This window comes from Uloborus diversus, chromosome 4, assembly GCF_026930045.1.
Source record: "Uloborus diversus isolate 005 chromosome 4, Udiv.v.3.1, whole genome shotgun sequence".
NCBI lineage: Eukaryota > Metazoa > Arthropoda > Arachnida > Araneae > Uloboridae > Uloborus > Uloborus diversus.
This window is the reverse complement of record NC_072734.1, coordinates 144,673,119-144,804,134: the sequence shown is the minus strand read 5'-3', so window position 1 is coordinate 144,804,134 and position 131,016 is coordinate 144,673,119. Positions and strand designations below refer to the sequence as shown.

General features: G+C 32.2%; 2 protein-coding genes across 2 annotated transcripts; one reads left to right on the top strand and one right to left on the bottom strand.

The window, feature by feature from the left end:
• Positions 1–53,587: 53,587 nt before the first annotated feature.
• On the top strand, positions 53,588–98,924 carry LOC129220898 (calpain-C-like). The gene is made up of 17 exons (XM_054855332.1): positions 53,588–53,725; positions 64,648–64,717; positions 70,424–70,679; positions 73,564–73,744; positions 74,444–74,518; positions 76,588–76,667; positions 76,759–76,821; positions 80,816–80,988; positions 82,901–83,019; positions 83,126–83,215; positions 84,922–85,207; positions 87,178–87,236; positions 89,099–89,167; positions 91,960–92,038; positions 98,025–98,141; positions 98,218–98,276; positions 98,898–98,924. The coding sequence occupies exons 1-17, from the start codon at positions 53,588–53,590 to the stop codon at positions 98,922–98,924; spliced, it is 1,941 nt and encodes a 646-aa protein (XP_054711307.1).
• Positions 98,925–102,848: 3,924 nt separating this feature from the next.
• On the bottom strand, positions 102,849–130,368 carry LOC129220897 (beta-1,4-galactosyltransferase 4-like). The gene is made up of 6 exons (XM_054855331.1): positions 129,984–130,368; positions 126,942–127,177; positions 120,628–120,815; positions 111,068–111,190; positions 105,745–105,840; positions 102,849–102,978 (listed from the first exon to the last, which is right to left on the bottom strand). Exons 1-6 carry the CDS (start codon positions 130,243–130,245, stop codon positions 102,849–102,851), a joined length of 1,035 nt encoding a protein of 344 aa, XP_054711306.1. The 5' UTR covers positions 130,246–130,368.
• Between the last annotated feature and the right edge of the window lie 648 nt (positions 130,369–131,016).

The following is a 131,016-nucleotide window of genomic DNA, read 5'->3' as shown; positions in this document are numbered from 1 at the left end:
CTATTGGATTTTTTTGTTACTTCGCACCTATGACTATTGAAGAGAACGAAATGAGAAAAAAAAGTGTGAAAGGATGAATGATTACGGATCAGAAGCAAGGAAGGAAGTTTTGTTGCAGCAAAAGAATGATCCTTTCTTGTGTAAATATTGATTCTGTGAGCATCATTTCGTGATGTAATATTATTTGAGGATTTGATGGATCTCGCCGCGTTTTGTGTCAACTATTCAAAGTTATTCAGATTTTTCAAGGTTAAAATAAATGTAATTTGTTTTAGCTGTTGATTCCGGTATTTTTTAGAACGTGTTCTAAGAGCATCAGGTGTTTATCTTTTTTCTTTCATTCAAAACTTGTTTTTTGCACTTGTTTGCATGCACGGTTGAGTTTCTGTTTTCGTCTAGATTATTAAGTGATGGGTATCATTTCCTAATTTTTGGTGAAAAACTATAAGGAAAAATAGAAATAAAATGCTACTTAGCTTTAATTTTCCTCTTGATGAATGCGGGTGGGGAAGTGTTTGGATTGGCGTATGTGTTAAAACTAAGGTGAGCGCGGATTGACCTCCAACTACCCCACCTCACTGTGCCCCTACTACAAGTTACTGATAGTTGGAATTTAGGTCATAGCACTAATTTAAAAAAAAAGTTAGATAAAAGTGCAATCAAGAAACATAATACTATGTTACATCAACTGTGTTCAGAACTTAAGTCGGGATTTTTGAAGGAGCCTATCGCTTTTGAGCTGTAGTACCCACCTAGAGAGGGTCATTGAAATTTTAAGAGAGGGTGTTTTGAGAGAAATTTCTCTTTTTGGGGATTAGCTCTTGCCTTTGCGGTGGGGCGGGGGGGGGAGTCTTAGCAATATTAGGGGCGAGTAGCCACTCGCTTTGCAAATGAATTCTGAATAAGAAAAAATTAGAAAACTATCAGCCAACTTCGTCATTACAAAACGTGTCACAACTACTTCACACTTCCTCTAAGCAGCTACTGCTTTAGTCTTGACTAGAAAACCGTGACTTTTAATTCCTACCAACCAACCGCACTAGTTAATTCGAACGGTTATTTAGGCAACCAGCTGTAAAAGACAATGTTCAAAAAACTTATCTGGAATTTTTGGAACAAAAACTTTTTGAGCATTAAAGTTTTAAACTGATACGAAGATTTTTTTAAAATTTTTTTGATTGCCTTAAGAAGCACCTTTTGATGTCTAATATTGTTCTATTCCCTTATTTTCGCTAAAAATATCAGAATACTCTTTCTCGCAATATATAATTATTTTTCCCAAATTAAAAATTAACTGATGAAGGAAAAAGCAAACAACGGAAAACTTTTGTTGATACTGCAATTGCAATTATAACAGTACGATCTAAGCATGGGATCAAAGAAGTTTTATTCCTCCCATTAACTCTAAACTATTTGGATTGATTTATGTTTCTTTTCTCAAAAACAACAAGCATTTAAATAAACGTAACTTTTAAAAACACTTATGGGATTTTTACGTTTCATAAGGTTTATTTCTTACTTTTTCCTTTCTTTTTGAAGTGATAACTTCTTATAGTAGGGTAAACCGATTTGTGACATAACGCAATCTCCTAACGAAAGGTGAGTTTAACAATACAATGTAATACCAATAACATTGTAAACAGTATGTATTCAAAACAGCATTTAATCTTGAAATTTATTTTCTCGCTTCATTTAGAGTTTTGAACTGTGATTAGGTGTACATATTTTAAACGAACTTCATCCCCGCAGACTTCGCAACGCGGGAGTAGGGGACGGCCGAGAAAAAAATAATAATTAATAAACATTTAATTTGTGCATCACAGAATAAAATCTAAACTGACTAACTTTAAAACAATTACTCGTTAAAAAGTTATTTGGGGGGGGGGATCCAATAAAGTGTGTGGTTAGGGTCCCTGGTGATTTTTGCAGGGGGAGGGGGCGAAATATAGATCCTAGTTTGGTCGTAATAATACGCCAATTTTATCGTTTCAGATTTAAGTTTAACCTTGTGGTTTGTTTATGGTGACAACGTTTATTTACAATTAACATTTTAAAACAGTATTAAATCTTTTAAATTTATTTTCAAAACAAAAACATTTTTGCGATTAGTTATACTAAAAATATCTCGCTACATTTAGGGTTTGAACTCCGAAAAGGTGTACATAATTAGAACAAACTACCGTATTACCCTGCATTTGCCGGCATGCCGCAAAAAACAAGGTTTAAAAAATCGTAACAATATATACTATAACAAATATATATTCAACTTATATAGATAAGTTCTATATTGGTGTGCTAAGCACGAGTATAATTCGTGTCAACACTTTTTATCCAAATTATTGCCCCTAGGTGGTTTTTTCTAACATATACATTGTACCTAATACACCTGACTTAATAACTACCTAAATACATTGTTTTATGAATATTTGTGAATGGGAAATATTAAAATAAAATTATTGAAAAAGTGACATCTAAATAAAGTACATGGAGGCATAAAAAATAGGCATAAAAGTGATTTCAGATTTCTCATTTTGAGCTCCGCTGCATTTTTGTGCTTAGCCCGGCAGTACAAATAAGTTTATTAGTATTAACAAACAGTTTTATTTTGTTCAAATATTTATTTTTAACTATAGTAAGATTACGCATTATCAAACTACCACGATTTTTTTTTGCATCTCGACGACCAGAAATTTATTGGTTCGTTTTTGAAAAGTAGATTACTTCGTAAATTTATTATTATTATTTTTTTTTTCCTTGTAGATTTTGCTTTGCTTTTGAAACAGAGGGGAAAATTTGCTTTTGTGTGGTTTCAAAATGAACCTTGAACTATCCGGAAGGCCAGAAAATTCGAATTTCCCGGCACGCTGGTCAACCTCTCTTTTTTCCGGCACGTCTGCTAATGCGGGGTAATACGGTACATCCCCGCAGATTCCGCTACGCGAGGGTAGGGGATGGCAGAGAAAACAAAAACAATAAACATTTAATTTGTTCATCACAGAGTAAAATCTAAAATGTTTCGTCAGTTTGAGTGTTTTCTCTGATAAACGAATTATTTAGAAACGCATCATTTGATCTATTGTTTTTGCGCCGAGATCGAAATTTATGTTTAAAAGTAGTCTGAATGGTGATCAAAGAATAAAATAATTTTTCATTTAGAACAATTTTAAAGTCGGTTCTATTTTTTTTTCAAAATTTTTTTAATGAAAATTTAAACCTTTCTACAATCCAAATTACAGTTACAAATGATTAATAAACCAGAAGATGCCACTATAAGTCACGGAACTGTACTTGATGCAGTCTTTGCAAGATTTTTAGATAACATACAATGCAAAAATTTCGTTGCTTATTATAGCTACCATAAGCCAATTGTTACTTTCATAGGATTAAATAACGATAATAATTTAAGAATATGAAAGTTATCACTTCTGCCGAGCGTCCCGTGACGCACTTTTTTTTCTTTTTTTTTAACACTGTTGAAGAATTCTTCGGTCTGTGTTCCGTCCCATTTGCTTGCTTTGCCTGAGGAAAGAGGCTATTGCCTCTGAAACATGTTTGCATTTTAAACTTTTCAATCTTTTATTTGTACCTTTAAACGTTGTTACCGACTTTTATCAATTTCATGCACTCATCATGGTTTTGATTCTTCGGTCTTATTTCATAAATATTTTTTATTGCCACATTCAGAAAAACTATACACTATTTTATAATTAACTCTACTTCAATCTTCTTTATTATTGTTATTATTAAACTGCTGAAATTTTGATTTCACACATGTAAGAGCGATTATATTTATAAACAAAAACAAAGATCATTTTCCACCTTATTTACATTTCGACTTGGTCAACCGAAAAAAAAAAATCACGCACGAGATTCAATAGATTTGGTTGTTCGTGAGTATAATTGTTCTAATTAGTTGCAGCTTAGTTTTAAACGAGGAATGTTTCACGCTCTATTGCGTTCGCAAAGAGGAAGAAATTCCAAGGTCAGCAGGTCAATGCTAAGAGCTCAAAAACAATTCATACGAGGTGGGACGAGCATCAGTATTTTAATTAATCATTTTAAGCATAAATTCATAGTTTCTTCGTCTTATTACGTTTTGAAGCGTCGACATTGAATAACTTTTAAATCTGAATTTGCATTCTTATAATGCTGTTTAATTACCAGGATGTCCATGAAAGAACTCCGGAGTTTTGAAAAAACTTTTTAAAATACAATCGTAAAATTAGGTCAATGTTGCATACAAGTACTTAAAAAGTTTAATCTATCTAGATTCAAAATATTTGGTTGATTTCAATGTGTGACCCTTTTGTGGTGAGGCACACATCCAAATGATAATTAGCCCTTTCCCACGACATGGTCAATGTGTCTGGAGTGTTTTCTGACGCACAAGTGATTATACCCAGCCTGAACTGGTTTATATCCTAAATTTACTATTAAGCGTTCTTGACATGTACCCAGAAACTTAAGTCTCCTGTATTCAAATTGACTGAATTCTTGGATGCTAACAAATATCCAATGCTTCCTCTCTACCCTGTGTTGATAAACTGAAATTGGTGGGCATAAAATTAGGAGAGAAATCCTCTAAACTTGCGGTCAACAGTAGCCACCGGCGACCATTTCATTGAAAATGTCTGCCACAGAATTAATTCCTAGTCGCCAAAAGTTATGATCACGCTTTTCTTTTTGTTAAAAATAATCTCACGTTCACGATGACTACAAGCTTCCAATCCTATTTGAGCCCTTCATTTGAGTCTCTAGTAAGCATTACCTAGATTTTGTACAAATCACTTTTTTCCTTCGTTCATTTCAGGTCGAATATTTTCAAATAGAGTAACAAAATCAATGATTCCTAGCGCTTTTACATATATTCAAATTGAAAATGGTCCGCTTTTTAATTTTATTGCTAGAAAATTGCCCGTCATGGTATGACGGGTGAAAATTGTACCTACTTTTGAACGAAGCAATTGCCTGTTTGGTGATATTTTGATAATTGAAATTTTAACCCTCACTCCAGTGGATAAACTCTAAAATCCAGTAGATAGCGTTATGTATTGTTGACCCCTTTTTCGTTTCTTCAATCTCCTAAAATGACCGTCTTACCAGTAAAACAGATAAGTTACCGGATCCAGTTCAGCCTTGTCAAAATAAAGCATTTCTTAGCATGTCAAACAATATCAAAAAACATTATCAAATTATCAGTCTTGGTGCGAGTTTCATTGTTGGTGATATCAGCGTTATTCGATCATTAAATATTACATATATATGAGGATTCATTTTTTTTTTTATAAAAGGCTTTTTGCGTTTGTGACCGTTTAAATTCCCTGAAAAATGATGGTGTCAAGAAACCAATTTTCTAACTGATAAATAAACCAAAGCCTACATGTGTTCTCACATGTCTTCTGCGGACACCATACAAACACAAATTTTTGATCAAGGTAAGCTGCTCAGAATTTACTATACACCTCTCTAAGAACCTAATCGTAACTACGTTATGCCAAGTAGCTCAACAATAATGCCTTAGTCTCATCTCACCATTTACCAAGCGAAGTGCTTGTTTTGACGTATAAAATACCACACAACGATAGAAACTACATCACAAACTATCAGTTACTGCAATGGAATATCTCCCCTTGGAAGTTCTCACACAGACTTTCTAGTGAAAGTACTTTTTGAAACTAGAGGGCTCACACGTGACGAGATAATATGAGCAGACCCATAGCTTGGGATATCATTTCCCGATCCCCCGTTTAGAAAACAATGCATTTTTTGAATTTCTATGTGTCTTCCGATGTTTTTTCCTATAAAATGTATCGAACATATACCCTTTGACAAAGCTAGGCACCTGGGAAATATTGAAAGGAAATGAATGGAATGCATGTGAGTATTTCGAAGAGCAGAAACTTAAGCTACTCTGCAATGTTTCGAAAACCAATTTAGCTGATTAACTTCCGATAGTGGAACAGATTCATCAATAATGCAATCCGTGAACAGATTTAGAACAAAGGCCCTGGGGCAATTTTTACTTTGAGATATCAGATATTATTTATAAGTGTTATTCCAAACGATCTCGGAAGCAGCATCACCACAACCTCCCTTCCCCATAAATGAATCCATATATTCTCTGTTAATAACGATTCTGTCATCTTATAAGTCATTATGATTTCACACCAATTTCGACAGAAATAAAATACGTTTTCCGTAATAGTTCTATTGCTATGACTATTAAGTAAATAGCGAGGATTTGTCTGTTAAAAGTGATGCCATAGCACCATCAACAAAAAAATGCCTTTTGGATGAATGTAATTTTCAATGATGGAATAAAAAAAGTCAAATGCGCAAGCGATTGGAAACAAGAGGACGTATTAGTTATGCAGAACCAAAAACGTGTGCAGAAAGTTGAAGAGTTTTTTTTTTTTTTTTTTGAGCAATCACGATTGTTTATTGTTCTCACTTGACTGTTTTGGCGTCCTATCATTTTATTTTCTCAGCGCCACTCTCCGCACCATCACCGTCGATCGGCTCCTCACGATGCTGCTCCTATAGCGAAAGCCGTTTCCGGTTGCATCCATGTCCTACACACACGTGCATACATACACAACTACACACAAACACTTACACACACTTACACCTACACACACATACACACACAAATACATACAGACACCTACACATGCACACACACACAAACACACACTCATACAAACTACCCACACATTCATGCCTGCACACTGACAAACACATATGCCTACACACATACACATACCCCCCCACATACACATTCATACACACAACTACTCACACACTTATGCCTGCACACAGACACAAACACACATGCCTACACACACATACACATACCCCTACACACAACACACATACCCCCCCCACACACAAACACACACGCCTACATACACACACTCGTGATTGCGAAAAACAATTTGAATTCAAGATGTCAAAATTCAAATTATTATTTTTTTTTTCAGATGGCAGTTATTAGAGCAAGTTCTGCTTCTCACGTTTCACGTTAACAGTGTAGTCACTCATCAGGGGCTCCCCCCACCCCCCAAGGGCGATGGTGCACCCCGGGAGCATTCTCCAGAACGACAGCCTCCCAATAGAAGAATTTTTCAGTTGTCAGCGAAGCAGATGAACAATAAAAATAATCTGTAAAATAAACAGCCCTTAGATTAACCATAAAATCTAAATCGGAGCCGAGAAATATTTAAAAAGAAGATGCTAAACCAGATACATAACTACTTGCGGATTTTTCCCAGGAAAATACTGTACACATCTTCATTAGATGAAAGTGAGGACTTTTACCCTTTAAAAAATTCAGGTTATTTTCAGCTGGAAATTAGTCTGCAGATTTTCTCAAGACACACGTAGCAGTGTCACGCTGTTTCTACTACCGTAGATCAAGGTAACTTTAAGCCATCATTTCTCTATTTTTAATTGCCTCATACATCTTTTAAATAGTTTCTGTTTATTATTATTTATTGGTATCAACAGAAGAAAAGCTCCTAAATAATTGTAAAGCTATTAAAAATTTAAAAACAGTGGTTATTAAATCCATTTAAAATGAATTATCAGCCTGTTACAAAGCCCAACTGTCATTTATGTTCACTTTGAGTCCTGTCTGAAATGCGATCGAAAATAAATTGTGTAAATAAAAATAGCATAACATTAAGGTGGAAAATGAATTCCTAAACTTTAAAAACTTCCTCTGCGCACTTCACACACTTCTGCCATTTAGAACGTTGCATAGAACATTTCAATTGTAGAAAGAGCATGTACAGTAGCTTCAAAAATAACTTTCGAAGAGTAACTTCAGAACTATTGAAGGATACAGTAAACTGTTTATAACATTGCAAACGAGTTTTTATTATTATTATTTATTTATTTTATTTATTTATTTATTTATTTATTTTTTTTTTTTTTTTTGCAAAAAACAGACTAGACAAGGTATTTCATAATCTTGTGCAACGCAAGGCACTTTTTTTTCCTAAAAATGTCTACAACTGTACTACAAATTTCAAATTCCCCAAATTTAACCGGAATGTTCTGAGTTAATCTGAATAACTATTTTTTTCATTTTGTTAACGCCCAGAAAAATGTGGCATCCACATTTCTGTACCTCAGAGCCAGAGAGACGCAAGTCCAAAAATTGCGATTTTCTGTTCATTAGTGCATTTTATGTAGAAGTCTATTCTGCATCGAGCCATGTGAACGATATTCTCGAAAAAGAACCCTTTTCAATTTTTTACCAAGGCTAAAAGAGCGCGCTTCCCATCCTTCGCATGCGCTAGAAAAAAAAATTCCCCTCTCTACAATAAAATTATCATAATGGGACTTACGTCCTTCTGGCTCTGATTTACAAAGTTTAGAAAGCTTTAGAAGCCTCAAACGACAGATTCGTTGAAGGAAACGTTAAAAGAAATTTTTTGCCGGGAGAACAAAAGCGGAAGTATACGTAGAAATGAGTTTTTGAAATACCTGAAGAATCACGTTATCAATTCTACACTAATAATTAGGAAAATGTTGAAATTTGACAATTCTTTTTTCGGGCTTAATTTTAAGCGGAAACCAAATAAGTAAGTTTTAACAAAAGAGTAACAAGTACAATAGATGAAAAAATACAAAAATAATTTTAAATGAAAAATTTGCAGATATTGTCCTTTACCTTCCCGCGGCAGTTTTCGTCTAAAACAATTCCAAAAATAAATTTCAACTTTTGAATGTTTACTAAAACACAGTTGATTACATCAATCAAAGGAAAACATTCATCCTTTGTGACAGCTTTTCAACGCATCACTTTCTGCCAATCTTAACATTTCATTAAATTTCAAGTATTTTGGTCGTGTTTTGAAACATTTGCGTTCAAGTTCTTATTTGCCTACCTAGAATGTTATTTTTTTTATGTATTGTAATGGGATCGTTTCACGTTAATTAAAGAACACAGCTGATATTGCCATCTCAGATTTTCCTGACATTTGGCACTATTAACTTAAGGAGGTAAAGGGACTAGAAACAAGGTAAACAAGTTCAGCTTTTCCTGAAATTTGGCACTATTAACTTAAGGAGGGAAAGGGGCTAGAAACAAGGTCGACAAGTTCTTTGAATTGCTCTAAAATCTTTCGACTGATGAGATAGAGACGAGAAAAAACTCATTCAACAGCCCTTTTTCTGCGGCAATTTTTAGGGTAAAGTTTTTTAAACAATTTCCGAAATCAAGTTTAAAATAATTTTTTTCTCTTTGTAAAGATGGGCATCATCGTTAAGGACAGAGTTTAGATTGCATAGGCGCTGATATGTGTCACTTTTAGTACCTCTTTTTTAAAAAAAGTATGATATATTGCAGCTTAGAAGGAATTCAGAATATTTAAGCATTAAAATGAATTCGAAGTACTATAAGGCTCCCCCACTTTTCCAATCAAAAATTAAGTCCTTTTTAAGGATCCAATATAAACCCCGTTAATTATTCTAGAAAATCTTTCAAAAAAGAAAGAAATTTCAATTTATGTCAGTTTTCCACAAATATTTCAGAAACTCCTAGAAATAAATGTATCGTATTTATCAGGATTTAAATTTCCAACTCTCGTTACTTGGACTGAAATTATGTGTAAAACTATATGAATAAAGGTTTTATTACGAGAAATATAAGTTTATACCATGATGCCAGTTTTGCTTCTGACTGAAACACAAAACATCGTGAAACACTGATACTTATGGAACAGAAAATTAGCTAATCAGTATTACCGAAAGCCATAAAGGTCCCCATACATTATGAATTTAGCCGTTTGGTGAGTAATATTCAAGAATGGAATTTTCTGCAGCTAATTTGCCGTGGTACGCTCTATAATTTCCTACCATTAGGAAGCATATGAAAGCTAATATTTAATGGGAAAAATAAAATGTAAGCAGAACCTTAATGTAATAAATGCATAGCATCGTAGTTCTCTCAGTTGCAGCGGTAAATTACCTCCAAAAGGGTTGAGCGGGATTTCTCGAGATGTAAAATAAGTACTAGGATTGAGTCAGCGTTCTGTCACACAACAAAATAATCAAAAATAATATATATCAAATCTACCTAATCGATAATAATTAGTGATTGATAATAAAATGACAATAAACTTGAAGTTTGACATACGATGAGAACAGCCGAAACAACATCTATTTTACAAATTGTTATAAGTAAGCAGTAACATGATATCAACTGTCTCAATGACTACGGCTAGATTTCGCAACAAATTGCTAAAAAACAGGTGCTCTCTTTATCTGAATGCAAAGCTCTAAATCAACTGTCGCCAGTCGCCAACGGGTGACCATTTCATTGAAAATGGCTACCGAAAAATCAAGTCTTAGTCGCCAAAAATGGCGTACTAAGACCTGTACCATATCATATATCGTGCTCAGTTGACTCCGCCTTGGCAAAGCAATTTGGAGTAAACTCCCTTAAGGTTATTTTTTTACGCTAAATAGATTTCCAAAAAAAAAAAAAAGACGACCAAAAGTCAAAAGTTGCTACCAATTTTTTAATATGGTAGCCAGTGGCTAATATTCAAAATTCTCAGTCTAGAGCTATATCTGATTGATTGAAATTAAAGTTTAAACCATCATTCATTTTCGCAATTTCTTTTTAGAATTAATTTTTTGGGGATAATCGCTAATAAAGTACCTGCTTCTATGGTTTATAGCCTTAAAAAAGTTGGGAACCACTGCTCTCTAGGCTACACGCTTTCACGCAAAAGTTTGGAGCAATTCCCTTTCTAACTCTCGGATACTAATTTCTATTTGAGATACAAATTGAAATACAAGCAACTTTAATTAAATACATTATAAGACCAAAAATTGAGACACTATCAAAAACTCACATTTTTTAGGATTCCTTAAGAAACAAGAGACCAATTGCTTTGTAACTTTTGTCACATAAAAAGTATGCTCCAATTGTCCTGTTCCAATAATAGTAATATCACACTTATGTTTCATAGATGAGTAACAAATTGAGGAAAAATCTTTTTATTATCATTCATCGTAAATAGCAGAGAATAAGCTGTAAAGTTCAAGAATTAATTTGCTTACTATATACAACTACTTTACGCATTTTTGAGAAAGTGTCACCAATATTCACGAAGATAAAAGCATTTCTTTCCAAACTACGAATTTTATTTGAAGATTTTTGGCTCAAAACACGCAAAATTTTCCATCAAAGCTTCCTAACCTTTCAGAAAACTGGAAAACAAGAGAAGTTTAACACTAGAATTTGAAATTAAAATATTGAAACTTTAATAAAATATAGAAATTTAAAGCAATTTATTTTTCACTGCGTGTGCACGAAAGATAGTAATTTATAACTTCCATAATCGAAAACCCACCTAGATTCCTTAACTCATGATAAAATTCCAGTTTAATATCTTAAATATTCAAAAAGTTATCAGCGACATAATGAGCCAAATTTCAATAATCCTTGGATAGGCGGACTAATCGTAAGCCATTCGCAAGTTTGACATTTGCTTGGAGCCGTTCAGTGTAATCTTCACTAATAATAAAGCTGAAAGTCTCTCTGTCCGGAGGATGCCTGGATGTCTGTAGGATGTCTGTGACGCGCATAGCGATTAAACCGTTCGGCCGATTTTCATGAAATTCGGCACAAAGTTAGTATGTAGCATGGGGGTGTGCACCTCGAAGCGATTTTTCGAAAATTCGATGTAATTCTTTTTATGTTCCAATTTCAAGAAAAAAAAATTATAAGATGGACGAGTAAATTACGAAATTATCATAACGTGGAACCGTAACATGGGCACAAGCCAATTGGCGAGATACGAAATTATCATAACGTGGAACCGTAAGATGGGTACAAGTCAATTGGCGAGAAAATTCACCATACATTATTTGTAAATACACAGGCGAACTAAAAGACCTTTTGATTTTTCTATTACGGGCAAAGCCGTGCGGGTATCACTAGTTCATGATAAAAACAGATTACTAGAGAACGATCCTCCACGGTTTGACGCCTATCTAGAGTTATTGAAATTTGGCTCAGATTGCTGATAACTTTCTGAATTTTTAAGATATTCAGCTGGAATTTCTTCATGAGTCGAGGAATCTAGTCGGGTTTTTAGTTATTGAAGTTATAAATTACTAACTTTCGCGCATGCGCAGTAAACAATTGCTTTAAATGCTCATATTTTATCAAATTTTCAATATTTTAATTTCAAATTTTTTGTATTATATTTTTATTGTTTGCTGTCCAGTTTTCTGAAAGTTTGGCAAGCTTTGATGCAAAACCTTGTTATGAGCCAAAAACCTTGAAATAAAATTTATGGTTTTGAAAGAAATGCTTATTTACTCGTGAATATCGGTGATACACTCTCGAAAGTATGTAAAATACTTGTAAATAGTAAGCTAACAAATTTCTGAAATTTACAGTTTATTTTCAGCTATTTTCGATGAATGATGATCAAGAAACATTTGTTTTTCTCAATTTTTACTGATTCCCGAAAAGCAAGGGTGATGTAATTTTTATTGGAAAATGACAGCTAGAGCATACCTTTTATGCGACAAAAGATACAAAGCCATTTGTCTCTTATTTCTTCAGAAATCTTTAAAAATGTGAATTTTTAAAAGCATCACAATGGGGTTGTTTCCAAAATTTTAAAAGTTTTTTTTCTGAAAGAGCATGCTTAAAACCATAGAATCTGACCATTTTTTAATTAATTTGTCTAAGTTATAGATATTTAAAAAAAAAACTTAAATCGAATCGCTTTTATTGCTTACGGCTTCTGCCGATGACATCACAAATGACAAAATGTCATTCAGTGTTGCCATTCACAGTGCAAAATATTTAATTCGCATTTTTACTCATGTATTGGCAACGATATGGTTGATAGCAAGCGTAGAGTGCAATTTTAATTCGCTGCTTGATTGGGAATCGTGGTAGAAAGATGCCGCACAGTGCATCATTTGTGACGTCATCAAGACCACGCCTTGTTTAAAAAACCGGACATTTTAAACTATTTTAAAAAAAAAACTGTTGGGAAAATAAAAGTATTTTCTGGGTCTATGACTTTTTTTTTTTTTTTGCTCATTCATTTCAATGACTAAAAGTAGTACTTTTGACTGAAGGAAACCACTCCATTCTTTTGGTCATTGACATTATCGTTGCTAAGATTAAGTTACTTCTTACAGTTTTGTTAATTTCGCGCATAAAAACGAAATTGTCTCAAATAAAAGAGCTGAAGCATTTTTTTGACGGGTTAAACATAAATGTGGGGGCTAAAAGAGGATTTTGGTATTTTTTGTTACGTTAAGGTATTTTTTGCGTTAAAGAAACTTGTAAAAGAATGAATAGTAAGTTCTTCTTGCCAATGAATTCACCAGCAAAGAAAAAGAATGAAATCATTTAAAAGCTTATCACCTATCAGTGATGAAATCAATCTATTTTAACTTATATTTCACGTCTATATTAACTCAAAGTCGACCAACGATAATCAGTAGCATAGACCTTGTAGCCAGTTTCCTTGACATCACTGCTTAAATCACAGGCATCATGCTAATCACTTATTATAATTATTTTTTTTAACATTTATCACAGAAAAAAAGTCGTGTGTGAATAAGGGAAGTGTAGTTTAACATTCGAGATTCAAATTTAAGAAATAAAACCAGAGGGAACAAGATATCAGTTGTTATTCAAACCTGATGACACCGCGGATATTCCTACAAATATAACAGACTGCAGGATTCACTTTTTCATCTACTAATTCTTCAACTTTGGATTAATCGAAATAGGATATATTCAGAGCTAAAGAGCTTCAATCCCATTCACTTTAGCTTAAAACGTAGTTGACTTCAGCAACGAAGTGTTACGTTCATAAATGAGGCGTTCAGAGCAAAAGAGGATCAAGGCGAAAAGAACTTGATCCACTTAATCACAAATCTTCCATCCTCAGTTTTTACCTCTCGCAATCTCCGAAAATTTCACATTGTAACTGTATAAAACTGGTTTATGCCTGTACATAACTGTTAAGTGATAAAGGTTATTCCTCAAGCATGAACCTCACCAGGTAATCCTGGTATAAGACCTGCGCAGACCAGTGCACCATAATGGGTATGTTCTCAAAGAGATTTTTAATGAACTTGGATAACGTAAATTAAAAACAATGTTTTTTTTTTTAATTTTTTTTTATGATCTAACCTTCATTCTAATTTTAACTTGATAGTATTTAATGCAGAGAAATACATTTTACGTCTATTTTCACTATTATGTTTGCTAAATGTTTCTTTTTTACAGTAACTTAGCAAGTTTAGAGATTTTTCTCCGTAAACGCGCGGCGGACTTTGAAATTTTGGGGTTGCCTCATCGATGTACGCATACCGAGTTTTCGGGATCATTTTAATGTAAAGTTGAAAAATGAAATTTACTACACACAGTGGGCTTTGGAGACAAAACAACCTTACAGTTTTATTCATTTTTACTTAAAAATGTATCGGTTTTAAAGCCTCCATTTTTCTTTTCTTTTTAACAAAAACTATAGGATTTGTATCGGTACTATATTTAATGAGTGAAGCTCAATTTGCATTACTGCACTTTACTTATTTTGACATCAAATTTTAAATTATATTTTTTAATTTAAAGTTTTTAATGTTTACAGCAAAAGACGGCGCATTTTATAGTAATAAAAACTTAAGTTTGGCATTCAAGAGAAAATCGCACCAGTTTTACTAGTAAAATTGTGAATAAGGTGAGATTAATGAAGCTAAAATTACTTCTATTTAGCACTAAACGTAACTTTTCCACAAACACTATTTTAGTTACACTGATTAAGCTTCTTTCATCTCATATTTGTTGGAAGTTTATCTTCACATGAGCAATTATAAAACCTAAAAAAATTCCATAACCTTTTCAAATCTTTTCAATTTTTTTCATGACTTATCAAACTACCTTCGAAGTTGGAACTTAATACTATAGTAGGCAAGTAAACTGCAAAATCTCCAGAAATGAGTTTTTGAGACATTTAGAAACGTATTTTGTATTAACTATTAACAACATGGAAAGTGTAGAATTTGATGTTCTCTTTCAGCAGAAGCCGACTAAGCAAACTTGCACAATAAAGCTAACGTACAATAGTCAAGGAAAATGCAAAACAAAAAAATGAAATATTTGCATTTGCTGCCTTTTACCTGTCCACGGCGATATAGCATTCAGGTAGATTTTTTACCGATAACCCAGAAACTAATTATTGTGCAAATTTGTGTTTCAAAAATTTCAAAAACATGATATACTTTCTATAAAATCTTTTAGCATCTTTTATTCGAAATTAGTAAAAAGTGACTTCCGGTAAATGCTATTTTAACAAAGAAAACATCTTCCTTTTGAAATTCTAGGCTTTTGTTCTCCCAAATACAGAGTTATTCAGAGTTTTTAGTCGCGTGGGTTTCGAAGAGATACTATTAAAAGAATTGCACGAATACAGCAAAAAAAAAAAAAAAAAACATCCGAAAGAAAAACAATTTAAGTTTTCTTTTACATATCTTACAGGTGTTCTATGTGGAAAAACTATAACATGACATAAATCAATGCCATAGGCAGTTCCTAACACGTTGTACACGAAGAAGCTGTAGAATTCGTTGTTCACTTTTCCAACTGTACGTTTATTTGGTGTTAAGTCCGACTTCCACAGTACACACATGCCAGAAGAGACAATTTATAAGGTAGGCAGGCATTCACGACACATTAACACAAAAAGGCAAGGACAGGAGATAAAAAAATACATCCATACCCGAGCTGGGACTCGAATACAGAACCTCCCCATCCGCAATCAGACTTATCTGACCACTAGGCAAGGCGGTGGGCATAGAATACCTTAAGATGCGTAAATAAACCTAAATAGTTTCGGTATTTTTCTATTTTAATCTGTATTAGTAGAGGGTTTTTTTTCCCTTATGGTACGTCGAAGTCCCAGAAGAAATTATGAATAACTTTGTATTCATAATTCATTCACTGAAGATAATGTAAATGTATAGTTGCTGTAAAAGTATGCCATAAGCCTTTGTAGCAGACCCTGTCGTTTGCTAATTGTTGCAAACGACAGTGTTGCATTTCCATTAATAACATTTATACCCGACTATTATTGCATTATTCAGAGATTAGTATCATTACAATAATTACATGTTTCACAAAGCGGTATAATTAGCCTTTCTTCTATGACAATCCCGGAGCTTAGATGAGATGCATTTACCGAACATTTTCTGGGCGATTTTTGCATCACTTGACAATGCTAAAGGTTTTATGCATACTTTTTGATGACATTCATTTTCAATTGCTTTTTGTGATCGTGGGTAAGTGTAATTGATTTTTTCACATTTGAGGCAGTGCAAATCAAAGGGATATAAGTGACAAGAACCTTATCGTTAAACACGTTGATTTTAAAGGCTAATGACGAAATGTTTTGCTTACAAAACTTTAAAACGTCCACTTACATCCTTTTGCTTCTCACTGCTTCATTTGTATTGTTTTTATTTGTACTCCTTTTTATCACCTATGCCCGTATCTGACCTTTCGGTCATAAGTCACTGGGCAGCCCAATATAAAAAAGCGATAAAAACAATCATTAAAACTATAGCGAAAAACATTAAAAGGAAAAGATTTATAACAGGCGGACATGCATTGAGGTGCTCTTCAGCCATCGGCACTCAGTGGTTGGAAAAAGGGCAAAAATCTTAATCATACGATCCAATTCTATATAAGTAGTTTGAAGAAAATCACTCGCTCATAGCCTACAGCATAAACAGCTGGTGCACCAAGTGCGGGGGGGGGGGGGGGTCAAATGAGGGGTGGAGGGTTAGGAGGTAGCAGCACTTCAGCGGTTTTTTTTTTTTTTTCTTTTGTAAAATTATGATACATTACTGATTTTCACCATTATCGATTAAATGACCTCTCAAAAAATTGATTAAATGACCTCTCTGAAATATCACCTCGAAATTCCAGATGTAGTAGGGGAGACCGGGGTTTGTTAGTACACGGGGTAAGTTGTTACATTCGAACTTAAAATTAACCGCCAGAAAAAACTGACTTTCCTTGCAGCAGATGATTAGCACTCAAGCACTCACCTATCTGCATTCCCTGACGATCACTGGAGTGCTTGCAGTCAGTAGCAGGGAAAGTGCTCTAGGAAAACGGTTTTTTGAGTTTGGAAGTAATTTTTCTTTCCGCTGTTATTTCTCTATTTGTGACGAAGTTGTTGCAGATAACGAATTTATTTCTATACCACGTGAAAGCCTACATTTTCATGTAAGTGCTAACATATTTAAAAGTTTTGTACAAAGATATAATGCCATTAATATGTGCCAAGAATTAAAGTGGCGCCATATAGGGCAAGTTGTAACAACTAACCCCAACAAAATTTTAACAAGTAACAACTTGCTCCATGCAAGTTTTAATTTAAGATTATGTTTTCTTTTTAAATGATATGGCGGGGCACTAAAAACAAGACAGATAGGGGCAAAACACCTAAAGAAACATACATGAAAGTGGCTAAAGAAGTAATTGCAGGTAGTTTATTACGAAAGGCAGCCGATGAATTTCATCACACTAGAGAGATTCTGCAGTAAGATGAAAAAGGCTAGTGATAGTAAGTAGCATTTCTGATCTGTTTTATTGCATGATTTAATTCATATAAAATACTGTAGTTGCATGACGATAGTAATAATAATAATTCTGATCTCTTCCATTCTATGATTTAATTTATTGTTAATCTGCATGGTTGAATAAATAATAATAATAATTACAACAATGCTAATAATAATAAATAATGTATTATTCGAATGTAGGTTTTCTCCAACGCTGCAGGCAGTGCAGAAGTGAAGACGTTTCGCAACCGAAAACCATCGGTCAACGCCACTTTAACAGATGCACCGAAGCTGGTAAACAAAAATCTGTGAAAAGGATATTGTGTCTAACAGAAGAAGAAATCAACATACACAAAGGCAAAAAAATTTAAAAAAAATGCAAAAAGGTGCGTCCAAACAGTGCGTCCTTCGGATGAAGATGATGAAGACTGGTTCTGCAGAGAGTGCACTAAACCGTACTTAGAATCCAAAAATCCAACTAAACGGCTTCAATGTCGTAATTGTGACAAATGGGCACATGACTGATGTGCTAAGTTTGTTAAATTATATGCTTGTAAAAATTGTAATTCAGACAATGATAATGATAGTTTATTAGAATAATTCATTAATGAAGTAAATCTGTAAAGCCAAAAAGTTTGATTTTAACGTTGTTAAGAATTTTCAAAAGTTAACAGAATAAACCACAAAATGGGTAAAGTTCATTTCATTACTAAAATATATCTCATGTAACAACTAACCCCATATACTGTAACAACATGCCCCGTGGTGGGGTAAGTTGCTACAATCTACATCTATTCAAAAAACTTGCAATATTTTGGAGGAGTGGGTTTTAATCATTTTTTTAAAAGTATGTTATGAATGTTAAGCAATCTAGATGCATCTTAAAGTTTCACGCGTGTAAATAATTGAAATAGTTTAGCTTAAAAAAATATTGAAAAAAAATTGTAACAACTAAGCCTGGTGTCCCCTACCACCGTACACTTCCCTCCTTTAAGTTCAAAATTGCATTCTGATGAAACAATATTCGAAAAATTCATAAATAGAGAATTTTTAAGGTTTTTTTTTGTGAAATGAATCAATCTACCGAGCATAAATCATTTTTCAATTGATCGTTATTTTTTCACGATGAAAAGTGAGGGTCAAGGCTCCTCAACTTTTAGGTGAGGAAGCAGTTGTTTCCAGGTATCATTAATATTTTACCTACTTGTTACTTATTCCTTACTATGATAAAAACAGTATGAAAATTGCACGAGCAATTGGAAGAGGTATTCGCATTTCTTTAAATTTACCGAATAGCACTTTCACCCTTGCCTTATGCATAGTGTATTTATTGCAACAAGACAGAAATCTTCTCTTAAAGAGTTTATTTTTGAAATTCTTCTTACGATATATTCTGACTCAGAAAGTAAACACTTGGAAAGAAAATCTTCTAACCATTTGGAAGCCTGATAACTCAGCCTGTCATTCCTTTAGTGGGTTGATAAAATGAATGTCAAGCTTCTGTTTGGAAACTAAACCTTAGGAGTTCCGCGTTCGATTAACCACCTAACTGGAACATTTGCCTCCCACCTCAGGTCCCTCGATCTCGTTAACTGAGATGGGCGCAGTATGCCTTGGTCCTCATGTGCTGTTGCGCTACTGAGTTTAATTTTATGAGGCTTTTGTAAAAGTGAGCTACATGAAACGATGTAAACATTAAGATTTTAGATTATGTAAGTGACAATTATTATTTTTTTTTTTTTTTGAGTACCTTTCCATGTACTATTCTGCACCAAGAAATCTCCGAGTAAGTGATAAGATTTGTTTCGACTGTATTTTTTGCCCAACAGTCTTGATTCATTAGTAAGGAATCGGCTTAAAAATGCAGCAGTTCGATGCAAACTTTCACTGCGGTAAATTTTGGTAGAATTTGAGGCTTCTAACTCACAGAAAGGACACAGAACAAAACTAGGAACCCATATTAAGGTTGAGCTTCTAACGATGCCTCATAAAATCTACGGATTGGGCGTGTCAGCAATTCATCACGCGTGACTTCTTGCTTTCTTCTTTCATCTTCACATTAGACCAAGTAATAAAACAGAGTCACGAGTAGCAGCATCATTTTTGACTTAGCACTTTCAGTGTAATCAACTTGTTCCCGAAAAAAAAAGTGAGAAAAACCGTATTGTTGATTTACTATCAAATCAGCGTGGCACGATTTTTTTTATGTATTTAACCTCGTTTCGTATGTCTGCAGCAACAATTCAGTGAAATTAATTTCTCTCGCAGCAGGATTTCTCATGTATGTTCAATCCATTAGCGCAAATACCCAATCGGTCTGTGACCCGGAATCTACAAGAGACTCATTTCCCCCGAGAACGTGTACTATCAGCGTTTTTAAATAGCCACCACCTTCGGCAAATGAAGCATCATCCACTCTTTGGGCGGCAGTGACCTACATTTCTTCTAGACCAGGTGTGTGTCTCTCACTTGTTGCACTTTTCACCTGGGCGGAAGAACCTTGTCATCACGAAGGGGTGGGGAGGAAGTGGCACTATGCGTGTAAAGTGGCATAGTTAGGTTTAAGCAGCGAGGCCCTCATTTGGTAGATACCCTACAAATGTTTCTAAAACTATGGTTAATACGAAATGCAATGTCACTGTGGCACGAAAGATCATTTACTACAACTGTTTCGGGGGTATTTCGTTTGTTCAAAAGGTTTCACGTTTGCAAAAGCTAAGGAAGTTGATACAGATTCAATCACAATTTTCTGCGGCTTTTAAAATATGTTCCAAATATGTTCTAAACATTCTCTGTTCTTTTTTTTTATGAATGAGGCAATGTTTATATTTTGCGTCATCGCACCACACATACATATATGAATGATCATAATATTTAGATACAAATTGACACACAACATGCTGTCAATTCCTTGCAGTTTTGTGCTGCTTTTGTATAAAATTGTTCGTCAGAATTATATCCTAGTCTTCAAAGCACTATAGTAAAAAAAAAAAAAAAAAAAAAAAAAAAAAAAAAACGAATACAGCAAAAAATATATTTAAAAGAATACAGAAAAATAATTAAAGTTTTTTTTTTTCATATTTTACTAGCTTTCCATATCTTAAACTTTGGTCACATAGTCTACATAGCACCGGCCATAGTCCAGTTTCTACCACTCAACTCAACTCAGTACTGTCACCGCGCTCTTGGCAACACGTGCTATCTTAGTTACTTTTTCTGGAAAAAAAAAGCAAAAGATCATTTCTTTTTACCCTTTTGCCCGTGATATAGAAGAACTGCGTGAATAGAACCACGTGCTCTGTGTAACGTTGATGGTATCCTGTTGGTAACAGCTTGACTTTCGACGCGAGTGACCAAAAGTTCGCAAATAGAAAAAGCATCTTTAAAATATGTTAGTAGTTTAAATATTTCTTTATTCTTTCAGCTCTGTCTTCCTGTGCTCGTGTTAAGTTTTTACTGTAGCGCTCCAAAATCCTGGAAGGAATTTGAAATAATCCTGTACTTGTTTCATCTTCTGATTAAAAAAAAAAAAAAACACACACATTCGAAAAATCAGGAAATTATTTTCAGTAGTTGTAACACCAAAGAATCTTGTGACTAGCAAGCAAATAAAATAAACTAAGTTTAACATAAAAAATATCAAAGTATTCTAAATACTTAAATGGCAATGTCACGGAAAAATCCTTTCCCTTTTATCTCTGTCTTCTCTAACTGGTATAGATCTTGGATGAAACTTTATCAGCAATAACTTCGAAGTCCCTTGCTCGTTAGAGATGTAACAACTTACACAGTGTAACAACTTGCCCGATTCTCTCATACCTGGTTTAAAAAAAAATACCTCGCCAAAAGTTTTTTAAAAAAATAGATTCTATTATGAGGCTGCCTACACTCCCATAATTTTCAGGAAATATAAAGCTTTAATTGACGTCAAAAATCATCAGTTTTCAAATCAGTTTCAAAAATTAGCAGCATAGCATATTATTCTCAGAATTTAATAAAACTTATTGAAAAATAAGAATGAATCGTCGAGAAACAAAATATGGAAACTTAAGTAAAATACCCTGTTTGTCAATAGGATATGGTAAAGGCAGAAAAAAATGATGTTGTAACAATGTTTATTAACTTGATGATGTAAACTAGAAGCAGAGAAATGACATCAATAAAGCAGTAAGAATCAAATAAAAATTTACAAATTTAAAGGAGGAGAAAGATCTAAGTGTCATCATCATAACCCTAGATTGCATTACAGTGACTTCAGAGCATCATAGCGATAACCACTGCATTAATATTAAGGCTAAGCGTATTGCAGGTGTAAAGCATAACAACTTAAAACTAATACTAATATTTTCCTTACATTGTTCAAAGCTCTTAAGAAACCATTCAGTAGATAAATTTATAACAGTTTTGTCAAAGGAACTCTGAACTTGGTAATGCAAGTATTAAATACTGATTGAAATTTTGGAATAAGATAAAATGAAACGGTTTTCATTTACTTAAACCAATGTTGAGCCATTTCCTCGTAAGACCCATGTGGTACCGCACTGTAAACACTTAAATGAACGTGAACACACCATAGTTAATGGGGAGAAAAGGAAGAAAAAAAACTTCCGTGGTCATGTCGGTTACATCCCGAGAACAATTTTAATGGAATTAAAGGAATAGATATTTCTTCTTTGACCCAATTTAGCAAATATATTTAGAATAGAGAAATTAACTATAACTAGACAATTATTGGTTTTAAAGCATCTTAAATTAAATTAAGTTTTAACTTTTAACCAGTGTACAATGTAGTGCTTCAAGAGAAATTATTTGGGGAAATTTTAGATATTCATGGAGGATTTGTTTAATTAGCATTTTTTAACCACGGACATAAAAATTGTCTATTTATCTTACCAAAAAAATATGTGTTAGTATAGAAATGAAAATTAAACTTAAATAATAGACTCTTAAAAGATCAAGGTGAAACTAATTTTTTAGACTCATAAATAACTATCACCCGTTATGGAAAAATAAAGGCTTGATATTAAATTTCAACGGTTCTTTAAAAAGAGTCGCAAAGTTTAGCTAAAAATGGAGTTTTAAACAATTGCTGCAGCTTTGTAGACATTGAAAGATATCAAATTCCTGATCCCTGTTTCCTAAACCTTCCATTTCTCACAAAACTTAGCGACTTTTCTTACACTGTCATTTGACTAGAAGACGTTTCAAATTCAATTGCGGAAGACCGATGGACAAACTTTCATACGTCAAAAAATATGATTCACTATACACATTCAAATGCTACTTAACTCTTTCATGTGTTTAAATTGTGTTTTCAGTTACCTCTTTGTTATTGCAATGTTTATCACAATTGCACGTAATTCAAAATACTATTTTGTTCATCCTCATCAGCAGTGCAGCAAGAGGAGGGAAAGGAGAACAGCCCAAATATCTTTGTTTTAAAAGATACACTGCCAATTCCAGTAGTAATATAAAATACTGTTGTGACCGAGCACCCTCCCTTTCGCTGCTCCAGTGAGAGTACTTAATATTAACTCCGAATTTCTACCTGCCCAAACTTAAGGCATTAAGTGATTTTTTTGTTCAATCGTATATAGAAATTTGTTTATAAAATCTTACTCCCACATTTTAGTAATTATTGCTGTAATTTAAAAAAAAATGTTGGATCACATTTTAAAAATGTGAAGAATTTTAATAATATTATTTGTAAAATATTTAAATTTTATCTACAAAATCCTTTTCACTAATGTTTAACAAATGAAGCACCAACTAACACTGCATTAATATTTAGATCTCTGATTTGCAACCAACAAAATATAAACAAAATATAATACAAAATATAAACAGAAGCGAATTTATCTCCCAAGCCTACTCTAGGTTAGGTTCCAGTCCCTTCTTTCTTCCCACTTAAACGTAGAGCAAACTTACCTTGACTTTAAATCCAACTTAAGACTCGAGAAATATCAAGGCCACCAAGCTTATGAAGAAGTAATGGCATGCGATATTTCATTTTTGTACGTTTGCTTATTGTTCTTCCAATCTGAATTACCGATCTGGAGCCGAAAATAAAGTTATTTACCTAAACTAGTTAAAGTATGTATACATACAATACGTATATTTACATTTATAAATTAATCGATTATGATTATTACATCTTCATAGCATAATTGTTTTATGAGGTTTGTTTTCTTTAATTCTTTGAAACCCTAAAATGTTTCCTTTATAATAACAATGAAAATGAGTTATCGTAAAACGATGTACAAAGAAAACATAAATTAGACCTTTATGTGGAAAATATAATGACTTTAAAAGGACAATAAAGAGTACCTGTAGTAATAAACTGTCTTAAATATTTCATTTCCGTAAGATCATATCAAAGTAAACATTATTTACTGTTATAAAAAGAATGTCATTGCAGAAAATTAAAAAAAAACTGTTGTTTATTGTCAAGAATAGTAAAAACGAAATGATTAAAGTCAAATGCGCTATGAAAATTTGCCGCACAAGACAGCAAATACCTATTCAGAACACCAATAGAACCTATTCAGAAAATTGAGTCTGAAAAAAAACATTAGTTCTTGTGGTTGTTTGAGATCATTGCGTCATTGAATCTAATCGTCCAAGTTCGTCTGAACATTAATGGTTAAAAACATTCGGAACTATTTTATCGTATAACTCGAAAACTTACCAAAAAAATAAAACAAAAAAGTTTGCATTTACGCATGTTCCTGAACAAATATCACTATCATAACCTAAAGCATCATCTTTAAAATATTATACAATATTTACATCACATTCATAATAATAGAAACGATTGGGTCTGTATGTGTCTACTTTGCGCAGGGTCAAAAACATGTGACCGACAATGCGGAAATAGGAACAAAGTTAGATCAAACATATTAAAACTCAGGTCGAAGCAATACTCCTAATTTATTTTTACCCTTGCAATTTTAAAATCTTCAAAACCATTTTTTACAAGGACATGATTTTTTACAAGGACTGGACAGGTTAAAAATTTAGTAATTTGCACAGAATATAAAATTCCTGGAATTACTTTATTAGTTATACTAACCCTGCGTGTTGCTTAATATATTTTGTATTTCTTTTACTCAAATACAGTTTCATAAGAAATAGAATTCATGTTTTGACTCTGAAGTTTGACTTGAAATGAACCTACGCATTTTCCCTTCCTCCCATGGGGTGGATTTTGTATTAGAACATGTTTTAGAACACTACGTTTCACTTAGAAATATGGTATTTTTAAATATAACTGGCGATATGAAAAGTTATGCAAATGTAAAAAAAAAACTTATTTGTTAGGTTACAATTCAAAAAGCTTAACATCTGTTTAAAAAAATTTCTTCTGTTACTAATGTAATCTCCTTTCCAGAAGAGAGGGCTGACACTAACAAGTGAAAGCAGAAATGTTATTCGAAAAATCTTGTGGAAAACGAGCACCTTCCATAGTCAAAATAAAAGCCTCAAAAATCCCTCTTTCCTGAAAAAATTGGGAAAGCGATAGTGATTAAAAACTCAGGAAATTTAGATATAGACTTAAACTAATTTAGATTTTTATGACTTTATTGATGTTTAAAATTGACTGAACAAATATTAAACGTATGAATGAACTTTTAACAAAAAGTTTCAGATATTGTAGCTTACCCTCCCGAACTTGCGTCAAAATGTCATGAGATCTAGCGCGTGTGAAACATTTCTCACACTAAGTTATCACCCCCAAAAAAATTTTTTAACGTTTTTAATAGAAAATGTTTTGTTTACTATATATTCTAAACACCACATTCACACAAAATGAATAAATTTGCTGAAACAAATTAAATTTTTGAGAAAACAAAGTAAAATATGTAGTTTTTAACCCTTTTGGTGGGAGTATTATGCTCACGGTCCGCGTTCTTGCAGGGTTAAATGTGACGTTGGGATACCGAAAAGCAGTACAACAAGATCAAGCAACAAAGAACTTTACTACTGATACCCTAGACAATGTGAATCTATATACTTAAGTATAGGTTGAAGCGTACTGCTGTTATTATCCTTGATAAATGTGTCATTCAATAAATTCTAACATTTCAGAAGCACATTTTTTTTAACTTAAATTTCACATTAACTGAAATAATTGCTCGTGTATATGTTAGATATATCCCAAAACATCACTAATTAAGCACTATTTATTTAATGGTTTTTGTGAACTGTTTTCTTCAAAATATGTCAATTTGTCAAATATGTTATTATACATTTTCAATTGATTTTAGAGACACGAATATGTAAAAAAATCTGAAACTTAATTGCAATGTTTAGGTTTCGTGTCACTAGCTAAAAGCATAATATTGATACTTGGTGGTTGTTTAAATTCGAATAAAAACAATTTATCCTGAAAACCGTGAAATCCGTTACCAGTAGCATCATGGTAACGGATTTGACAGTAAACAGGAAAATATTTTCCAAACCCTACATACTAATCTTTACTAACAATAAAGTTGAAAGTCTGGATGTCTGTGACGCGCGTAGCGACTAGACCGTTTGGCCGATTTTTACGAAATTTTGCACAAAAGCAACGCACCGCACCTTGAAGTGATTTTTTGAAAATTTGATTTTGTTCTTTTTCTATTCCAATTTAAGAGCATTTTACCAAGCAACTTATCATAACGTGGAGGAGCAAATTACTATAACGTGGTCGTGCAAATTAACATAGCGAATTGGTGAGAAATTCGTCATCAATTATTTGTAAATACACAGGCGAACCAAATGACCTTTTAATTCTCTACTACGGGGAAAGCCGTGCGAGTACCACTAGTAAGAAATAAAGTTTTAAAAAAAATTAAAATACCAAAAAAGTATATTTAAGCCGAAAAAAAACTAAATTCATATTTTTGACACAAAAATTTAAATAATGTACTCGAGATTGAATTGAAATATTTACATCTTTACTATTAATAAAGCTGAAAGTTTCTCGGGATGTCTGTTACGCGCATAGCGCGTAGACCGTTCGGCCGATTTTCACGAAATTTGTTTCAACATTTGTTCTTAGCATAAGGGTAAGCACCTTGAAGCGATTTTTCGAAAATTCGAGTTTTTTTTATTTTTCATGATTTCATTTTTACCACCATTGGTGGATTTATTTCCTCTGCACCGAGCTAGTTACCATAACATGGACGAGCAAATTAACATAACATGAACAAGCAAATTACCATAACATGAACAAGCAAATTACCATAACATAGCCGAGCAAATTACCATAGCACATTGGCGAGAAAATCATGATCCATTATTTGTGAACATACAAGCGAATCAAATGACCTTTTAAATTTCTCCTACGAGAAAACCGAGTTGGTACCGCTAGTTTAAAATAAAGTATTTGCACTTTTTCGCGGATATTTTTCAACTGCATAAAAAATGGTTAAAAATTAATATTTAAAAAGTTTAAGTGTTTTTTTAGAAAATATATTGCCATTGTAAACCTTTTATTCCATAAACCTTAATGGACTTAAAAAATGTAAGGGAAACAATTCTTTTGTAGATTTCTTTAGAAAAAATATTTTCAGAAATAATTTTAGAAATTACAAAAAGTATTTTACTTTATAGAATGCCCTACAGGAAAAGAAGCGAAAATTCTTACTGAATTTATTTCCTTTTACAAAAAAAGGAAGTATTGTATTCGCGAAAAAATTTTCACTCAAAATTCGACCTTAATTTCCATTTTGCTCACCCCGAATGAATGTTGGGTTTTTTTTTTTCGACTCGACCACACGTGGATAAGTGCCTAGGCACGAATAGACACGTGAAATATCCATTTTGACGATTCCCGAGTTAATTATAACGAGTTTTCTCGTAATGTCTGTATGTACGTATGTATGTATGTGTATATGTATGTCGCATAACGCAAGAACGTATGTCCTAGAAAGTTAAAATTAACCTTTTCGGGGGGAAATCATTACTAATTTCAATGCAACCTCAAGTGGTGTTATAATTTGGCAAACACTTGATGATGTATCGCCAAGCTTTTGGTTGCTAAGTACTGTCGCCAACTTGGCGACAAATTTAGCGTTTTTTTCTTTTTACTTCCTTTTACGAAAAAGGAAGTATTGTATTCGCGAAAAAAATTTCACTCAAAAGTCGACCTTAATTCCCATTTTGCTCATCCCGAATGAATGTTGACTTTTTTTTTCCGGCTCGACCACACGTACATATATAGGCTAAGAACGTATAGACACCTAAAATATCTATTTTGGAGATTCCCGGGTTTATTACAACGGGTTTTCTCGTGATGTCTGTATGTGCGTATGTATGTCGCCAAACTCAAGAACGTTATGTCCTAGAAAGTTGAAATTTGTTCGTAGACTCCTAGTGTTGTCTAGTTGTGCACCTCCCATTTTGGTTGCATTCGTGTGTTTCTAAAGGGGTCTTTTACCCCTTCTTGGGAGGAAATCATTGTTAATTTCAATGTAAACTCAAGTGCAGTTATAATTTGGCGGACACTTAGCGATATATCGCCAGTTTTTTAGTCGCCAGGTTTTGTAGCCAACTCCGGGACAAATTCAAAGATTTTTTTTTTTAAATCTGGTTTCAATTTGACCACTGTTGGTGTGGTGGTGGTAGCAGCTCGTTTAAATGCGGATGAAGACAGCTTTTTTTTTAATCAGAAGTCTGTAAATAAAAAAACCCAACTGATGTATACATCACATGACTTCCTTTTACTCCAATTTAATGTCATTTTCCCATTACTGACAATTTTAATGAGATTCAATAGTTTACTCTCTAAATATCACCCACAGTGGCGAAAGATACCAGATTTTTAAAAAAAAATCGCCAAATTTCACGCCAAGGTAGCGACAAAACTTGGCGACCAAAAGACTGGCAATATATCACCAATGGTCCGCTAAATTATAACACCATTTGAGTTTACATCGAAATTAATGATTTCCCCCCCCCCCCAAAAAGGGCAAAAGACCCCTTTAGAAACACCCAAATGCAACTAAAAGGGAATGTGCACAATTAGACCCCACTAGGAATCTATATACCCAATTTCAACTTTCTAGGACATACCGTTCTTGAGTTATACGACATACATACGCACCTCCGTAAATACAGACGTCACGAGAAAACTCGTTGTAATTAACTCGGGAATCGTCAAAATGGATATTTCGCATGTCTATACGTTCTTAAGCACTTATCCAAGTGTGGTCGAGTCGGGGGAAAAAAACTCAACATTTATTCGGGGGTGAACAAAATGGAAATTAAGGTCGATTTTTGAGTGAAAATTTTTTCGCGAATACAATACTTCCTTTTTTGTAAAAGGAAGTAAAAAACGCAAGTGATATTTTTTCATGTCAGATATACGTTGTTTCCTAAAGAAATTCAATATTTGAAGGCAATTTTAAATGAGTGTCCCTCAGGCTGTATGTGTGTGAATATTTTGAAAATGACTTATCTTCTTATTCAAAATGTGCAAAATCTACAAAAGTTTACACCATAAGAAAAAACAACGTTTAGTACTGCCTACACGTATTTTGGCGTTTCAAGAAGCGTCTTTTTTAATGCAAAAGCTTTTGGATGAAAAGATTGCTTTTGTCGGATATCTTTTCATAAGCTCAATTCTTTTGCATTGAAAAGGTGTTCCTTGTAACGTCGAAACACGTGTTTGCAGTCATATGCGCACCAAAAATGGGATGGAAAACAATCTTTATTGTAAGCAGTGCGACTTTCATTCAGCAAAATCGACTTTCTAAATGTTTAAAAACTCTCCTTTTGTATTTCTATCATCTTTATCTTTACTATAATAATAAAGCTGAAAGTCTGTCAGGATCTCTGTCTGTCCGGATCTCTGTGACGCGTATAGCGCCTAGACCGTTCTGCCGATTTTCATGAAATTTGGCACAAAGTTAGTTTGTAGCATGGGGGTGTGCACCTCGAAGCGATTTTTCGAAATTTCGATGTGGTTCTTTTTGTTTTTCAATTTTAAGAACAAAAATCTCATAAGATGGACGAGAAAAAAACGAAATTATCATTACGTGAAACCGTAACCAAGCCAATTGGCGAGAAAATTCACCATACATTACATGTAAATATACAGGCGAACCAAAAAAACTTTTTTAATTTTCTATTACGGGCAAAGCCGTGCGAGTACCACTAGTTAATAATATTGCAGTCGGTCATCAATACAAGATTTCGAGAGCTTGCAGTATTGGGCCTTCTAGTTTTTTTTTAATGTCAAAATGTACCAACAATTTGAAGTGGGTCAAATTTATAAGCGGCAAGGCACAAAATCACCTGACTGAAGTGGCAAAGAGGCCCGGTTTTACTTCATTTTCTCAAAACTAAAGCCTAGAAGAAGTTTTATTAGTAGACGTTAAAACTGTTGATTAGATCGTAGCATTAGATGCACTTAATCTTGCTTTCATGTACAATAACAGCAGCAAGTGGAAAAAACTAAAATATATATATTCTACAACCTATAAAACTAACTTATCAAAATGAGGGTTTGTCCTACTTTAACAAACATTTCATGCCGCCCGATTACCATATTTAACACTCAAAGCTATATACTTAAACCCCGCCAACAAAAGACACATCACATTCAAATTTCATTACGATGTCAATTTGGAATGCCATAGTAGATTAAGTTTGGATAGTGTGACCTAAATACCGAATCTTTCTCGTCCTTCTATTTCGTTTTCTTTCTCCATTCCATTTAATACTGAACACTGACAAAAGAAACCATCCTTTTAAGAATGAAGATTTGCCTTCTTTTTTTGTTCCACGGACGTCCAGCCATCACACACACCTCCGAAGAGATAGTTTCCAAGCGGAACGGACAACCAACCCGGATTTAATAACAAACCTCAAAGTAAAAGATGAACGTTTTGAATTACAAGAGCAGTAGAAAAAATAAGGAATGGTTTTTAAAATATTACTCGGCCATCTGAACAAATAGGTTAGCGGCAGGAAAATGCGAGTACCGGTAAAATGGTAAGTGTTGCGCGTGGTTTGCGGTGTGATATTTGCATCCGTTCAACACAGTGTGTCCCGCTGTCATTCGTTGTAAAAGTGTGCCGCGTTTTCCATTTCAAAACGAAAACATGAAATGAAGTTATAAAAACACAAAGAGAAAGGATATTTCTGCCTTTGTAACACATATCACTATCTCCGCACTTGTCGCACCCGGCGACAAGGGTGGCATTTTAAAAAAAGTGCAGAAAATCAAGGTTTTACATTAACAATACTTTTAACTGATTTATTTCCAAACACTGCAAAAGATGTTAAAATATTTATAACTAGTGGTACCCACACGGCTTTGCCCGTTGGATGACGAATTTCTCGTCAATTGGCTATGTTCCTTCGCTCACCCATTCCATGTCATGATAATTTCGTAATTTACTCGTCCATCTTATAATTTTGCTTCGGAAAATGTTCTTAAAATTAAAATAGAAAAGTAATAAAATCGAATTTTCGAAAAATCGCTTCGAGGTGCACACTCCCGTGCTACAAACTAACTTGGTGCCAAATTTCATGAAAATCGGCCGAACGGTCTAGGAGCTATGCGCGTCACAAACATCCTTCAGATATCCAGACAGAGAGACTTTCCGCTTTATTATCTACTAGTGGCACCCGCACGACTTCGCCCGTAATAGAAAAATTAAAGGTCTTTTGGTTCGCTTGTATATTTACAAATAATGTATGGTGAATTTTCTCGCCAATTGGCTTGTACCGACGTTACAGTTCCACGTTATGATAATTTCGTATCTCGCCAATTGGCTTGTGCCCATGTTACGGTTCCACGTTATGAAAATTTCGTAATTTATGATAGTTTTTTTTCTTAAAATTGGAATAAAAAAAGAACCACATCGAATTTTCGAAAAATCGCTTCGACGTGCACACCCCCATGCTACATACTAACTTTGTGCCAAATTTCATGAAAATCGGCCGAACGGTTTAGGCGCTATGCGCGTCACAGACATCCAGACATCCTACGGACAGAGAGACTTTCTGCTTTATTATTAGTAACTAGTGGCACCCGCACGGCTTCGCCCGTAATAGAAAAATTAAGGGTCTTTTGGTTCGCCTGTATATTTACAAATAATGTATGGTGAAATTTCTCGCCAATTGGCTTGTGCCCATGTTACGGTTCCACGTTATGATAATTTCGTAATTTATGATAGTTTTTTTCTTAAAATTGGAATAAAAAAAAGAACCACATCGAATTTTCGAAAAATCGCTTCGAGGTGCACACCCCCATGCTACATACTAACTTTGTGCCAAATTTCATGAAAATCGGCCGAAAGGTTTAGGCGCTATGCGCGTCACAGACATCCTACAGATATCCTACAGACATCCTACAGACATCCTACAGACATCCAGACATCCTCCGGACAGAGAGACTTTCTGCTTTATTATTAGTAAAGAAGATAAAGAAGATATATATAAAAAATGAATGTTTGTCTGTATGTCATCCATGAACTCAAAAACTACCCGGCAGATTTGGCTGAAACTTTCACCGTTTGTTATTTTTGGTGCTGGGAATGTTTATAGACCAGTTCGAAAAAAATGCGATCGATAGTTCCTTTTTTATTCCAATTTAAGTCACAATAGATTGGATAAATACGAATAAAATTATCGGCTGCAGAAATTAATTCGCCTGAAAGATCTCATTGATAAGAAGTTAGCTGTTGCCATTTTTCTTGAGTTTGAACAAATAAATTCTTTCTTTATTGTTTTATGGCTTTTCATGCAACGGGGGGATTTAAAACATTTTCTATTTGATATTTTTAGCGATTGATTGATCTTGCAAACTGCGCGAGTACAAAATTTGAGTATAGTCACGGCTTCACTTGATACCTGGACCGATTATTATGAAAATTGCTATATATATGTATTTTTCCACGGAGAAGGTGCATAATATGCTCATTGAAGTCACTCGCCACCAGGTGGCACTGCAGAGTAGCAACTTCTGCCACGTTCAACCGATTGTCATGAAAATCAGTATAATGATGTATTTTTTTGTTGGCGTAGCAACGCGCGTCGGGTACAGCTAGTTAGTAATAAAGATGATATGTTTACTGGTTGGTTACTGTCCAAACTAAGTGTATGGTTGAAGTTAGAAAAATTTTCTTGGTCAGATAAAAACTTTTACCGGAGGCCTTTAAATCCAAAAGCTCACTATTTAGCTCTGAAAAAGTGATTCCTTGAAACGCCGAAACTCGTGTATGCTAATTTTGTACAATAAAACATTGTTATACTTTCAAATCTATAGTTGGGGCAACTCAAACCTGGCAGCTTTGTGAAAGCTACGCAGATCCTAATCACAGTTTTGCTACGCTGCCAGGTTAAGTTTTCCCCAAATATCGTCTGTGCTCAAACAATGCGGTGGTTTCTGACAATTCGTGAAGGTGAACGCATTGAGCTGAACATTACGGTGCAGGTTCATTTAGAATAACCGTGGTTTGCTTATTTTCCTTTCTGTTACAGTGTAAATTCGAAATTTATGCATAAATTAGTGGATTTCCCATAAAACTTTACTTTAATCGCTAAAGTTTACACTAACAATATGTGATCAACTCATTTTTGAGGCTCTACCAAAAATTTGCTAAGAATTTGGGATTTGGGCAGCTTTCGGAGCATGAAAGAGGCTGAAAAGAGAGAACTTAATGAGTTCAAGGACACCTGAGTAATGTTTGGGGAGCTTCGAAAGATACAGATCTTTGGTTATTGCCTTCTCTGAATCTACAGAAAACGGCAGTTTCGTGCAATGAGGAAAAAAACACTTCTTTAAAATATTCTCATTTCGATACAAGGTAGTTTTTTGCAAGACTAACATTTTCATTGGAGTGATATTTCTGCACTTTTACACGTAGTATGCGTGTATTAGTGTTGGTACAGTACCTTAAAAAACATAGTACAAAGTTGCCTGAAATTCGATGTAATTTGGCAGGGTTTTTTTTAACTTAGTGAAAAGTAAGTCACTGAAAAGAAAAGTTACTTTCAATAAAAGTTGCAATAAATGAATAAAATAAAATTTGAGTCGTCCTATTAAAAGAGAAATAATTTAGTTTTCATAATTTTCTTGAAAAATGCCAGTAAATAGAACGTTGGCGAAACAATAACTCGTTAGTTGTTAGCGTTCAAAAAAAATATTCAACATAAAATAATTGCCAACGCTTTTGCTTAGAACAGATGATTTTTAAATTAAAAATTTTTTTTAAAGCTTTTTATCGGACCATTATTAAATTTCAAGCTAATCCTGTAAATGGAACTGTAAGTTTATCAATGACCTTAACAACCTAATATATCCTTCTTTTCAAACCAATGCCAACCTCCCTCATTTCAACCGTCCTTCAAAGATTTAGAAAGTTCTTCTCATTCGAAAACTAGGCGACGAGGGCGTTTTCCCTTTTTCTTGGTAAAAGTCTTAATTCAAGGTTAAGTGAAGTAGCAAACTAAATAAATGCTCGATAGAAAACTATTCTCACATAGTAATTAGTTTACCAAAATAATATTTCCTGTTATTATATTTCGTCAACAGATAGTACATTAAAATTTAAAATATTATCTGCGAAACTGATACCTTATCATAAATAAGTGGAATTTTTAGAAATTTCAAAGTAAGGTTGAAGTTTTTATTAAAAGTGTTGACTTTAAAACTTTGACCTCATTGACGATGGCTTAGTTCAAGCCAGTTTCACTGAAAATTTATAATTCATTGATTCTGAGCTTGGTGTTGAACCTTTTTGTGTAAGAGTGTGCCCCCCCCCCCCGCCCCTGTTTAAGATCATTTGTTTTTATGTGTAACTGCAATTTTTCTTGAATCTCAGTTCCCATCTGAATTTAAATCTGAAAAAGAAAGTCTGAAAACGAAATGGAATCTCCCTTTTTTTATTGTGGGAAGATTATATATATACAAACTATTTCATGTTTAAAGGGTCTGACTAAAAAAAGCACTGAATTATTTTTGATGTGAAATTTAACCTTTTTTTTCTCCCCAAAAGCACTCAATTTTGAAGTTTGTTATCAAGCCAAATGAAATTGTAAGGTAATGAAAAATAACTTAAAACTAATGCAACATAACACTTTCAAAGCTTTTGAAAAAGAAATTCCTGATAAAAATGATAGAAAGGTAGACATCGATTAAAAGAACGTTTTGAAACAATGAAATCCCGAGGACTCTTTAGAATGAATTTGAGGGTTTCGAACAATGTTCGTTAAAAATGCAACGTGTCTTAGTACAACATTTCAAAACTTCTACACTGTTAGTTAAAAAAAATAAAGCAAAAAATTGGAGCCCTACTACAAAATATCTAAGAAACAGATTATATATAATGTTCTATAAACTGATACAACTTCTTAAGAAATGCAGTAAAGTTACTAAAGAAACTGCATCAGTTACTAATTTTTTTTTATTGAATTTCAGTTTCCAGGAGATGTTCTAGTAGTACTCAAGGTTTTTTTTTTTTTTTTCTAGTTTACAAAGGTTAAGGTGCACCGGATTATGTGGAATCACATTGCGATGCAAGCCAAGCAATTTTTTCCTGCTCGATAAATGACCCTGCTCAAATTTTCTGAAATGTAATTAATTCCTTTAGTCGTAGATACGAGACCTACTTAGAAGTCGGTAGACAAAACTTGAAGCACTACTTTTGGCCTAAATTACTTCTGTTCACGTCAGTTTATCAATCAAACGAATGTTGACCGATTGTGAGTCTTTTTATTTCGAATATTTTAGTGTACGCCACTCAACAAGAAAGATGCTGTTTTTAAATGATGACGCGTTTTGACGGAGAAGCGGGTCACGATTTGAGTAGAAAAAATGCCTTTTCTTCAATTATGTATTTTTTTTTTTAACCTACGGCAGTAAAAATAGTAAAAGAATTTAAATAACGTAAATGTTGGCTGGTCAAACTAGGACAGTTTCAAAGGTATTACTACTCTTTTTCACCTTTTTGATGATCAGTTAAACAGTAACCATTAATCGTCGAACTAGAAACACAAGTTACACAGTGTAATGATTGACCGCAAATTAACAGGTCTGTTCGGATTTGATACTAATCATGTGTCTGCGTACAGGTTTATCATTTTTATAAAATTTGACTTTTTAAACGAACCAGTAAGCAATTATCTGCAAGAAAACTTTAAGTTCATAGTTCATCCACTAATAGTAAACCTTAGCTAGTAACATATGATTTTTTCTTTTTTTTTTTTTTTTTTGGAACATAAGTGAGATGAGGTGCTCAAAATTCTGATTCTTTTGTGTTTCGCAAAATTTAGCAAACTAAAGTATGACATTTTCAGTTAATTTTATATTATTTACATAAACACAACTGAAATAGTACCTTAAGTGATATACATACAGAAGAGCCATTTATCAAAACATCACAAAATTGTTCAATGTAAAAGTCCAAATTTTCTGTCATGTAAGATCCTACCTCGACATTCAGGGTAAACCAAGCTACAAAATATTTTTTGTAAATATTTTTTGAAAGAAGAAACCCTTTCACAGTTCATTTAGCGCAAGAAAGGATACGCCATTTAAGGGGGGGGGGGACATGTTAAGGAAATATCCTCCCTCTTCACTTCCCGTCCTCCTTTCTTTCAAATGAACCTACAGTTTTCGGCGAAATAACTGCAAAACAAAAACGATTTTGCTTTGTTCAAATACAAGTATTCCTCAAAAGTTAATGGGGAAGTGAGGGGAACAGAGACACATGCCTATAGCCTTCTAAAAACCACCTACTTTTCCTTTTAAGCAATATAAAAAACATTTACTTATTGCTTTTGAGCTTATTCAGAAAAGTTTCTTGTTCTAGGCACACTTAAAAGTAAATTTTAGCATTGAAAAATCAATTTTGACGTCTTGAAATAAAACATTTTCTGCAATAATGAATTCGATAGGATCCTACTAGTTAGTTTTCTTGAATATACAAATGAAATGGAATGGAAATGACAAAAAATTGCTGCAGTTACTATGACTGATGATTTTCTAGAATTGGTAATACGAGGCACATCCATAAAAAGAGAAACTTATTAGGATGGGGTTAAGCAAAGGGGGATAAACAGATTTTATGGCCAATATTCACAGTAGACTTGTCAATGAGTATTTACAGCGCAAACGTTATGTATTTTTATTTCTTATCAATCTTGAATCATGGGAATAGTAATCGGGAAGTTTTGTGCTCAGATGAAGTTTTGCTGTTTAAGTTTATCTATGTGTTTTTTTTCCCATGGAAAAACGTAATTTTACACAAAAAACCCTTTTTAAAATTTGAAGTCTGTGTGAGTTAAGCCCTAAAGAAAATATGGACAAAATCAAACCGCAGATGATGTGTAACTATGACAAAATATTCGCTCTCTAAATAAATATTAAAAACAACCGTTATGATAATCTGAAAAATCAGAGCAGCATCAAATTTTGTCAAGTGAGGATAATAAGCAATACGTGGTTGCTGAAAACAATTCCCACCGATTAACCTGCAACATTTGGCTGATTATAAATGATCAAACTTGGGTCCTATTATGGCCGATTACTAATTACTGCCGATTAATAGGTACATCCCTAATCCTTATTGAGGTGGAAAACATGACACTGTTTTCTATATGTACGATTTTTCACTGACCTTCATCAACTTTGAATAAATTTTCAGCCTTCATTTCCCCTCGTAAATGCACTTATCTTCAGATTAATCAAAGAATTTAGAGCAACACCGTAGCACATGGCAGAACAAAACCGGGGATTCCATAAAAATACACATAAACGTTTCTAAAACACTGAATTATTTATTTGTAATTCCATTACATAAATGAAACAGTTCTTGTGTTTCCTCACATACAAGTATGTACACTAAAAAATATAGAAAACTATTTTAACCCTTTTTAAGAGAATAAGCGTTGAGATAAAGTATGGAAACATTTTGTTTATAAAAGTGTTAAATGGTGACGCAAGTATCAATTACGAGAATCATGTTTTGAAAAATTAGGTTCAGTAGGTTTTACGAAAACTAACGGGACATGTGTTATAGGGCCCACAAGGGACGCAAAACTACAACTGCTTTCCTAAACTTGATTAACTGATTAGTTAAACAAGAAATATTTTGATAATGAACGACATTACTTACAGTAATTCTCAGTTTAAAACAATAGTTAAAGCATTACAGACTGAAAGCAGCTTCATAATCATCATGTATTTCATTTACGATATTTATAAAATTTCAGTTCAATTTTTAAACATTTAATTGTTATTTTAAAGTTTTCATGCAAATATTAATATTGAGATTATGACATCATAACAGAAAAAATATAATTTACAAACTATTTTCATTCTATAATTTGTTTAAAAATTCAACGTAGGAGAAACATATCGCACACCGACAAGGATAGTGACAACTCAAAAAAAAAAAAGCATTAGAGAAAATCAAGGTTTTTAAAGGCAATTTAGTGCCTAATATTACGATACGCGAAAAGATTTTAAATGTGATGGCTACTGGTTTGCTTTTGCTGTCTAAATGAATGATGCATAGTTAAAGTTCGGAAATTTTCCTTCTAAATTATGTATTTTAATTAATGATGTGTCAGTGTCGATTATATCTTTTTAGGCCGCCACGCACCAGCAATGTAAGCTAACTTTGTTCGAGTTTTGTGGTAAGGAAGAGCATTAAATTTAGATTTTGAGTCAGTAACCAGTATGTTTTCCCCAAATTTTGAGTTGAGTAACTTTAAGTGCCGGAGTGCGATATGTTACATGACCCTTCAGATGTTCACAATTCATCTTACGTACAGATAAATTTGCTGTGCACAATGGTCGTTTTCACCAACACCTCGCTAATTTAAACGGTACAAATAAAGTGTAATCATTAGTTTTATCAACATTTTAAAACGTTTTAACAACAATAAAATTTAATTAAATTCCTTATAATTATTATAAAAAATCAATTACATGTCAACAATGTTAAAAAATTGCCATAAACTTTCGTCAATAGCAGTTTATGAAAGAGCATGTAATAAGTGAATATAAGAAATAATTTCTGAAAAAAAAGACTTACCCAATTGAAATACTCAAATTATAAAGCACAAATATAAAAGGCGAATTCAAATATTTAACAGTATGACATATTTTCAGAAATCAAGTCAATCGTCGAGAAACACATTGAACTGATCACATTGATTCGTTGTCAGATTGGTCATGAGTCACGTGTGTTTAGAGTAATCGATGTTCTTAAATTTAAATCGATTAATATCCTTCAAAGGAAAAACTATACTTTGCTATTTTATAGTTTTTTATTATCTCTTATATCTTATAGTTATTTATAGGTGATACAAACTTCTTTGAGTTTTTTGATTATTTGGTAAATATTGAACTATTTTGTTATTATAAATCCTCTGGGCAGTGCGTCCGTGATCGAGCGGCGGAAACTAGTTAATCTTAGACGGCCACTGTAGTGCAGCATATGAGGTCGTGGGTTCGACTCCCGCCGGTACCCTAGGTGTTGTTTTATTCTCTTTGTGGTGTTAATCTTTCTTGTGTATTTATTCAAGGACAAACTACTTAGTTCACAGTTCGCAGTCCTCTGATGAATGTGAAGCTGTTCAACTTCGTGTATAGTAATAGTAAATATTCTGGGCCAGGCTCGACGTATAAGTAAATCAATTATACATTCATCGTGCAAAAATGCATATAGTCTATTTGCTTTATAACAAAAGTAGCTTCGTAATTATAAAAAAAAATCCCCTTCATGTGGACCAAATTAACATGCTGTGCTTCGAATCGGATGGTTCTAAAATCAAACACTAGCGACAAAACAGAAGTCACTTTGAGAGACAAACCCATGATTTGGTATTTTATTTATCGTTAACTCTCCTCTGTTTTGAGAAGTTCATTTCTTTCAAAACTATTTTACAGTAGAAGAATCTCATCATCTTCACGTATATCGGCGAACTGCGAACATGGCGCATTGGCTCCGTAAACAACATAGGACTATTTGCAACACAAAGAGAAGAAAATTGCATTCAAGGAGAATGCAGGAGTAGATCCCACAACACAATTACTACAGGGAGGCAGCTGCCAGAGCAGGTGCTAGTGCCCTCTCAGCCGCTGAGTCCCATTCAAGTCAATTACAATGATAATTTTAATTAAATGAAAAGTAAACGTTCTTTGGCCTACCTTGAGTTCTCTCATGGGAGCTTTTCCAATTCAAGTTCAATGTTTCATCGCATGAACTTTATGGAGAATCTGAGCCTACTTCTATGCGATGCAATAAAATTTCGAAGATTTGCACTAAGAATGTTTAAATAATGTCTTTTGCTTAGTAACGGGCGTACCGTAAAATGATGTAAATCGAAACACTTTTCAACTTTGAACATAAAACGAAATACTAGGTAGCGTTGGAAAATAAGTTTCTTCTGGTGAATGTTGTATGGGTTATGTATGAAGTTCAAAAAATAGAATGATGCTTTAGTTTTTCCTATAAGTACTAAGGACATTGAGAGATTTGCCATACCGCTTGAAAAACTTCAAAAGCCCTCTAGGAAAAACTGAGAGCTTTGCAAATGAAATAAGTGTCTCCTTCAGACCAGGTTTCCGGTATACTGGACATGAACTTTGAACAACTGCTAATCTTTTAATAAATGATGAAATCACTTCATTTTTTTTTTTGTGATTGACTCTTTGCATTCTGTTTATTGTTTTATATGCAAGAATTTCTCTTTTTGGGATTGGCAATACCCTCAAATAGGGATTAAGAGATTACAATTGGCACGTTTTTTCAACCATGGCTTCTCGTCGCAAATGGTTTTTTTTAGCTGAAATATTTATTTCAAAATGTATGTCCGGTATATTGGACAGATCATAAGTCTTTTAATTTTTCACCTACAATCTTGGAATTTTGTTGATAGGATACTCATTTTCGTAGTACTCTATTTACCAAATAAAAAAAATATATTTATTGACTATTTCATAATTCCTACAGGAGTTAACGGCTTGTTTGACTTCAGCATTGCTTCCAAAGTGCCGTTCAACGAGATTCTTCTTCAAAGCCAGAAACAAATGGAAGTCACTTGGGGCGAGATCAGAGCTGTATGACGGATGGTGTAGGCGCTCCCAACCAAGAGTTGCAATATTTTGCGTTGCTGTAAAAGAATGTGGTCTCACATTGTAATCCAACATCAAAAAGACATCTGAGAAGGCCAAGTCGCTTTTTACGAATCGCCTGTTTCAGTTTAGACCGGAGAAACTTCTTTCCTGAATCGCCTGTTTCAGTTTTCACCAGGAGAAACTGATTTTCTGAATCAATCTCATAATTAAAAACTTCTTAGAATTGTTTTTTTCGGCTATAAACTTCTGCCTTGTTTTGCTTTTCTAATTTTAAGCAAAAACAAAATATTATAAACAGTTTGTATTTATGTATATAATTTTATGGCCGTGTTCCGATTCACCCCTTTATTCGGGGTGAGAATCGGAACACATATTAAAATCTTAACCTTTAATGGAGTTAATAAAGCGAAGTTATAAAGATGGGGAAGGGGGAGGTGAAAAGGAACAGGTGGTTACTTTTAAACAAAATCTTTATTTTTCATAATTTTTCATACAAGTGAATTTATTTTTGATCGAAAAGTCGGAAGCAAAATTAAAACTTAATAAAGAGCAAAATTAATCACAGGAAAAATGTATTTGAATAGACTTAATAAAAATTCAAGTCTTCATGCCATTTATAAACGTTATCCTGTCCTTAAAACGAGCAGATATTTAAACGTCTTCCTTTGGTTAAAGTTTCTTTATGAGAACTTCTGAAAGGAAACTTGCCTCATCCTACGGTACAATGTCTGTCCAGGTGTTGGATATCATTTTGTAAATTTTGCTGACTCATTCTTTATCTTTTGGGTAAAAGAGTTTGACCACAGAGTAGGAATGAGTTTTTTTTTTTTTTTTGCCAAGAACTGTTATGAGGAAGTCTTTTGGCGTAAATTTGGTTGAAAATTGAAGATTTTCTGGAATTCAAAAATATGTGTTATCTTCATCTGTTGAAGACAATATGAATTCAACATCATTCTCGTGAATAGAAAAATTGAACAGTTGAAAATTTCAGACAATGATTTCGAGACACGTTTCTTTCTTTTCTTTTCCTTTCCTTTTTTTTTTTTTTTTTTTTTTTAAATTTGACCAAGAGTTTGGTTTTCCATTCACACATGCACTAGTGCAGTCAGCAGTTGTCAGCAGTGTAGCAGAACCAAACATGCATATAAACTAACACACAAGGATTGGCAATATAGCCAAAGCTTCTGTGAGGTTTACCTCCAACCCCACCCCATTATTGCTCTCTTACATGCATGTATTTTCATATACGTACAACGTAACAGTATTGCTGTGTTGTCGAATGTAACAAACGGTAATCTCCAGAAAAAATCGAGACTGAAAAATATGAGTTTTGATACGCAAATCTGAAATCCAAGAAGTCGCGTCGGGAGAAATTCTTCTTCACTTTTTATGAAGCAGTAAAATAAAATTATATACTGTATGCACCTATTTTCGCTAGCCTTCCTTTTTAGCCTACTTTCCCAGTAAAAGTCAGAAAAAGAAGAAAAAAGCATGAAAGAAGGCTTAATGCATCTTAAAAATATCGTGAAAAACAAAAAAAAAGTCAAAAATGAATAAAATAATTAAATGAATATTGAAAAATTAAAAATTGGAAAGTAGGGTATTGAGATGGGGAAAAATGTCTGTCGGTCTGTCTGTCTGTCTGTCTGTCGGTCTGTCTGTCTGTCGGTCTGTCTGTCTGTCGGTCTGTCTGTCGGTCTGTCTGTCTGTCCCCCCCTAATAACTTTTGAATGAATAGTCCGATTCGAACAAACTTTTTTTTGTTCGAAAGATCTCGGCAAGGACACCTCATTCCCATATTTCACTTTTTGATTTGAACTATTTTTTGTTCAATTTTGAACAGTTCAAAAAAACTTAACATTAGCTCCTACGGGGAAATTCAAAGCAATTCCGAACTGTGAGGCGAATTTGCTTCAAACAAACTTTGTAGGAAAAAGCTTTTGATAAAAAGCTTGTATATAAGATATCTTTTTGATTTGAACAATTTTCCGTTCAATTTTGAACAGTTCAAATCCCTTAACATTAGCGCCTACGGGGAAACTGAAAGTCAATGTAGATTCCGTACTTGAAGGCGGATTTACTTCAAACAAACTTTGTTGGAAATAGCTCTTGACGACCAACTCCCGACTCCGACTCCGAGAATTTAGGGGGACCTGACACTGACTCTGACTCCTGTTCCCGACAATTAATCGGACTCCGACTCCCCGACTTCGACTCTGACTTCGTAGCTTTGGCAAACATTTATACACGGAGGACAAATGACTGACTCCGATTCTTGGATATTTGACTCCGACTCTTTTATCTCAAAATAAGATTGACTCCGACTCCGACTCCACTGCTGTGGTTTTAACTGTGAAATAATTATTGTTGATATGATTTGTTTTTATTTTCACGCTAAAGTTTTAATTTAGGTATTTAGTTTTCGGTGAATAAACTCGAAAAATATGCGCAGACGATTTTTTTTTTTTTTTGACAATGAAAATTATTTCTTTAAGTTGACATTTTATTGTTTTTTTTTTATTTTGGTAAGTGCATTAATTCGTTTAAAAAATTATTTTCGGCAACAGGGGAAAAAGAAACGATTTTTTTAGCCTACTTTCCCAGTAAAAGTCAGAAAAAGAAGAAAAAAGCATGAAAGAAGGCTTAATGCATCTTAAAAATATCGTGAAAAACAAAAAAAAGTCAAAAATAAATAAAATAATTAAATAAATATTGAAAAATTAAAAATTGGAAAGTAGGGTATTGAGATGGGGAAAAATGTCTGTCGGTCTGTCTGTCTGTCGGTCTGTCTGTCTGTCGGTCTGTCTGTCTGTCGGTCTGTCTGTCTGTCGGTCTGTCTGTCGGTCTGTCTGTCTGTCCCCCCCTAATAACTTTTGAATGAATAGTCCGATTCGAACAAACTTTTTTTTGTTCGAAAGATCTCGGCGAGGACACCTCATTCCCATATTTCACTTTTTGATTTGAACTATTTTTTGTTCAATTTTGAACAGTTCAAAAAAACTTAACATTAGCGCCTACGGGGAAATTCAAAGCAATTCCGAACTGTGAGGCGAATTTGCTTCAAACCAACTTTGTAGGAAAAAGCTTTTGATAAAAAACTTGTATATAAGATATCTTTTTGATTTGAACAATTTTCCGTTCAATTTTGAACAGTTCAAATCCCTTAACATTAGCGCCTACGGGGAAACTGAAAGTCAATGTAGATTCCGTACTTGAAGGCGGATTTACTTCAAACAAACTTTGTTGGAAATAGCTCTTGACGACCTACTCCCGACTCCGACTCCGAGAATTTAGGGGGACCTGACACCGACTCTGACTCCTGTTCCCGACAATTAATCGGACTCCGACTCCCCGACTTCGACTCTGACTTCGTAGCTTTGGCAAACATTTATACACGGAGGACAAATGACTGACTCCGATTCTTGGATATTCGACTCCGACTCTTTTATCCCAAAATGAGATTGACTCCGACTCCGACTCCGCTGCTGTGGTTTTAACTGGGAAATAATTATTGTTGATATGATTTGTTTCTATTTTCACGCTAAAGTTTTAATTTAGGTATTTAGTTTTCGGTGAATAAACTCGAAAAATATGCGCAGAAGATTTTTTTTTTTTTTTTTTGACAATGAAAATTATTTCTTTAAGTTGACATTTTATTGTTTTTTTTATTTTGGTAAGTGCATTAATTCGTTTAAAAAATTATTTTCGGCAACAGGGGAAAAAGAAACGATTTTTTTTTATATGATGTATTTATTTTAATGAACTTATTATTATTTTTTCGTTTTGAAAGCTGTTAAAAAAATTTTTTTAATGGAAAGAAGTGTATTAGCTGCTTTGTTTAAAAGGTGCTGCTATTTTATTTGTTCGTTTTTTTGAAGAAAAGTAAGGAATATTTTATTCCTAGAAATCAGCTTAAAATATTAAAAAAAATATGTTTGAAAAAATTTGCGATTTTAGCTATTTTTGAGAATATTGATCAGGTACTAGAAAGTAGTATGGGTATACGGGAAAGTAGGCTCGTCTAGTTCTAGACGGAACTTCTTGTTTTGTTCCTGTGGTAATGGTGAAAATGTTAGCCTCGCGAAATAATTTTTAATTTAATTTCGGTTCTATTCAAATAAAATTTGCGAAATTTTCAACTCGCAAAATCACCCAGATCGTCATTTCCTCGAAAATTATGATTCGCGGAAATAAGTGATTACGAAATTCTGATACGGAATACTGTTGTATAGGCATGTGCTTAATGGAAACTAATTTTATTAGGATTAAGACACAATTACACGCTAAGTTTTACAGGTGGAAAACGTGAGGTTATTTGGCGTTCCACTTGAAGTTCTACAAAATAGCTAATTGTGCTTCCAGAACAACAAAATTAATTTTCTTAAGTCATCATAATATTACTTTCCAAAAACAAAATGGCCACGAAAAATACTGAAACGTACATTTATAAGAAATTTCTTTGCATAGTTGGGAAGTTTTGTTCTGTTTCAATCCGCTGTTTGAGATTTACCCAATTTTGTTGTATCTCATAAGATCCATCCGCTACTTAGCCAAAAAATAATTTTTAAATAATATTTAAGGATTCCTTTAAAATATGTTTGCATTATATAGAAGTTATTAGTATGTTCTTCATAAAAGTTCATACAATGAAGCAAGAATATAACTTATTCGGAGTTTTTGAAGGATGTTTTATGCAACTATTAATAAACTTTTTAAAATTGAGTTGCTCCGTAATGATGTTTTTAAAATTTAACAAAACTTCAAAAGATTAAAATACTCGAGCTTTAATTTTCCAGTATTTTCCCTTCCGCAATAATTCATTTTGTTGTATGTTTGGATTCTTCAACCTTAGAATGTTTAAGAGTTTTTATTTATTTCGAACTATTCAACGTATTGCATTTGAGGCCTCTGAAGCGGCGGGTGTATCGACTACCTATGAAATATGTTCCATGTTTCGTTGCAATATGATAGTCAACCTCAGAAATGAATAATAATAATAGCACTTCCTTTGTCGTTGTAGACAATTTCGTTCAATTTTTGCACGTATTTGCCACCTCTGTTCTCTAAATCCTTTGAACTCTTTGGGCAATGAAACAACATGTAATTACCCTCGTACGTACGGAAATATTGAAATGCAATTCCATTCCTTAATATAAACACGAACAGGATATTGTGTGTGTGAATTGGAACATGTTTATAATGAAAGATTTTTAACTACTTCGAGAACAGTGGAGGAGATTATGCTTCCGAAGAATAATAGATGCCTGCGTTAATTAGAATTGTTCTTTTGTATTATGAAATGCTTAGAAGTAATATACACATGTTTACAAATATTCCATAATTTTTTTCGTGTTCACTCGTGCATTTTGATCTTGATGTTTTTATCGAATCCAAGCAAACTAATGATTTTTAAAAGATGCTTTATTATAAATGTTTTCTCTTTAAGTCAAACATTTTGGTTATTCGACTTTAGATGTAAACTTCCACCAGCATCACACAATCAACAAACAAACAATTTAAAAGTTTTTAATTGTTTAATTAAATTGACTGTATTTATTAGAACGTTAAAATGTGTTTTCAAAAAGTAAGTATGTAATACTAACCTGGCAAAAACTTGGATGCGTCATGTATCCTAACTTCTAATAGATGATTCATGTATTTTTGAGCGCAGAATCTGGAATGACCTTCATATTTTTACCTATTTCCTCGTAATATTTTTAAAAAAATATGTATTTAAAGAAAAACTTTAGAAAATAAAAAAGTTAAATAAATTAATATCGAAAAGTTTTAAGTGCAAGTATTGAGTTCGGTAAATAGGTGCAGATAATTAATAGAAAATCTATCTTGTACATGTTGGGGAAATCCCTCTGCACCAAATGAATTTTACTTCAAAACAATTATCCAATTGAATGGTTATGAAACATTTTACATTGTAGTAAAAATTCTAAAACAGATTTCACTCGTAAGTAGCAAAAAAGTTTTTTTTTTAAAAAATGATGCAATATTAGTTTTAAAAAACGACATAACAAACTCATGAAAACAGTATGTGATACGGAAAGAAAAGGAAAGGTAAAAACTTAATAAATAGGGTAGCTGGGTAGCTAACAGTCAGAGCCGCTGAGAACCAGGGTGGACCCTCTCCCATATAAAACCTATTAAACTCATACTTTATTCCTGTTCCGAGCATGGCTCCTAATTTCCCGGGTGACTACGGTGACATAGTCCATCCTCAGCCTTGTTCACAATATTCCCTTAAGAACATCAAATTGTAAATTTTAAGGGAACTCTGGATAGTAAACTTAAACGTAATCGAATAAACAATTGATTGGAAAATCACTAAAGACAAAAAAGTTCCATAAAAAGTCAGTAAAAGGCATAAATACTGCTGAAGTGGAAAATTAAATTAAGCTATTTTTCCCATCACGTCTGCCGCCAGCCCCCCCCCCCCCCTTTCCATTCTTAAAATGGCGAAATTATTGTCAGACGTGGCTCGCCAACTCAACCGCAGATTCATTGGGGATAATAAAGGGCAACCCCCCCCCCCCCGCCCATAACCACTTAAGATTTTCTTAAGCTGCGTTTGGAGGAGTTACATTTCGAAAAATTTGCCCCATATCCTCATTTGCGCCTACTTTTGATCCCCTTTCATGAAATGATTCCCTTCAAAACAAAAAGCAGGATCCGTCCTCGCCCTGTGTGTAGAATAATAATAATAACTTATCGATTGACACCTTATTCATCAAAATCGGATGAACAGTTTAGGCGTTAAGGTGGAACTTATGCAAGTACAAGCATAAATGACTTCCAAAAATCATAACTCTCCCTTTTAACTTCGCCGTAGTCGGATAAAACGACTACTGAGTGATCACTGAAGCAGAGATTTATTCTCTACTTAAATGCTCAGGGGTATAATGAAACAAGGGTAATGTAAGTAGGGGTAATTAAATGGTAGAGGTAACAAATGATCCAATTTAATCCCTTTAAGCGGCTCGTACCGGGGAAAGAGAGACAACTGCCCCTTCACTTCCGAAAGATAAGAGGCTTACCCCCCTCAGTTTCAGAGTTCAAAATTTATGATTGATAGAAGAATGATTTTTTATAGGGTGAATTGATGTATATTTCATGAAATTAAAAACTCAAATTGCCGAACAAATGAACTTCCCGATTTTCGATTCCATATTCCATACTTCTAAAAATTATAAAAGCAGTTTTTTTAAAAATAGGTAAAGAATATAGACGAATTGTACAAAGAAAAAATAAGTCTTTGGGGCCCACGCCCCCTAACCATTACATTTATTTTGATCCCCGCGCAAAGAAACCCTTTAATTTCAATTCCCTTTGAGCAAACTCTCTTTCTTTATTATTTTTCTTACCAGCAAGCTTTTCAGTTTTGCCAGATGTAAGCCTACTTTGATTTTAAAAAAAAACTAAAAAAAATGTGTTTCTCGAAAATTCCTTTCTCTGAAAAGAAAAAACTAAAAGAACTAAAAACTCATATGTTTTTTTTTTTTTTTTTTTTTTTTTTTTTCTGAAAAGCAAAAACCTTTCACGTTTTCTTCGAGGATACTAACCTACCATTTGATATTTCTCAGAAGTTGACCGACGGAACTTAAGATTGGACTATTGAAAAAAAAATGTTGGGAGAAGGAAATAATGATATTTCACATAAATTATGTAGAATCCTGGAGTCGGAGTCAGACTGATTTTGGGGTGAAGGAGTCGGAGTCAAAGAGTAGAAGGTTAAAAATTTTAAGAGTCGCTGTCGGAGTAGCTCATTTTCCCTCAAAACTGTGCCTCTGCAACTCTGCCAAAGCTTACGGAGTCGGAGTTGGAGTCGAACTTATTTTTGAAAAAAATTGGATTCGGAGTCGGAGTCAAAAGTTCTAAAATTACTGGAGCCGGAGTCGGTCATTTTTCCTCTGATTCCGCAGCCCCAGTAGAATCAGCGGTTCCAAACTATTTAGGCCACGAAACTCTTAGTGCTGAGCTTTTAATAGAAACCTCACAACTGTTAATGAATAGAAGACGTAATGTTGACCATTTAATATCAAATAAAAAAAATGAAAAATAATAATCGATCAATTACTTCCCTCTATACCTGAGGTTCGCAAAGTTGGTGCCGCTGGCCACTGAAGTGCACCAGGGGAAGTGGAGGAGCATCACTAAGTACTCAGAATATTGATAGGTAGGATATAAGAGACAGGCTAGGGTGCCGAGCCAAAATTCAAATTCACAAAGGGTGCCGTGAATGAGAACATTTTGAGAATCCCTGACTTAGAGTAAAAGCACTACAAAAATAAATTGTCCAACATTAACAAAAATCATTAATTTTCAATAAAAGCAAAACCACAAGAAAAATTGCTGGAAAAAATCGCTAGTAGAATTAAATCACGAAAAAAATAATTTTAAACGTGGAATAAGAAAATCGAAGTAAATTAAAACCGAACACATAAACAACATATTGAAAGTATTAAAAAATCAAAATTTGTTACTTTCAACTTGTGATAAACAGTTATTTAGTTTCTCCTATGCAAAAATTCGGGAGAACTCATTTTGGATTTTGACGTCCCAAAAGAAAATTAGTTTGAAACCAATTCAACTTCATTTGCATTATTTGATCAATAAAAACCACATTTTTCTTGGGGGTGGGGCGTTTTCCGCGGATCACCTCCCAGCTACGACACTGCTTTTATCTAGATGGTAACTATAGGTTTTATATCGTATAATGATTGGTTTCAAAGTTTACTAATTCGTCTATTGATGAGGTTTTTGCCCTAGCGTTAATGAGTTAGTTTTTTTTTCCTCCGAGAGTTTCAAGTTTTGATCTGAAATTTCTCCCAACATCAGATAAATTAAATTTATTACCCTAACTAAAACCATGCCTTTCTCAAGTTCTCTTTTTTTTTTTTTCTGTTCTCTCATTTCCATCAAAGTTCACTTTTATGCCTAAAGGACGATTTTGCTCTTCTCCAGGTTAGGCCAAACTGGACCGGTTTTTCACTCTGAAGGCCGGCTTCACATCGCACAGTGCAGCCACAAAAAAGGCTTTGACCCTATCGGAGATCTTAATTTACTTTTTTTTTTCTTTCTTCAGCATTTGGACTCTCATTTTTAATCTTGTTGTTTTGCTTAATCTTCACGTATTCCGGCGCTTCCGCATTTAGCCAACTCTAGTTTTCAATTCGGAAACAAAAATAGTTTGGTGCCGTGCGTTACAGTCGCAGTTTTTTGAGTTGTGTATTGTTTGGCAATAATTAAAATACGGAGTAGTTTTGGGTAATACTAATTCTGGGGACACATCTGAAATTCTCACAGTAAGTTATCTTTCTCCCAATATTTTAAAAACCAGAAAGTATTTTTTTTATGCTTTTGATTGCAAAATTTGTAATTGCAGGGTTTTTTTCTTCACTTTAGGGTTTGACACATTGAATGCTTTACATTAATGCATTACATATTAAATAGTAATGTTATGGTATTATGTTTAAAATTCACGCGTTCTGAAGCTGATTTTGAAATTGTCAATATTTTTTTTTAATCGTATTAATGCTCAATAACCTTAATCATTTGATTATTCCACTTAAGTACTTGATTTTCTTTTGCGTGTGTGCGTGTGCATGTGCGAGTTTTAGAAATAATTTTAAAAAAAATTAGCAGTGCATAATTGTTCTAAACAAGCATTTTTTTTTTCTTTTAACCTTTAACCTAACAGAATAAGTGCAGCACAAGTTAAAAATTTGCATGAGTTCAATTTATTACGATTATAATTTTTTAGTATTATTTTTCATAACGGGACAACGTTTGAGTTAAATTTTCTTACAGGTTGGAACAGTCATTCTTGTAAATCCTCAAACAGCTACTTTCATTGCAGTTAAACTTCAGATTTTAAAACTAATTATAGAGTTTTTCATTTGGAATTATTTTTATTTTGTTTTGTTCGTGGTCATGGACTTTCGTAAGTCAACCAATCAGCTGAAAAACCATTTCCGCTTTGTTTTATATCTTCCCGGGCCTAGCAGGTCTTTTAAAGACAGTAATTATCTTCCGTTTCAGTGATTTTTTAAGGAAGAAACAATAAAATTAAAAATACTGATACCAGTGAGTGTTTTTAATCACTAACAGGGCAAAACTTAAACTTCTCTTTGAGTTTAATCTGAAAATTGGATAACATTTACTTCTCGTAAAAACTGGAAACTAACTGCAGATTTTATTGAAAAAAGCTGTTTTAAACATCATTATTTAAGCTTAACTTGCTAAAAACTTTTGATTACAATGCAAAAGAATTTTTTATAAGCCAACGATAAGAATTTAAAGCAAAATTAGAAGAGCAAGGTGCTAAGTTTTTTAAATAACTCTGTATTCATCATTTTACTAAATTACATTTAAAATGATTTTGTTCAAAGAGTTTTTCTTTCTCTTATTAATAAAGGTAATTAATTAATTTGAAAAATAATGAATGATTTGTTTGTCAGTAAAATATTACAAACGCTATTTTTCAGCAACCGCAATAAGTATAGGTGCAGGTACATGCATAGGGGGGATTGGGCACTTTGCCCGCTTTTTTACATTTCTTTTATACCCCGTCAGAAAATTTAATAAAGCAGTTTGATTTTCTACTGTAAGTTTCACTAAATATTTTTCATCGTTTCAAACTTTTTTAAAAATTTCGAATTCATTAACTTTTTTGCATCATTTTTTTAACGGAACCTTGTAAATTAGCCCAACTTGCCCTGTGCGTGGGTCCGATGGTCTGCCTCGCGGGGCACGTTGGATTGCACTACGAAAGCAACTTCTGTTATAAGTTTAGTGATAAATATTATCCAATACAGAAACTAACTTATTTTCTTTTGTGTGTATAATGAAAAACATAAAGTTTAAAGATAAATATAACATATTAAATGGATTTTAATTGATAAACCATCTTTAATTAAAAACAGCAATATGCATTCACTGTTAGTACATAATTATTTTTCAAAGATCAAAAGAAATATTAATTATTGAATGTTCATGAGAAAATTAACGCAGATTAAAATCAACAAGAGATGTGTTAACTGATATCTGGGAATATAAAAGTGTTACTTTCTGAGCAAAAACTGGGGTCAGGAAGAATAAGTCAGATGCCACTTTTATGCACGGGAAAAGCTTTTTTTTTCTTTATTGCATTGGATGAAACTATTCGGAAAAGAAAAGAATCCTCTTAAACTAATATCATCAAAGAAAAAGTACAATAGGATTGGCATCTTTAAGTTAGTATATCTTTGTGTTATAAAGTTAAATTTTAATATGAAATTAGATACTCTGAAGAACAAGCTTTCCTATTCCTTCTTGCAATCAATTATTTGTTTTGTTTCTATGTAGATGCTTGCTTGACAAAAGTTTGTTTTGTACAGGAACTTTATTAGAGCATGCATTACCTATTTTATTCTTTAAAAACATTTGTTTGCAAAAATTTCGAATAACATTTGAAAATATAAATAGTGAAAAAGTGTAGATATAAAATAAATCTTTTGGTAAAATTAATTTAGTATATTTTTTCTTGAAAAATTGTGAAAAATACAATTTCTTTTCCCTAATTCTTTTACATTATTTCCAATCATGGGAGTTTGGCTTTAAATAAATGTATAATGTATAAACTTAGAATATTGTTATAATTATTGAGATTCAACAGATAAAAAAATGTTTTAAATTACTTGAGATAAGTTGGTCCGGTCCAGCATGCCCCGCAAAAAGTGAACAAAAGTACGTCACGTTAATGGTCTGAAAAAATGATGTCATATTTTTTTTTTTTATTTATTTTTTATTTATTTTATTTTATTTTATTATTTTTTTTAGACAAAAAAATTTAAAAACTGCAAATTATTGAACTAAACAAACTTATTTGAAGAAAGAAATTCATTTTCTTCTGCAGCCTTGATGAAACCCATTTAAAAAAAAAAGTTGCAGCTTTCTGAAAGTTACTCAACACTACTGAAATAACACTTTTGGAGTAAAATTTGTTCAATATAACTGTACTATATGATTTCATTATAGGATTTGTAGGACCATATGAACTTTTTGTTTATTATAAATTAAAGTAAAATATACTAGTGGTATTAAAATATTTGAGACCGGTCCAACGTTCCAAACTGTCTTATTTTCAATCTCGCTTTTTCGTTCTAAACTTATTTACCACTATAGCCCTCTACGACATGGACAATTTTTGGGTACATAGACCTCCTATTACCTTTTTCTCGCTTTGTTATACCATCAAGTGATTTTTTTAGCTCATGCCAGTTTTATGACTTCTAAGCACATCTTCTAATTTTTTTTTTTTTTTTTTTTTTTTTTTTTTTGCTAATTTCGCACCATTGCTCCTTCAAAATTAGTAGTTTTTGTGCTAAAATTAATCAACGACAACAGCATCTGCTTTTCGGAAACTTTAAAAATTCTGCATTAAACACTTGTTGTGGACACGGAAAAGTATTTAAAAAGATTATAAATGCGTAAAAGATGTATTTATATGAAACTAACATCGACAGCGTTTACAACAACAACAACAAAACTTGCAAAAAATGCAGACACGTGTTTAGAGGTTTTAAGAAATTTCTCGCTCAAATCAAAAAAAGTGTGAGCTTATGGATACAAAGACACTCGACAAAAATCATGCAGTCTGTAGCTTTTCTCGAATGTCTTCAGATCTATATGAGATCACTTTTTTTGTTGATTTGAATAGGGAAATCTCGAAACAAGTGTTTGAACTTTTTTTTCCAAATTTGTGCTTCTTTTATCGTTTTTGATTTTACTTTTCCTTCTTAACACAAAGGTGTTTATCTACCTCTTATTTCTTATGTGTGTATTTATGTTTGACCAAAATAAAAAATTTGTTATTCTTACCACTTAGATATGAGCTTATACAACAGGCTGAAGGCCGGATGTCTGAAAAAGAAAGAACTATTCGAAGATTCGGATTTTCCAGCTACACAATCATCTCTATTTTATCATCAAACTCCTCCTTTTCAGTTCGTTTGGAAAAGACCTAAGGTAAAGTTTATTACTATTTTGAATGTTGTTTCTGGTTCAAACTCTATTTTGAATGTTTGGTATAATTTTCTACGTTAAACTGCATGTCATAACGGCAGAAAAAGAAAATTTGCTCCAAAATATATGATAGTATTTGCTTATCGTGACAATGCTTAAAAAATATCTTTAAGTAAAAACCTCATGATCCGCATTAATCGTTTCTACTTCGGTGCAAAATAGTCTGAGATGAAGCCTTGAAATAATACAGTAGACAATTTGCCAAGAAGTTTTCGATAAAAATCCTAGTGAAGTCACCAGCTTAAAACAATGAAATAAAAACTCAAATTTACGAAGTAAAAACATTTAAATGTGAAGATGAAATTAGATGGAAATTTAGTCTATTTGTTTTAAAACAAGCAGAAAATCGTCAGCGTTCGTGTCGCATGACCATGCGGTATGATAAAGATACGAGGCGTGTTTTTAAAGTAAGTTCCGTTTTTATATAAAAAAGGAACGAGTACAGATAGAGCTAAGTAATTTAGTGCACAAAAATCTACCACCCTTACGCTATTTTTCGACATTGCTCCCGTGATTTTCCAAGCATTTGTCATAGCGTGGTACAGGTTTTTGTATACCTATTCCTGCAAAGTTACCGCCCGTTTAGTCAACCATGAGGACTCTTACAGGGCTTTGGCTGGGGCGTTTTTGAACATCCTCTGGTCTGCCCTCACCTCGCTCGCAGCATCTTTCATTTTTTTCGGCATCTAAAGTCTTTCCAAGGTGGTCTGTGGCACAACAGCAATAATGAGCTCAGAGAACATGTTATCCCTTGGCTGACTACACAGGCGGCAATTTTCTATGAATAGGTATACAAAAACCTGTACCACGCTATGACAAATGTTTGGAAAATCACGGGAGCAATGTCAAAAAATAGCGTAAGGATGGTAGATTTTTGTGCAATAAATTTCTTTGCTCTAACACTGTCGATCAAATTATATTGCTAAAGATATTTAACATCGTGAGAGTACGAATGCGAACCATCTGAATTGCACGAAGGCACATAACTGAGCCCATAACTGTGGGTCTAAATTCTCTGTGCCATTCACATTTGCGCCGTAATTACAGAACATGAAAAACTAAATGCCACACCGGGACATCGCACTAGATCTGCAAAAGACTGACCTAGTGCAGTTGGCACTTAACGCAGACCCATTGGAAAGAAAAGAAAATGGTCTAAATTCATTGCATTTTTAACTCAGAATTATCTTCAAAAGATTTTGATGACGAGAGCATAAATGCTTGCTTGAACTACCTAAAATACACCATAAAACAATATTTCAGCATCATTGTACACTAAAAACTATAAAGTTGCACCTTTCTAAGTTAGATGATTTTTCCACGTACAAAACGAAAAGAAAAAAACTTTTCATATTGTCATCACGCTGTATGAGTTGACCACTAGTGTAAATTGACCACTAAAGTACTCCAGCGCGAGTGTTCAACTTACACAAGTTTCACTGCAACATTACGTCGAGAAAAACTCATTTTAAGTTCTACATTTAATGTAATATACAATGGCTCTCAAAAGTGTTCGTACACTTTAAAATTTTGTAGTAAAACCAAAATAACGCAAAACTGAATTTGAATATGAATAACAATATTTTTCACATCATGTGTATATCATTCTACAAAAGATCCAGTAGTTTTTCCCAATCATTGACTAATTTTCTTTTTTAAACAGGCCAAAAGACGAAGAGACAGAGAAATTTCAAATCCCAAAAGTCTTCGTACACTGAAATATTTTGGGATAAATTCATGATTAAATTTACCATATGTCGTTTTTTAAAAATAATTCTTGCAATGCGTTGAGTCTCAAAAATCATTTGTCCTTAAGTTTTTGCTTATTGACTCTGTTATTTTCAACTTACTCATTTTAAATGACTGGTATCTGTAAAACACAATAAATACCATATGAAAAGTGATTTTGTTTTCATCATAGCAGTGGTAAATCGGTTAGAAAGAATACAAAATTAATTATTTTATACCTTTCTATAATTCAGTGCATCATAAAATGCTTTAAAGAGAAAAACCCGAGTTAGAAAACAAGGTAAGAAATGGTCAACCGGAAAAGTTAAGAGATCGTGATCAGAGTCTCAAAATTACAAAATTTATGAAAAATCCACACTTCGAGTGCTGTAAAAGGTTCTGAAGAATCTAATGAAAATGTTGCGTTTTATTTCACCTGAAACTGTCCGCCTAGTTCTCATAGGAGTTGCATTAAATGGGAGCTCTCGCCGCAGAAAATGCTAGTGCGGAAAAAAAAAGGATTTGCTAGTGCGGAAAACAGGAAACTTAGTCTTTCCCTGGCAAAATCGATGACGAATAAGCCCGAAACGTTTTCGAATAATGCCTTATTTACAGATGAAAGAAAATTCAACATTTTCGGTTCCGATGTTGTATTATTATAAGGACTAGAAAGTCGCCCATCAAGGTATGACGGGTGAAAATTGCTTCTACTCTTCTACATTTTAATGAAGAAATTGCCTGTTTGGTGATATTTTGATAGTTGAAATTTTAACCCTAACTCCAGTGGATTAACCCGAAACTCCAGTAGATAGCGTTAATAGTTGACCTCTTTTTCGTTTCTTCTCTCTCTTAAAAGGGCAGTCTTCGCAGTGAAACAGCTAAGTGGCCAAATCCAGTTCAGCATTGTCAAAATAAAGCATTTCCCTGCATGTCAAACATTACCGAAAAATATTATCAAATTATTATGCCGTGGCGTGAGTTTCATAGTTGATGACGTCAGGAGTGTTACTAGACCATTTGCTATTATATATATATATGAGGATAAGACAAAATGAGGAATTTAATCCGAAGAACTTAGTTGGAGCAGTTAATCATGGCGGTGAAGGTGTTCTTGTGTACGGATGCATATCAGCATCAGGAACTTTTAATTTGGGATTCCTTTTGAAATAATGAATCACGATGTTAATTTAAATATTTTAAAGGACGATTTTCAACTATTAGCTCAAAATTTGGTTATTGGAAACAGCTTTGTTTTTATCAAGATAACGACAAGAAGCATATGCCTTGCAACGCTTTCGTCTGGTGCCTCTAAAATTGTCTACAAATTTTACAAATAAAACCTTTATCGCCAGATTTAAGCTCAAAGGAACCCATTTGAAGAGAAATGTAAGTTATATTACGAAAATACGAAATTGAAAAGAAAAACGAATTCGAAGCACTAACGCTCGAACTGTAAACAAACACTACTTCAGAAAAATGCAAAAACAAAATTGAAAAAAAAAATCAAGTGAAATCTATTTCCAGATTTTAAAAATTGTTGCGGATGTTGGATGATATCCTACTAAATATTAACTTAATGAAAAATTAAGATCATCTACTAAGATGTAGATACTTTCAAAGTGTACAAAGACTTTTGTGAGATCCAATTTTTGGTACTTTTTAATGATTGATTTCTTAAAAATCAAGTTTTATTTTATTACTAAATTTTTTAATGTAATTTTTTTAGAAATAGATCATAGATCTTATGATTAAATACCCATTCCGAAATATTATTTTCAATTGATAGATAGTGGACTATTTCGTATAAATTCTAAGTATTTTAATGTTGTATGGACATTAGGTACATGGAAAAATCAGGATAAAAAGGGATTAAAGTATTTGAATTTTAGATATTTTTATTCTTGAACTTTGCTGAATACAATAACTAACGCAAAAGAGCTTTCTTTTATAAATTATCATCGCCATGTACTCAGATGGCATAAAAGAGAAAATTACCAGAAATTCGTTTCGACGCTATATGAACGCTAATATAATCTTGAAAACAATGTCAAAATATTTTTTTTAAGAATTAACTAATGAAATACTTAATAGCTAGCTGGTCCTCCCCTCTCTTATTAGTGGTATGAATACAGCTAGAAGTGCTCCTTAACTTTTCTATCATTTAAAAGAAATAATTACTCTATTTCTGCAAACTGAAGTATAAGTTAAATGCAATATTGTAAGTTTTGTTATGTGAATGTACAGATTGTTTAATTCACAAGAAGTTCTGTCTAGAACTAAACGAGCCTACTTTCACATATACCAATATAGACTTTCTAGTATCGGATCAGTATTCTCAAAATTAGCTAAAATCGAAAATTATTTCAAACATATTTTTTATATTTTAAGCTGATTTCGATAAATAAAGTATGCCTCGCTCATCTAAAGAATTAGATACGTAAAAAATAAATAAAAGAACAAATAAAATATACGCACCTTTAAAACAAAGCAGCTAAATACATTTTTTCCATCAAAAAAACAATCTTCAACCGCTTTCAAAAAGGAAAAAAAGAATTGAAAGCTCATTAAAATAAATACATCATATCAAAAAAAAATCGTTTGTTTTTCCCTTGTTGCCAAATTTTTTTTTAAAGAATGAATTAATGTACTTTCAAAAATAAATAAAAACAGTAAAATGTCAACTTAAAGAAATAATTTTCATTGTCAAAAAAAATAGTCTGCGCATATCTTTATGTAGAAACACAAAGGACTCCGAATTTCTCCGCCAAAAACTGAATACATAAATTAAAACTTTAGCTTGAAAATAAAATCAAAACATATTAAAAACAATTATTTTACTGTAAAAACATGGCTGCGGAGTCAGAGTCGGAGTCCATCTGATTTTGGAACAAAAGAGTTCGATTCGAGAGCCGAAAGTTTTAAATTCAAAGACTCGGAGTTGGAATCGGTCATTTCCCCAAAAAGTCCGCAAGTCCGGCAATATTTGCAGAGTCGGAGTCAGTCATTTTTCCTCTGTGCATACATTTTTGTCAAAGCTAAAATGTCAGATTCAGTCGGAGTCCGAGTAATTTTTGGGCACAGGAATCGGAGTCGAAGTCAGGAGCCCCAAAATTATCGGAGTCGGAGTCGGGAGTTGGTCGTCAAGAGCTATTTCCAACAAAGTTTGTTTGAAGTAAATCCGCCTTTAAGTTCGGAATCTATATTGACTTTCAGTTTCCCCGTAGGTGCTAATTTTAAGACATTTGAACTGTTCAAAATTGAACGAAAACTTGTTCAATTCAAAAAGATATTTTCGATACATGTATTTCATCAAAAGCTTTTCCCTAAAAAGTTTGTTTGGAGCCACTTTGTATCTAAGTTCAAGACTTATTTTTGCTTTGAATTTCCCCGTAGGTGCTAATGTTAAGTTTTTTTGAACTGTTCAAAATTGAACGAAAAATTGTTCAAATCAAAAAATTAATTATGGGAATAAGATGTCCTCGCCGAGATCTTTCTAACAAAAAGAAATTGTTCAAATCGGACTATTCATTCAAAAGTTTTGGGGGGGGGGACAAACAGACAGACCGACAGACATTTTTTCTCATCTCAATACCCTACTTTCCAATTTTTAATTTTTCAATATTTATCTAACTATTTTATTTATTTTTGACTTTTTTCTTGTTTTTCGGGATATTTTTAAGATGCATTAAGCCTTCTTTCATGTTTTTTGAGCAATCACGATTGCTTATTTTTCTTATTTGACTGTTTTTGACGTTCCTATCATTTTATTTTCCCACCGTCACCGTCGGCCGGCTCCTCACGATGATGCTCCTATAACGAAAGCCGTCTCCACGTTGCATCCATGTCCTACACACACGCGCATACATACACAACTACACACACACACACACGAACACACACACAAACACATACACACACGCATACATACAGACACCTACACATACACACACAAAAACATACACACACACATAAATACAACTACCCACACATTCATGCCTGCACACAGACACAAACACATATGCCTACACACACATACACATACCCCACCCACACACGCATATTCATACACACAACTACCCACACACTTATGCCAGCATACAGACACATACCCCTACACACAAACACACATACCCTCCACACACAAACACATACGCCTACATACACACACTCGTGATTGCGAAAATAATAATTTGAATTCAAGATGTCAAAATTCAAAATTTTTTTTTTTTTTTTTTTTTGTTCTTCTTTCTCTGACTTTTACTAGGAAAGTAGGCTAAAAACAAACAATAGAGAAATTAAAGAGAAAAAAATAAATACATTGTTTCAGTAATTTTATATTCAGAACCTAGTAAATGCAAATTCTATCACATATAAACAAACCTTGGAAAGAAATCATGGCCTTAAACCTTAGGGGCTCCTGAGCTTGAGTCCAGTTTGCTCATACCTTAATCAGCGCCTGGTCAGAAACGAGTATAAGTTATTATTTTTTTCCGTGTTCTTCTCTTGCGTGACGTATTTCTTTTGCTTCTCCCAAACGTTAATGAGAACTCGTTTGTTATTTAGTCTGCCAATCACTTAAGTGTCTGGGTCATGCTACGTCAAACGATGCTATCAATTTTGAAGATCTTTTGTAAGCAAATGTGATAATAAATACACCGGAACAAAAAGTGAGGATAACAAAAACATGCGAGATAGAGACCAATTTTGAAACTTACCAAACTAATTACGAACTTCGTGTGAATCTTTCAGAAGATTGACGGTAAAGGTGAATTCTGAAGAATGATGAGACCTAGAACTTTTCAAAATGTGAGATCTCGGTACAGGAAAGAGATAGCTCAATTTTTAAAACTTTGAAGAATATAAATCATATTTTAGAATATTATTTAATTTTATGTCTAGAAATTCATCCCAATCACAAAAAATGCGTTTTGATGATTATATCTTTGCATTAAATATTATTGAATGTGTCAGAAAATTTCTGTATAATATCAATTTCAGTGAATTCTAATAAACTATGTAACCTATGAATACGAGTATTTAGCCGAAACGTAGTGAAGCTCAAAAACTAGAGCTATTCTCTTTTTGCATCAATATGTTCAATTGCAAATTAAGATTTTTTTTTTTTTTTTTTTGCAAAGAGTTATTCTTTTAATATCACGACGACATGTATAAAACGTAAGCAATTAAATTATAGCTATCACTATCTCTACACTAAATAAATGAAAAAGCATAAAGGGGGTAAGCTAAAAAGCTCATGTAGACCAATAGAGCCAAGCCCTCCCCTTTCCCCCACCCCAATATTTAATTAAGGATTGCAAATTCGTGGTTTTGTCGTCATCAGAAAGCCTAACAGATGATAAAGTATTATCAACAAACAAGTTGTTATCTACTGGCAGAAGTGTAGCAACAGTTGTTTTAAAAAGGATCTTGTAAAAATTGCCCAAACATATTTTACAGTAACTTTTGTCTTTTCATGGTTCATTTCAGTTTACTTGTATAAAAATAGTTGCAAATTGTTCTCGAAAGACTAACTTATGTAGTTGATGAATGCAAAAAGAAAAATATCGTTGTGTACCGTCCTTTTTTTCCTGTGATTTGGTAACCCTAGTAAAGTAGATTGTAGCCTAATAAGACTATGATTGGCGCATTAGAACTACGGTGCCATTATAAAGATACCGAAGGATCGGGTGGAGAATATCATCCTGTTCCTCATCGTGCACAAACTGTGCAGGAGTGGCCAAAAAATAACCCCCAGAAATTAACGACTATTCAGCCCCCAAATGTGTCGATTGATCTCTCCCTTTTCATTGTAGTAAATTTAGAGTTTCCGATAATGCTTTTGAGTTTACCAAATGTAGTTTGATAGGTATTTTATATGAACAATAAGGAATTTTTCAGTTTTTTTAAGCTTAATAGTACTTTTATTGTTTTTATTAAGTTTTCTTATTGTGGATCACTAGTACGACCTAACTAACAAAACTAAAACATCTGGTATCGATACATTGACCCAAAAACATTCATGTTCTGAAGCATCGAACTTTTTAATTTATATTCCTGTATAATAAACCCTAATTATTGTTGTGATATTAGAGCTGAATTCACTGCGTGTGGTTACTAATTAACAACTAAGATTTTTGAATTTCCATCTATCATATAAAAGTTTATAATAATAATATTTAACCTTACAAATTAAGTAAGAAAACGAAGTAAATAACCTATATAATAAATAAGCATGGCCATGAACCTTAGAATGGTTCACTAACCTTCTTATAATGAACCAAGCTTACAGAAATCTTGGATCACTCTTGCATTGCAACTCGTATACCTACACGTGTGCAGATACCCATTTCAGGTTTAAACATCCAAACATGTTAAGCGTATAATGAATCTTTGTTCTCCATATAAACAATTTACAATATTTGTGACCACAACATCAGGGTGAAGACTGAAGAGTTTTCAGAAGAAATGTTAATTACAAATATTTTCTGTTGGGAGAAAACTGTAGTTTGACTGAAATGGTTCGCAAATGAAGCTTAGTTTAACTACCAATCATAACAAGTACATCACATCCTGTTTAGCTACTTCGTAAAATGCTAAAATCCAACCTGTTTATGTGTTTCGAAATGTCTATTCAGAGCCTCAGAGCACGTCCGGAGAGTGACCTATAAATATTTTCATACGGGATCAGACATACTCTATATGACCAAAAGTATTGGGACACTTTCAAAAATTCACATTTTAAAGGATTTCTAGAGAAATAAAAGACCAATTTAACTTTTGTCGCATAAAAGGTATGTTTTAGATGCCATTTTCCATTGAAAGTTATTTCATCCAAGCATTTAGGGGACCAGCAACAAATTGAGGAAAAACAAAAATGTTTTTTGATCATCGTTCATCATAAATAGCTGAAAATGAGCTGTAAATTTTAGAAATTAGTTACCTTACTATGTACAATTATTTTACGTATTTTTGAGAAAATATCACTACTATTCATGAAGAAATAATCATTTCTTTCAGAACTACAAAATTTATTTGAAGCATTTTGGCTCAAAACACGCAAAGTTTTCAGTCAAAACTTCCAAACTTTCAGAGAACTTTACAGCATACAAGAGAAGTATAATACTAAAATTTGAAATTTAAATGTTGAAAATTTGATGAAATATGAACATTTGAAACAATTAATTTTTCTTTGCGTATTCTTGAAAGATAGCAATTGATAACTTTCATAATCTAAACCCCAACTAAATTTTCCTATCCATGAAAAAAATTCAGTTCAATATCTTAAAAATTCAAAAAGTTATCAGCGTTCTAATGAGCAGAATGTGAATAGCTCTTGGGCAGAACGATTCGTGAGGGATCTTTCACAAGTAATATGTTTTATCATGAATCACACTGAGCGATTGCAAGCAAATGTTGCAAACTTGCGAACGACCCCTAACGAGTCGTTGCCTATCCAAGATCTGTTCAAATTCGGTTCATTATATCGCTGATAACTTTCTGAATGTTTAAGATATTAAACTGGAATTATATTATGAGTTGGAGAATGAAGTACTTCTCTTGTGTGCTATCAAGTTTTCTGAAAGTTTGGTAAGCTTTGATGGAAAACTTTACGCGTTATTGGCCAAAACCCTTCAAATAAGATTCGTAATTCTGAAAAAAAAATGCTTATACCTTCATGAATATCAGTGATATTTTCTCAAAAGTAGGTCAATTAATTGTACATAGTAAGGTAAATAATTTTAGATGTTTACAGCCTATTCTCAGCTATTTACAATGAATCATCATTCATTGTAACTTTGCGTGTTTTGAGCCAAAATGCTTCAAATAAAATTTGTAGTCCTGAAAGAAATGATTATTTCTTCGTGAATAGTAGTGATATTTTCTCAAAAATACGTAAAATAATTGTACATAGTAGGGTAACTAATTTCTGAAATTTACAGCTCATTTTCAGCTATTTATGATGAACGATGATTAAAAAACATTTTTGTTTTCCTCAATTTGTTGCTGGTCCCCTAAATGTATGGGTGATATAATTTTTAATGGAAAATGGCTTCTAAAACATACCTTTTATGCAACAAAAGTTAAATTGGTCTTTTATTTCTCAAGAAACCCTTAAAAATGTGAATTTTTGAAAGTGTCAAAATAGTTTTGGTCATTAAGTGTATATTACAGATATTCGGTTGATTTATAACATTTCATTAAATTTATATATGCATAGATATTATTGAACATACATTTGAAGTGTAATTATTGTGCATTTACGGGAAGATGGACAAGATGTAAACGAAAAAATGCGCCATTTGGTGACATCAGTCACGTGTTTGGCTTGGGCAAGAACAAATTGCTGCCAAGCAGATAACGAATGCGAATACTATTGGTGGACTTATTCCAGAAAAAATACCCTAAAGTGGCCATAGTGTTAATCCTTCTATCAATTTCTTTGTTTACTTTCGGTCTATCTTTATCGTGAATAGGGTATAATGAGGTTTTGCGTTGTAAATAAATTGATGTGGTCAAACAAGCATTTTCTTAAACTAAAACAGGAAAGAATTCTAGTAATATGTAATATATAATTAAAATAGATTTTTTTCTTATTTTTATAACGCAACAACCATAAATTGTCGGTATATAGTGTAGTTGGAACCTAAAACAATATTTTATATCTTTTACATAAGATCTTTCGTTCGCGCATGCACCTTAAATTGTTTTCAAATCTTCTGCCCAATCTAAGGCATATGCGCGAACAGAAGATCTTGTGTAAAAGCTATTAATATTTTTTAGGTTAAAATTACGTTATATTCTGACGATTTGTGACTGTTGCATTAAGAAAGATACAAAACAACTATTTTTATAATTTTTTCATAAATTCAATTCTTAGCATTTTTTTCAAGCTTTCAACCTCAAACACGAATTGAAGACGTCAACTTAGATTTTTATTATTATTATTCTCCATTTGAGGATACTAAACTGCAACTTTTAAGAGGTAACGTGATTCCGAAAAAAAAAAATGATTTTTTCGAATCACCCTATTAACTAGTGCTATAATAAACAACTATTCAGTATTTAACTTGTTATATTATTATGAAAAACGAAATGAAGAGCAATGCTTCACAACAGTTTTTAATCTTCACCTTTAGGATCTATGCTCAGAGCCTATCTTTGTGGATGATGCGCCAGAAAAACTAAAGCTAGTTTCTGGGAAATTAGGTAAGCTTTCTTACCTTATCACTCATAGGGGATAAGATTGTCTCACACCTTAAAAATTTCTAAAAACGCAAGAGTTAATGATTTAAAATCTCATTTTAATGCTCTTTCTTGCCGAAATATTTGCACAAAGGTAATCCACACAACTGGAGTGTGGTGACATATAAACGATGTAATCAAAAGTGACAAATCGTTAAAATTTCGTGATTCAGAAGACAATTATTATACTTAAATTGTACACAATTAAATTTTACTACAAAAACTGCCCAGTAAGCATAATAATATAAATATTTTGCTTGAATTGTAGTATTTAAGAACAAAACAGTTAGAAGAAATAATGCGTAAAATCCTGATTTTCTACATTGTTGTTTTTTCGAAATGTGCCGCTGTTGCCAACGTTGAGCGATATGTTTTCGGTAGTACTAACAAAAATGAAAATATATGCTAGAGGATTTCTTAAATGATTTGCACTTATTTTAAGCGAAGCTGTTTATCAATTAGAGAAAGGCAGACTGACATCAACAATTAGTTAACGAAGTACACTTAAACAATGATATATGTTTTGCGTATGTAGAAGGCCTCTAAATCAATTTTGAAAAAAAATAATAAATAATTTTTCAATACAGAATTTGCTTTATTTTTCATTCTCTTTAATCCAATTTTCAAACCCATGAAATTAAAAAATGTTTACAATTTAGGTTTCAAAAAATCGAGCAGATACCAAATAAACAGACTGTGATAAACAAAAAAAAAAGTATGTGGACATTTCCGGGCTTATTGGCCGTGGTCTAATTGGAGTAGAAATTCCAGACGTTTCGGCTTGCTTTGATGCAGCCATCACCAGTGGTTTGAGTTGGTGAGACTGGTTCCTGGCTTCGGTGGCTCCGGTATTTAAGCAAACTGCTGCTGGTCCTGATTGGGAGGCGTTCTCAAACCGCTGGTGGAATAAGGTTCCTGATTGAATGAGTTTCAAGCCGCTGGGTGATCTTGGTACCTGATTGGATGGGATTCACAAGCCGTGGCCAGCCACCGAAGCCAGGAATCAGTCTCACCAAACTCAAACCACTGATGATGACTGCAGCAAAGCAAGCCGAAACGTCTGGAATTTCTACTATAATTAGATCACGGCCAATAAGCCCGGAAATGTTATCTCCCCATATTGACGCCGGCCGTGAAAGCCTTAACAGTATTTTAAAAAAAAGAAATATTTGAATTAGGATAATATACCTCTTTTCAAAAGCAGTTTAATAAACTAGAATGTTCAAACTATGTGCATTAAGGAGAAAAAAACGATGTTTTGGAGACATTAATAGTAAGAATTTACTTTAATGATTTATTTTTGCATACTTAAGACAATACACTTGTGCACAACTTTATGATTATTATTGTCATAATTTTCATAATCAATAATTATCATTATCAAACCTTCCGTCATTACATTTACCTTCTGCATCATGCAAAAATTTAAAATCCTAGAAATTGAGAACTGATAAACGAATTTTTAATGAAGTTAGCGATCTATTCTGATATGGTATAGTTGAAAAAATTAAAATAAGAGAGAGAAAAAGCTACACACAGAGAGATACAGAGATGGACTCTGTTCGTAACTGTGATTAAATTGACAGTACACATTTTTTTTATTTGACTACAAAAGATACTGGATTTTTTCGGAGAATTTGAGAAAATAACTGGAAACTTTCTCGAGGTCCCTCACCTCATAATGTATCTACTACATTTATTAGAGGACGTTATCGATGTATAACAACCAACAAATATTTTAAAAAGCAACAGTTGATATTTTTTCTTCTTTGCAACAATCTAAAATTTTCTTTTCAGCAGTATTTTGAGTTTTTTGTTGCAATTTTACTTGAGTTACGAGTACAGTCATTCAGGGTAACTTTAGGCCACAATTTCTCTATTTTAAACATTCCTATTTTAACAGTTTTCCTTTCTCGTATTTTAATAGTCTATCTACTACATTTATTAAAAAATGTTATCAATGTATAACAATCAACAGATGTATTAAAAGCAGCAGTCGAGATAATATCTTCATAGTAGCAATTAAAAAAAATTACCTGCAACAGTTTAACTTTTTATTTGTTGGAGTTACGAGTATAGTTACTCAGGTTAACTTTGAGCCACACTTTCCTTATTTTAAACACTCATATTTTAATAGTTTTGTCCACTCATATTTTAATTGTCCAGCTACTACATTTATTAGAAAATATTATCGGTGAATAAAAATCAACAAGTGTGTTAAAAGCGAGATAGTATCTTCAGTAGGGATAGTATCTTCTGTGCAACAATCTAACATTTTCTTCTCGGCAATGGTTTGACTGTATTTGTTGGAATTTTACTTCAGTTGCGAGTACAGGTTAATTTTGATCCATAATTTCTCTATTTTATACACTCATATTTTAATAGTCTATGCACTACATTTATCATAAAACGTTATTGATGTATAACGATGAACAAACGTATTAAAAGCAACAGTCGAGATAATAGTAACAATGAAGAAAACTTTTATCAGCAATAGTTGGACTTTTATTTGTTGGAATTTTACTTCCGTTACGAGTACAATTATTCAGGATAACTTTGAGCCACACTTTCTTTATTTTAAACACTCATATTTTAATAGTTTTGTCCACTCATATTTTAATTGGCTAGCTAATACATTTATTAGAAAACGTTATCGGTGAATAAAAATCAACAAATGTGTTGAAAGCAACTGTCGAGATAGTATCTTCTGTGCAACAATCTAACATTTTCTCCTCGGCAATTGTTTGACTTTTTATTTGTTGGAATTTTTCTTCAGTTGCGAGTACAATCATTCGGGTTACTTTTAATCCACACAATTTCTCTATTTTAAATACTCATATTTTAATAGTCTATGTACTACATTTATTGGAAAACGTTATCGATGTATGGCAATCAACAAACGTCTTAAAAGCGACAGTCGAGATAGTATCTTCATAGTAACATTAAAAAAATGTAGGGGAAACCCGGCTAAAGTGGATACCCCGGGCAAAGCGAATTTTGCCTATAACTCCCGAAACAAAAACAAAAAAAAAAAGTATGTGGCCCCCAAATAATTAGTTGCCCGGCAGCTGCGTTGTCATAGCAACGGTCGCCTGTTGCCGCTACGTGAGCGGCAAACACGTCGAGACGAATTCGCGTCATGCGACGCCAGTGACCAAAGTATGTTTTGGGGGAAAAAAATATTAGTTTACAGAGGTTAGTGTTTCATTTATAACTTAATACGATTTGTGACAAGTTCTTTGTTTGGGTAGGTTTTGATGTACGGTTATGTAGCTTTCAACTATCCGCAGACGACGAGTTTAGATACTCTGGTTTTTCAGTACTTTTTAGTAACCTCAAAAATGTTCAAGAAGGGCAAAGTGGATACATATTCACTATGCCCGGTCATGACGAGTCCCTTCATCCGAACATGGAAGTCCTTCAATTTTAAGATCTTAAGCCAATGCTACCATTGAACACTGTCCTTATGTTCCCATAGGATCTGAAACAACAGAATAAGTCCAAAGTAATGATGTTCCCGCCGCTTCACCCAAACCTGGATGTTCTAAGAACTACTACAGTCTTTCAGTTTTATAACCTATTCCTCAGCCTGTTAAACCAATAACAACACGTAAACGAAAGCTACAGATATCTACACTCCTGACAAGTACTTCAATAAAGGACAATCAGAAACAAAAATTTGAAAAATAAAAAAAGACTGTCATAAGTAACTACATGATGTTTCAACTAAAGCATCTTAACATACTGTTAAAAAGACCACTACCAAAAAGATTAAATCAAAAATCTCTGCTACAAAACATAGGACTGCATAAGAGAACGATAAGATGAAGGAAGTAAAGAAATTTGATGATGGAAGGTGCATTTTCTGTCGTGAAATGTTCATTGAGGAAGATGATCAGTCAACGAAAAACACTGAAATATTTGTACTCATTGGTGTCATAAAGAGTGTTCAGAATTAGAAAATGGTAATGATTTTGTTTACGATAACTGCAATGATCAGTATTGTAGCAGAAAAAAGTTTTTTTTTTTTTTTTAATATGCTCCTAAATTTTGGATGTTGACTTTTTTTTTAGTTTAATTTCTTGGTTTTTATAATAATTACTGCAATATTTAGTATTGTAGAAAAATCTTTTTTAATATGAGCTTTTAATTTTCAATATCTATTTTATTTTTAAGTTCAATTTCTTTGTTTGTAATAACTACAATAATTAGCATTGTTGCAAAGAAACGTTTTTTGGATATGTTCCTTTAATTTTCGATAGTTATTTTATTTTTGATGTTTAGTTTCATGACAAATAATGCTGTTGTTCGCTTTGCCCTAATACCGAATCCACTTTACCCAGGCTGTAGGGCAAAGTGGGTATTTATGCCATAGTTGCAAAATGACCTTTTATCTAATAGTGTAATTAATATTAAGGAAAACTGTTACTGCATTACGTAAGTTCATTAAATAAAGACTGATTATAAACATTTGTTTCACTTTCCAAAGTTATAACTAAACGACAATAATCAAGAAAAGTTTAAGGTATTCACGTTGCCCGGGTTTCCCCTATATCAGCAATAGGTGGACTTTCTATTTGTTGGAATTTTACTTCAGTTACGAGTACAGTTATTCAGGTTAATTTTGAGCCAATTTCTTTATTTTAAACACTCATATTTTAATAGTTTTGCCCATTCATATTTTTATTGTCTAGCTACTACATTTATTAGATACGTTATCGATGTGTAAAAATCAACAAATGTGTTAAAAGTAACACTAGAGATAGTATCTTCAATGCAACAAACAATCTAAGATTTTCTTCTTGACAATAGTTTGACTTTTCATTTGTTGAAATTTTACTGAAGATAAAAGAGTGCAGTTAGTTACTCGGGGTAACTTTGAGACACAAAATCTCTCTATTTTAAGCTCTCATATTTTCATAGTTTTTTTTCTTTTGTCCACTCATATTTTAACAGTCTTAAGATGTGTTTATATTTTATCTATTCATTTAATTATTTATTTTTTTCTTTTTAGCTTTTCTTTTCCTTTCTTGAACCTGAAGAAACCTTTTAAAACTATTGCATCCTTGCCTAAAATTAAGAAATAATAATTATTAGGTCCATTCAAAATGATTTAGGCTTGTTTTACACCGTCCTGTCATTCTAGGTATAACTTCAAGCCACGTCAGAAATGAGATGCAAAATAAATTATTTTAATAAAAATAGAGAACAAATTTAATGCAGAAAAATAAAATACCTTAATGTTTAAAAACTCTCCTTTGTACTTCACAGCGTCACAATTTTTTTTTTTATTTTTTTAATTTATAATACTGTATATTATATTACAATCTAGAAAGAGCACCTTCTACTGCTTCAAAAATAGCTTCCAAACAGTAACTTCAGAATTATTGAAGGCGTAATTAGCCGTGCACAATATTTCCAACTTTTTTTCTTGAAAAAAGAAAGAGTCGTTATGATCCCGTGCAATGCATTAATTTTCTGGTTTAAAACGGGTTTCTTTTTGTGAAATATTACTTGTTCTATCTGTGTAAGCAGAATCAACTTTCTTTTATTTTTTTTTTAATTTTTGAAGACCTCAAACATTTGACCTGACAATTACTAACAGAGGGCTTGTATATCTATATGTTACATAAGTATGGGAAGTTTAATAAATGTGCACAATTCCCACAGGAGATCCTTGGTTTGTGTCTTGCGTGGGGTGTTTGGCAAGCACCCGGGGATTGTTCTACCGCGCAGTTCCAGCCGACCAAAGTTTCTCTTCCTCCGATTACGCTGGAATATTTCGTTTTCGAGTGTGGTGGTGCGGCGAATGGAAAGAAGTGCTAGTGGACGATCGACTCCCATCAGTGGGCAATAAACTCATATTTGTTCATGGTGCGACTAGCAACACTTTTTGGCCTGCGCTTCTGGAAAAGGCATATGCAAAGTAAGTGTACCGTTATTCGACTATTTCATGGTTTTCTGTCTTCTACTGTCGGCAATATTTATGAAAACTAATGTGGTATTTGCATAGCACCCAATCAAATATTTGGAGAGATAGATCTTAAGAAAACTTATTGAAATCCTACTGCATGTACTTGACGATTATCGTTTAAGCTTTAAAATTCAGTTTTCTAAATTGGTAATCTTTAAATTTTTAGTTGCATACTTCTTTTTATCAAGAGCAGGTTCTACAATGGAATGTAAATATTTGCAAAAATATATGAAGAAGGTATTAAAAGGAAGCATGTCATCGGTATTCGAAAACAATTTTGAACATTTGGATTTTTATAAAAATATTTCAAAATTGACCATTTTTCACCTTTTTTTCAAACTCTACTGATAATGCGAGATCTGAAGACATATATACTATATTTTTAATTATTTTTCTCAAGTTTACGATGGCAATACACAACTTCTTTTGCTATTAGAAGTTGCTTCTCGAAAATTTCCTTTTTTTTCGGCCCACCCTTTTCTAACATTCCCTTCGTTTGGCAGATTCGGTCAAATTTAATCTGTACATAATGTTTCCAGGCTGTCTTTTTTTTTTTTTTTTTTTTGGTGTGTGTCTTTTGACTACGGAGCTGTTCCAGATGTTAAAAGCAATTTATGTTTTGGAAAGATTTTTACTAATTTTTTTATGTTGATAATTTTTTCAATGAAATTTTAAACTTTCTAACAGTTATTGTGTTTTTAATTGCATTAAAAATTATCGCGTAATACTTTCAATGATGTTTCAACCCTTTAAATACACATATTTTAACCTTTTAAAAGTATCATTTGTTCTAATTTCAGTAGTTATGTTTCTGTTTTTATTTTAATTGACACAATAATTGAAATTTTTTCTGTAGTAAGCAACATTTTGAAATAAATAAGTAAATATAATTTATGGAAAGGTATACAGAGTGACTTCCATATGTGTATTTCATGCTAATATTCTTGATGTTATATTCTGCTTTTATTATGCAAAAAGAACAGCTATAATTGATCTATCCATTTGCACAGGTGTAACATTTTTGTTCACATATTTGCCCTTTATTCCGGGAAATTTAAACTTTCGCTTTTAGTGTTCATCTATTTCATTACATATCATAATACAAAGCATCACTTTTCAAAACAAAAAAAAATTGCATTTAAAAATAATGATTTGTGCGTGTTACGGGGCGCATAGCCGCATCCGCAACACGTATAAATAACTATTTTTTACATGAATTTTTTTTCCAGAAAGTTGACTTAATATTATGATACGTAATGGCTCCATATATATTCAAATAGATAAAAATTAAAAGCGGAAGCTTAAAATACTCGGAATAAAGTGTAAATAGAAGCGTAAAAATGTCACATTGGAAACTAGTATGTTGTGGCCATCACGAAACTTTCTTCTATATTTTTCTTTTTTTTTCTGATCCCTCCCCATGCTTGACGAGGAAGCAATATTCCCAATGAAAACAAAATTACACATGCAAAAACTTGACGACCATCCCAATGTCTGAATTATTGCAAAAGCAAAGCAAAGAGCGAAAATTGAAAGTTATTTTAAAAGCCTTGCTTGAATGAATTACAAATATTTTATTTGTTAGCAAACATAAGATGGCAACAGTTAAAAATTTTAAATCATTGAGATAATATTTCCCATCATTTCCATACAATTAAAATCACGAGAAATACGCAGACGACAATCTATTACGATTTATTTTTCTTATTGTTGCATTAATAAAAATATTTTTATTCGCAAAAAAAAAAAAAAAAAAATCAACACCTCTTGGAGCGATCGGCGTCAAAATAGAACCAAAGCCTGTTTACATATGGATTCACATATATTCCAAATTTCAACCAGAACGTAGCATAGGGCACTCAAAATGGAAAAAAAGAACCTGTGATTGCGCTACCCCCTTTTTAGCTGTTGACACAAAAATAAAATCAGTTCTTATACCCACTAAGGGCTACTTGCCGATAAATTTTTCTTTCATTCCGTTCATTATTTCTTGAGATACAGCAGTCACAATTGACGACAAAAAACGTTCTATAGCTCAACCCCCGTTTGAGTTATTGACACCAAAATTGAATCAGCACCTGTTCCTGTTAATACCAACATATGGACCAAATTTTGTTTGATTCCGCCAGTTACTTCCTGAGGAATAGCAAGCATGCGTAACCCGAAAAACGTCCCATTGCTCCACCCCCCTTGGAGGAATTCGCGCCAAAAACTAATGGGCACAAGTTCACATAGGGGCACATATGTGTACTAAATTTCGTTCGATTTCATGCGGTAGTTTTTGTTGTAGAGCGGCCACAAAAAACTGGTCACACACAGACGTGACACACATACATACACACACACATACATACATACACACACACACATACACACACACACACAGACAGACAGACATTTTCCAAAAATGGTCGAAATGGACTCAGCACACCTCAAAACGTTCGAATCCGTCAAAATTCGAAATTCGAAAATTTGCACGAATCCAATACTTTCTTCTATATATTAGATATAGAAGAAAGTAAAAAATTGATTGAACATTTTATACATTGCACGTGGCGATTCATTATTTAAAGTTATAAAAAAGAAACTATAATCTTTATTGAAATGGGGTATGATTGTACAGGTTTTTTTTTTTTTTTTTTTTTTGTTTTTTTTTTTTTTGGAGCGAAAAATTTTACCGATATTATTTATTTTTAAAAAATGATGACATAAATGAATAACATTCCTTGATATAATGTTTTTCGTCAAAATTAAGCATGTTTCTCTTTTTTAATGCATGTATTTTTAAATACAATGAACCAAACATGAATTACATATTTCACCTTGTGCATTTCAGATTACATGGTTCTTATGAAGCATTGAAATATGGATCGTCTCTCGACTGCTTGGCTGATCTGACAGGAGGCATTACTGAGAGCTTTTCAGTTGGTTACGACTCTAATGCCTGCACGAAAGTTATCAATAAGCTGCTGAAAATGACTACAATAATCACAGCTATAACACCGAGGCAACCTCAAGTACGTATACATAAATTAAATAATGCATTGAAAACTGAATTGAAGATGTAGAAACGAGAAAGAGAAAATAGTGGGTTTTTTTTTTGGGGGGGGATGTGGACGTTCAGAATTTTGTTAGCTCTTCTGTTGTCCCCCCCCCCGTTTAAAAATAAAAATAATTTTTGATAAAACGTTGTTTGCAAAGCTCATACAATTTTCATAAACATTTTTTCATTTATGTGGGATAATGAAAGTTTAATGCCAAACATACTTTGTGAACGCCTTCAGCGTAAAATTTGTGCGAGACGAATACATGCTTCTGTTTCGGTGAAAACGATTTTTAATTGTTTTAATTTATTTCCTTTTAATAAATTTAAAGATCTAATCCGTATGTGCTAAGGTCCGAAGTTCTCTCCAGAAACATTTCAACATTGAAAACTGAAAAATGAAGTTACAGGCGAAGATTTTTAGGCTGGAGGTTTTGAGACCTTTCCCCAGGAAAATTTCGAAATTAAAGCTCTGAAACCGCATTTTATAAACTAAGAGAAATATTAGACTTCGGGGGCTATTCTCAGATGATTTTTTTTTAATCTTGAAGTTTAAAATAAAAGTTTTGTTTTCATATATATAATTTTATACAATGATTGAATCTATTATTGTTTACAGAAATTTTTCTGTAGTCTGTTTCTTATCTCATGTAGAAAAACATTGACTTTGCAGCCTAGAAGTACTCAAGAGAAGTTGCCAAACGGTATTCTTGCTGGAATCAATTACAGAATTGTTAGCATCCAAAAGGCAAGTGTTTTACTTTTCGACAATCATTTTTACTTTTAAAAAATGTTTTTTCATTATTGACAGATTCTAAACAGCGCATTATGTACAAGAATTCAGCAAAATAGATTTATATATCAAAACAGAAACAACATTTAACATTTCAAAATCACTAAATTGTTTCAAAATGCCGAAAATTTTTGTAACTGATTTTTTACACAGAAATCTTGTATAACTGTTTATACCATGCTGAAAAAATTGCATTGGAAGCACAAAAGTTTCCACTCTATTCCTCAGAGCTAGACTGGATGATAAAATTATTCAAACTCAATCTTGAAAACTGCAATAAAATGCATTCAATCTTTTATTCTTCAACAAAGTGACACATTATGAATCAGAAGTATATATCATATACCAGTAGGAAAAATGTATGTCCAATTGCTTCTTTACTTGAACTTGTTTCATCAAAGTGAATTACGAAGAATGATAAAAAAAAATATCCTTACTAAGGAAAGATTTAAAGTAGGGTCAAGTACAAACTTTATTGTGTACTTAACTTTTATCAGATAATTTTACACTTTTTGCTTTCTCAGAATCATCAAAAATATCCCTGTAAATTACACATAAATCCTTTAAAGATGCGAACGAATAATTTTTTTTACGGCAACTAAAACTAAGAAAACCTCAGCTTTCGAAATTTTATCTTGGAGTGAATTTGGAACTAAAGCTTTGGATTGCTTCAGCATAACCAATTTGTTTTCAGCAGAACTCTAAGAACATTGAATTTAAAACGCAGCTTTATTTTTCAAGCTACTTATTTCTTGCCGCATCAGCATGAGACAATACATGTGAAAATCCTTGATTATCAATATTGGAAAGATGATTTACAAACGAAACAAAATACTGTAAATTCATCCTTTTCTGTACGGCACCAAGTTCTGATCTTGCATTCATTTCTGTCTGCTTTTTCCAGCACAAGGAATTGACTTTTGTTTTCCGTGTGAAGGAAATCAAATGTGGCATTTTAATAAAACAAATTACTATTTACATTTTAAAAGCAAAAAGTTAGTGAATGAATTTAAAATTATATGTGCCAGAAATAATCCAACTTCGCTGAACAGAAACACAAAGCAAACTGACTCTTTGTACTGTAAGAACAAACTAATGCTCAAACCACACACAAGATAAGCACTATAGAGTTGAATATTACTTCCCACCTGGGAACAAATCGTTTAAATTGAGCCCTAAATAATTTTTTTGAACCATGTATTTATTTTGGGTTCTAACTCAGCACATCGTATTCATTTTATTCCAATTAGCTATACCTTTCAACTCCTCTCCTCTTTCTGCCACGGAACTGCAATTTTAGAGAAGGAGGGAATATTCCCCTCCCTCTCCTTGGTTCACATATTTCACATTTCTTTTTAAAGAGGAATGAAGTCAAAAACATCAAATCATATTCATTTCCCCCTAACTCTTTTTCTGAAACATTTACTGCACAGCTGTTTTTTTTTCTTTGTTATTATTTTTAAATATATTTTTTGCATAAGAGGAATGATTGCAATAGTTACAAAGTGTAGATAAAACAAACAGCTATGTATTTAGCATGTGTTTTGGTTCACTGCACCCCCCTCCCTCTTCTCCATAAAAAAGCAGCAGCATAGTTTTTTTTTCTCTGTTTCTTTTTTAGAGAAAATTTCTTAGGGTCTACAAAGTTTATTTTATTCTAAAATATAGACATATCATCATGAAAAGTTTCATTTTTAGGTTGAATTTTAGTTTTCTGCGAAAATTGGGAATAAATAATGAAAATTTTAGGAGAAAACTGGAAATGTTAGGAAAAATTTGAAATTTTAGGATTTATAAGTCAATTCCTACCCTTGGTAAAATCATCGGCAGTGACAGTTGATATATTACTTTTAGATTGCTTTGAGCATAAAAGAAGATAAAGAAATGTAAGAACAACTGCATATTTCATTCAAAATGTTCAAATTAAGAAAATTTAATGTTTTGAAGTTCAAATATCTGTTATTACAAACCAAATGATTTTTACGGACAAATATCTTCGCATTTTCTATTTTGCATTTATATAGGTACAAACAAAAGATAATTTAGAAAAAGTTCTTATTTGGTTAAGGAACCCTCTTCATGTTGATAGCCAATATAATGGAAAGTAAGTAAACGATTTTTATGCTGTTCTAAATAATAAGAGGTTAGTTTTCATAAATCATTAAATCATTTCATGCATTTTTGTTCGGTTTCAGTTGTGAAGATTTATTGCAAATGTCAAATGAAACTTCCAAAGCTAGGAATAATGATCAATTCTGGTAAGTTTAGCTAATGTGTTTGTGGTTTATCTACTGAAAAACTATTTTAAAATCACTTTTATCAGAAGTTTTAGTATCCATAGGCTTTTAAAATGTGTAAAATTTTTGTATTTCTTCAACGGAGCTGCATGGACGTAGATTATTTCTATTCATCTTTATTTACGACGATGGCTTATAAAGATATTTTTTCAGGGAGCTAAACGATATTTTACAGCTAAAAATATTTTTGCCTATGATTTTTAGCAATACTCGTTCATTTTTAAGGATGTTGGTGTTCTGGTTGGTACAAAATAAACCTTTCTGTGCGTGAGCTTTAGATCATAAATTAGAAACTTTCATAATTTTGCGTTTAAATAAATTTAAATATTTATATTGCCGAAAACACATTTGAACTAAGTCAGTAAAAAGCCGTCTGCTGAGTAAAAAAACTCATGAAAAATATTTTTTTTATCGAGAGTACTATCTTTCCAAAGAAAAACATTTAAAAAAAACCATAAAAAAAACTAAGACTGATCGTTCATGAAGTTATTAGGAGTGAAAAAAATGATTAAAGAGTTTTTAAATAAATATTATTCAATACTAAATTGTACATTAAGACGATCATAAAATTCGCCCATGCATTGGGAATAATTTTTCAGTCTTGATCCAATAAGGAAAAAATTTCAAAAATTAAACTAACTTTATTTTAAGACACCGTTTAACATCATTATTTTTAATAACTGACAGTTGATATAATAATTTTCAACAATTTATGAGGATTTTTTAAATAAGGTAAGTGTTTGTCATTGTCATCATGCACAACGACATTGACTTTTTCATCAATGAACAGACGACGCAATATTTCAGCAGGCTTTACTATTTTTGCCAAATATCGAGCATGAGACAGAAAATATGTGTCAAAAATCAAATGTTTCAAGCTGCATAACATTTAGCTGAGATGATTAATGAAGATGGAACGATTAAACTCCATTATGTCAAAATCACACCTAATATTATAAAACTTGAAGTGAGATCGCTACATATTAAGTCAAAAATATATCGTTGCTTTCTTGATTATCAGTCAGATAAGAATGACATCACTGGGATTACTCGATATTGTTGTGACTGTGCTAATGATAGACGCATTGTCGGATGTTGCTCACACATTGCTGCTATCATATGTTTTCTGTCTCATGCTCGATATTTGGCAAAGATAGTAAAGCCTGCCGAAATATTGAGTCGTCTGTTCATTGATGAAAAGGTTAATGTCATTGTGAATGAAGACAGTGATGAAGACTAACCTTAATTAAAAAATAACCATACATTGTTGAAAATTATTATTTCGAATGTCAGTTATTTCAAAAGATCATGTTAAACGGTGTAAAAAAAGTTACCTTAATATTCGAAATTTTGTCTTTATTGGATCCAGACTAAAACATTCTTCAAAATAGCATGGACAAATTATATAATCGTCATAATGTACAATTTAGCATTGAATAATATTTATTTAAAAACTCTTTAATCATTTTTTCACTACTAATAACTTTATGAAAGCTCTTTCTTAATTTCTTTAATGGTTTTCTTAATGTTTTATCTCTAGAAAGATAGTATTTTCAATTTAAAAAAAAATATTTTTATGAGTTTTTTTACTCAGCAGACGATTTTTTACGGACTTAGTTCAAACGATTTTTTTAACAATAAAAAAAATTTAAATTTATTTAAACGCAAAATTATAAAAAAAAATCACTTTGTAATTTTTTCGTATTGTTCCACCACTTCGAAAAATTTGAAAACATTCCTGAGTGTAGAGAAGTATAAAAGGCCTTTTTTTGACAAAATTTGGTGAGTGACACTTTTCAAAAAGAGCACTGAAAAAATATTTAAATTTTATTTCCGTTGCCAAAAATCGGCTTTTTTGTTTAAAAATTATCATTATACTAATTTTTCATGTATTGTAGTCCTAAAAATGAGGAAAAAAATTGCCATTCATTAATTTTGAATTTTACTATGATGAAAAAATTAAAATCGAAAAAACAAGTTTTTTTTTTTTTTTGAAAAACTCGAAGGTCGTTTGAGATAAAGAGCTGAAATTTTGGCTAAATTATTTTTATTCGACACCAAAATGATCCCCCAAGTGAGAGTCAAAAAAGCCGCAAGAGCAGATTCAACATAGAAACCCGGCTACGGCCTTTGCGCCAAGTAGACGACGAATACAAATTCTATTGGTAAACAGTTCTTTTTTTTCATTCCAGAGAAAATCCCGAAAAGCGTCATAGCGGCAAACTTTATGGAAATCTCTGTACTAACTTTTGGTGTATCATTTCCGTGAATCGAGAGTAGTCATGTGGTTCGACAGACGAACTGTTCACATGTTTCTCGTGAAACTAGTGAAATAACTATTTTCCTCCAATACGTGACTTTAAACGCTAGCATATGACTTGGGTTTCAAGATAGAGAGTTTCACTCCCCCTACTTTTTACCCCTTATAAATGTATGTGAGAGACCATCAATCGATACTATTATTGGGTAGTATCAGCGAAAATTTAATTAAATCACTATTTAACCCAATTCTAATGCAGTAATATATCAACTGAATGTCTGAGTGCAAAACTTAAGGCAATTCTTTTAAACAAAGCATATTATAATGAAAACTTCATTAAAGTAACTTCTTTATTTATTTATTTAAGGAACTGCTCACCCATCCACTATCGTAATAGAATGCTGCTGCTAGTTCAGAATATCGGAAATTGTTCGGAAATTCATTTAAGCACAATTGTAATATTTTATTCTTGTAACTGTTGGGAAGATTCCTTTAGCTGGCGGTCTTAGAACATTTGTCATTATTTAATTAATTTTTGAACGCCAAATACAAGCGTTACTGTATTTCGGCAGCATTGATGCTGCCAGAATAAAACTATTTTCGAGTTATTTTGCAAAATATTCCTCTAGAAGTTAGACGGCTCAAACTAATAAGCCCTATTGTTTTTCCGAAATTAAATTAAAATCGTAAATATTTGAGGGTGGGTGAAGCAGATAACCAAAACAAAGAGCTAATGCTAGAACCCGATAACATACATTCACAAAGCTTAGTACAAATCCCTCTAACGAGGCAGATCTCCCGTAAGCTTGTAAGAAATGTGCGCAGTGGCGAGTTTTCGAAAATCATGGCATCAGTGCCCTATTAAAAGGTCCATTAAAATACGAAAATTCCATCAAATAAATAAATCAAAAAATACGAAAAGTTGCATTAAAATTTAAAATGATTCGTTATATGAGCTTCAAAAAGCCAGTAAAGTACACTAAAAGTTCCATTAAAATAGAAAATAAGTCCTCTGACTCCATTATTTATCGCCAATATCGTAAATCGGCCACTTTATCGAAACTCAGCGTCATTTATAATTACCATATCTAAGTGTTTAAAATTAAACAATATATATACCGTACTTATTAAAAATCTAAATTCTTTAAATGCTTTCAAAACAAATTTGAATATTTTCTAAAAGCTTGAATACATTGATATTGCAGCTTTGAAAATTTGTTGAACTACATTATATATTTTTGACTGGTTAAATGCTGAAAAATTATAATGGATGAAAATTTTCATCTGTGAATACAGCGCTATAAATATGGCGTAGTTTTCTACGCCAAGAAAATTTAAAGAAAGATTTTTTCTAATTCCTTGAAGCTCTTGATAGAAGTTTACGTTTTATGTAAAAATAGAGCTCAATTTCCGATGCATTTTAGCATATAAATCAAAGTTGAATGTTTAATTTTGTAAAAATTATTCAATAAAATAAAAAGAGCCTTGTGACTCACGTCTACCAATCACTAGGACGATGACATTCAAGTGGGAGCAAAAAATGATTTGGATTTTTAAGAAAAATAATAAAAAACGGGGGAGGACTCCACATACGGCCTGTTTTGGACAGGATTGATTTGACTTATATTATTTGACTATTTAGCCAAAATCTTGATTACACAGATTCGAAACTGATAAACATATCCTTCTTTTTAGCATGCCTGTAGAAGAATTTGTGACCACGTTCACTACATTCGAGGTAGTTCATCTGGACGGAGATACGAGTCGAGCTGAGAGTAGCCTCAAAAATCGTGATCCTTGGCACGTGAAACTTTGGCACGGTCACTGGCAAAAAGGTGTAAACGCAGGTGGATGCAGGAATCACTCTGGTATGCTTCAGATGAAAATATAGCTTCATAAAGCTATTCTTTTTTTAGCATATTACTTTCCCTTTCTTTCTCGCTCTCTTTTCTCCTTTTATCACATTAGAATAAGCATGCTGATATACAGGCAAAGTTCTTGCTAATCAAACAATTTTTTTTACGATAAATATAAAATCACTTCCAAAACTTAAACACGGAGAGGTAAATACATCGCTCACTCTATCGCTGCAGCAAATTGCAGCTTATCAATCAGTAACGGACAGACTTAGAGGCGCATCGCAATGAATTTTTGGGGGCCATATAGTCCCCTCTTAGAGGAGGCTAGGGGGGGTACAACAGCAATAGGGGTCAGACGACAACGGGCCCGGTATGAGAAAAATGAGATAAAACTTGTTTCTAAATGTAAAATTCTGAAATCTTCAATAGGATCCGCAGCATGATCTTGCGAAAATGTGGTGACCTATGTCTATCACTCTTGAAATATGAGATTGAGAACCAGTACATTCCCTTGAACCTCAGTCAACCAAAATGATCAGCAGATCTCCTTCGGTAAATTGGAAATTCTGGATACAAGAATGCAAAATGGTTGACAGAAAGCCCCATGAACTTTACCTCTGTATTTTGACATGTATGTACATATTTACGTATTTACAAAATGTGATGTTTTTGACTAAGTGAGTCATATGAGTCAGAAAATGCTTGTGAACTTAATAAGATGTAATATAGTTAACTGATTTCCTTATTGTGCTATCAAAAATGCTACTAACTTTATTCCGTTTTTTTTTTCTTTTATTTAAATACGAGTTTAAAACAATTACTAAATAAAACAAGACTTAGAAATTAATAAAATTACAAAAACTATTATTGTTTTTCAAACGTTTACTAGTCGTTACAAAAAGATATGTAAATGCACTGATACACTGAAGATATATTCGGTGTTTTCAACAGGAATGTACTCCTCAGGTGACCATGAAGTGCTATAATTATCTCCTTACAAATAAATCTATATATATATATATATAAATGAATGTTTGTCTGTATGTCATCCATGAACTCAAAAACTACCCGGCAGATTTGGCTGAAACTTTCACCGTTTGTTATTTTTGGTACTGGGAATGTTTATAGACCAGTTCGAAAAAAAATCCGATCGATAGTTCCTTTTTTATTCCAATTTAAGTCACAATCCATTGATAAATACGAATAAAATTATCGGCTGCAGAAATTAATTCGCGTGAAAGATCTCATTGATAAGAAGTTATCTGTTGCCATTTTTCTTGAGTTTGAAAAAATAAATTCTTTCTTTATTGTTTTATGGCTTTTCATGCAACGGGGGGATTTAAAAATTTTTCTATTTGATATTTTTAGCGATTGATTGATCTTGCAAACTGCGTGAGTACAAAATTTGAGTATAGTCATGGCTTCACTTGATACCTGGACCGATTATTATGAAAATTGCTATATATATATATGTATTTTTCCACGGAGAAGGTGCAGAATATGCTCATTGAAGCCACTCGCCACCAGGTGGCACTGCAGAGTAGCAACTTCTGCTCCGTTCAACCGATTGTCATGAAAATCAGTATAATGATGTATTTTTTTGTTGGCGTAGCAACGCGCGTCGGGTACAGCTAGTAAACAATATAAATTTAAAGAAGGTGACGTAGGCTAAAAGAGGTAACTTCAAAGAGTAACTTCTTTTAACCGATAAAGTCAGATAAACGAGGTTTTATTAAATATCGAAGTATACACGACATTTATTTCAAGAAAAAAGAAAAATTAAAAGTTAGAAATAATTATTGCATCATATATGTTACTGCTACATTTGTTTAACAATTTAATATTAAAAAAAAAATAATTTAAGCAAAGAAAAATCTTTTCAATAAATGATATTTTTTTCCTTCTTCTTCTTTTCATGTAGATACTTTTCATGTAAATCCTCAAATGCAACTGGTAGTCGGAGAACCTCAAGAAATGGTGATTTGTCTTGCGCAACACATTGTTTTGGAGCCTCGTGTCATCGGCTTTAGTGTCTATCAGGTAAAGACATCAGTCATAATATATATCCATTTTCGGATATGTTAAGAATAAATAACATAACAGAAATCTAAAATAGAAACATTAATTGAAACTTATTTTTTTCAAGATGTCGAAACCAACATCTGATGTCCTTGGTAAATCTTTCTTCAAAATTAATAAGTCCATTTTGAATTCACCCTACAGTAACAGTCGGCAGGTAAGAATATTTTTGTTGTCTTATTAAGCACTTCAGTTGAGTTTTGAGTCAAAGATGGACAAAAAAGATCAGGAGAATGGATTTCTTTAAGGAGATTTTACACTAAGCTTACATTTTGTGAATTTCTATTTTGTCTGACACTAACGAAATATCTTCAGTCGTATTATAGCTTCAGTTTTATCATTTTAATGGTATGAACTTCCTAGAACTTTAAATGAATTGTGGTGTTAAACATCGAAAGCTTAAATCATCGTATTTCGTAAAATTAGGCATGTTGTAAACTACATTAATAACGTAACTTGAAATAGAAACGCTATTTTTTCCCAAAGTTCGACCTAATCTCATGTCAAACTGAAAACGCAAATTCCTGAAATATGCCACAACTGCCGTTTAACCTAGCACGAAACTCTTTAACCCATTTTAAGGGCTATAGTGTGGCTCTGATAAGTAGAGCTCTGATCTTGACAACGTTTACCTCTTTTTGGGGTAATAGGGAAGGGTAATTGAGCAGAGTTGGTTTACTTGCGTAGTAGTTTAGCAAAATTATTCCAATTCAAATACACGCCTCTTTTAAATTAGAAGCCCCAAAAAGAGGTAAACATTGTCAAGCTCAAGCTCAAGTTATCAAAGCTACAACAAATCTTTAAAACTGAATGTGTGTAATGATTGCTTAAAGCCATTTTCTCACAGTGCACGAAGACGATATTAAGGGATCGGAAGGTAGTGTCCTTTTTTTTTCAAGTAAATAAGATTTTAACGATTCTTATTTTTAAAGAATACTGTAACTACCCATGTTATCAACAACTTTTCGCCATGTAGTGGGCACGCTTTTGAAACCAAATCGGTAAAAAGGGCGCAATGTCTGGAAAATTTTGTAGGTGAGGCAGCCGATTGCAATTCTTTAATTTTTTCATGGTTCCTCATGAGCAGCATGGTTTTTGCACAATCATGTTTCAAAATGTCTCACGCCTCAGAAATCGTTCGATTATACTCTTCTGATATTGCGCCATCTGTTTTCTCTTTGAACTGTTGACTACAACTTTTTCAGGTGAGACAAAAAAATGCAAAAAACAGGCTGACATACAAAATTCCATTGACAGATATTTTTCTCCGAAACCAATTGATTTTTATTGATCCGAAAATAAAAATTTTCACAGTATATTGCAAAAGATAGTTAATTACCAAAGGTATTTAACATTCATTTTTCATAATAAAGGTCACTTTATTGTGAAAAGTAACCTTTTTTTAACATTTATTTGTTCGAGAGAAAAAAATGAATTCACTTTCGCCTTAATATGCTGAGTAACACAAGTCTTCGTTTTATAAGCGTTTTAAAACGCTTGTTAACGTTGTGACAACTATTCTAAAACGTTTTACCATCCCGTGAGCAATCTGGGTAAATTCCTAGTAAAATCGATTAAAAAGCATCTACCTGTTACTAACAAATGTTTTTTACAATTTAAAGGAACTGTATAGAGTTAAATTTGCAGTTCATTAATATAAATTAATTTATGCTAGATTGAGCGGGGACTCATGGGCCACTTGAATGGAGGTTCGCAAAACAAATTTCGAAAGTTAAATATGCAGATACGACGCAACTTACGATATCTATTTATTCACTCATTTATTTAAGTATGAAGTTGAAAAAAAAGCACTGTAAATAATTTCCTTGCAGAAAGTGAACATTTTAATTATTTTATTTTAAGGTTTCAGTAAAATGCCATTTAGAGCAAGGTTGCTACGTGCTTCTTCCCACTACTTTTGAACCATGCCACGAGGCGAACTACACCCTTCGAGTACTTTCAACAAAACCGATACGAATGAAACTTTTGGATTTCATACCCAGCAACATGAAGCCAGCCATCATCCAAGCTCCAACAACAAATGAAAAAGTCAGCTCCTATGAAGCGGTCTTTTTACGTTTTGCGGATGAGCACAAGACGATATCAGCTTTTGAGTTGCTTGAGCTCCTGGAAACCTGTCTTCCGAACGGTAAAGGAATTCGGTCCTCTCAGTTGAGGACTACTTTATCATAAGAGAGCCATTCCCGAAAAAATTTATCCATTTTCCAAAAATTTTCAAGAGTTGAAAAAAAAAAAAAAAAAAAAACTGATTAGGTTGAGAACGAAATAGTTTTATCATCTTTTTTAGGTGCAGAATTGAGCACAAAAGCACAAGAAATCATGGCTCAGAATGAGAAATAATTATGTAAAAAAAGGAAGGTGATATCGCCATCTTAATTTTGGATTTAACGACCAAAATTTAAATGGCGATATCTTCCCCCCCCCCTCTTTTGAACGAAAACCTAACCCTTTTGAAATAAAAACTAAATGTTGAGAATTCCAATTTCACCAAAACCCTAATATTTCACCTTCTCATATTCACTTATCGAAGTACTTGAACATAAAACTAGTGAATTAAAATTTGAGGATTTTAGTCATATGTTTTTTTTTTTTTTAAATCTAAAATGTTTTCGTACTACAGATTCATTCAGGATATGTCTCCTTTTGTTCAAACAAAAACGTGCAGAGGACGGATTTGTTACCTTTTGATTGAAAAATCAAACTTTACCCTTAAATAAAGTAGAATTTGTTCCGTTTGGACTTCTTGAGTATAGGTGATTTTATGAAGGTCATCTGAAAGATTTAGAAAATATCATAAAATGAAATTTTCTACAAAGTGGATATGTTCCCTTTTGATAAATTACTCCTCAGTTGTAAGGGCATTTACATTGATTTACGTTTTTTCCGACTTTTTTCAAAATGTTATTGGTATTGTAATCGAAAACTTCATACAAATTATAGCGACTCTTAAAACTCCCCGGCGCATAGTGGAGCAAAAACGCCAAAAAGCGCTTAAACGTTTTTTTAAACCTCTCTCGCTTGTTTGTCTACACAGGCATGTTATAATGGATTTTTCTCGATCTGCTTGGGCTCATTGTCCAAAGTTCGCAGGTTTACGCAGCTAATTCTTTATCAGGGTCTTTCTACAGACCATTTATGACTAATTTATATTAATTTCTAAGAGGACATTTTTTTGTACAGTGTTTTGAAAAAAATAACCTTGAATTCCGAAGTTTTTGGTGCTGATCAAAACCGATTTTTGGTTTGAGAATTCGATTACTCATTTTTTTCCCCTCCTACTACTATCGTTGGACAGGAGAGAAATTAAATATACTCACCTTTAATAGGAAAAAAAAATATAGAATGCGTAAAAGCAATTTTTGTAAAATCCCGCACTCATGGTTCTTACACTTTCTAAAGGTTCCCTTCAGCTTTGTAGTGGACGAAGGGCTCTAAAATTCCAGTTCTGATTGCCTAAGAGGTAGGCCTGTGCAAATTTATTAATCCTCAATTGGTTTAGTATAGGAAAAAAAACCATTTACAAGCGCTTTTTGGCGTTTTCGCCCCACTGTGCGGTGGCTGATGAGTTGCAGTTCGATCAGTTAGTTGTTCATGAATATTTTTAGTTTTTCGCATTATTCCTTATTTTATTATTATCATTATTAAAAACAATTTTAATATTACAATTTTCAGTATGCACACTTTTATTCACTTAGTGATTTTTTTTATTTTAAATACGCGTATTACTTGCAACTTAGACGTATACTGAGGTATATGTTTCTCCATTATTACTTTTCTTTGTATACGGCAAGTTTCCAAAGAGAAATTAGCTCATGAAACTACTCGATAATTGAATAATATGCGACTTCATAAACTCGTTTTCAAAATGCTTAGAAATGAGAAAATTGAGTGGACTAAAACGTTCTTTCAGTATAAACAAAGCATAAATAGTTGAAGCAATGAGAGAACAAATTCGGGAGAATATGCATAAGTTATTAATAACAATTAAAACGTTGCAACAAGATGCCAAAAACAGGTAAAAGAATTACAATCTAAAATACAAATAATAAATTATCAAACTGACTTTTTAGGCAAGTTTTACATTTCCTTTGATTTCAGATTATGTAAAGAGCTGTGCAACGTTGGAAGTTTGCAGACAAATAATACTTGCCTTGGATGTATCCTTTTTCTAATTGTTCTTAAAAATAAATGTATGCCATGTATTTTTTAAAGTTAAGTTATACCATAATCTACATACATTATTTCAAATAACCTGAATAATTATGAACTTATATTTTCAAAAGTGCACTTGGTTTTAATCTAGTAAGCCAAACTACTAGTCAGTATTCAGTAAGTTACCGCCCTATAGCCAGGGCTAAGGCAGAAATACATGAAATGCACCGCCAGCTCAGTCAATTCCAGCCGAGGACTGCAGTTTCGTGCTTATTAGCACTCATCAGCCCGGCATAGGACTAACTGAGCTGGAGGTGGAAAACCTCTTAAGGAAGCCGATAGTGTGCAGTTTCGTGCTTAATAAGCACGAAACTGCAGTCCTCGGCTGGAATTGACTGAGCTGGCCGTGTATTTCATGTATTTCTGCCTTAGCCCTGGCTATAGAGCGGTAACTTACTGAATATACCTGCCTTGCCTGCAATATTCGAGTTGAACCGAACCATTGTTTCGGTCACTCGTCTGGTCAGTGCTAATTCTATGTTAGCTACCAGTTTGTTTGGCACTCTTGGCTTCCTTAAGAGGTTTTCCACCTCCAGCTCAGTTAGTCCTATGCCGGGCTGATGAGTGCTAATAAGCACGAAACTGCAGTCCTTGGCTGGAATTGACTGAGCTGGCGGTGTATTTCATGTATTTCTGCCTTAGCCCTGGCTATAGGGCGGTAACTTACTGAATATACCTGCCTTGCCTGCAATATTCGAGTTGAACCGAACCATTGTTTCGGTCACTCGTCTGGTCAGTGCTAATTCTATGTTAGCTACCAGTTTGTTTGGCACTCTTGGCTTCCTTAAGAGGTTTTCCACCTCCAGCTCAGTTAGTCCTATGCCGGGCTGATGAGTGCTAATAAGCACGAAACTGCAGTCCTCGGCTGGAATTGACTGAGCTGGCGGTGTATTTCATGTACTAGTCAGTTCCTAAGTAACTACTTTGGAAGTGTCAACACAATTCCTAGTTTAACGTGTTTTTTTTTTTTTTTTTAAAGTCAAGATCTCTGCAGTCCCCCCTCCCCCCGCCTCCCGACATTTTCCTTTTTTTTTTACTTTGTCACTATTGTATTTTTTAGATAAGAAGGTTTGAATTTTGCCAGTTGGAGGCGGTGTTAAAGCGTTTTAAAATATTGATTTTTTTTTTAAATTATACTTATGCAACACGAAAACCTTTTTCTGATAAAGTTAACACTAAATATTTCCGCATGTTGCGTTAGAAGTTATAATGCAACCCTACAAAACAAACAAAACAATAGTTCAGTTATATTATGGCTCTGTTGAAAAACACTTGCCTTCGGACATGTTCATTTAAGGTTCAGTTGAAAGAGAAAGAATACTTACTCTGGTACAACGCCAATAAACGTTATTAGCAAAACAAACTGACTTTCTTTACACCTATTTCAGCAAATGGAACCCTTTAATCCATCGCCCATCAGAAATAATCTTAACAGAGACAGACTGAACTCATATAATTTTATTTTTATTTCCCTCACACAGACACAGATAGTAAGTTTCTGACTAGAATTTATGATAAATGAAAACATATAAATGAAAGTTGTCTTTATGAAAACTACTAAAACATTCAACATTAGTTTCTGAAAATATCTGCACGATCAAATCGTTTAAACCTGCTGTTGTAAAAAAAAAAAAAAATTAAATTTGGAACCAGAAATCTTAACAAAAGTCATCTTTCTTATTTTATCAGTTGTTGCAGTAGACTTTTACAGTACATCTTTTCATGCTTGTGCGATGATTTATCTTTCTATGTAGAGTAAGCTTATTGTCTTGTAAGCACATAAAAGTTTTTCTTAACGATTTTTCAGAAAAATGGCAGTGGTCGACTCAAGTATCAAGATTATAAAAATTTAATGTGCAGCTTGAAGCTGTGGCAAGTAAGTACTTTTTAGTTTTTGGAATAGTTATTATATTAAGAGCAATGAAACCAAATGCATTTTTCATCACCAGTAACTCGTATGTTCTTCCAAATCATGTTCTAAAGCTCCTTATCGAGATTCCGTAAAAATAAAACAAGATCTAGACCAGCGTTTCTTAATTTCTTTGGTTAGTGGAATCCTTTTAAATGCTTCCTTTTTTCGCGGAACCTTTAGTTTATCGTTAATAGTTTGCAGTGGCGTAGCCAAGTTTCTGTTTGAGAGCTTTCGGAAGTATTTTTCCTGAGAAAGTGTTTGAACAAACGAGATATTAATTAAGAACAATTATTAACGCAAAAATATAAAGTAATATTTGTCGTCGACAACGGACGGAAAAAAAATCATATTCCGTCAAAACATTTCAACTATTGTATAAAAGTTCTTTCGCCGTTACAAAATAATAGTAATAATAATAACAATAATAATAATAATAATAGATAGCGCAGTTCATAAGTAAATTAAATGCAAAGGAATGTATGCATTTTGACGATAATAAATTAATAAATATTAAATGTAAAACACGGTAGACGAGTTGGGAGAAAAGTTAGTCAGAAAATCATTACCAGAAGACCTTGAGCAAGCAATTCGCTATTATGGAATTTTTCAAAAAATAATGCACTGAAAAAAGTTTTCATTACTCAACTTTTAAGTTAATTTTTATAATTTTTAAACGTACTTGTAACATATATACAAATTATTAAACTGTTTTGTTGTTTATTTAGCCTATTTGAAAAAAAAAAATTGCCAATAACATTAATTGCTTCATTTATAAAGCTATTTATTTATTCTTATTTTAATTTAAGACAAATGATGCCAATTTAAAAAGATAAAGAAAATTTCCACGCTTAATCAAATACTCCACTTAATCGAATAATATTTCTTGGAACCGAAAATATTGGATTAAGTGGGACCGACAGTATTTGAAATTGAAGTCAAAAATCGTAATTTTAGGCAATATTTTTCCATGTTAAAGGAAAAGGAATTTGGGGGTACCTTCCCGAAAGTTTTTCAACATTAAAGTCACTTTTGAACTGTCTTTGGAGATAGGGGGTCAATAGCTTGTTCCGAAATTTTTTCGAAATTGAGGTGCTTTAAAAGGGAGAAAGAGGTGTCGAAATCTTAAAGGCCCAACTTCAGACTATTTTTAAACTGAAAGTATTTGCATCATTTTAGGCTATAGTTTCTTACCCAGTTGGAAGTATAAGAAAGTAAAAGTAAATTCATTTTTAATTTTGAAAAAGCATCGTTTTTATCGGTTTTTTAAGTAACTAAATTTGAAAAATGAAAAAAAAAAAAAACATGCAAGTCCCATGGAACGCCTGAGAGAGCTTCGTGGACCCTGGGGTTCCGCGGAACACAATTTAAGAAACGCTGATCTAGACTAAAGCAAAATGTCTTAAAAGTTTAAAACACAAATGTTTTTTAGTGCTGGTGATAGCATTCTTATTACAAATAAAGAAATAAACTGAGCGACTAAATTTTTGGAAGAGTCGTGAAACTATTGAAAGGTATCAATGTTTTCTTGCAGAAAAGTGAAGTTACGTGTCCAGTCTTTCCATACAGCAAAAATAAACTTTTGAGTATGATAATCCGAGTAATATTTTAAGCAAAAAGTGGTACATCTCAAACTACTTTTCCGAGATAGTTCGAATTTTTAGACCCGAGTTCGACTTTTGGATAGACAAGAAATAAAATTACCTCGGGACCATCAGTAACAGGATCCCTTTCAGAACAAAGGTGATTTTCATAACGGTATTAGACTAGCGGACCAAACGAAAAGTAGAAAAATGAAACATACCATAAGAAAACCCTCCTTCTGTAATTGGAACATGAAAGTGCGAAATTTATTTCGTCTATTGGGCTAGATCGATTGTTTGAGAACAAATATCAGTCTCCCTAAGCCCGGATCTATAAATTTGGTTGGGGAGGGGGGGGGGGGTTGCAAAAACTCTGTAGGACACCTCTCCAGAGACCAACAATGTATATTTGTAACGTTAATAAGTCTTAATTAGTGCTAGTATTTTTCAGTTTTTTGGGCCGTTCGGTTCCTTAAGGATGTGAGTCCCCCTGCACTGCGGGTACGCAGATCCGGGCATAAGTCTCCCATTAAGTTTCTGAAAAGTCAGAACATTCCTTTTGCTTAGGATCCGACAGATTATTGTTGTTACTTTTGAAATAAAGATAGGAACTTTTGAAAATCCCTTGTGAATGAATCTTGAATTCATTGCAAACTTAAGTTACACATTCTTAGTTTCTGGCGCTCTTTGAAATAATGCATGTCACAAAAAACATCTGAAAGTTCTTAAATTCAAGTATTTCAATCAAATTGATATTTTAGATACGGCACAAAATTATTTCTGAAAAGCTTAATTTTGGTGAAACAATTATTACTTTTTTGTACTAAGCTCTATTTACTTAAATCATTCAAAATCTAGGAAACAAAAATTAAATTTCTTACCTTTTTTTTAAAGTCTCTATCTACACCCTTTCTACCGTATTCATAAGGATTTAAACATGTTTTTTATGCGGTCATGCACATTGAAGCGTCTGCAGAAAGTTAATAAACTATATTTATCGATTTTAATGTTCATCGCGCTTTATACAAGCATCTATTAGCTATTTTTTTGTTAGTTAAACACAGTAACTTAAGAGTATTAAGTGGATAGGAAACAAACTGGTACCAGGCTTTATGTAACAATGAATTGATGATCTTTAATCAATAATTTCATCTTATTAATTTTTTCATTTTTTAGACCATTTTTAGAAGCCATAGCAGGGGCTCATCTGGAATTTTGAGAGCTGAAAAATTAAGAGGAGCGTTGATGGATGTTGGTAAAATTTTGTTTCGAATTCAACATTTAAAAGTAATAACAAGACAATACATTTTTTGGAAATTTCTTCATGTCATTCAGTATTTTAATTCTAAAATATCTTAGAAACCCCAAATGAGATATTTTTATTTCACATTATCTTGCAAAATACTTTCGATACTTCTGTCTCATACTACCTTGACAAGTTTTTTTTTCTACAGTAATTCCCCACACTATTTCGTTAATGTTTTCAATACTTACTCCCCTAACCATCAGTTGTTTATGTGTACAGCTATGAAAATAAAGTTCTCTTGCTCTTAAAATTTCGGTATTATACAAGGTTTCAATTGACTTGGATCAACGTAGTTTAAAATTTTAATTTTGATGAATTATTATACAAAAGTAAAATTAACACAAGTTTTGAATTTTTGGTTAGACAACCCTTTTTTTCTATACAAACGAAGTTAGAAGCTTAAAAAAACATTTCATGGATCGTCACTGAACAAAAAATGCTACTTTCAATGTTTGTTTCTGTATATCAAGCAACGGAAGGGGGGAAATCTAACGGGACAAGACGTTTTTAAAGGAAAATAATGCGCTACTCGTTATAATATGCAAGTTTTAAGTAATTTATTGAAAATTGCAGGTTTTTATTGCAGTTATTTATTTTTATAGACAGAAAAAAAAGGAGAAAAAAAAATCTTTTCACAGTTTCAGATTTAGAAAAAAAGTGCAACTACTTGCAATCTGCTTACAATTTATTAGTATAATTTTCTCTGCTACCGGCAACTTTTTGTAGCCTTTTCGGCGTGAGAAAATAAGAGACAATTTACTAAGTCGGGATAATTTTTTAAGTTTTAACCAAGAAACACAAGCAGCAGCCCGAAATTTTTTTGCATTAGAATTTACTGGGAGCTGAGTTCACCATTGATCGACATCCTGGTTTTCAGACAAAATCCAGTGTCCCGTCAGGGTTTACTTCACGTTCCGGTAAGAGATGACGTTAATTACAGGTGACCAAAAAAAATATAAAAAAAATTTCTATGTAGGATTATTTACAATTATTAATTTTTCATTTGCAACATTGACTTGCAAAATTGATATCGGATTAGCTTGTGAGGATTTTGACAAGATTAAAACAAAAATATTGTTCAAATATTTATCCCTCATTCAAAGTGTCTCTTATCACAAAAGTAACTTATGAATATTGACATGCAGGAAATAAATTGTTTATATTTATCTGCTTGAGTCATTTATTATTGCCCCTGATTAAAATTCATATTTAGTAAACATTTGTTCATAGCACTGAGAATGAACTACCAATCAACTAAAAACCAGCCAGGGGTGGGTACTGTGAACCCCTTTGAATACTCGCATCAAGGGGGGGGGGGGGCATTCCAGTGTCTTGGTTGAACCTTTCAAAAATTTGGCAAGCCTAATAACGCTCGATCATTCTATACCCCTTAAATGTGTTGCTCATATCTCATCATATAAATAGTCAAACGAGTTCAAATAGCGAAATGACAAACAATCTACAACATCTGTGCACGAATTTTATTGACTAGATAACAATTATCTTTAGTAAAACAATTATATTTAATAAAAAAAGGCAGTGACAAAAAATTAACATAAAATGTTTCATAAAACATAAAAATACCAGTGTATACAACAAATCAATTCAATAAAAAATCTATAGGTATAAAACTTCAGAATTTACCTAAAGTACTTGAAGTTAGATTACAAGAAAAAACAAGCAGCCATACCTTTATATGTATTGAAGTACAGTAGAATTTCATTTATCCAGCACTATTGGTGTCCCATGGTATCTTGCAGAATTCTGCAAATACTTCTACTATGTGCTTTTGAGCAAATAAATATACTTTAACAAAAGTAACCTGATGCACATTTGATTTGTTTTAGTTTATTTGTTTGTGGCAAGTCATTTATATGCCATAATGCTTTTAGTTAAAATTTCATTTCACCTCATTTTGAGAATAAATTGAAAAAAAAAAGGTAAAAGATTCAAAAATATATAAAAACATTACAAAAAATGAAATATTCTATTGTGTGACTTATAAGTATGATAGAACATGATGAGCACTAGTATTACTAACTGTAGGACGAACGAGGATGATTGTATTCAATAAAAGATAACAGATATTGTGAAAAATAAAAAGTAGAAGAATGTGAGGTATAAAGTAAAACAGCAGGTGAAGTAAGATGGAAAAATATTTTCAGTTTCCAACGCCATCTATCAAGCAATATTTTAACTATGTTCTGAAAGATATAGTTGATTATAGTCAAAAAGTAAATAGCTCAAAAAAGGAAGAAAAAATAATGCAAGTCATTTTTAAAAATTTGACGCACATATTGTTACATTTTGTGGTTTATCAAAAATAATTTTTGTTACAGTAAAATGATACCATTTTCGCAATCAACATTTTAAGCATTAATTGTGATTTACTAATGTCCAGTGCAATACTTATTTAGTTAATGAGGTATGTTTCGATTTTAAATGTTTGATAAAATTTGTCAAGAGCACATGGAGGAGCAAAAGCAAAATAGTTTGTTTTGTTTACTTATTCACTCATTTATTAATAAATTATTTATGTATTGATTCATTAGTAAAGTCATCTATACCTTCTTTATTAATTCTCCTATTCTTTCACTTAATTTCTTATTTTTTCACACCCTTATTTCTTCTCATACATTAATTATTTGTTTGTTTATTGTTTCATTATTAATTCATGTATTCATTATTTATTTTATTTATTCATTCATTTTATCAAAATAACTTTTAATAGTCAAAGAGAAAAGTATTTTATTTTTCACTTTGCCCCTTGGAAAAGAAAATTAACTTTTCCACTTTTTTTGAAAATACAAATTTGCTGCAGAAAATTAAAAATTACACTTCAATACAAGTTTTAATATAAAATTATTTTATTATGAACTAAAAGTTTCAAAACTAATTTCCAATTTGTTCATTTTGAAAAACTTAAGGGTGTATTCTATTTCTAGTCTAGAAATTCAAAAAAAAAACAATTTTTTTCCCATCATATTCTCAAAGATTAGACCTTTAATAAAAAGTTTCTATGAGGATTTATGGACATTCAAATTGTTTTTGGAGTTAGTTAATTTTATTAAAATAAACTCTTTTGCCAGAATGAGACGGCAAACTTTAAAACGCGTTTTTTTCTAAACTAGTTTTTTTGATACAGTTGAATAGATATCCCAAGTTCTAATGCACTGATTTTCTTGAAATTTGGTACAGACATTCTTAGTACTATCAAAATTGTCTCCACGTAGGGGTTCTTGTAATTTTTGATTTTTATTATTTAAAAAAATATACCGAAGTTCAAAAAAGGAGCCAAAAAATGAACTTTTTTATTCAAAAAGATGCCATTTTGTGAAAACAAAAATTTATTTTCAAATCGGCGACGTCCAGACAATTCTACATCCTTGTTTAATAAGAATTAACCTTAACTTTATGCTTCAGATCACCTGGAGGATTGAAATCACGTCAACCAGGAGACTTCCCTTTTTTTAGAGTCCCCACTTTGCCATCCTCCACCAAATACAATTTTGATTTTTTTTTTTCAACTATTATCCATTTTTCTACTTTATAAGCATTAATAAATATCTGATAAAAATGGATAGGGAAAATAGCTACTGTTTTTTTTCCCCTATTACGCCCATAAAATCAAGCCTCTAGACTAGAATACCCCCTTAAGTTATCTTTACTATTTCCCTTTACCACGCATTCCTCTAGTTAAAAAATTATATCCAAAAAAGCATTAGTTATTGAATGAGAGTAAGAAGGTACTTATACTACTAATTTTTTAAATATTTTTATGACTTCCTTAAATCAGCTTTTTTCATGTTTGCTATTATTGTTCTGATCGATGAAAACCCAATGTAGAAAAATGTTTTTTATCAATAGGTTCTAGCGCATAATGGCTTAACAATAGGATCGGAACTATGAATATTGCTCTCCCCCCCCCCCCCCTCAACAAAATTTGTAGGGTCTTTCCCAGAGGCCAGCAGTGTATATTTGTAACGTTATTAAGTCTTAGTGCTTGTTGTTTTCTATTTTTTCTTCAATATCTCCGGTCGTTGACCCCCTTAATGACGTGAAATATCCCACACTGTGGGGTCTGCAGGCACACAGTCCCGAGCCTGCTTAACAAGAAATACAATGAAAACTGTGCAAAACATCTCTAAATTGAACTTTGTGTATTTATCCTAACGCCGAATTTGGCAATATATATTTCCAATTTCTTACTAATGTCACTTCCGTTTTATTCTGTTGTGTCTTGAAACTTTGACTTCAACCAGACAAGAGTATAATGTCAATGAGGACAAAATGAAACCTTCTTGCTAGCTTTTATTGCTTATTACTTGCTCTGCTGTTAGTGAAAGGGACAAGTTTCTTAATTGTTTCCAAAAACAAAAATGTATAAAAATAACCATAAAATTAAATTTGTTTAAAAAGTTGACAAATTAATTTCAAGGCTGAACCTAAGCAAGCATAGATTTGTGGATTTGGGGCTTTTGAAATCATTCAAACAATATAGGTTTAGAGGCTTCTCTTCATTTAAATCAAATTTAAAAGTGTTTTTTAAAGCTCTTTTTATTTGCTTTCATTTCACCATTGGCTTGTTCCTTTTTGGTTCTTCTGTCAATTTTTGATGATTTGACACAAGGCCTGTTTTTTTTTTTTTACTTTGGATAAGTGAGACTCTACTGTAATGAAAATATCGGTATTGAAACATATTTAAAGTTTAAAAAAAAAAAAAAAATCCCAGAACACAACAATTCAAAACACAACATGAAACACATGTTGTACAGTAGCCCAAGTAATAATTACAACAAAAGTATTTTTCTGAAAATATATTTGCTGATTTAAAATAAAATACACATTCGGAATGACTAAAAAAATAAATAAATTTAGTTTTTTTTCTTTATACATACATTACTTAGTAAAAATAGGCAAAGTACATATTTTATACATTTATACACATATACAGTTTTAAAACACATTTATTTATTTGTATGGTCGAGTCTTTGAAAAGCTTTGTACCATAAAACAGAATTAAACCAAACAAGTTTTAATTTGTAAAACTACTTCCCCCTTATCACATGCATAAATTACTTTTCAACACACGTAGTAACAAACAGGGGAAAAAAAAGACATTTCCCCCCATTATGACAAGTTTTATTTATTTATTTTGAAACTTGATCACTATATAAAATCTATTGAACACTAGCCTAAGGTTAAAACTCATTTTTGAATATGAGAGACTGATATTAAATGTTATGTCCCCAGACTTCAAATGTCACAGTAAACATGAAAGAATCCCACTTTGATTCAATTTTGTAAATAGAGCATTGGAGATTTTAAAAATAATAAACATAAATATTTTTATTATAAATTATATAAATTTTGCATGTAATATATTACACAAAAAACAGAAAATACAATTTATTTTCATCCATTTTCTTTTTTGTCAACTTAAACAGTTAAACAACTAATAAAATACAATATGAATTGTTTAATCCCTAACGCATGTTTCTGAATTGTTTTAAAGTATCACACACACACATATATATACAGAGGTATATTTAAAACCCCTATAAGCATATTTCACAAATTAAAAATTGGAAAAATGCCTCAAAAATTTAGCCAAGTACATATTATTTCACTCTAGACAAAGAAAAATTATTAAATGGTACATTAATATGTTTTACTGAGTAAAACAACATTGAATTTTATATGGCTCCTTTTTTCTCAATTATTCCGAGATTCAGAGAGCTATATTTAAAACTTACATTTTAGATAATTTCCGATTAAAACACAATAAAAACAAACTTTTTTGAACAACTTTTTGATTAAAAAAAACTTTTTTCGCACATATTATGCAACATAATGTAATGTTCCACAAAAAAAAGCAAATTAATGTATTGCATATGCATGTTACAATTTTAATGATTTCATAATTTACAACCAGGTTTTCAAGTCAACGTAGATGCCTTGTCACTCTTAGTTCTTCGTTACATGCGAAAAGATGGAACCTTAAGATTTGGAGATTTCGTACTGTGTATACTGCATTTAATGGTTGCATTTGGTAAGAAATTTGGACGAAATGAATAATTATTAACATATGTTAGAAACTATTTTTTAATGACACATGCTTTTTTTAGGTACCTTTGAAAAGAAAGATCTGTTACAAAATGGATTTGTTAAAACAACGCTCTCTGAGGTAATGTATTTTCAGTGACTTTTAGAATAGAACGGGATGATGATCAACCATAAAACAAAAACGAAATATATCATTTTGAAAACTTTTCAATATACATATTAAATGATAATTTCTAGAAACAACTCAAAATAGGAACAGTAATATTTTTAAGGGGCTGCCCGATCAGGCTTCCCATTAAATATTATAATTTTCACTTAAATACCAATTTATATTCAACCCATGATTAACTACACTGTGCAAAAGACATGTTAAATGGGAAAGTCAAATCTATATAATTAAGTACACAAATTAAACTTAAGCATTTAATTTTTAGACATAATTGACCCTTGATTGCACTGTTCACATTTTGTAACTTGTAGTACTTTTCTGATTTTGGCATGTTACTATTTCGTCAAGGGTAAAACACATCATTATACAACATATTATTAATTTAGCGAAACCCATGGAATAAACTAACGAAAGGAGGAGAAAAAATGGTATTGAAAGAAGCATACTTATTGCATTTCTAGACTGAAAATAAATTTTTTAATTAGTTTTAAAAATATATTTATCTACATTATTGCTTTAAAATAGGAATGACTAACCATACATAAAAATATAATGATATTTTTTTAATTACAGTGGTTACAAGCATCTTTACAATGCTGATCATGTTGAAAACTTTAAGAAAAAAAGCTCAAGAAAATTTTCATTGCAGCAAATTCATCATCATGTCAAAGTGCCAAGAATCATTATATTTATATAAATAAAAAGATTTATATCAAGTTTTGAATAAAGTATTTCATAATATTATTAGTTCAGTTACATGATGCTGAAGTTTTATTTATTAATTGAATCGATTATTTTGGAAAGAGCTGAAGTTTCATCAATGAAAGTTTTCAGGATTCAACAAAAAAGTGTTTATTTCATTCACAAATGAATTAAATTCTACAAAAATTTTCACTACAAGTCATTAACCTCTTCTTAAAATATAAAAAATTTTTAAACAAAAATCCATTTTAAGGTAAACACAGATCATACTTTCACATAATTCGCTTTCTTCTTGGAACTTTTCTTGTCTGTGTAGTTTAAAGTTTCGTAGTAACAGAAACAAATTTTGCTGTTACTAAATATGCAGTAATCATACTGTACATTGAAGGGTTTAATGCTGAATTTTTAGCTACTATACTGATAGATTTAGTCTTTTTGTCATGATATTAATAAAAGTTTTAAAACACTACAATTGAGGTCTGGCAATTAACAAATTTAAGGTGTTGCTCATAATGCCTTTTAATACTCATTTAATTATAAAAATTAGGTTAATATATTTTGTCCATATGACGTGCATGTGCATAACATTTTGAAATATCCTATAGCAAATGTTTTACAGTTTTTACAAGAAGTTTTTTTTAGCAATTTGGCACAATCTTTCACTATTACATTTAAGCAGAATTTTAAAATGTGCTAATAATTGAAAGAAATTTCTGTACAGTAATTTAAGATTTTTAAAAACTACACAAGATGAAATTTATTCAAATTTTAAAGAACAATTAGATAACTTTTACAGATGCTGTAGAATTCTAAAACATTTCTTCTCTAAGGTTTCATAGTTAACTAACATGCATGTAAATTTCATAAAAGCTAAGCCCTCAATAAATAATTTAAATTTTTCAGCTATTCACAGAATATATAATAGCTAATAGAATACAGAATTTAATTCTTACATACAGTAAAATGTCAGAAAGAAAAAATTTCATCTTTAATTCAACTAAATTTGGCGAACTCAGAAAAAAAAATTAAATACTAGGACGGAATAAATGTATTAGTTGTCAATATATCTATATATATACAACTTTAACCTCAAAGCAATTCGTATCTCTAAACATAAAAATTGATATACATGTACAACTATGTACAGTTTCAGCCTCAAAACACTTTGTTTTTTAAATCACTTTGATTGTATATACAACTAACTAGGGCTAAAGGCAAAGACAAACGATAATTTAAACATATACAAGTAGCACAATAAATAGTAAACCATTTTTCATATAACACAGAAGAAACTGTCAATGCATTTTTTAAGGCAGCTCAATTAGAAGGAAGTTAATACTGATAGTAAACAATACTTCAAGTTACAATATAAAAAATACTCAAAAAATTTTCATAAAATGTAGACTCAGAAACATTTAGAACTTTTTAGAAAACAAAGCATTCAGATAAAAAATAATTTAGATTAATACCTTTACAAATTATGCTTTATCAAGATTCCAAATACAGCTTTATGAATCTTTTGAACATCCCATGTAAAACAACCACAACACAGTCTAACCTCTATAAAGCAAACTCAAAGGGACCTTCATTCATTTTAATCGTAGCATGTGATTTTATTTACAACCAACTAGAGCTAAAGACAAAGACAAGCAATGATTTAAACACATACAAGTATTTTTCATATAACACAGAAAAAATTGTCAATGCATTTTTATAAGGCAACTCAATTACATTGAATTTAATACTGATAATAAAAAAACTAAAAAAGATACTTAAATTTTTTTCATAGAATGTAGATTTACAAATACTTATAACATTTTAGAAAAACAAATAATTTGGATTAAAAATCTTTAGATTAATATCTTTTCAAAATCTGCTTTACCAAATTTTCAAATAAACTTTTATGAATTTTGTGAACATCCCATTTAAAGTTTAACCATAATACAGTCAAATCTAGTTAAAGAGAAATCAAAAGGACCTTTGAAATTAATTTGTCTTAACCGTAGTTCGTTTTAATCAAAAAACAACGAATTTTTCAACTTGCATTTACAACAGGATGGAAATCACAAAAAAAAAAAAAAAAAAAAAAAATGTAGCTTGTCTCAGCAGTAATTCATTTCAAGCATGTTCAAATTAACAAGGTTTAACTGTTGTTTTACAAATAAGTAATTGTTAATATTTTTTTTTAAAGTGCAAAAAAAAAAAAAAAACTGTACTCCAATATTGATGCTAATGATACATATTGAAATAATCAATTTTTACACTAATTTTTCTGCAAACGATTTAAGTGCTATAAAAATTATAACCTTTTTGTTTGAGCCTATCCTCTTAGCTATCCTGCAGCACCTCAAATGAAATGGGCTTTCAAAGTTGTTAACAATTTCAACTTTAGGTTCAGATTTAATGCTAACGTAAATACAGTTGATTCTGATTAATAGGACCACATTGGGACAGCATCATTTTGGTTCTAATTACTGGCTGCTCTGATTAAACTAACAGGACCTGCGTGGCTACTTTGACCGAACATGCTATACACATAACACATAAATACCCTTATGATTATTGTGAGTCCCATATATATGGTAAGCATATAACAAAGAACAAATTGTTGTTTACGAAATTTTTCCATTAAAAAAATAATAAAGTTAAAAAAAAAATCTTTTGCACCTGTCTCAGACCAATGGTTTCAGCTATTTCTTTCAGTCAGTATAGGTTCAATTCAACAACCAGAAGTAGCTAAAAATGTGGAGAGTGAAAAAATGAATACCAAAATGTACTAATCCGTCATTAAAAATTCTAGTTCAATGTAAATTACGTAATTCACAAGAAATTTTTTTTTAATACTTACATATTATTGAATGTGTTAACTAAATCAAAGAACTTTTAAAGTTCACTGAAATTTTGATTTCTGCTGGAGCAGTGCCACCATGCAATGGGAGTTTTGTAAACTATTTTTTCCCCGTAAATATTGCTGGGTTTAATTGAAAGTCACAAGGAACCATTATTAATTTTTATTGCACTCATTATTAAGTTCGTTGACCCACTGGAAATGCGCTTCAAGCGGGCAATTTTTAATTTTTTCCAATTTCTTTTCATGTTTCTTGGTCCGTTTAAATGGTTTTTTGGTCCTAATAAGTTAATAATATTAGACTTGTGTACAGTAAAACCTGTCGACATTAATACTGCTGGGACCTAAAAAAATATTGTTATAGACAGCTTGATTATTCATGCTGACATTTTGCTGGGACAAAGGAAAATATTGTTATAGACAGGTTCATTGTTATAGACAGTATTGTTATATATAGGTTTCACTGTAATAAGTTTTGTTTTGGTTCTTCGTGATTTGGTCCAAAAAAGCGGCAGGTCCGATTAACCGGTGGTCTAATTAAGCAGATTCCACTGTACTATGTATGAAACGAGAAATTTATCTGTGCAAACGTGAAAGAAGTACAGGTTTAATTAAAATCATAATAAATTTTTATATTGCTGAATGTTCTTTTAAATTGCATATTTTTTTAAAAACATTTTATGCGATTTTAAAGAACACATTACAGAAACGAAATTTTTTGAAATAATTTAAATATTTATTTATGAATTTGCCATGGGTCAAATTAATTGCGATCTGCTCAAGAATTTTCAATTCAAACATTCTGATATGAAGAAATGATTCGATATATGTAATAAACAACATGATTAAACACATATAAAATACTATGTTAACAGTAAGCAATGATGAAATAAATATTCATAATGCAGAGTAACATACTGATGATTGTTTTTGACTAATTTCAGACTAAAACAAGCGTATATTCAGCAATAGTTTCAACGTGGTTTGACATCAACTAAAATATGAGTATATAAGGGTTTCAGTTCAGTTTTCAAAATTTTGTATTCTAATGTACTTAACCCATCAACTTCCAAACGCTGAACTGAAGTTCTTAATAACATGTGCCTAGAAGCAGAAAGAAAATATTTAAAATGAGAGTGTACTTCTTAAATAGCCAAATTTAATGCACATATTTCAATTTGTATAGTAAAAAACATTTTTTTATTAATTAAACTGGAAGAAACCTAATGATTGAACACTTTTTGAAATAAAGCATGTTTATTGTATAAGTTAATTGTGGTTAACAATTAAAAATAAATAACTCTGAATGCTGTAACAAACGTTATAGATGCTTGAATGAAAAACCATGGACTTTGGAGTACAAATTGTATTTAGTCACAAAAGTAAATTCAAGAAAGGCATTTAAAATTGAAAAGAAAAAAAAACTGCAAGTTATGAACTTAAATTCAAGTATTTAAAGAAACGCTGAGTTTCTCAGCTTGTTCTTTACATATTGACCGAGTATTCAGTTACAATGTATAAAATTGGATTTCCCTTATGAAAATAGAATGTTTTAATACTTTCAAAAAAATATTTTAAAAAAAAATCCCCTTTTGCAACAAAATGTAGCAATAAAGAAACTAGACACTACAGTTTAATTTCATGATCTGCTTAAGTTCCCAGAGTTTCCTTTTATTGATCAACTAGCTGCATTGCTCGGTATCAAAAAATGAAGAGGATTTTCGCCACTTCTTCTTTTTCACATTTTCCATGTTTCAACTTTTGGAGAGGGAGAGAATTGAAGAGACCATGTTCACAACACACACAAACTAATTTATTTTCTACTCACTGACACAATATACATGATGAGCAGCCAAGTTGTCCTTTTACCCGAATTGTGGTCAACTACCTCGAAAATAAAAGTTATGTCAAATGATGTTTGTTTAACAACCAGGGTAAAATAAAAGAAAATAAATAATAGAATATTGCCATAAGTTGGAATAAAGCGACAGTCTTCCCTCTTTATACTGTTCCTTTTATTGGTATTCTGGGTTTGCAATACTGCAGTAGGTGTTGCCATTCAAGACCAATGTGGCAAATGAAAATCCAATCTACATATAAGAAGCAATTGTAGTTTTATCATCTACAAAAGATGGAACCATTTTTGTTGATAAAGAACTTATCTTATGTTACAAATGTCCTAAATCTATATCATAACGGAGTAAGATATTAAACATATTTTATTATTTAGCTGTATGTTACGCCCTGTAGCTGCAGCTGAAGCAAATACCAATCAGCTCATTATGACACCTGGGGACTGCTTTCACCCTAGCTATTATATTATCCCAGTATTTCCTAGCAATTTACAAGGAAGAGCCATGCCATGTATGCAGACCTCTTGCTGGCTGTTTAACTTTAGCGATCAATATGATGGTATCGCAACTTATGTGAGATGTTTACTACAAGGCAAATCAAAAAGTCTTTGCGCCTATTTTTTATTCGCCAAAAACAGGTACATACAGGTATTTGCAAATATACATAGTATACTACGTCCCTTACATTACTTCTCCACATAGTCACCACACCGGTTCAGACATTTGTCCCATCGCAGCACTAAATTAGGGATCGTCCTGTGGTAAATTCTTCCCGCTCCCTGTGGAACCACCGTTGGACTGCATTTTGGCTTCTTTGTCACATAAGAATCTCTGTCCTGCCAGAATCTTCTTCAGTGGAGCGAAAACGCGAAAATCAGTAGGGAAAGGTCTATTGGTGCATTTACCTGTGAATTGCTATAGGCTTTTGTCCCTTGCTCCATACAAAACGAATAACGCTTCGCTGCTCATAAGCTGTGGACATCTAAAGAACAACCCTCATCTTAAATGACTGATAGCAGCTCCGAACTTCCGAGCAAAAAGCAGATACAGAGTGGTACGGTTCAAGGAACTGTCACTGCTAGAAATTCATATGTTTGCATTGTTTTCACAGTGTGTTTTGGCTAAAAAGAAATAGGTGCAAAGAGTTTTAGATTTGCCCTCGTATCTTCAGCTCAGCTGTGGCTATTTCAGACTAATAATCCCTAACAAGGGTGAAACTGCAGTCTTTGAAGGTTGTAAACAAACTATATCATAACAGAGCAAGACAGTTACGTCCTGTAGCTAGCTGCAGCTGAGACAAATAACAATCAGCTCATTATGTCACCCAGGGACTGGTTTCACCCATGTTATTATCCCAGCATGGCCGTGCACATTACAAGGAAGAGTCATGCCATGTATGCAGACCTCTTGCTGGTGTGTTAAGTTTAAATTTAGTGATCACTGTGATGGTATCGCAACTTATGCAAAATTTTTACAATCTTCAGCTCAGTTGTGGCTATTCTGGAATGATAATTCCTAACAAGGGTGAAACTGAAGTCTTTGAAGGCCGTAAACAAACTATTTAGTATTTGTTTGTACATTACAAAATTTTCAAAATGCGTAAAAGAAATTCGACATTCCTATTTTTTTTTTTTATAATTTATGATACACTATAAGAACAAGAAGTTAATTTAATAAAAATTAAATGAATATACATAAAAACTATAATAAAATGAAATTCAATGTCTAAGAGTAGAAGCTAAAGTTTGAAAACAAGAAGTAGAAAGAAATAGACACATCTAAAATTAAAGCTTCAAGGAGAAGCATTGAGAGTAACAAATTGTTGATAAGTGACATTCTATCTGCTCTACAAAGAATGACAAAAAATGTAGAGCTGCACATTGTATCAGGATGGCAGTCGCTATCCCTGATATTATGCTCAAACCTGTGAACTAAGAGAATGAATATTTCCGCAAATACATTATATAACTAAGTAATGGTTTAGAAGCACAAATAAAGTAGGAAAAGCCAATCTTACCGGGTAGGATTAGGAATCTCTTTTGCATGATATAACATGGTATACCTTGAAATTTCAGGAGCCCAACGTCTCACTCTAATCTGCTTGGAACAAAGCCTATAAAATAGTCAAAGTTACATTTTTAATAAGGTGATGTGTTGTAAAAAAGTGAAAGAGTTCAGATATACTTTGCAAATTATTACCAGAATTAAACAAAATGAAAACTATTTTGATCAGGATTTAAAGCATGAATTCTGAAATAAATTAATTGTTTCATTGATTAAACAATTTTTGTCTGTACAAGTATACTTGTAAATCAGTCTGAAGCAGATTTAAAATTGCAGACGCTCAATTTGGGACTACAAAAAAAAAAAGGAGGGGACGGGGGTAAAAGGTACATTATTGCAACATACTAATATATCTATTTCTACCAATCGATTTAAACATTTTCCATGACAAAGTTATCTAACATTGGTAAAATATACAATACTAAAATATTCAGAAGACCATTGGCCAAGAAATGTTTTAAATGGCCGATGATTAAGAGCACATAATCCAGTATTTTGCTACTTTAATAATGACGTTCATAGCATGATTCATCTCTACATAGTATAAAATGAAGTTGATAAAAAGCATCTGTGTGTTTGAACTCGCAAAACTCGAGAACTACCCAGCCGATTTTGCTGAAATTTTCAGTCTGTTCCTTTAAGTCCTCAAAAGGTTTGCAGACCAGTTCGAAAACAATTGGATTAATAGTTCTTTTTTTATTCCAATTTAGGCCCAATTTTCACTTAAATTCCAGAATATGGGGGTGAAAAATTACTCGCAAATAGTAATATTATACATTGTTGGAAAGGGAAGAATTTTCCGCGTTCTACGCAATTTGTACCAATGCTCTAACTTAATTGCGGCGGGAGGTTTTTACGTTTTTAGCTCGATTTTTTTAGGCTTAGCGGAAATTTAGGCACTACTTTCTTCATTAAATCCATCAATAAAAAGTGAAGGAATTGCCCCACGGTTTTCTTTTTGACAGCATTTGAAGGAGCTGCTTTTTTTACTCCAGATCTAACTCGAACTCAGGTCGAAAGTTTAACCCTCTATCTCAATCAAAAAAAAAAAAAAAAACATTTCAAGCAAATTAAATGAAGTTTAAAAATCTGTTCTCTATTCAAGTTTTTAACTATTTTATTTTGCGTTTCCCCGGTAACGCTTTTTTGAATCCATATTTTATTTCCATCTTTCTCATTTTCAATTTTTAAACTTATTTTATTATGTGTTTCCATGGTTATGCCTTTTAAATCCATCTTTCTCATTTTATTTCAATTTCTTAAAAGTTTTTTAGCATCTGTCGTCATTGTTTGGCGAGAAAACTTTGCATGATGGATTTTTTTTCTTTCATTTAATCCTGGTTACTGAAGATACTTCACTTGACGCAATGGTTTTTTTCAAGGTAGACCGGGCAAAGCCGGGCAACGCAGCTGGTCAATTATATACTAGGACATTATTATTTTTTCCGTATCAAATGCTGAATATTAAAAATATCATTGGTATTACTGCCATCTGCAATCTAGCTCATCCACAAGAAACTTTACAGATCTTTAATTTTTTATCCACTAAAGCTGCGGCTTTATCTTGTTGATCCGGGAAAAATCTGAATATTTAAGATATTTTTGGCTGATTTTCATCTCATCAGCTTGGAAACTTTTTTCTCCTCTAACTGTACCTTTTTATTTAATCCTTTAATGCGCACAAAATTATTTCATTAATGTCTTATTTAAAAAGCTTTAGGAATCAACTGTTATGACCTTAGGGACAACTAAGATGTCAATTTAAAAAGAAAACAATCCTCTATTTATCTGTGGGTGATGGTCACACGGTGCAACCAATGTGTTAAGGTTTTAGAACTTAATGAGTAACTTGTTCTGAGAACAGTTCCAAAAAATGACAATTTTGAGAATTTAAAAGACGAATTGGGTTTTAAACTGAAAAACTAAAATTTATGTGATTTTTTTTCTACTAGTAAAAACATAACAAGAATACGAAAACAGTGATTTTTTTTTTTACAAATCAAATCAAAAGTAATTTTTAGTGAAATTGTTCAACGCAATTTTCATCCTCTTGATACATGATCGATCCCAGTAGAATAAATAATTTCATTTCACAATGGAGAGCAAATTTTGAAATCACTGTGTTTATTTCAGATATGATTTAAGTGTCTCTTGTACAATATTGCATGTTACAGTTGCACCATGGTTTTGCTGAGAAGGCATCAAGAAAATTCCATAAACAAACAAAGGTTGTTGTTTTTTTCATCCTATGTCCATCTGAGGCATTTCTGCTGTTAAAAGAGGATCAGCACAATAAGATTAGAAAGCATAAAAGCAAAAAAAAAGGACTAGCCTCCTTTTATCTGTGGGTGGTGGTTGCATGGTGCATACCAACATGTTAAGGTTTTAGAACTTAATGAGAATTTGAAAGATAAATTGGATTTTAAACTGAAAAACTAAAATGTATGTGAATTTCTTCTACTGGTAAAAACATAACAAGAATACAAAAACTGATTTTTTTTTAACTAATCAAATCAAAAGTAATTTTATGGAGAATTTTTCAAAGCACTTTTTATCCTCTTGATACATGATTGATTCCAGTAGAATAAATAATTTCATTTCACAGTGGAGAACAAATTCTGAAATCTTTGTGTTTATTTCAGATGTGATTTAAGTGTCTGTTGTACAGTATTGCATGTCACAGTTGCATGGCTGCTTTGCTGAGAATGCACCAAGAAAATTCCATAAACTAACAAAGGTTTTTTTCTTTCGTCCTAGGTTCATCTGAGGCATTTCTGCTGGTAATCGACAAGCAGCCCAATAAGTTTAAAAAGTATAAAAATATTAAAAAAAAATAAAAAAACTAGCCTCCATTTATCTCTGGGTGGTGGCTGCACAGTGCAAAGAAACATGTTAAGGTTTTAGAACTTAATGAGAATTTGATGTATTTTTGCAGTAAAAAGCAAATGCCGATAGCTTTTTTTTTTGGAAAATTTGTAAATTTATACTCAGTTGCTTTTGTTTTATTTATTTTTTGTGCTTTCTTCATCATACATACATTTGTTCTTTATTGACGTAAGTTCTGTCATGCAAAAATATTTTTTTTTACTGTACTGTATATATTTTCACTGTTTGAAGAAAGTATTATACATCAATACAGCTAAATTTTTGAGGAAGGACAATTTTTACCTAATGTGTCCTTCATTTTAGCCTTTTTTGGTTTATCCGCAATTTTTATTTTCTGCGGTGCTTGTCCCACCAATTCTGCAGATAATCGGGAGTTTACTGTATATGAAACTAATTTTCAGGAGGGTAACTATAATATACAGTAGACTTTTGACTTGAAAAACATGAGTTACTGATAAACTAAGGTTTAACATGCATGTGGTTGAATAATTGCTTTACTCTTATTGTGTATGAATGCAATAATGAAGTATGAAGAATAATTTATGAAAATTAGATTTGTTTATATTAACCTGGGTGCAGTCCTGCCTCCTTATGTTATGTTAGTGCTCAGGTTTTGGCCTTTTCAATGCCCTAGAGATCTATGAGACAAAAATTTATTTTGAGTAATTTCTTATAGGGTTTGCCTCAGCTAATAGAATATATAACATTTTCTGTACAAAAGTATGTAATGAAGAACAATATTTACAGTGTACGCTGAAAGAAAGTTACTGTCGCGGACCTGACTAGGTTATCGTGATATTGGTCTCAACGATCAACATACATTTCCGTAGGCTGTGCAACTTTGAAATACCGAAAGATACTTTTAGAATTCTGTGTGAGGGTTGGGGGTTTCTAAAGTACCAAGACGGGCCCCATTATCAAAATAAGTGATAGTGGGATAGAGCAAAATATATAACAACTGGCTGGGAAATGGCCAATATGTGACTACTTAAGGGTTAAAAATAGAATTTATCTTTTCCCAAAGAAAACGGGTTTCAAACCATACTGTATTTAAAGCATTACATCCTTAGAAATTTTTGGTGCTGATATCTATTGGTGTTCATAGAAGTTGAAAAAAAAATGAGCTCCAGCAATTTTATTTCAAAAAATTTGGAAAAAAGGGGAAAAACAATAAAAATTGGTGCCTTCAAGGTGCAACCACCGCCTTCAAAAAGTTAAAATAATTATCATTTCTTCTGTCAGTTGGAAGGAATCATTCACACTCTCTGAAATATCTACTTTCATCCAATTCCAAAGAAATACTTTGAATTAATTCATTTCATAAAGGGGAAACACTGCTATTTTAGCTGAAAAATCATCAATGCAGTAACAGGGTTCGTACTCAATTTCAGAAATAAAATGAAGGAGTTTTGAAGGAGTAAAATGAAGTTTTGAAGGAGTACTAATGGGCTGCTTTGAAGGAGTAAATGATTCACACTTTTTTTCAGCATATTTGACCCCCTTCCGCCTTTATCACTTAGTGTCACACTTCACCTAATTTGTCCTCTTGTCACACACACAGACACACATCTCATATTTTCTACAAACATTATTACAATAACTGTGTGATGTCACTTTTTATCACCCTCTCTCTTCCCCCTGTCACAATTTCACGAACCCGTCTCCCCCTCAAGGCATGACAGCACTTGTGGATGACCCTTTTGACAATATCTTAATTGCTATTTACTAATCAATTTTTTTTTGACACAATCACTTAAGATAGTACATCTACTTATGTAATTTTAAAGATTTAAATAATAATTAAACAACCTGACTTCTGCTGCTGAGAGTGTGGTGGAGGGAAAAACAATAATCATAAAATTTGAAAATACAGCCAAGCACCATTTAAGCATGTTTTACTTCACTTATGAAACATCTTCATCATCTAATACTATTTTCACCTTCAACATTTATGACTTAACTATGATCAATTTGTAAATCACATCTATATAAAAAAAATAAATGCACGAAATTAACATTAAAATCGCCGTTATGACGAAGTTAGTTGTCGATCAAAGTGTTATGATTTACTGTCACAGAGGAAGATTAAAGAAGGAGTTTTGAAGGAGTTCAAACCAAAATGAAGGAGTTTGAAGGACCCTTCAAAAAAATTTCCTAAATGAAGGAGTATTGGAGAAGTTTTGAAGGAGCGTACGAACCCTGAATAACATACAATTTTTTGTAACAGACTGTAAATCAACAAAAGGTTTTTAAAACCTGCTTCCAAACAGGATGAGAGGAGCAAAAGCCACTATTTTGAACTTTTAAATAGCAAACTTCATTAAGAACAATAACATTTCTAATAAAAAAATAAAAAAAAATTAATAGCTCAAATAACACAAAAATAGTACCTCTCATAGAGATCATCATCTTCACCACCCCATCCAAAATACATATTTGAAAAACCATTTACATTGGAAAACTGCTCTTTAGTGAATGCAACTACACCACCAAATAACTCTGGATAGGGCAATCTAAAATGGTTGAAAAGATATTTTAAAAATTCATTTTTTTAAATAAGAAATATTAGAATATAAAAAAAAATGAAATGAAACAGATGCAAACATGCACTAATATGAGGTATTTTCATGAAGAAAAAAAGAGATACTATAATATCTCTAGAAAACATTCATACAAGCACATTACCAAATTTGTTATTTTAAGTTCTTTTAAATGCATGCATTTATAATTTATACCCACAATGGAATGACATATTGTTTCATATTAAATAATAATATAGGAGGTCTGACCAAGTAAAAAAATTGAGTCTAATGCTACTGTTAGAAATTCATCTGAGAGGGTGCCTTGCCAAACAGGGTTCATACACTTTTGGTTAAAAAAAGTTCCCTGACTTTTCCAGGTTTTCCAGGTTGTTTTTTAGAAAATTCCAGGTTACTCGCTTCATTCAAAATTTAAGTTTAAATAGTAATATTTTCAAAATAATTAAAATTGTTTAAAGTAGCAATGCAGAAGAACTGAAACTTCTACAATTAGATTTTTAAAAAAAACCTTGGAATTTTTTTCTCCTTTGTTTTCTCTGTCAAAATTTTAAGTTTTTTTTAAAACATTTTGTTCAAAATTGTTTTAATTTGTTTACTATTTGTTGAAAACAGAGTACTTTCACCTTATTTTAGCGTTTCTTTGATGTCACGCGTAATATTATAGCGTTTTGCTGTAGTCCTGCAGCAATCTTTTAGCATCCGCTTTTGGTTTACAATACTTCTTTTATTTTCTTATTAGTAGGTTACACAAAACATATTGAGCAAAATGCAAAACTTAATTTCAGTATATATATGATTAACTTCGTTGCATCGATCAGCATACCATGTAATGCATAGTAACAAAAATCAACATCCGCCGATCATAGGCCAATGCCAGTAATCTTTTTTTTTTTTCACATATTAAAGGACGCTTACATTAAAATTTCAAATTTTCTTCTCCAGAAAGTAATAGTTAATTAACAAAAATTCATAACTTTTTGCACATTTAATGTTATTTTCAATAGTTCATATTGATATAAACATCCAATTCTGTTTCTGGAAGTTTAAGTCTACTTCCATTGCGAAAACGATCAAATATGGCGACAAAGTGAAAAATTTAAAATAATAAGTAGATTTTTGGATTTGTAGTATAAAAGTAGTAATAAATAATTAATAATCCTTAAAAAACTACAATAAAAGCAAAATAGTCAGTATTTAGCACATAAGAGTCTAAATCAATTAAAACAAAAAATGTTATGAAGATTAAATTTTGTATTTTTCCAGAAAATAATTACAAATTATCCGAAAAAAAGGCACAATTTGTGTTGTTTTCAATAGTTTGCATTGCAATTAACATCCAATGCCGTTTTCGGGAACTTAGGCACTTAGAAAGTTTTGTGTACTTCCATCTTGGGAATGACCAAATATGGCGGCTATGCCCAAAAATAATAAATAACTTTTTTAATTTGTCGCATGAAGACAATTAAAAAATAATAAATCTTCATGAAACTACAATTCATTGAAAAGTTTTTATCACATTTGCGTCCAAGGCAGTGAGGATATAATCTTATCCTTCTGTTTTAAGAACAAAATTTTTCATTTCTCAAGAAAATTATTTTAAATAATAATAATAATAGAAAAACAATTTGCAGACCATTTTTTATTACTTTCATCAGTTTTCAATTAAAGAAAACATCCAATTCTGCTTTGCTTTTAGAAACTTAGGCATTTTAGGATCGTATCTACTTCCATCTTGTGAATGACCATAGATGGCGACTTCGTTTCACACGTAGCTGAAATGATTTTCCGATCAAAAAAAAAAAAAAAACGATTTTCCCCGATCGACCCTCCCATCTACAGGTTGTGCTTCCGAAGCAGTAAATTGTCTTCTCTCCTGTTGAGTTTGTGCATAATTCCTGTTCACCTGATTTTTTTTTTCCTTGGGAACAACTGAGAGTCAAAAATGGCGGCTGCTGAAGATTTTTTGGGTCGCCACTTTTTTCATTGCTTTAAAATTGTTACAATTTGTTTTAAATACATCGATAAAAATGAAGATCAGATCTCATAAAACAAAATTCCCTGGGAAAAAATTGGGAAAAGAAAAATTTTGGGGACACATTTGGAAAATTCCCTGACATTTTTGACTTTGTCATTTTCCCTGATAATTCCAAGTTTTTCCGGAGCGTACGAACCCTGAAACGAACAGAATGTTGTGGCAACCCATCTAAACCTTTAGGCAGTAGAAAGAAATGCGTTCCCCACACTGACTCCATGCAAGAAAATCTTCCCTTCTTTTGGCGCATTTTTCGTTGTGAAAAAAAAATGTTCATTTTTCGATTGCTGTTTTTAAGTGCCAGCGTCAGTTTAGAGAAAAATTTACAATTTTTTTCGTGAAATCACAGTAAAAACGAAGACTAGATCTCATAGTACTTAATTTTTTGGGAAAAAAAAAAGGAAAAAAAATTTTGGAGGACAAAATTTGAAAACTCCCTGACTTTTCCCTGACATTTTTGACAGTAATTTTCCCTGACAATTCCCGGTTTTCCTGGAATTCTCGGAGCGTACGAACCCTGTCAATATGTTGGTGGGGTTATCTGAAGAAGGGTTTCTGAGTTCACACACACATTGGAGACCTAAAGCTGTTTTGGTAAGCCATGAATAAGTAGGAGGTGCCCACGTTTGTTGCCCAAAGCATCATTATTAAATTTCTTGCAAAAGATCACACCAAACCTTCTGAAATTTTGAGACAGCATTTAGCACAGTTTGTGGAATAAACACTTTGCATCCTCAAGTGTATGAGTGGGCTAAAAAATTACGGAAGGAAGAGAAGCTGTAGAAAACACATGTGATGAAAGGAGACCAGGGATAAGCATCACTATAAACACATTGTTGCCATTTGTGCCATTTTTGAAGAAGGACAATTGATGCAGACCATTACGGCCACCTTTAGGATGAAGCACAAGCTTTATACCGCAGCATGTGATGACAATAAGCAATACCTAACATCATTTTTATCCATGGAACGAAATTACCTAGCTGATTCTACAGACAACTGCTTTACTGTTTCTACTGTGCTACTGAACTAAGAATACTGCCGCTGTAAAAACTTTGAGACATTTTATCCGACACCTCTAGAGATGGGCTTTCCATGGTAGGTGTAATGCACTCAAAGTGATCTTCTTCTCCACAAGTATTTTACGTCATCACTACCAAACAGGGACTCTTTGGTCCCATCACTCCAAATGACAGTGTCACATTGTTCCATTGTCCAGTTAACAGGCATGAACTATAGCCCAATTTAATCTTGTCAACCTTTATTTTAGAGCCAGAAATGGCTTTTTTTTTTTTGTGGAATTCTAGCGTTTAGCTAGAATTCTTGCAGTCTGCACCGAACAGTCCTTGCATTTACTGTCACACTGCATCGTACCATTTTACCCTGTATAAGCGAGAGGAGTTTTTTACATAACCTACGCACACTTCTTTAAATCTCCTATCTCACTAGCTGTTGTGCACCTTTTTCTGCCTCTACCCATAGGAGGAGAGGGTCATGGAACAGACATTCCCATTGAAATTTTTAGGGGGTGTTTTAAGGAATTTTTTTTCCTTTTTTTTGGGAGGGGGCTTCTAATTTGGGCTTTTCGTGGTATTGGTGAGAGGGGGCGACCTTGCTCTTAGGGGAGTGGAGGGCAACCCTGACTCTACCAGTTTGGTTGTCTTATGACTGAGTCTCCTTGTACCTCTTCAAAAACTTAGAAATGTCACCTTTGGTTAAATTTCCAACAATATTTTTTTCATAATGTTTTCTTCATAACTGTAGCCTTGTTCAACCAAGGTTACTGTAATGCATTACTTCCTAGATGACTAGTCAACTCTTTGCGCCATATCTTTAATTTAAGATGAAAAAAAATTTAACTACATATCAAAAGCTCACAGAAAATCAAAAGTCACAAAACAAAAAAAATAACAAAACAGACTGATACTATTGGATAAAATGAAACAATGTTTAAAAGCACAGAAAGGATAAAAAGTTTATAAAAACGCAGACATGTTTCAGAGGCAATAGCCTCCTTCCTCAGTGCGAAATGTACAAATGGATGAATCAAGGTCAAGGGAAAGTTTAAACTGCGTAACTGGAAAAACATTGACCAATCAGCAATCAGCGAGTGCTGAGGCAAAATATGACGTATTCTAACATGTAAGATTGAATAAGATTGGAGAAAAATGCGGAACAGCAAAAGACTCATTGCAAAGATTATTTAAGTTTTTTTGAATGTAAAAGAATTCCAGAAAATCTTATTCACCTACTGTTGTAGGTCTGCAAATGATCTTGGCTTCCGAAAAGAGAAAATTGTGCCCTGTGTCCCAACAATGTTTAGCAATTGAAGATTTGTTCAGTTCCTGTTTTTTAACGTGGTTTTCATGTTCTTTCAAACGAAATTTAAGTGAACGCCTTGTCTGTCCCACGTAACCGATATTACATTGACAAGGAATGTGATATATGCCCCACTGATCAAGTGGTTGGATTGGGTCCTTCAGTTTGGAAAAAGAAAGTTTATTTATGGGTCTGTAAATTACGCGAAAGTCAAATTTACTGAGAATTCTAGAAATACGAAAAGAAATATGTGGATAAAACGGTAAAACCACAAAATTTTTAGAAGAAAAACTACGTATGTTGGGGGTTTTATTCCAGGCTGAAAGTTTGCAAAAAGCCCTGTTGATGACCTGAAGAGGATAACCCCTGTCCAGAGCCACGGCTTTCAAAAAATTGAGTTCATTGTTGAGAAGGGGCTGATCAGAACATATGGAGATGGCTCGGTTGACAAAAGTATGAAAAGCAGACATTTTTTGCTTCTTCGGGTGGCATGAACGAGAGTGTGGGGGAAGACAGACAGCAAATGGTTTTCGGTAAATGGTAGTAGAAAACTCATTATTGTTCTTTGAGATTAAAACATCCAAAAAGGGCAAAGAATTATTGTTTTCAATCTCAGCAGTAAACTGAATATTAGAATCGACGGAGTTAATTAGATCAATGATAGACGGAACAAAATCAACAGTGCAATCTAAGAGGGTGAAAGTGTCATCAACATATCTAATCCAGAGTGGAAAGTCAAATAACTGAAACAATTTCTTTTGAAAGAAGTCCATGTAGATTTCACTGAGGATGGGACTCAAAGGGTTGCCCAAAGCAATGCCGGCAGTTTGTTGGTAAAAAGTACTCTCAAAAATAAAGGTTGAATGTTTAAGACAAATTTCAGTCAAATTTACAAGTTCGGAAATTTCGTGTTGGGTGTGATGAAATTCCCGGAGTCTTGTTTCAAGACACCGTAAGGCTCCAATAACAGGAACATTGGTAAAAAGAGATTTAACATCAAAAGAAACCATAAGTAAATTATTGGGTTTGAACTTACGAAGAATATTAACACAACAGAATTTTTTACAGAATGTGTGTTGGAGTCCAGCAATGGACTTTAGGCAGAGCGTAAAATCTAACACAGTGCGAAACCAAAGGGATTAAATTAAAGCAGTTATAAAAAAGCTTACTTTTTTTTATGGCCCTGCGGACGGTTTTTAATTCATTCGGCGAGGAATCTTGTTTTAACTGGGTGTAAGGACCATCGCGGAGTAATTTGTTGACTTTGGAAACGTACTTGGACTTGTCCATTATAAATCTGTCCCCCCTTATCAGTTTTTGTAATTATCAAATTATTGTTGGAAGAGATATCACGTAAATTTTTTTTTTACGTTTGAGAAAGGTCCCTGAAAGGAACCCGAAAACCCTGAATTAAATGAAACATTGTTAATAATAAGATGCCTTATAGAATCCTTTTGTGTGGGAGTTAATTTACTTCAGGGTTCATACTCTATTTGGATGAAAAAAATCCATGACTTTTCCAAGACTTTTTCATGACTTCAATGAAAATTTCCAAGACCTCGTTACACGAAGAGAATAGCACTATTTAATCTCAAACTTGGTAATATTTGGAAATGAGCATTAGCAAAATGTCTTAAGAATGCCACAGTCTCATTGAAGCACTTACTCGTAATGGAAAAAATATAAGTGCACACTTAAAAAACTATTCTTAGTTGTCTTCAACATATAAATTTTCGTAAAGTAAAAACAACATTAAGCATTACCATATTTGTTTCAACAATGCAGTGAAACAAATATGGTAATGCTTAATTTTTTTTTTAAAAACAGGCAGAATGATATTGAATGGGACAAAGGTTGAATGAGTCATCACTAAGTTTTAATAAATTTGCTTCAAAAGTTTCCTTTTAGTGTCAACAGTGCTTTTAATCATCCATGTAACTTGACAGTATTTTGGTTCTTTAAAGTAAAGCCACATAGTTTAGTTCTTTATGTTTCTAAACCAGATCTTTTCTGAAAAAAAACATTCAGTAATGAATCAATCTTCTGCTTTAAAAGTATATTTGTTTTGTTTACAAATTTGCATATTTTCAAATGTATATAAATTAATAGGTTCAGAAATTCCAGAACACTTGTAATTCCCGACATTGAACGTAGTAGTGGGTCGCATGGATTAGTTTTGCGTGCCGTATGTTGGGCACTACTGTTTTAGAGCATTAGAATTCCTCTTTTTCTGTATTCTATCACCTGACTTATAGATCTTTATTTTCTAAAACATTCAACAAATTAAAATAAACTCTGATAAATTTAATAATAAAGTCCTTACGAGTGATGGAAGCGAACTTGCATGCAATTGAATTGCTTTTTTTTTTGAGTGGGCGTGGCGAAACTAAGAACGTGAAATTTTGCTACTACAGAATATGAAACATAAGAAGAGTTAAAAATAACAAAAAATTCAAAATAAGTGATGTCCAGGCAGTAAAATCACATCGCAAAAAGTGGCAAGCGGCTGCGACAGAAGTGGATGCAATGAGATTTAAAAATTCAGATTTGATTTTTAAAACGTTCAGTTTTCCACTTTTAATAGCTTTTATGTGCTATACTGTTAAATCACTCAAGATTTCTAATGCTGCTTTAGCTACTGTTCCTTTCTCTTTGTCCAGGACATTTTTCCATGACTTGAAAAAAAATTCCATGACTTTCAATGAAAATTTCAATTTTCCATGACTTTTCCAGGTCTGAAATTCCGTTAATTTTTTTCCATGACTTTCCAGGATTTCCATGACCCGTACGAACCCTGTATGTTTGAAGGAACTCTCAATCGGAGCCAAAATGCGTTCGGGGGAAGGCCTTGAAGTTACAGAAAAATTGGAATTTAATTTTAGAACATTAGCCTGATCCACATTGATAGGAAAATTTGACAGGTTTACTACAGAATTAATGCTGACCTTGGTGAGTGCAGAACAAGTTTGGACACAGGGGGTCCGAAGTTTAAGAAGTTTAGAGTTTAACTTAGATCTATGAATTGATGAAATAAACGAAGCATTGTTCCAAGACATTTGATCGAAGATAGGAAACTCGACGAAGCTAGCCGAAAGTTCCAAATGAAGTGAGCACAATTCACATTCAATTTTAGAAAGCTTAAAGCTAAAATCCTTAATGGCTGTTCTAAGAAAAATAAAATGACATCTGTTTAAAGCTCTAGAAAATAATTGCAAACCATAGAGATTGCAATGAATGGAAATGAACTTGGGAATCAATTTGAGTCTTTTGCAAGTAGTAAGGAAGTTTAAATGGTTCAAAAACATTACGAGTGCATTTACCTTGCACAACGCTATCGCTTTTCAATCAGACTAATACTGTCCGGCTTTCATGAGAAAAGCTTCTGCCGTCTAGTCTGAGCCTGTCTACTGCCATAGAAACGAACTTCGTTCATTTTCTGCAAAGCAGGAAGGCTTTTTGGCGCCATTTTGCCACTTGTCTGCTCGCCTTTGTGCAGTCGTACGGGTTTTTTAAAGCTTCCCTTGAAAAAATGAGACGTGCCTCATTGCTACAGTAGTAGACAGGTGCAGACATTTCAGCAGTGGTTTTTATTGTGATGGTCAGACAGTAAATATTCTGTGTCCTGTTGTTTCATTGCCAAAACATAGACAGAACAAGATAACATCTGATGTCATGGGTGCCCACCCCCCTAAGAGCAAGGTCATGCCTCCCCAATTATTGCAACAACTTCTCCAAGAGCAAGGGCCCCTCCCCCCAAAAAAGGGGAAAATCTCTCCTAAAAATTTCAATGGCGCAGCTTGCACCATAACCCTTTCTAGGGGGATTTTCCAGAATGGGTTCTGTAAACACTAATGCTCATTGGCTACATCCAAACTAAGGAAAGGTATGCACGTCACAGAGATCCAGACAGACACAGATCCGGACAGATATCCAAACTTTGAGTTTTAATATTAGTAGAGATTTTAGCTCAAGTTGCAACTTTACAGCATGTATATGTTTTTTATCTCTGCATGGCTCATATCTGGTATATTTTTGTGATTGGCTATGCCTTTCCAGTTCATTTGCAGAGAAATATATGCAGGATATTTGCTTATATTGTCACATTTAAAATATTTTGCCTGCATTGAACTTATGTCATACATAGAAATGTAAACAAAGCTAAATGTTTTTAGAGTAACAATGTTATTAATGATGCAGTTCATTGTATAAGCTAAATTTATTGACTGAATAAATTTACCGAAATCTGTCACAGTAAATAACCATCTGTCACTGCATAATCAAAATATTTGAAACATTTCACACACACACAATACAAAAAAGCAAAAAATAATTAATGAAATAAAGAAGTTTTTATGTAATTTTTTTTAAATAAACAAAAAGTACAAAATAATTTCTCTAATCTTCATGTAGATTTAAAGCCCCATACAGTTTCAGAATTTTTTTAAAAATTGTCTGGAAACTTTTATTGTGAGTTTTTAATAGGTATCAAAATACTTTTAAGCTTTAAAAGGAAAAACAAGGGGCACATGCACAACATAACTAAAAGTGTAAAAATTGTTATGAATGAGAAAACTCGGACCTCAGTTTATACTATTTGCAAAATGATAAAATTGCTAAATAAATTATAAGTGCCTCAATTGCCTGTTCCGTGCGCCCCATACATTTCCTTTCAAAGTTTATAAGCACTTTGATAGCTATTAAAAACTTACAATTAAACTTTTTAGACAATACTCTAAAAATTCTGAAACTGTATAGTTCTTTAAATCTACACAAAGCTTGGAGAATTAAGCTCATTTAGTACATTTTAAAAACATAGCACATTGAAACTTTTTTTTTTCATTAGTTATTTGAACAGTGGCATATTTCACTCTTATTCTTGGACAATTACCCTTACATTTCCTGAGATTTTCAGCAGTGACTAGGTGTTTCTTTATTATTTTATACAAGTATTTTGTTTTCTTTGTATAACTTTCTGATATAATAAATCAGTATACATATAATTTGTATAAATGATCAAATACATTACATTTAGAAGATATACTTAACAAAATGTATTTACACATATCGAAAACTATCAAGGGCGGAACACATATGGCGAGGTTCTTCAGAGCATCCATAAATGTGCTGAGGACTCTCTGGCAACAAATCCACATCATGAAATATAAAGCAGCAAAAATCTGGTTCTTTAGATGCTTCCAAATATCCAATATTGAACAGCTTTCCTCGGTTGAAACTATGCTTTTCGCTCTGAAAAAAGATAAGGAATTTTAGCTAAACCTGGGATGCAATCACAAACTGAAATATATTATGATTTTTACGTAAAAAAGCAAAACAAAAACTTTTGTGAAAAGATTCAACAATCTACAATTTGCTTTAAAACGAAGAAGATAAGTAAATATATTGAATACATGCTAAATTATAAGTTTTCAAAAAGGCATTATAAAATTCAAAATTTTCTAACAAACTGTAACCAGAAGTCATTTGATTTAAAAGTTGTAGATAGTAAAATAGTAAAACCTTGTTTCAATGTTATCCAACAGAATGATTAATCTACATCAGATGAGGTTTTGCAATTCCTATGAAGAATGATATTTTTTTAAAGAAAGAATCTTAGTTCCTTTAATTCTGGGACGATAGTTTAGTCTGAATATAAAGAAACACAAAAGCAAACTGAACAGTTTTATCTCTAGCTAAAGAATCATCTTTGTTGACAAGTAAATGTCGATTCCGACTTTTAAACTCCCTTTCAAACCCTCCCCCCCCCCTCTGCAAGCAGTGAAGAATAAATTACATGCTATTCTCCAGCGTCCACCCACATCAAACCCCCTCTATCCATCTAGATACACATCCATTGCATCCTTTTATTGACAGTGTCCAGGCAGGCCAATATGCAAATGTACTGACAGTAGAGGGCATTGCAATACATTACACTCTAGGGTCCCAGACACTTACAATACATGATTTAACCGCTGCTTGGATAGGGCAATGAGGACAGGTCTGTTTGTTGATCCATACTAAGAGCCAAGTAAGCCCTGGTCCAGCACCATTGATTTGGAGTGGAAACTTGAGGACTTTGTGACCATCAACATATTTAGCGTCCCCCAGTCACCATTAAGAAACTACAAGGATCTCTGACCGGCTGGCGTCAAATTCTGAACAGTAAAGGGCAGTGGATGTGTATCCTAAAGTATAAAACTGCGTTACATTTTCTTGCAGTTAAACCATTCCACATTGAACTTAAAACTGTATCATCACCATATTCAGACACTTGCCCATTTCTGCTTTTTGTGTATGCAGATTCAACCATTTAGCAAACCATATGGTTTTTATTTTTGTAAATTACATTTTACATTTCTGTTCATTTTGCAAATACGTAAAAGTTTAGTACTCTTTTTTTTTTTTTTTGCGTCTGCTAAAGTCTCATTTCATATAATATTACATTCAACACTGACATCATATGAAACACTTCTTTGTTAAAAAAAGCAGATAAAAATCCTAGTTAAAATTGGAATTTAATTTGAACAGCTTGTTGCTTGCAGAAAAACTATAAAAAAAGTTTTTAGTTAAAAATGCTCAAGTTAATGCTCCTTTGGTAAAATTAACTACTTATTGAATATTTGTCACGTAAAAGTTCTTCATTCACATGCAAAACCGTAGCGCAAGGCACACAACAGATTTTTAGTTGGTCCCTATGGAGGGGGAAAAAAACTTTTTAAAAAGGGAATGAAAATGCACCTTCTTAACAAGTCTTTTAGTCAGGGGTCTGGCCAGAGGATATTTGGGTCCGTTAACGAACCCTTCACAAAAATTCGATCAACCAAAACGGACCTTTCACAAAATCCCGGTCAAACAAAAGGGACCCTTCACAAAATTCTGATAAACAAGATCGGATCTTTCACAAATTGTTTATTGAAAGAGCAAATCTGAAAGCAAAATAACGCATATTTCTGTGTATAAACCGATAATTTTTGGAACCTTTTCTGAAGTCAAATTAGAGGGATCAGCTTATACAAAATCGGCTAATTTTGAAAAAAAAAAAAAGCACTCTTGCGATGCTCCTGCAAACTATAAATAATTGCTACTTCCAAATAAATATAATGGTTGTTTGTTTGTTTAATCACAGCTAATTAGCAGCGGTGTTGTTGTAAACTTTTCTGAAAACGCATTGATAAGCACTTTTTCACCAGCTCATGATTTAATAAACAATAATAATATATGTCTGCGAAATGAACTTAGAACTGCAAAGGGATAGTAAGGGTGGGAGAAAATATGATGACTTCAGATAGGGTTACCAACTTCAAAATTATCACCACTTAGCGTCTGGCGTTGAACCTTTATAATGACTTGATTAGAAAATATTCTCATCATTTTACCCTCTTGTCAATATTTGCGTTTTTATGATGCGGGTGCAGTGTGATGTTTAATTGTTATTTTGGGGAGAAAATTACATGGGTTTTGATTTTTTGATGCTAACAAGGATGCTTAACTTTAAATAAATTCTTTTAATTACCTTTTTTTTCTTTAGATGTCTACATTTTGAAAAATGCAATCTTTTAACATCCAATGTGATAATCATATTTTGTTCTTTTTTCAAGCTAACTTCGCTTTATTAGGATGCAAATAAATGAAAAGTCTCTTTATTTCTGTTAGAACTCTCATTTCAAGTTTTTAAAGCAAAAGGGCAATTCCACCGGACGTAACAATCACAGACTTTAAACACGCATAATTTCAATTAGGTTTCATAAAAAGCTACATTTTTTTTCCCTGTGGTATAGTTTGGTGTTATTAATGCTATCAAAAATTTGGGTGCAGATTGCTTTATTACAAAAAGTAACAAAAATTAAAAACTGCCTGTTACGGACGTAACTCAGAAAACAGCAAAATGTATACATTGTCATACAATTGCTAATATTCCTGTGAATTATTCATAGATTTCTAAACTTTTCTTTGAAATACTTAATCTAGAGATTTCAAGCTTTCTAAAACCATAAAGTTTTCATAAATATTGTTTGTAAAATTTATGATAAAAATTTATATATTTGTTACGGACGTAACAAAAAAGTGTTACGGACGTAACATGTCTGATATGCTAATTGCACAAAGCAAATAAAAGCTTAAATATACTAATAATTTTTGTTAAGAGAGTGCAATGGTCTAGATTAACACATTATTTTGACCTTTTAAGTTACACTTTGATAGTTTTTAAAGATTTGGGGAGGTAGGGAGCAGTCCACATGCATATACCGCCATGTAAATAAATATAAAATATAAATTGGTGCGTCATAAAAAGTAAAATTATCCAAGGGGAAATTAAGCAAAACAAAAGTGGAATTATTCAGTTACAAATAAATTTTTCAAATTTTTAACAATTACATGGAGGGAGAGGGAGGGGGGCTTCTACAAGGGAGAACTTTTACAGTTTGAGAATTTTCGATGATTTTCTCTATCTCTCAACAAACATATTAACTGCCAAATTTCTTTTAAAATTTAACAGTTGCCTATGATTTCAATCGCTTTTTAATAGAATCGACACGTTTTTGCCAAAGGAGGAAAAAAACGGTTGAAACTGACATTGGAAAAATGCATTTTGGCCAACATTTGCCTAAGTAATTTAAATCTTGCTTCAAAACTAAATGTGTTTTATTTGAGGATCAGATGTAGCTAATTTAATATTTAGTACTTTAAGTTTTAAAACTATAAAATATTCAATGCATCAATGAAACAGTAATCTAAATATTTTTTTTTTTTTTGTGGAGAGTAAATAACAATAAAAAGTAACTCTCAGTAACTTTGGTTTAAACTATTCAGCAGGACAAATTCTTACCTCTAAGTTAGTTTTTAAATAAGAAGTAATATCAATTTGGCTATGCTTTCAGAATGATAGAAGTTTGAAGAGAAAAACTATAATTAATATCTAATATAAATTTTTTTGAAAAAGAAAAAAAACTTTATTAATGAAAATTACCCACAAAATGCTTTGGATTTCATCTTGTTAAATGATCAAGTAATTTCACAAAAATCTACTGGGAGAACACTATTTTTTTGTGTCATAGTGTATTGATGAAGCAAAGTTTGAGAAATTAAGGAACCCTCCAGAATATTTTTTATGCATGTTATTAAGCATTAATTGCTAATCTAGAACTATTAACACCAATTGAATTTTTTGCATGATTTGGAGAACAAAAAATCTTACCTTGAGAGGAACACCTCAGAGCAACAGTAGGATATCTTAGTGTTATTCCTAGGATTAGATACCTTAATGTTGCTTTGAGGCGACAATGTGTATTTCAATAATTTTAAAAAATGAAATTAAATATCCACTAATATTTTTAAAATTTTGAAAATCACATTATCAGAAATTTTGTTATATCATATTACATGTCATACTCAATATTTTCATTGCGCATCCTGTACTTTTTCTTTTTAATTGGAAAGATACATGTGTTACGGACGTAACGTACTGCTTTTTGTTACGTCTGTAACAAAAAATGTTACGTCTGTAACGCCATTTTTTTAAAAACTAAAAAAATTCTAATGTTTTAAACTATGGTAAACAAATACTCTGATGAATTGCTAAAAGGACAAAAAAGGATTTCTTTTAATTTTGATTTTTTAGGAAGTAACGACAACTTTTGCTAAATTTTTGTTACAGACGTAACATTTAACTTCATTTTTTTAAAATTTAAATTGGCTAATTTTATTTTGTAAGAAAAATTAAAATAAATACATGTTATTATAGTATTATGTTAATAGTTTAAGCTGTACTGCAATTAATTTTGTTTATTTTTATTTTGTTATTAGAAATAAGCGTTTGAAAACAGGGTATTTTTATCTGATTATTTTGAAGCCCCGACTATCATACTTCCAACTAAGAAAAAAAATTATTTAATTTTTATTAAAAAAGCAATGCAATATTTTGAAAATGCACAATTCAAGCTTTAGAATGATGTATAATATAGCAAAATAACTGCAATATGAAATTTTGACCTACTGGTTTCACTTTTCATGGAATTGCCCAAAATTCCATTTTCTGTTAAGGGTAAAAAACTAAAATGATGGTTTTTTTTAATGGTTTATTTTATTTATTTATTTATTTATTTTTTGCTTCAACTGTGTCCACAGATATTAATGAAATGTTTATCATAGGCTTCTAAAATGCAATTTCAAAATAATTTTATCAAAAATATTTCTTTTACAAACCCTTTTTATACTTTTGATGCCTTCACTTTGAGAATTGTGATCTCTTTGCATCCGCTATGGGAATCCGATTTTTCGAATTTTTGATGTTTATTATGTTTTGTTAAGAAGTAAACAATTAAAATATCTTTTAATTTTTGTTAAAATCACGGAATTTATAAGTTTTAAACGAAATTCTGTGCTTTTTAAGAGTGTCTTGAGTCAAAAAGTTAAATGCTGAAAATGTTCTATTCTGAATTTTATTTTATTTATTTATTTTTTTGTTACAATTATTTTAAATACTGTACAGAAATATTTCTAGTATAATGTAACATAATGTAGAATGGTAGATAAATATTGATACTTAAGAGAGCGATGCCCCCGCCCCCGGCAAATATCAGAAAAACACTCCAGAATGATATTCTCGACATAGAAGAGGAAAACACTCAACTTTTCCATTGATGCAGTTTGTGCCTTCTCTAAATTCTAAAATTTCGTTTTAACATTTTTTTTTTTGTGAAATTATTTGATTTTTCACAAAATTAATTCATTTTTCACAAAATTATTTGATTTTTCACAAAAAAGGGACCCTGTGAAAAATCCTGGACAGACCCCTGTTAGTGTCTAAATATTATATTATAGGACATATACTACATAATATTCTTCTAAAAATTTTGAAAAATGGTGACAAAACTGAAAATTTTTAATGACTGTTTACACAAAGTAAACCCATCAAAGCCCAAGTAAAACCAGGAATAATTGGTTCATAGGAAAACTTAAACTGCTTTGATTAAAAAAAAAAGAATAGCTTTGAGAGCTCTGCCAAAAATAATAGACACGGCAATTGTAAACTTAAAAATGCTTTTTTCCATCACTATAACAGCTTTTTGGATCTCTCTCATTTTCTGAAAAGAAACAGATCACTGCAGCTCTATAGTGACAATTTGGAGCTGATTAGAATGAGAAATTGAGGGAAGTAGTCATGGAAATACTATATGAGCTGATTATATGGCATGAAAATAAAATGTAAAAAAATATAAAAAAAGTTGTGAACAACTGATTTTAAAGTAAGTATTTATAAAAAATAAAACATTAAAAGATAGAAAATTTATATCCTGCATTGAACTACAAATTAATATTGAAAAACCAAAATAACTATAAACTATCATAACTACTAATAAATATAAGAAGTATTACCTGCTCTATAACAAATATTCCATAATCAAGTCGTTGTGCTTGTAAAAATGGGTGCATATGCTGTAAAAATACTTTTAATTGATTTTCTCGATTCCTATATGGCACAATGACAGCAACACGCTGCCAGGAAGAACAATTTTTTGGAAACCATCTTCCACCAGATTGAATTTTAAACTTCACTGGCATTTCTTGCAACAGGGAATCATTAATGTTGATATTAGCATGTTTGAATGTACCTGTGATGGAAAATTTCAATTAAAAAACATTTTAATGAAGACTAACCCTGAAATGCAACAATATTTTTTTTCCTTCATTTTTTTGATAGACATACATTTGAATTTTTTAAATAAAAAATTTTAACATATATCTCAAAAATGTAACACTATTTACTATTTTTTGAATTTGAGACAGAAGAAAGATAAATAACTAAATTACTCATTTTGAATATAATGGCACAAACTGCACCATTGAAATTTAAAAAGGGGCTGTGTTTTTAACTGCCGATCCAACTTCTTTTGGAGGATTAAGAAGGAGGATAGTCAAGTGCAATTTTTATGGACAAATAGTTGATCTGGGGTAAATTTGTCAAAAGATAAGTTTTCAAAATGCAGATTTAGGAAATATTTGGTATTTGGTTGCATAAGGGGGTCATAATTTCTCACTTCTGGATCAGCGCTTGGGTGCTTTTAGCTTTTATTTTAGGAAGTTTCTTGTTCTTGGGGCTTTCAGTATTTGGAACAGTTGTGCTATCACTCTTTCTGATAAAAGGACACTCTTTCAAAAAGCCCTATCTCAAAAGAAGTTTGAAGTGTAAAAGTTTTACCTATAGCATTATTTCCCACTCATTCTAGTGGAAAAGAGGAATGAGAGAGTCACATTTCAAATCCATGCTGAAGTGAATTTTTACCTTTCAAGCAAGAAAATTTGCTTTTGCGATCAAGTGTTAATAAATTTTGAAGGGACAAGAAGGGCGTAAATAGAAATGCAAAAAAAAAAGAAGGCAGGGTGTAGTGTTTGCAGAAAAATATTTTGTGTTAACTGCACAAAATACTACAACTAAGTAAAAAACTACACAAGAAGTTTTGGCTAAACTTGAACATAAACCAAAACTGAAAACAAATATGAAATTAAAATTTGAACCAAAACAAACGTAATATTTTCAACATAGCACATTTTTTTATTATTATTATTAACCTTATTTGTTTTTTTGTTCTGAGATTTCAATACTTGACATTCAAACCTTTTACAACTTTTTACCCTTGTTTTTAGCTTTATAAATGCATAATTAGCATTAGAACTTACATATGACACAATATCAAATGTAAAATATAAACATTTTATAAAACTGCTATTAAATGCATTATGAATGACTTAATTTTGATGTTTATTAATTCTATAAATATGTTACTATAAAAAAGTTAACCCGATAAAATTTATTTTAATATTTTCATTTTAAATATGTCTCATTTGGGTGTACTGGGTATGTATATAAATGTATTCTGATATTAAAGTTATATTTGAATGAGAAAAATCAATATAGGCATTGTAAGCTGTATATTTTTTAATGAAAACTTTCAATTTTCTGAAAAAAATGGACAAAATGATCAAATGGCAGTATCTGCAAAATTTTCCCCCTTTTGTTTTTCATTTTTGTCACCTATTGTACTTTTGCTTTATCTTGCAAGCTTGATTGTTAGGTTGCCTCTGAAAATAAATCATGAAAAAAACCCTCAATTCCAACATTCCACTATTGATGGGGAGTGAGTAATCCAGAACATATTTCTTCAAATATCTCAAAAACGTATTTCTGCAGATAATGCTCTTTACCTTTTCACTACAGAAAAAAAATCTTTAAATTAAATAAATACAACAATGATTCCGAATAAACATAGAAAATTCATGTTGCCAATAATAATAGAGATGATGAAGAAATAAGGGTTAGATAAATGATACTTTGTCCAGGGCAGCTTTTTATCCAGGTCATCTCCAATGAATTTTTAGAGCAGAAAAAAACAGACACACATGACTTTTTGTTCACAATATTGAACACATAAAACATTATAAATCTTTTGAAATTATTATACTACAATCTGGGAGAACAATGAAGAATATTTCTGTACCTCAGAGCCAGAAGGACGCAAGTCCAAAAATTGTGATTTTCTGTTTATTTGGGCATTGTATGCCTATTCGCATCTAGCCAAGTGAATGTAATTCTTTTTAAAAAATTCTTTTCAATTTTTTACTAGGGTAAAATAGGGGAGTCAATTTTAAACTAGGGTAGAGCCCCCTCTGACCCCACATCTTTTGCATGCGTCAGGAAAAAGTTTTCCCCCTCTCTTTTAAAATTCTCATAATGTGACTAACGTTTTTCCGACTCTGAGGTACAGATTTATTCAGTGAAAAAGATAAGCAATGATAAACAACATCCAAAATGCATTAGAATGCAAATGAAATATTAAATTTTGACATCTTCGAATACTACAAATCAAAACTAAAAGGTTGAGTGCATGAATGAGATGGTATTTAAACAGATAGCCATGAAAATAAGCATTATATTGATACTGCCAAGGAAAGGTACTAATCCAGAACACATTTCTTCAAATATCTCAAAAACGTATTTCTGCAGATAATGCTCTTTACCTTTTCACAACAGAAAAAAAATCTTTAAATTAAATAAATACAACAACGATTCCGAATAAACATAGAAATTTCATGTTGCCAATAATAATAGAGATGATGAAGAAAAAAGGCTTAAAGATTTCGATAATTGGGAATCCAGCGATCTTTCTTCATTGGCGTCTTTTTTTGGCTTCAGCGCCAGCAGCGAGAGGTATTTTTCATTGCAAATCTAAACAAAGAGAACGGAAGCATCTATTCACATAAGGTTCTGTAAATCAGCAAGGTTACCAAAATAAAATTATTTACTCAAAAATGAGACGACAGCGCCAGATTCCCAATTATCAAAATATCTCGGCTTAAACAAATCTGAAAATTAAACGACTATCTCATGAATTAAATGTATCATTCTTCCTCAATCCTTACTTAGCTCTCGAGCAACTAAAGGACATAATTTGAAGTCAGGAGGACGTCTTGTAACTAAACACATCTGCAAATCATCTTTAATTTCAGTCAAATGCAGATAAGGATATCCTTTAATAGAAGGCTGCCTTAAAGGTAAAAGTGCGGCGATAATAACAGAAACAACAAATGCGGATTCAATGGGATGTGATCTGGCTAAGTATATCAATCTACGTAGGAATAATATGATGCGTTTTAAAACATACATTTGTTGTGGATATAACATCAAAGAAACATAAATAGTGTCATTCAATTTTAAAAATTTGAAATTCTCATTGAACTTTCAGGTAATTATAATAATCATGGATCGTCACTATCGAAAACAAAACAATTAACTTTCCATTAATTTAAACATGGACACTCGAAAGCTGCCGATCAAAAATAATTCCAAAACAATAACAAACTGAAGAGTTACAGAAACAGTTACGTACTTTGCTTTTTTTTTTTTTTGGAATAAAAAGTACCATGAAGAGTTAGCATCAGCATATCAGTTTTGTATATTTTATCTAAAAGATTGAAATTTTTTGTTTTATTGAAAATATTTTTTCACAACTCATATGTCTCTTTCGTACATTAAATTCGTAATATATTTATGTTGCGTTCGACGACCTTAACCGGTCGATCGATGAGTAACCGGTAATAACTAGAGTCCCTATATGAAAACGTAGTTTTCAGAGTTGCGACAACACGGCATCATTTTCCTATTGGTCGAAGACCGCCTGAGGCAGTGTTTCTTCTTCTCCCGTAGGATTAACATGGAGCGTATGACATTGCTGTGGAAAAACCCAGAATCTGGAAAATTAAAGGTGAGTCCAAGATTTTAATGCTCATATTACTGTTCTATAATGTTCAAATTATACGTATGTAGCTTTACTTGAGTGAGTCCATTCCTATTTCTTTACCTAATGCGTAATTATATCAAGAACATGTGTTCCGGTGTGCTAAAATTCCCTTCTGACACTATATTTGGGTCTTTTATAGTTAGTTTCCCTGTTAA

Excerpts from the sequence above, each read along its gene's own strand:
- LOC129220898 (XM_054855332.1), top strand. The coding sequence starts at position 53,588 with ATGAGCTTATACAACAGGCTGAAGGCCGGATGTCTGAAAAAGAAAGAA. Across the intron at positions 53,726-64,647 it reads TCGTTTGGAAAAGACCTAAG|GATCTATGCTCAGAGCCTAT; the intron begins GTAAAGTTTATT and ends CTTCACCTTTAG. Across the intron at positions 92,039-98,024 it reads AGGAGCGTTGATGGATGTTG|GTTTTCAAGTCAACGTAGAT; the intron begins GTAAAATTTTGT and ends ATTTACAACCAG.
- LOC129220897 (XM_054855331.1), bottom strand. The coding sequence starts at position 130,245 with ATGTTATATCCACAACAAATGTATGTTTTAAAACGCATCATATTATTC. Across the intron at positions 127,178-129,983 it reads TTTAGTTGCTCGAGAGCTAA|GTACATTCAAACATGCTAAT; the intron begins GTAAGGATTGAG and ends TTTCCATCACAG. Across the intron at positions 105,841-111,067 it reads GATGATGATCTCTATGAGAG|GCTTTGTTCCAAGCAGATTA; the intron begins GTACTATTTTTG and ends ACTATTTTATAG.